This window comes from Tursiops truncatus, unplaced genomic scaffold (genome assembly GCF_011762595.2).
Source record: "Tursiops truncatus isolate mTurTru1 unplaced genomic scaffold, mTurTru1.mat.Y mat_scaffold_47_arrow_ctg1, whole genome shotgun sequence".
NCBI lineage: Eukaryota > Metazoa > Chordata > Mammalia > Artiodactyla > Delphinidae > Tursiops > Tursiops truncatus.
Window position 1 is genome coordinate 112,129 of NW_022983322.1, and position 144,179 is coordinate 256,307.

Here is a 144,179-nt window from a genome sequence, read left to right on the forward strand (position 1 = left end):
AATTAACTCAGTTTTTTCAGTTTGTACAGGAACAATGTCCTTGGTTTCCAGAAGAGGGAACAGTTAATATAGAAACCTGGCAAAAGGTGGGGCAAACTTTGCAAGTATATTACAGTCATTTTGGACCTGAGAAGGTTCCAGTAGATACTTTTACTTTATGGAACCTTATTAGGGAAAGTATTGCTCCCTTGCCTGAAGGTCAAAAGAACCCATATAAATATCCTACAGAAGTAATAGATGAATGTACTCCGTTACTCTCCCCAAAAACACCAAAAGATACTAAGGTTTTGGCTGCAGCTTTAAAAAACTGTGACCTTGATGATAAGGACTCAGAGGAAGAAAATGAGTCACCCACTGATACTAAGTTTAATTTGTTAAAAAACCCTCCTTTTGATGATGAATTGTCTCCTGCAGATCAGGATGATTTAGATGCTGCTGCATATGATTATGAAAGAGGGAAGTATGAACCTCATGGTGCTTTTTCAATACAAGAAACTAAAAAAATTAGGCCTAATTTACAGGATATGCGCCCTGTGGGTCGTTTACCGACCGCCCCACCAGCACCTTTAAGTTCTTCACTTCCCCCTTTTAAAAAGTCAAGACATTCAATTTTACATGATAGGGGCCTACCACCTCCACCGCCTTTTAATAAAGCTCAAGGCGAATATAAAAGACATAGGAGAATAAAAGGTGAAGATGATGATTGTGCTTTTGCTGCCTGCTTTCCAGTCATTTTTGAAGATGGTTTTGATGATGATGATGTATATTGGGATCCCTTGCCTCTAAAACTTTTAAAAGAACTTAAAAAGGCCTGTGTAGATTACGGACCGTTGGCGCCTTATACTATGACTCTTTTAGATGCTTTGGCTAATAGATGGATGATTCCATATGACTGGATTCAGGTTGCAAAGGCCTGTTTATCGGGAGGACAATATTTACTTTGGAGGGCAGAATATGAGGAATTGGTGGCTAAGCAACATGCTTTAAATAAGAAATGGGATAAATTTAATATTACTAAAGATATGTTATTAGGTCAAGGAGAATATGATTCAGCCCAACAGCAAATGCATATGGGAAAAGAGGCTTTATGGCAGGCAACTACGTGTGCAGTGAATGCCTGGAAGTCTTTGCCTTTGACTCCAGGAAAGGCCTCCACTTTAACAGATTTAAGACAAAAGCCTGAAGAGCCATATGAGGATTTTGTTTCTCGCTTGCTAACGGAGATAAAACGGCTAATAACTGATGAGGATGCAGCTAATATGTTAGCTAAACAATTAGCATTCGAAAATGCCAATCCTGTTTGTCAGAACTTGATTCGACCAATTAGAAAAACTGGCAATATTTCAGATTTTATTAAACAATGTTCTGACGTGGGTCCCTCTTATATGCAAGGGATTGCTTTGGCAGCCGCTTTAAAGGGAGAAACATTTCCTCAATGTATGATGAATATGGTTCAAAAGACACAAAATCCTAAGGGACCAAAAAGAAATAATTGTTTTGCTTGTGGAGGCGCAGGTCATTTTAGTAGGGAATGTCCCAATAAAAATATATCTCCAGCAGACCCTGTTAGAATGATATCTCCTGGTAATGTTGGGGTCCCAAAGACTCCTTGCCAAAGATGTGGGAAAGGAAATCATTGGACTAAATTGTGTCGGAGTAAATATCACAAAGACGGACACATTCTTCCCCCTAATGGGGTTTCTGCAGTGCCTCAGGCTGGAGCTCAGATGCCAATATTTCCTACACCTGTTTTTCCAGATACACCTGCCGGAACTAATTCGGGAAACTTACTTCGGGCCCAACCCCGGGCCCAACAAACAATAGGGGCAATTCACCAGACGCTCAATCCCTTTCTTCCCTCAGGGGAATCGATGAATTGTTTAGGGCCACCCCAGGCAGCGCAGGATTGGACCTCTGTGCCACCTCCGCAACAATATTAACTCCTGACTCTCCAGTTATAAAAATACCAACTGGGATTAAAGGTCCATTGCCCCCAGGAGTAATGGGTTTAATTATTGGTAGGAGTTCAACTTCCTTATCTGGCTTAACAGTTTTGCCTGGAGTAATTGACTCTGATTATACAGGAGAAATTCAAATAATGGTGGCTCCCTCTAATAAGACGCAGCAAATTTATGTGGGACAAAGAATAGCACAATTGTTATTGCTACCATATTATAAGACAGGAAAGAATGTAATTCAAGAAACTAGGAATGAGAAAGGATTTGGCTCCAGTGATATGGCATTTTGGATTCAAGAGATTACCAGAAATAGACCTTTGAAAACTTTAAAAATTAATGGAAAAAATATTCAAGGTTTATTAGACACAGGTGCAGATGCTTCCTGCATAGCAGGAAAAGATTGGCCTAGCAGCTGGCCCACCAAACATGCTGACAATATGTTAGCAGGTCTGGGAACTGCTCCAGCAGTAGCTAAGAGTGCCCAGATTTTAACTTGGGAGAATACTGCTCATAAACAAGCAGGCTCCTTTTGTCCTTATGTAATACCTGGCCTGCCAATTTCCATTTGGGGAAGAGACATACTTATGCAGATGGGGAATGCTCTTGTATAGTCCAGATGATTGTGTCTCCTCACAGATGTTAAAATATGGGATATGACCCAGATAAAGGTTTAGGAAAAAATCAGGAGGGAAGATTATATCCTGTGGTTGCTGAGCCCAAAAATGATAAACATGGAGTGGGCTATCCAAATTTATAAAGGGGGCCATTGTTCTAAAAGCAGCTGACCCTATAGTGTGGCTGTCAGAGGAACCTATATGGGTAGAACAATGGCCCCTAACTTCTGAGAAATTAGCAGCTGCAGAAGAATTAGTGGAAGCAGCAATTATTGGCAGGACATATTGAACCCTCTAATAGTCCTTGGAATACTCCTATATTTGTTATAAAGAAAAAATCAGGAAAATGGAGACTATTACAAGATCTTAGAGCAATAAATAAAACAATGGAAACAATGGGGGCTTTACAGCCTGGACTTCCCTCTCCAGTAGCCATCCCTAAAGATTATGCTATTATAGTCATAGACCTGCAAGATTGCTTTTTCACGATCCCCTTACATAAGGAGGATAGAAAGAGGTTTGCGTTTAGTGTGCCCTCTCCTAATTTTATCAGACCATATCAGCGGTATCAATGGAAAGTTTTACCGCAGGGCATGAAAAATAGCCCTACCTTATGTCAGAAATATGTAGACCAAGCCATATGTAATATAAGACAGAAATATAAGGAAATATATTTAATACATTATATGGATGATATATTATTGGCCCATAAAGATAAGGCCTATTTACATCAGGCATTGCAGGATATGATGGAAGCTTTACAGGACTATGGATTAAAAGTTGCTCCAGAGAAAATTCAAACTGAGCCTCCTTATAATTATTTGGGCAGATTAATACAGGAATTTTCCATTCAGCATATACCTTTTCAGCTAAGAATTGATCATTTGGTTACATTAAATGATTTTCAAAAGTTTTTAGGAGATATAAATTGGATAAGGCCTTTATTAAAAATTACTACTGTGGAATTGAAACCTTTGTTTTTGATATTGACAAGGAGATTCTAACCCCTTATCCCCTAGAGAGTTAACTGCAGAAGGAAAACAAGCCATAGAAAAGATAGAAAAAGCTTTAAAAAATGTTTTTATTAAAAGACTAGATTATACCAAACCTTGGGATTTAATTATTTTAAGGACTCCAGTTATTACCTACAGGATTATTATGGCAAGATGGACCATTAGAATGGATACATTTGGCTGCTAGTCCAAAAAAGATTGTTGCCTCATACCCTTTTATGGTTAGTTTGTTAATTATTAAAGGTAGAAAGAGAAGTAGAGAGTTATTTGGAAAAGATATGGATAACATAATTATACCTTATAATAAAGATCAATTAGAGGCCTTGCTGTTATTAGAAGATTCATTAGGAATAGCCCTGACCTCATTTGGAGGTCAGATTTTATTTCATCTGCCTAAAAGTGTATTGCTACAGTTTTTTAAGGAACATATGGTAGTTTTTCCTACATATTATAAGATGAAACCTTTGGAAGAGGCCATATTAGTATTTACTGATGGATCCTCCTCAGGGAGGGCAGCTTATATTATTAATAATGAAAAGAAAGTATTAAATACAGAAAATTGCTCAGCACAGCAATCAGAAATTATGGCAGTTATAGAAGTGATAAAATTAACCAGGGATAAAAAGATTAATTTATATACTGATTCCTTATATATAGTTAAATTATTTCCAGCAATAGAAACAGCAGCCTTTCCTGAGAATAAGAGTACAATAATTAAGTTGCTTAAGAGACTACAAAAGAGTATATGGAAAAGAACACAACCTTATTATATAGGCCACATTAGAGCTCACTCTGGATTGCCAGGGCCTTTAGCAGAAGGCAATGCCTCTGCTGATGCCCTGACTAAAATTTTTATAGTAGATGAGGATAAAGTACAAGAAGCAATAGAATCTCATCAGCTGCATCATCAAAATGCTAATGCCTTAAGATATCAGTTTAGCCTAACTAGAGAAGCAGCAAGGGAAATAGTAAAAAATTGCTCTGTGTGTCCTACTCAAATTAATGTACCTCAACAAGGAGTAAATCCCCGAGGTTTGCGAGCTAATGATTTGTGGCAAATGGATGTGACTCATGTACCCAGTTTCGGAAAGCTGTCATATGTACATGTTTGTGTGGATACCTTTTCACATGTAATTGTAGCCTCAGCTAGGACCGGAGAGGCCTTTAAGGATGTGTGCCAGCACTTGATGTTTTGCTTTAGTTATTTGGGAATTCCCCGAAAGTTAAAAACTGATAATGGCCCTGCTTATGTTTCTAAGTCTTTTCAGCAATTATGCCAACAGTTTGGCATAGCCCATAGTACAGGAATTCCTTATAACCCGCAAGGACAAGCTATAATTGAAAGAACCAATCAGATATTAAAAAATATGATTTATAAATTGCAAAATGGAGATTTAAAATATTTTTCTCCTCATCATTTACTTAACCATTCTATGTTTGTATTAAATTATTTAAATATGAATGATAAAGAGAAAACTCCTATGATGAGACATTGGGAGATAAATGAAGAAAATGTAAAACCAAAGGTATTATGGAAGGATGTTTTGACAGGAAAATGGAATGGGCCAGATACATTATTAACTAGTGGTAGAGGATATGCTTGTATTTTTCCCCAGAATTTTGATTCACCAATTTGGATTCCTGATCGATTAATTAGACACCCTGAGGTGGGGAACTTATTGAAGCGTCTTTCAGAAAAGAAATTTCACTGCCGAGATGGCGGAACCGCAGTCACAGAAAGTGAAACCAGACAGTCTTGTGGCTGCGACGTCAGGTCCTCCGATGACACAGCTGTCGCTTGAATCATCTTGTGATAAGGAAGTACAAACTTCTCCAAAAATTTTGGAGAAGAAGCCTTTATTGCCTTCTCGTTTACGAAAGAGAAGGTACGCTGCATCTACCGTTGAAGCGGCTCCAATAACATGGGGAGCAATTAAAAAGCTTTGCCTGAGTGCTGAGAATGCTGTGATTGCTCAAGAATTGCCTTTGACGACTCCTAATTTTTTTGTGGCTATGCTTAGCTTGCTTTCCGTTCAGGTAAGTGCCAACGGTACGTATTGGGCTTACTTTCCAGATCCTCCTATTTTACATACATGTACTTGGACAGATTCCATTATTCCAGTAACTTCTTCATTCCCTGAATTGACCGATGGCATTCGAGGAGTACAGGGCTATAAACAATTTGTAATTAATTTTAACTATTCATTTACAGGTCAGACTGACTTTCCTCCAATATGCTTTTTTCTTGGCTCAGGGTCAATAGAAAATAGTCAAACAAAAAATGGGTGTTTGTCAGTAGTTGATGCAGGATTTTTGACAGATTCCCCTAAAAGGCCCCCTAAAGAGCCAGCAGGAAGAGATAAAACCACAAGATATTTATGGTCATTGTTAGGGAAAGTTGTAGGACAAAATCAAGTTTATGTTAATAAATATTCAGCTAAAGTTGTTCATCCTTCCAGATATGACGATTGTGATGAGGCTGCAGGAGAAGCTACAAATGAATGGATTTGGATAAATATTAAAACTGGATATCCTTTATGGATATATTGTATGTATAATAAAGAGAATAAAATATCCATTCCTGGAACTAAATATTATATTTCAGATTGGAGTATTAATTTTCCTGAGGGAGATTATAGAACATATTTAAAGTCCGGCTTGCTATACCCATGGAATGATTCCTATATTCCCCGTCCACTGAAGGTAAATAGATGGAATAGTCATGGATGGGTGGCTCCTATTTATACTTTTGTTTATGAAAATAAAACCTATTATCAACCTCAGTTATGGAGATTACCCTTAACCACTCGTAAAATAACGTTAATTAGAGCTACTACCCATGTGGAAGAATATAATGTTCAAACCTGTGTGTCATCTCCGTATTCCTTATTGCTTTCTAATGATAGTGAAAAGTTGCAGATTATGCAGTATGATATGAGGTTTTATATTACCTGTCAACAATGCATACTGACCACTTGTATTGTTCCTGAAATGAATGTGTCAATCATAATGGTGTTAAAACGACCAGCTTATATTATGCTGCCAGTAGCGCTTAATGAATCTTGGTATACAGATATAGGGGCGGAAATTGTAAGACAGGTTGGAGAACTCATAAGGCCGAAAAGATTTGTGGCTACTTTGATTTTGGGAATTTCCGCCTTGATAGGAATACTGAGTTCTTTTACTGTTGCAACATATACTTTAGTAAAAGAAGTGCAGACAGCACAATATGCTAATGATTTATCAAAAAATATATCCTTGGCTTTAGCGACTCAGGAAGTAATAGATAGAAAGTTAGAAGCTAAAGTTGATGCCCTTGAAGAAGCAGTTTTACATATTGGTCAAGAACTTACTGCTTTAAAAATTCGCCTATCTTTAACATGCCATAAAAAATATTCTTGGATATGTGTTACTCCCTTAGAAGTAAATTATTCTGAATACACCTGGGAAAAAATTCAAATGCATATTTTAAATATATGGAATTCTAGTGATGTAGGAATTGATTTGGAACATTTACATAAACAAATTCATGATATTGCAGCCTCTCAATATGATATGAATCCCTCAAAAGCTGCTACAGAATTTTTACAAAATTTACAAAGTTATTTTAAGGGTAATTCCTTTATGCATATTTTAATAAATTATGGGGCTGCCGGAGTGGTTATAATTTTGCTCCTTATTTCTTTTCCAGTTATTATCCGATTAATTCAAGTTGCCCTTCAGAGTGTATATAAAACCAAAGTGGAATTGCATACTGCCTTTTTAAAAAATAAAAAAGGGGGAGATGCCGGGAGCCACATAGGAAGTGCCTTTGAGTCTCAGCACGGACGAGACCCTTAGTGTCAGCAAAGCTGGTGCTGTCAGGTGTAAATATGGAAAAGCAAAGTTCTCGTTTGCAAAGCTTCCTGCCTCCTGGTGGCTGGTGCCGTGCAATTGGCCTCTCTTGCCCAGTGCTGTAAGCTGGGCCCTCTCTGGAGGAAAAACCTGGGTTCCCGAAGACATGTGATCAGAGCCGGGGCCCCGCCAGTTGGCGAGGGAATCCCAGGGCAGGTGCTGGGCGTGGAGGCCACGGGGGCATAGGCTACCAAGGTGACAGAGAACTGACCTTCTCTGGGGGCGCTGCACCTCGCTCACTCGCACACCTCACATCTCCCTGCTTGGCCCCGGAGGATGGCTGGTTAGCCAGAGACGGGTAAGATTCCTCAGGGAAGGAACAACCTAAGACAGGCACAGTCGCAGAGGGGCCATCAGGAGAGAACTTGGGGGCCAACAGAGGTGGGGCATAGACCCTCACCCCCCCAACTTTACAGGAGCCTGAACCCTCACCCCTTTTGAGAGAGGTCTCTTGTCCCCATGGCTGCTTCGCTTCCCACGCCCAGCTCAGATGGGAACCCAGGTAGCAGACCAGAGACCTGGCCAATGGCAACTGCTCTTCCACCGCAGCAGGGCTTTGTTTCCCATTTCCTCCGTGAACCACAGCTTTTCTCTGTGTGGAAGCAAAGCTTTCCTCTGTGTGGCTCCCCTTGTCTTCCCCTGCCTTTGCCTAAGGTGATTTTTATAGGATTGCTATTGGTGATGGGAAAAATGTATAGTTTTAATGCAGGGGTTTAAGAAAAACCCCAAGTTAGGGTAAAAATCAAGAGGAGAATTGTAATTACTTCGGCTCCTTTAATGATTATATTTGTTGGGGAAATATAATGGTGGGAATATTTCTGCAGTAGCTTTTTGACTTTAAAAGAAAAGTTGTAAGAGTTATGGCCTCCCAGTGAAGTTATAAACATGTTGAAAAATACCTGGATATGGTGGCGAGTTTTTATGCAACAGTGAGTTTAATCAATGAGTTTATGGTACAATGCCCGCTCCCATAGTTTTTTAGAAGCATAAAAAATAATGTGTATTGTTTTGATCATAAAGGTAGAAGAAAATAGTCTGTAAATATTTATAATTGTTAAAAGAATAATGTGCTTGAGTTTGTGCTTTGAATAGTTGGCTGATTGAACAAGAACATACAGGTACAAGAACATCTAATTTTCTAAGGAAGACGATGAAACCGCAAACAGAGTTCCTGACGTAGATGTGACCAACATGTGACTAACCACGGGAGAAGAAAGAGACTCTGGACGATGGGAAAATTACCTAACCTGTTTTAATCAATCTGCTGATGTAAATTACCTTTGTTTTGTGGCCTATATGGGGGAGTTTTTGGCGTGGGAATGAGGATGTTGAATTTGAAAATAAGATCACTTTATAGTATAAAAGCTTCTGGAATCTTAAAAATAAATTTGTCAGATCCTTGCATCCTCTGAGGTGTCTTGAGTTCTGTCCACGCCGACTCCGTCTTCCCCTTTGGGTGAATCCTGTTCAGCTGGGGTTGGTCCCCGGCAGGGTACGAGGACCTCGAAGTATTCAAAGCACACTGTTTTCTCATGGCAGCTCACACAAGGGCCATGACACAGTCGGACTCACCAGAAATGTTGTCCTGAGGCTGTTCGAGGACTCTGGAAATGTAGCTCTCCTCAAGGAACGTACAGTGTGCTGCCCATCCCTCGGCAGGCACAGAGGGTCTCGGCGGGATCAAGCAATGGGTCTCGAAGTGGCTCAGCCGGCCCACGGGGGTCTGGAGGTACTCAGTGAACTTGGAGGGAAAGTAATGCATACCCGAGAGGCCTACGAGTCCTCAAAAGTGTACTTCCTTTCACATAAAGCATATAAGCGACTAAGAACTCATGGAAACAGCTGCCCGCTTCCCTTTCTGCACGGCTACTAGGGGCCTAATCTGGAGGCAAGGTTTCACGTTGAGATTCCGTATAGCGCTAGAGCTTGTCAGGCGGACCATAACCGCGGCCACGGAAGCACCTGATTCAGACAGAACAGACTCATACTTTTCCGCGAAGCATTCTTACAGGGTTGACAGGCCTGTCAAGAGCAGGGAATGTCAGGTAGCTTCAAGGCAGCATGAATGCAGCCTTCAAAATGGGACAGCAAGGCTAGTTCCACCAGGCCCCCGTTTCCATGGGCACACGCAGCATACACCCCTGTGGTTTCTAACAAGTCTAAAGACACACGGGGTACCCTGTGTTTCCTCCCCTGAATCAACTTCTCCAAGTAGGGTGTTCTGCATCAAGCGAACTGCCTCAACCAAGGAACGCCGCAGCTGCTCCTCTGGGCCTGTGGCTACCCAAAATCCTGCAGTGTCACAGGCAGAGCAGGACTGTCTTAAATGGCAGTAAGAACACACGCCCACTATCTCTGGGAGGCACGGTGACTTCAGGAAGGAGCTCCTGGGTGGAATGCGAAGCCGAGGGTTACTCTGAGTTCAGCTCAGACTCGGGCAATGCGTCAGACTTCGACGCCATGAGGGACGTGCCACAACGGTGTTCGTGAACGTGTGCGAGTGCTGAGGAAATTAAGCTGCTCCCAAAGAGAGTGCAGTGCGTTTCCCTACGCCCGGCATACACAGAGGGGCTCTAAAGGACTACGGGTCTGGATGTTGCTTAGCAGACCCAGGTGGGCCTGGGGGTACTCAGGGTTCCTGCCGGGAGCCGGGTGCCCACGCTAGCCTCCTAGGTGTCCAGAAAACTGTGCTGCCGTGGAAGTTACCCAGAGCAGAGGCCACCGCCTCTTGGAAACTGCTGCACGCCTCCGCTTCTGCACGGCATGTCAGGGCCTTACTTCCAGGCATCTGTTCACGCTGGGTGTGCCGTTAGCGACACCGCATGGTGAGATGCTGACTTTCTCCTCAGGCAGAGTGACTTCGGGTGCGAGGTCCTCGAAGTATTCAAAGCACACTCTTTTATCACGGAAGCTCACACAAGGGCCATGACAAAGTCGGACTCACCAGAAATGTTGTCCTGAGGCTGTTCGAGGACTCTGGAAATGTAGCTCTCCTCAAGGAACGTACAGGGTGTTGCCCATCACTCGGCATGCACAGAGGGCCTCCGAGGGATCAAGCAACGGGTCTCGAAGTGGCTCAGCCGGCCCACGGGGGTATGGAGGTACTCAGTGAACTTGGAGGGAAAGTGATGCATACCCGAGAGGCCAGGAGTCCTCCAAAGTGTACTTGCTTTCACATAAAGCATATAAGCGACTAAGAACTCATGGAAACAGCTGCCCGCTTCCCTTTCTGCACGGCTACTAGGGCCTAACCTGCAGGCAAGTTTTCACGTTGAGATTCCCTATAGCGCTAGAGCTTGTCAGGCGGACCACAACCGCGGCCACGGAAGCACCTGGTTCAGACAGAACAGACTCATACTTTTCCACGAAGCATTCTTACAGGGTTGACAGGCCTGTCAAGAGCAGGGAATGTCAGGTAGCTTCAAGGCAGCATGAATGCAGCCTTCAAAATGGGAAAGCAAGGCTAGTTCCAGCAGGCCCCCGTTTCCATCGGCACACTCAGCATACACCCCTGTGGTTTCTACCAAGTCTAAAGAGACACAGGTTACCCTGTGTTTCCTCCCCTGAATCAACTTCTCGAAGTAGGGTGTTCTGCATCAAGCGAACTGCCTCAACCAAGGAACGCCGCAGCTGCTCCTCTGGGCCTGTGGCTATTCCAAAGCCTGCAGTGTCACAGGAAGAGCAGGACTTACTTAAATGGCAGTAAGAACGCACGCCGACTATCTCTGGGAGGCACGGTGACTTCAGGCAGGAGCTCCTAGATGGAATGCGAAGCCGAGGGTTACTCGGAGTTCAGCTCAGACTCGGGCAATGCGTAAGACTTCGACGCCATGAGGGACGTGCCACAACGGTGTTCGTGAACGTGTGCGAGTGCTGAGGAAATTAAGCTGCTCCCAAAGAGAGTGCAGTGCGTTACCCTACGCTCGGCATACACAGAGGGGCTCTAAAGGGCTACGGGCCCGGATGTTGCTTAGCAGACCCAGGTGGGCCTGGGGGTACTCAGGGTTCCTGCCGGGAGCAGGGTGCCCACGCTAGCCTCCTAGGTGTCCAGAAAACTGTGCTGCCGTGGAAGTTACCCAGAGCAGAGGCCACCGCCTCATGGAAACTGCTGCACGCCTCCGCTTCTGCACGGCAGGTCAGGGCCTTACTTCCAGGCATCTGTTCATGCTGGGTGTGCCGTTAGCGACACCGCTCAGTAAGATGCTGACTTTGTCTTCGAGCAGAGGGACTTCGGGTACGAGGTCCTCGAAGTATTCAAAGCACACTGTTTTCTCATGGCAGCTCACACAAGGGTGATGACAAAGTCGGACTCAGCGGAAATGTTGTCCTGAGGCTGTTCGAGGACTCTGGAAATGTAGCTCTCCTCAAGGAACGTACAGTGGGCTGCCCATCACTCGGCACGCACAGAGGGCCTCCGAGGGATCAAGCAACGGGTCTCGAAGTGGCTCAGCCGGCCCACGGGGGTCTGGAGGTACTCAGTGAACTTGGAGGGTAAGTGATGCATACCCGAGAGGCATAGGAGTCCTCCAAAGTATACTTGCTTTCACATCAAACATATAAGCGACTAAGAACTCATGGAAACAGCTGCCCTCTTCCCTTTCTGCACGGCTACTAGGGGCCTAACCTGGAGGCAAGTTTTCACGTTGAGATTCCCTATAGCGCTAGAGCTTGTCAGGCGGACCACAACCGCGGCCGCAGAAGCACCTGGTTTAGACAGAACAGACTTCTAATTTTCCGCGAAGCATTCTTACAGGGTTGACAGGCCTGTCAAGAGCAGGGAATGTCAGGTAGCTTCAAGGCAGCATGAATGCAGCCTTCAAAATGGGAAAGCAAGGCTAGTTCCAGCAGGCCCCCGTTTCCATCGGCACACTCAGCATACACCCCTGTGGTTTCTACCAAGTCTAAAGAGACACAGGTTACCCTGTGTTTCCTCCCCTGAATCAACTTCTCCAAGTAGGGTGTTCTGCATCAAGCAAACTGCCTCAACCAAGGAATGCCGCAGCTGCTCCTCTGGGCCTGTGGCTATTCCAAAGCCTGCAGTGTCACAGGAAGAGCAGGACTTACTTAAATGGCAGTAAGAACGCACGCCGACTATCTCTGGGAGGCACGGTGACTTCAGGCAGGAGCTCCTAGATGGAATGCGAAGCCGAGGGTTACTCGGAGTTCAGCTCAGACTCGGGCAATGCGTAAGACTTCGACGCCATGAGGGACGTGCCACAACGGTGTTCGTGAACGTGTGCGAGTGCTGAGGAAATTAAGCTGCTCCCAAAGAGAGTGCAGTGCGTTACCCTACGCTCGGCATACACAGAGGGGCTCTAAAGGGCTACGGGCCCGGATGTTGCTTAGCAGACCCAGGTGGGCCTGGGGGTACTCAGGGTTCCTGCCGGGAGCAGGGTGCCCACGGTAGCCTCCTACGTGTCCAGAAAACTGTGCTGCCGTGGAAGTTACCCAGAGCAGAGGCCACCGCCTCATGGAAACTGCTGCACGCCTCCGCTTCTGCACGGCAGGTCAGGGCCTTACTTCCAGGCATCTGTTCATGCTGGGTGTGCCGTTAGCGACACCGCACGGTAAGATGCTGACTTTCTCCTCGAGCAGAGGGACTTCGGGTACGAGGTCCTCGAAGTATTCAAAGCACACTGTTTTCTCATGGCAGCTCACACAAGGACGATGACAAAGTCGGACTCACCGGAAATGTTGCCCTGAGGCTGTTCGAGGACTCTGGAAATGTAGCTCTCCTCAAGGAACGTACAGCGTGCTGCCCATCACTCGGCACGCACAGAGGGCCTCCGAGGGATCAAGCAACGGGTCTCGAAGTGGCTCAGCCGGCCCACGGGGGTCTGGAGGTACTCAGTGAACGTGGAGGGAAAGTGATGCATACCCGAGAGGCCTAGGAGTCCTCCAAAATGTACTTGCTTTCACATAAAGCATATAAGCGACTAAGAACTCATGGAAACAGCTGCCCGCTTCCCTTTCTGCACGGCTACTAAGGGCCTAACCTGGAGGCAAGTTTTCACGTTGAGATTCCCTATAGCGCTAGAGCTTGTCAGGCGGACCACAACCGCGGCCGCAGAAGCACCTGGTTTAGATAGAACAGACTTCTAATTTTCCGCGAAGCATTCTTACAGGGTTGACAGGCCTGTCAAGAGCAGGGAATGTCAGGTAGCTTCAAGGCAGCATGAATGCAGCCTGCAAAATGGGAAAGCAAGGCTAGTTCCAGCAGGCCCCCGTTTCCATGGGCACACTCAGCATACACCCCTGTGGTTTCTACCAAGTCTAAAGAGACACAGGTTACCCTGTGTTTCCTCCCCTGAATCAACTTCTCCAAGTAGGGTGTTCTGCATCAAGCGAACTGCCTCAACCAAGGAACGCCGCAGCTGCTCCTCTGGGCCTGTGGCTATTCCAAAGCCTGCAGTGTCACAGGAAGAGCAGGACTTACTTAAATGGCAGTAAGAACGCACGCCGACTATCTCTGGGAGGCACGGTGACTTCAGGCAGGAGCTCCTAGATGGAATGCGAAGCCGAGGGTTACTCGGAGTTCCGCTCAGACTCGGGCAATGCGTAGACTTCGACGCCATGAGGGAGGTGCCACAATGGTGTCCGTGAACGTGTGCGAGTGCTGAGGAAATTAAGCTGCTCCCAAAGAGAGTGCAGTGCGTTTCCCTACGCTCGGCACACACGGGGCCTCTAAAGGGCTACGGGCCCGGATGTTGCTTAGCAGACCCAGGTGGGCCTGGGGGTACTCAGGGTTCCTGCCGGGAGCACGGTGCCCACGCTAGCCTCCTAGGTGTCCAGAAAACTGTGCTGCCGTGGAAGTTACCCAGAGCAGAGGCCACCGCCTCATGGAAACTGCTGCACGCCTCCGCTTCTGCACGGCAGGTCAGGGCCTTACTTCCAGGCATCTGTTCATGCTGGGTGTGCCGTTAGCGACACCGCACGGTAAGGTGCTGACTTTCTCCTCGAGCAGAGTGACTTCGGGTACGAGGTCCTCGAAGTATTCAAAGCACACTGTTTTCTCATGGCAGCTCACACAAGGGCGATGACAAAGTCGGACTCACCGGAAATGTTGTCCTGAGGCTGTTCCAGGACTCTGGACATGTAGCTCTCCTCAAGAAATGTACCGTGTGTTGCCCATCACTCGGCGGGCACAGAGGGCCTCCGAGGGATCAAGCAACCCGTCTCGAAGTGGCTCAGCCGGCCCACGGGGTTCTGGAGGTACTCAGTGAACTTGGAGGGAAAGTGATGCATACCCGAGAGGCCTACGAGTCCTCCAAAGTGTACTTCCTTTCAAATCAAGCATATAAGCGACTAAGAACTCATGGAAACAGCTGCCCTCTTCCCTTTCTGCACGGCTACTAGGGGCCTAACCTGGAGGCAAGTTTTCACGTTGAGATTCCCTTTAGCTCTAGAGCTTGTCAGGCAGACCACAACCGCGGCCACGGAAGCACCTGGTAAGAAAAAGAATTTCATTCTTTTACATGTACCTGTCCAGTTTTCTCAGCAGCACATATTGAAGAGGCTGTCTTATCTCCTTGTATATTCTCACCTCCTTTAACAAAAATAAGTTGACCATATGTATGTGCGTTTATCTCTGGGCTTTCTATGCTGTTCCATTGATCTATATTTCTGTTTTTGTGCCAATACCACACTGTCTTGATTATGGTAGCTTTGTAGTATGATCTGAAGTCCAGGAGCCTGATTCCTCCATCTTCTTTTTTCTTTATCAAGATTGCTTTGGCTATTCTGTATCTTTTGTGTTTCTGTACATATTGTGAATTTTTTTGTTCTAGTTCAGTGAAAAATGCCATTTACAGTTTCATAGGGATTGCATTGAATCTGTATATTGCTTTGGGCAGTATCGTCATTTTCACAATGTTCATTCTTCCACTCCAAGAACGTGGTATATCTCTCCATCACTCAGCTTTAATTTCTTTCACCAGTGTCTTATAGTTTTCTGCATACAGGTCTTTTGTCTCCTTAGGTAGGTTTATTCCTAGGTATTTTATTCTTTTTGTTGCAATGGTAAATGGGAGTGTTTCCTTAATTTCTCTTTCAGATTTTTCATCATTAGAGGCTAGGAATGCAAGAGATTTCTGTGCATTAAGTTTGTAACCTGCTAATTTACCAAATTCATTGATTAGCTCTAGTAGTTTTCTGGTAGCATCTTTAGGATTCTCTATGTATAATATCATGTCATCTGCAAACAGTGCAAGCTTTACTTCTTCTTTTCCTATTTGGATTCCTTTCATTTATTTTTCCTCTCTGATTGCTGTGGCTAAAACTTCCAAAAGTATGTTGAATAATAGTGGTAATAGTGGACAATCTTGTCTTGTGTCTGATCTTAGTGGAAATGGTTTCACTTTTTCACCATTGAGAATGATGTTGGCTGTGGGTTTGTCATATATGGCCTTTATTATGTTCAGGTAAGGTCCCTCTATGCCTACTTTCTGGAGGGTTTTTATCATAAATAGGTTTTGAATTTTTTCAAAAGTTTTTTTTGCATCTATTAAGATGATCATATGGCTTTTCTCCTTCAATTTGTTAACGTGGTTTATCACTGATTGATTTGTATATATTGAAGAATCCTTGCATCCTGGGATAAACCCTACTTGATCATAGTGTATGATCCTTTTGATGGGCTGTTGGATTCTGTTTGCTAATATTTTGTTATGTTTTTTGCATCTATGTTCATCAGTGATATTGGCCTTTAGTTTTCTTTGTGACATCTTTATCTGGTTTTCATATCAGTGTGATGGTGACATTCTAGAATGAGTTTGGGAGTGTTCCTTCCTCTGCTATATTTTGGAAGAGTTTGAGAAGGATAGGTGTTAGCTCTTCTCTAAATGTTTGATAGTATTTGCCTAGGAAGCCATCTGGCCCTGGGCTTTTGTTTGTTGGAAGATTTTTAATCACAGTCTCCAATTCAGTGCTTGTGATTGGTCTGTTTATATTTCCTATTTCTTTGTGGTTCAGTCTCGGAAGGTGGTGCTTTTCCAAGAATTTCGAAGTCCATTTCTTCCAGGTTGTCTAATTTATTGTCATATAGTTGCTTGTAGCAATCTCTCATGATCCTTTGTATTTCTGCAGTGTCAGTTGTTACTTCTTCATTTTCATTTCTAATTCTATTGATTTGAGTCTTCTTTTTTTTCTTGTTGAGTCTGGCTAATGGTTTATCAATTTTGTTTATCTTCTCAAAGAAGCAGCTTTTAGTTTTATTGATCTTTGCTACTGTTTCCTTCATTTCTTTAACATTTATTTCTGATCCGATCTTTATGATTTCTTTCTTCCTGCTAACTTTGGGACTTTTTTGTTCCTCTTTCTCTAATTGCTTTAAGTGTAAGGTTAGGTTGTTTATTTGAGATGTTTCTTGTTCCTTGAGATAGCACTGTATTGCTATAAACTTCCCTCTTAAAACTGCTCTTGCAGCATCCCATAGGTTTTGGGTCTTCATGTTTTCATTGTCATTTGTTTCTAGGTATTTTTTTATTTCCTGTTTGGTTTCTTCAGTGATCCCTTGGTTATTAAGTAGTGTATTGTTTAGCCTCCATGTTTTTGCATTTTTTACAAATTTTTTCCTGAAATTGATATCTAGTCTCATAGTGTTGTGGTCGGAAAAGATACTTGATACGATTTCAATTTTCTTAAATTTATCAAGGCTTGATTTGTGACCCAAGATATGATCTGTCCTGGAGAATGTTCCATGAGGCTTGAGAAAAATATGTATTCTGTTGTTTTTGGATGGAATGTCCTATAAATATCAATTAAGTCCATCTTGTTTAATGTATCATTTAAAGCTTGTGTTTCCTTACTTATTTTCATTTTGGAATATCTGTCCATTGGTGAAAGTGGGGTGTTAAATTCCCCTACTCTGATTGTGTTACTGTTGATTTCCCCTTTTATGACTGTTAGTGTTTGCCTTATGTATTGAGGTGCTCCTATGTTGGGTGCAAAAATATTTACAGTTGTTATATTTTCTTTTTGGATTGATCCCTTGATCATTATGTAATGTTCTTCTTTATCTCTTGTAATTGTCTTTATTTTAAAGTCTATTTTGTCTGATACAAGAATTGCTACTCCTGCTTTCTTTTGATTTCCATTTGCATGGAATATCTTTTTCCATGCCCTCACTTTCAGTCTTTATGTGTCCCTAGGCCTGAAGTAGGTCTCTTGTAGACAGCATATATATGGGTCTTGTTTTTGTATCCATTCAGCCAGTCCATGTCTTTTGGTTGGAGCATTTAATCTATTTACATTTAAGGTAATTATAGATATGTATATTCGTATTCCCATTTTCTAAATTGTTTTGGGTTTGTCATTGTAGGTCTTTCCTTCTCTTGTGTTTCCTACATAGAGAAGTTCCTTTAGCATTCATTGTAAAGCTGGTTTTGTGATGCTGTGTTCTCTTAGCTTTTACTTGTCTGTAAAGATTTTAGTTTCTCCATTGAATCTGAATGAGATCCGTGCTGGGTAGACTAAACTTGGTTGTAGTTTCTTCCATTTCATTTCATCACTTTAAGTATGTCCTGCCACTCCATTCTGGCTTGTAGAGTTTCTGCTGAAAGATCAGCTGTTAACCTTATGGGGATTCCCTTGTATGTTATTTGTTGTTTTTCCCTTGATGCTTTTTTTTTTTTAACATCTTTATTGGGGTATAATTGCTTTACAATGGTGTGTTACTTTCTGCTTTATAAAAAAGTGAATCAGTTATACATATACATATGTTCCCATATCTCTTCCCTCTTGCATCTCCCTCCCTCCCACCCTCCCTATCACACCCCTCCAGGCAGTCACAAAGCACCGAGCCGATATCCCTGTGCCATGCGGCTGCTTCCCACTAGCTATCTACCTTACGTTTGTTAGTGTGTATATGTCCATGACTCTCTTTCGCCCTGTCACAGCTCACCCTTCCCCTCCCCATATCCTCAAGTTCGTTCTCCAGTAGGTCTGTGTCTTTATTCCTGTCTTACCCCTGGGTTCTTCATGACATTTTTTTTTCTTCTTAAATTCCATATATATATGTGTTAGCATACAGTATTTGTCTTTCTCTTTCTGACTTACTTCACTCTGTATGACAGATTCTAGGTCTATCCACCTCATTACAAATAGCTCAATTTCGTTTCTTTTTATGGCTGAGTAATATTCCATTGTATATATGTGCCACATCTTCTTTATCCATTCATCCGATGATGGGCACTTAGGTTGTTTCCATCTCTGGGCTATTGTAAATAGAGCTGCAATGAACATTTTGGTACATGACTCTTTTTGAATTTTGGTTTTCTCAGGGTATATGCCCAGTAGTGGGATTGCTGGGTCATATGGTAGTTCTATTTGTAGTTTTTTAAGGAACCTCCATACTGTTCTCCATAGTGGCTGAACCAATTCACATTCCCACCAGCAATGCAAGAGTGTTCCCTTTTCTCCACACCCTCTCCAGCATTTATTGTTTCTAGATTTTTTGATGATGGCCATTCTGACTGGTGTGAGATGATATCTCATTGCAGTTTTGATTTGCATTTCTCTAATGATTAATGATGTTGAGCATTCTTTCATGTGTTTATTGGCAGTTTTCCCTTGATGCTTTTAATATTTTCTCTTTGCATTTAATTTTTGATAGTTTGAATCATATGTATCTTGTATTTCTCCTTGGATTTATCTTGTATGGGACTCTCTGCGCTTCCTGGACTTGATTAACTATTTCCTTTCCCATATTAGGGAAATTTTCAGCTATAATCTCTTCAAATATTTTCTCAGTCCCTTTCTTTTTCTCTACTTCTTCTGGAACCCCTATAATTCGAAAGTTGGTGCCTTTAATGTTGTCCCAGAGGTCTCTGAGACTGTCCTCAGTTCTTTTCATTCTTTTTTCTTTATTCTTCTCTGCGGTTGTTATTTCCACTATTTTATCTCCCAGGTCACTTATCCATTCTTCTGCCTCATTTATTTCACTATTGATTCCTTCTAGAGCATTTTTAATTTCATTTATTGTGTTGTTCATCATTGTTTATTCTTCTTTAGTTCTTCTAGGTCCTTGTTGAACATTTTTTGAATTTTCTCCATTGTATTTCCAAGATTTTGGATCATCTTTACTATCATTACTCTGAATTCTTTTTCAGGTAGACTGCCTATTTCCTCTTCATTTGTTTGGTCTGATGGGTTTTTACCTTGCTCCTTCATCTGCTGTGTGTTTCTCTGTCTTCTCAGTTTGCTTAACTTATTGTGTTCGGGGTCTCCTTTTTGCAGGCTGCAGGTTCGGATTTCCCATGGGTTTTGGTGTCTGCCCCCAGTGACCAAGGTTGGTTTAGTGAGTTTTGTAGGCTTCCTGGTGGAGGGGACTGGTGCCTGTGTTCTGTTGGATGAGGCTGGATCTTGTCTTTCTGGTGGGTAGGTCTGTGCCTGGTGGTGTGTTTTGGGGTGTCTGTAACATTATTATAATTTTAGGTTGCCTTTCTCTAATGGGTGGGGTTGTGTTCCTTATTGCTAGTTGTTTGCATAGGGTGTCCAACACTGTAGCTTGCTGGTCGTTGAGTGGAGCTGGGTCATAGCATTGAGATGGAGATCTCTGGGAAAGCTTTCGCCATTTGTTATTATGTGGAGCTGGGAGGTCTCTGGTGGCCCAATGTCCTGAACTTGGCTCCCCTACCTCAGAGGCACAGGCCTGACACCCTGCCAGAGCATGATGACCCTGTCAGCCACACAGCTCAGAAGGGAGAAAAAAGGAAGAAGGAAAGAAAGAAAGAAAAATAGAAAAAAAAGAAAGAAAGAGAGAAAGATAAAATAAAAAATAAAATAAAATAATTAAAAAGTAATAAGAAAAAGAATGAAAGAAGAGAGCAACCAAACCAGCAATGATAACAAGTGCTAAAAATTAAATTAAAAGAAAAAAAACAAGAAATGGTCAGACAGAACCCTAGGACAAATCATAAAAGCAAAGCTATACAGACAAAATCACAGAAAGAAGCATACACATACAAACTCACAGACAAAACACACAAAGCAGCATACACATATACACTCAGAAAAACAGATACAGAAATACACACACACACACATACAGACACACACACACACACACACACACACACACACACATATATATATAATAAAGGCAGAGAGCAGCCTAATCAATAATCAAATCTACATACTATAATAAATTTTAAATACTAAACTAAGATGAACATAATACCAGAAACAAATTAGATGCAGAAAACAAACCCCAATTCTACAGTGGCTCTCAAAGTCCACCTCCTCAATTTGGAATTGTTTGTTTATTCATGTATTCCACAGATGCAGGGTACATCAAGTTGATTGTGGAGATTTAATCCACTGCTCCTGAGGCTGCTGGGAGAGATTTCCCTTTCTCTTCTTTGTTCACACAGCTCCTTGTGTTCAGCTTTGGATTTGGCCCCGCCTCTGTGTGTAGGTCGCCTGAGGGCGTCTTTCGGGAAGTCTGAGGTCTTATGCCAGCATTCAGTAGGTGTTCTGTAGGAGCTGTTCCACATGTAGATGTATTTCTGATGTATTTGTAGGGAGGAAGGTGATCTCCACGTCTTACTCCTCCACCATCTTGGAAGTCCTCTTCTATCTTATTTTTTTGTCTAGTTGAATGGTTGCAAGTAAAAAAAGTATTAATTTCTGACAAAAGGGTTATTTATATAAATCTGTCTTTTTTTCTAATTGACTCTTTATGTAAAACATGGAGTCATTACTATTATGCATTTATTAGTACCTACAACTTTTTATTATGAAGTTATTCACTTAATTTTATCTAATAAATTGTGCTTTGTATTTTTACATTTTAGACAACACTTTTGTCACTCATTCCTAATTTTGTAGTTGTTCCTTTTATCTTTCTCAAGAAAAATTCCTGAATTTCTCTCAAACAAAAGATGTATACTAGTCAGTGTTCTCCAGAGAAACAGGACCAATATATGTCACTTCTCTCTATATTAATCTAAAGGTGGAAGACGGAAAAAAACCTTTACAGACACACCCATAAATAGTATTTAATTAGCTATGTGTGCATCCCTTGGCCCAGACAAGTTGACACAAAATTAACCATCATAGACATACTGTGAGCATATATGTGCATTGAAATCCAAAATGGAAATCCTTTACAGCAGAGGTTCACAGGGGTTTTCTGTAAAACTACAAAAAAAAAAAAAAAACCCAAAACAAACCACTTTTTTTTCTGTTCAGTATTTAAGGTTTTGCAGAAAGAATTCAAAATTGAAGATGATATTTATGTATTTATATAAGAGAGAAAATAAATTTCCTCAAAATTTAATAAAAGTTGAATAAAATTTTGTAATACAAGTTTACTAATGAGAAGAGTTCTTTTCTGAGGGGATAGCATTCCTTGAATTTGGACTCAGAGTTAACGATCCCTATCATCAAAATCATTTGCAAACTGCAAAATTTAATGATGATCTTTTATAAGATTTTACGCCTTTCATCTTCGAATATATGTGTCCTGTCACACATCATACCTAAAAACACTGAGTTTTAACTGCATCTCATCAATTTGCAGTGCACCAAGCATCAGTGCAAAGCGATGCAATCAACACACACACACAAACACACACAAAGTCTCTGAGGCAAATATTCAACCAATGTAGCACAGAAACAACCATAGACAATCCATAAACAAATGGGTATGGCTATGTTCTAATAACTTCATTTATGGACACTGAAATTGGAATTTTATATATTTTAATTCATGACTAAATATTATTATTTTGATTTTTAAATTATTAAAACTGCAAAAAAATTACTTATTTGTGAGTAGTACAAAAAAAGGGGGATGGCTGTATGTGGCCAGTGGGCTGTAGGTTACTGACCCCTGCTTTAGAAATAGAGGAATTTCTAATGAATGCCTAATTTTTAAAATCTCTTGTGGGTCATTTGCTATTTTTCTCATATCTCTGCTTCTCTCTGATTTTCATTTCCTGATTCTGTCTACTTATCCAACTCCTCATCCCCTCCTCAAAATATCTTTTCCCTTTCCCTCCACTTCCTTCTTAATTTCCTGATTTCCTGTCCTTCATGTTACCTATGCAGTGTACGTTTCATTATGACCTTGCCCCTACTCTTCTTCATAGAACCTTTTTAGCTTTATTGCCCCATTAACTCATTTTTTTCTAGGTCAATATACCAAGAGAGAGAATTTGATTGATCTCATTCATGATTTCATCATACCCATGTCATTCATAAGCCACACATTTGCCTGAGAACTGATTGCCCTTGGATCTAGAATACATCCTCAATTCAACCAGACATGCGGAAATGGTGATGGGGGTCCTGCACCCCTAAATATGTCCATTTCTTGAACATGGACATGTGCTGGACATGTCTGCTTAGAAGGAACCTCATAGTGAGACACACATTTTGAAGCTTGATTCGTCCTAAGAGCCTTTTTGTTTCTTTATACTTGCATGTTAAATCTGAGTATGTACTTTCATTTTAAATGATCTACATCACTTTGATTTTAAGTGGGATTTTTCAAATATTTGATGGCTTAATTCAATCTTAGTATCTTTGTCTTTTAATGGATTTTCTGACTTGAGTCTTAGGTCTATTATTTACTCTTGCAGACGAATTTTATAATCATCTTGTTAACTCTCATGAAATTTCATACTGTGATTTTAATTGTAATTGTTTTTAATGTTTTTAGAGTAATTTAGAGAGAAGTGAAATTTCTTACGAAATTTTATCTTCTCATCCGGAAACATAATAGAACTTTTTATTAAAGGCTTTTAAAATACATTTCACCAAAACTTTGTATTTTTTTATATTGGGTACGATTCTGTGGTTTATTTTGATTGTTATTTCTATTTTAAACATGAGGTTTTAACTATAATTTTCAAAATTATTTACAAATTATATATATGAATTGCCATATACATATATGTATGGATTTATATTTTTTCTAGTCATAATAGTCTAAGACCTCCAGAGTAACATGTAATAATAGTAGTGTAACATGCCTCTTATATTTTTTTCACTTTAATAGGAATGCTTTTTATGTTCATTCATTTTTTTATTATTATTCAACAAAAATTTTTGATGTTTGATATATACTAGAAAATGTCCAAGATTCTTGGGATATATCAGTGAACAATACAGACAAACAGCTTTGAGCTTTTTTTTTTTTTTTTTTTTTTTGCTGTACGCGGGCCTCTCACTGTTGTGGCCTCTCCCGTTGCAGAGCACAGGCTCTGGACGTGCAGGCTCAGCGGCCATGGCTCACGGTCCCAGCCGCTCCATGGCACGTGGGATCCTCTCGGACCGGGGCACGAACCCACGTCTCCCGCATCAGCAGGTGGACTCTCAACCACTGTGCCACCAGGGAAGCCCTAGCTTTGAGCTTTTGATACTACACTCTAGTGAGGGAGACAGTCAACAACAAGCATAATAAATAGGTAAGCAGTATAGTATCTTAGACATTGATAAATACTGCTGAAGAGAATTAAAAGTAGGGCAAGGTCTAGGGGTTTGAGAAAGAAGAAATGAGTAGAGGGGCTACAGTTTTAAATAGTGGTCACAGTAGATCTGGTGGAGAAGGAGAGATTTTAGTAGAGGCATAAAGTACAATTTCTAACATATTTTCTATAGTCATTGGTCTATTCTGGTTTCTCAATTTGACCTAATTTGATTTCAGCATTTATGTGTGTCTGAAAGATAATAATATTATCTTTCAAATTTATTCACAGCAGATTATAATTAGTAGCCGCATGGTTTCTCAGTCTCTTTCAAATCGCAAAACTAATAGCCTTTATAAAAACCTGGTTTACATAGAATGTATCTTTGGTCCCTTTAAAGCACTGGATTTAGTTTTCTTATATTGTTTCTTATATATATAATTCTCAATTATAAATATTTTATATTTGGTTAATTGTTATCTTTATTATTAATTACTTTAAACACTTTTCATGTCTGTCATTTTTTTCCAGCTACTTGAATGGTTTACATAGTTTATTTTTTCTAAAATATTTATTTAAATATAGAGTAGAAGCTCTTAATAATCAATATGAGAACAAAACTAATATGATAGCATTGGATTTTACCCTTTAGAATAAAATATATATCCATGAGTCCATACTGATATAAATTATCAAATAAGAAATTCACACATATTTTCCAAGAAGTATCATTTGGCCACATCTCTCAGGTTTACATATAAAAATATCTCTTATTGTTCTTTAGTTTTGTTTTTCTTTTTTTTGAAACTGAAACTCTGAAGATATTGCTAGATTTATTTGGCTAAAATGTTTTTCTGTAGCTATTTTCATTTTAGTTTAACTGAAAGTTTGTCTTCTTAGAGTTCTCTTCCCTTATAACCAGGCTTTATTTTCAGGCTCTATAAGTCTTTGGGAAAAGTCCAGATCTTTTCTGACCACTTTATGCAAGGCATATTACCGAATTCATAATCATTTTTTTACGGTCCCAATCCCCTGCTGCAACCAGTGACATAAGTTTAAACTGATATTTCTCTCACATCACTGAAGAACAGAATTGGCTCTAAATGCTGACATATCCTGTATAAGAAAAAAAGAAGTAAGCAAGTAGAATCCCAGAAGGAAGAAATAATTAAAACCCATAGACCTACATAGTAAGTTACTTCAGTCACAACAACAATTTACTGTGTTTCTTTCCGTTTTTTTGTTCACATGTTCACGTGTGAACAGAGTAAAAGGCCACCCATTTCTGCTGCACCACATTTACTCACAGCTTAACTGAAGACAAGATTAATTCTGTAGCAAGGTGGTGATATCACCATTAACAGAAGGTACACAAATTCTTTAAGCACTATAACAAAAATATCAATAAATACTAGTGTCTGAGGCATGTAGGACTGAACAGATTTGTCAAAAAAACAGAAAAAAATGATAAATAATTTTTCTCAATTTTTACAGACTATTTTCATCAACAACTATGAGGCCAAAGTGGCCAGAAAATTCACTAAAATAAACTGAAAATCAACTGGGAATCAAATGTGTTGTTAGAATACGTGTAAACAATAGAAAGATTAGTTAAATAACTCTGTGAGACATTTTGTAAACGTGTGAGACAGTTTGTAAATTTAGTCTTAATATTCACAGGGGTCTTCAATAAACATTTTTTGTTGTTATTAAATTAGGGCAAATAACCAAGTCATCAAGAAAGTAGAGAAGGCATTATACTAAGTGAAATAAATCAGAGAAAGACAAACAGTGTATGGCCTCAATTAAATGGAATCTGAAAAGAAAAAACTCATAAAAAGGCATCAAATCAGTGGTTGCCACATGTGGGAGCTGGGGTGTAGGGGAAATAGTTGAAGGTGGTCAAAGGGCACAAACTTTTAATTATAAAATAAAAAGTCTTAGGGATGTAATGCACAGCATAATGATTAAAGTTAACAATACTGTTTTGTATATTTGAAAATTGCTAAGAGAGTAAATCTTAAAAGTTCTCTTCACAAAAAAAATGTTGCAACTATGTGAGGTGACAGATGTTAACTAATTTTATTGTGGTAATCATTTCACATTATATGCATGTATCAAATCATTATGTTGTACTCTTTAAACTTATACAATGTTATAGTCAACCACAACTCAGTAAAATTGGGGAGGGAGGGAGTAGAGAAAATACAGAAGCTATCACACTATACCCCCCCAAGAATCAGTGATACAATTAAAAAAGGATTGAGACATTCATTCCCTCTATTCTCTTTTTGGGTGGCTTTTTTTTCCTTTAAATTATATGCAGGAAATGTAAGAAAACATAAGATATCCACTTAACAGAGTTGTATATGAAACAGAAAAAAGATGATCCTTCTCCCATGAATGCATGTTAAATGTGCTTGAGACAAATGCAGATTTTTAGGTCCAAAAATTATCTTATGATCAATTTTCCTTAAGAAATAGTGATATCTAATTTGTCAGAGTTTTACGTTGTTAGGGATAGTAATGATTCTGCATTTGTACAAGCTGGGGGTTAATCCATGCATTTTAATTGTTAGGACAAATAAAAACTTGTATTTATTACACTCATTTCAGAAAACAAATTAACAGTTGAAACAAAATGAAATATTTTAAGCAAAGGATTTACTTACATCAACTAGAGAAACGCAATTATATTTAAACAATAATAGAATTAATGTGAAAATAGTGCTAAAGAAGTATCTTTGCAACTAATCTAGGTAGGTTTGAGTACTGTAATCACTGCAACTGTGTGTCCTTGTGTCTTTGGAGCCCTTCTAGAATGTAGACTTCCACCAGTGCGGGCTTGGCTTCATTCTGACTGGCCCACACGCTTGAGATCTTTCTGTATACACAGGATAGATTCAAAAGAAGTTGTACCAAGAGGAAAACACACTGTGGAAAACCTCTACTTGCAATTGTTAATGTACTAAAGTGACAGAAGTACAAAGGAGAAACAGTTCATAGATTGACACGTAATTCAGTAGGAATGGAGAACATGATGTGAAAAGAAGTAAGCATCTAATATATGCAAATGGAGCCCTTGAAATGTTTCAAGGAGAATGTAGAATACAATGGCACATTTTGAGATGAAAAACAATCTCCGCGTATACCTCCCTCTTTTCAACCCCACTTCTTTGCTCTCTGCTTCATGATCCTCTGTCGGATGCCTTCTCTGCACCATCAGGTCTCTTTCAGGGGTTCATCCGCATTCCTATGATTCTCCCAGGAGCACCCTGAGAGCCCAGAGCTGGCAGGTGGCAGGGGACTGAAGCCAGAACTGTTCCACATGCAGCTAGCTGGAAAAGGGGGTAGCATTCATTTCCTGTGTTAAGGGAAACAGAAGGCCAACAGCTAAATACGGTCTGGGTTTGCCTAAGCCTGTGATCACTTGTGGCAAGGAAACAGTCTGAAAAAGCAAAAAACAGTGAGGTTCATCACTACTTGGCCTAACAATGTACATATTCATAATAAAATCAATTTAAAATTCAATGCTCCTTGATAAAGTTTCACGCATACTAAAATTTAACCAGTGCTGGATAGCACTTTACAGTTTTACAAACACATTCACTTATTTTATGGGTCATCATTATTAACCTACTTAAAGATGTAAGTGAAGTTCAGCCCCAGGCAGTAAACCACAATGTACTTGAGAAGCAGTCATTCAGCTTCCTTGTCACCTCACTTCTCATGTGATTTGTTACCTGCTTACCATGTGATGGTCCTCTGTCACATGCAAGGAATTCAGGGACAGATAAAACACAGCCCTTTTTCCTTGAAGAGTTTACAGTGCCCCAGGGAAAAGAAGAGACGTTGACAGTACTTTAGAATACTGTGTAATATGAAGCTGGCCCAGACAGAGGGGAAGGAAGCTCAGGCACTATCAGAGGACAGATGTTACTCATAGCAGAATGCATGTGTCTCCAGGGGCAAGGCTTCAATGAAGAAGTGTTACTTGACCTGAATCTTAAAAGGCGATTAAAAATTAATAGGTGTGGGCTTCCCTGGTGGTGCAGTGTTTGAGAGTCCGCCTGCCGATGCAGGGGACACGGGTTCGTGCGCCGGTTTGGGAAGATCCCACATGCCACGGAGTGGCTAGGCCTGTGATCCATGGCCGCTGAGCCTGTGCGTCCGGAGCCTGTGCTCTGCAACGGGAGAGACCACAACAGTGAGAGGCCCACGCACCGCAAAAAAAAAAAAAAAAGAATTAATAGGTGAATGAGAAGGATTGACAGGACAGGGAGATGATGAACCTATAAACATATGCACTGGTGTGTGCTGTAAGACACCCAATTCCTGGCCACAAGAGCACAATAGCAATTGTAGGTTTGGGATGAAGTTGGAAGGAAGGAACAGGTAAGATCAAAGAGGGTCCTATCGCAGCTAGCAAGGATTTCAGGTTCGAATCAATATGAACAGACTACTTCTCATTTTAGAAAGACACCTTATATTTTATTTATTTATTTTTTTAGTACTCAGTACTTAATTTTTTTATTTTTCAAAATTTTTATTGAAGCTGATTTGCCATGTTGTGTTAGTTCCAGATATACCGTAAAGTGATTCAGTGATAAATATTTATACATATATTCTTTTCCATTATAGGTTATTACAAGATATTGAGGATGGTTCCCTGTGCTATACAGTAGGTCCTTGTTGTTTATCTATTTTATATACAGTAATGTGTATCTGTTAATCCCAAACTCCTAATTTATTCCAACTCTCTCATTTTCCTTTGGTAACCATAAATTGGTTTTATGTCTGTGAGTCTATTTCTGTTTTGTAAATGAGTTCATTTGTAGCATTTTTTTAGATTCCACATATAAGCTATATCATATAATATTTCTCTTTGTCTGACTTGCTTCATTTAGTATGATAATAACTAGGTCCATCTGTGTTGCTGCAAATGACATTATTTCACTCTGTTTTTATGGCTGAGTAATATTCCACTGTATATAGGTACCACATCTCCTTATAATTTAAAAGAAGGATGGCTTTTAGTGAGATAAGACTCCTCATAGTCTTACAATGAAAGTTAGCATTAAAAGGACTACAGGGGTTAAAAGAAGACATATCCTTTGGTCCCAAGCAATTTACATTTGATTTAAAAAGCAATTTATGTATTTGTACATGCAAGCACACAATCTAGAACAAGAGCAAAAGTAGTATTAAGTCTATTAAGTGCTATTAAACTTGTCTGAAATCATTAAAGAAAGCTTCAGAGAGGAGTTCAGCTATAAATATTGCTAGGATTGTCACTGAAGAGACGAGAGAAAGAATATTTCAGAGGGCAGTATAGACTATAAAAAGCATAGAGTGGAAAATAGAAATTAGATACTTGTAACAAAAGCCCAGGACCAGATGGCTTCACAGGAGAATTCTATCAAACATTTAGAGAAGAGCTAACACCTATCCTTCTCAAACTCTTCCAAAATAGAGCAGAGGGCGGACTATTCCCAAACTCATTCTATGAGTCCACCATCACCCTGATACCAAAATCAGACAAAGATATCACAAAAAAAGAAAACTACAGGCCAATATCACTGATGAATATAGGTGCAAAACTCATCAACAAAATACTAGCAATCAGAGTCCAACAGCACATTAAAAGGATCATACAACATGATCAAGTAGGGTTTATCCCAGGAATGCAAGGATTCTTCAATATATGCAAATCAATCAATGTGATAAACCATATTAACAAATTGAAGGAGAAAAACCATATGTTCATCTGGATAGATGCAGAAAAAGCTTTTGACAAAATTCAACACCGATTTATGATAAAAACCCTCCAGGAATCCAAATCAGAAAAGAAGAAGTAAAGCTGTCACTGTTTGCAGAGGACATGATACTATACATAGAGAATTCTAAAGATGCTACCAGAAAACTACTAGAGCTAATCAATGAATTTGGTAAAGCAGCAGGATAAAAAATTAATGCACAGAAATCTCTGGCATTCCTATACACTAATGATGAAACATCTGAAAGTGAAATCAAGAAAACACTCCCATTTACCATTGCAACAAAAAGAATAAAATATCTAGGAATAATCCTACCTAAGGAGACAAAAGACCTGTATGCAGAAAATTATAAGACACTGATGAAAGAAATTAAAGACGATACAAATAGATGGAGAGAAATACCATGTTCTTGGATTGGAAGAATCAACATTGTGAAAATGACTCTACTATCTAAAGCAATCTACAGATTCAATGCAATCCCTATCAAACTACCACTGGCATTTTTCACAGAACTAGAACTAAAAATTTCACAATTTGTATGGAAACACAAAAGACCCCGAATACCCAAAGCAATCTTGAGAACGAAAAACGGAGCTGGAGGAATCAGGCTCCCTGACTTCAGACTATACTACAAAGCTACAGTAATCAAGACAGTATGGTACTGGCACAAAAACAGAAAGATAGATCAATGGAACAGGATAGAAAACCCAGAAACAAACCCATTTCCATAGGGTCACCTTATCTTTGATAAAGGAGGCAGGAATGTACAGTGGAGAAAGGACAGCCTCTTCAATAAGTTGTGCCGGGAAAACTGGACAGGTACATGTCAAAGTATGAGACTAGATCACTCCCTAACACCATGCACAAAAATAAGCTCAAAATGGATTAAAGACCTAAATGTAAGGTCAGAAACTATCAAACTCTTGAGGAAAACATAGGAAGAACACTCTATGACATAAATCACAGCAAGATCCTTTTTGACCTACCTCCTAGAGAAATGGAAATAAAAACAAAAATAAACAAATGGGACCTAATGAAACTTCAAAGCTTTTGCACAGCAAAGGAAACCATAAACAAGACCAAAAGACAACCCTCAGAATGGGAGAAAATATTTGCAAATGAAGCAACTGACAAAGAATTAACCTCCAAAATTTACAAGCAGCTCATGCAGCTCAATAACAAAAAAACAAAACAACCCAATCCAAAAATGGTCAGAAGACCTAAATAGACATTTCTCCAAAGAAGATATACAGAGTGCCAACAAAAACATGAAAGAATGCTCAACATCATTAATCATTAGAGAAATGCAAATCAAAACTACAATGAGATATCATCTCACACCAGTCAGAATGGCCATCATCAAAAAATCTAGAAACAATAAATGCTGGAGAGGGTGTGGAGAAAAGAGAACACTCTTGCACTGCTGTTGGGAATGTGAATTGGTACAGCGACTATGGAGAACAGTATGGAGGTTCCTTAAAAAACTACAAATAGAACTACCATATGACCCAGCAATCCCACTACTGGGCATATACCCTGAGAAAACCATAATTCAGAAAGAGTCATGTACCAAAATGTTCATTGCAGCTCTATTTACAGTAGCCAGGAGATGGAAAAAACCTAAGTGTCCATCATAGGATGAATGGATAAAGAAGATGTGGCACATATATACAATGGAATATTAGCCATAAAAAGAAATGAAATTGAGTTATTTGTAGTGAGGTGGATGGACCTAGAGTCTGTCATGGAGAGTGTCATAGAGAGAGTGAAGTCAGAAAGACAAAGACAAATACCGTATACTAACACATATATATGGAATCTAAGAAAAAAAAATGTCATGAAGAACCTAAGGGTAAGACGGGAATAAAGTCACAGACCTACTAGAGAATGGACTTGAGGATATGGGGAGGGGGAAGGGTAAGCTGTGACAAAGTGAGAGAGTGGCATGGATATATATACACTACCAAATGTAAAATAGATAGCTAGTGGGAAGCAGCCGCATAGCACATGTAGATCAGCTTGGTGCTTTGGGAGCACCTGGATGGGTGGGATAGGGAGGGTGGGAGGGAGGGAAATGCAAGAGGGAGGAGATATGGGCACATATGTATATGTATAACTGATTCACTTTGTCATAAAGCAGAAACTAACACACCATTGTAAAGCAATTATACTCCAATAAAGATGTAAAAAATAAAAAACAAAAACACCCTCCAGGAAGTAGGCATAGAGGGAAATTACCTCAACATAATAAAGACCATGTATGACAAACCCATATGCAACATCGTTCTCAACGGTGAAAAATTGAAACCATTTCCATTAAGATCAGACACAAGACAAAATTGCCCACTCTCACCACTATTATTCAACGTAGTTTTGGAATTTTAGCCACAGCAATCAGAGAAGAAAAAGAAATAAAAGGAAACCAAATCAGAAAAGAAGAAGTAAAACTGTCACTGTTTGCAGATGACATGATACTATACAAAGAGATTCCTAAGGATGCTACCAAAAAACTACTAGAGCTAATCAATGAATTTGGTAAATTAGCAGGATACAAAATTAACACACAGAAATCTCTTGCCTTCCTATACCCTAATGATGAAAAATCTGAAAGAGAAATTAAGGAAACACTCCCATTTGCCATTGCAACAAAAAGAGTAAAATACCTAGGAATAAACCTACCTAGGGATACAAAAGACCTGTATGCAGAAAACTAGAAGACACTGCTGAAAGAAATTAAAGATGATACATGCAGATGGAGAGATATACTATGTTCTTGGATTGGAAGAATCAACATTGTGAAAATGACTCTACTACCTCAAGCAATCTACAGATTCAATGAAATCCCCATCAAACTACCAATGGCATTTTTCACAGAATTAGAACAAAAAAATTCACAATTTGTATAGAAACACAAAAGACCCCGAATAGTCAAAGCAATTTTTCAGAAAGGAAAACAAAGCTGGAGGAATCAGGCTGGCTGACTTCAGACTATGCTACAAAGCTAGAGTAATCAAGACAGTATGGTACTGGCACAAAAACGGAAATATAGATCAATGGAACAGCATAGAAAGCTCAGACATAAACCCACGTACATATGGTCACCTTATCTTTGATAAAGGAGGTGAGAATATACAATGGAGAAGAGATAGCCTCTTCAATAAGTGGTGCTGGGAAAACTGGACAGCTACATGTAAAAGAATGAAATTAGAACAATACCTAATGCCATACAACATAATAAACTCAAAATGGATTAAAGACTTAAATGTAAGGCCAGATACTATACAACTCTTATAGGAAAACATAGGCAGAACACTCTATGACATAAATCACAGCAAGATCCTTTTTGACCCACCTCCTAGAGAAATGGAAATAAAAACAAAAATAAATGGGACCTAATGAAACTTTAAAGCTTAGGCACAGCAAAGGAAACCATAAACAAGATGAAAAGCCAATGCTCAGGATGGGAGAAAATATTTGAAAACGAAGCAACCGACAAAGGATTAATCTCCAAAATTTACAAGCAGCTCATGCAGCTCAGTATCAAAAAAACAAACAACCCAATCAAAAAATGGGCAGAAGACCTAAAGAGACATTTATCCAAAGAAGATATACAGATTGCCAACAAATAAATGAAAGGATACTCAACATCACTAATCATTAGAGAAATGCAAATCAAAACTACAATGAGGTATCATCTCACACCAGTCAGAATGGCCATCATGAAAAAATCTAGAAACAATAAATGCTGGAGAGGGTGTGGAGAAAAGGAAACCCTCTTGCACTGCTGGTGGGAGTGTAAATTGATACAGCCACTATGGAGAACAGTATGGAGGGTCCTTCAAAAAACTAAAAATAGTACTACCATATGACCCAGCAATCCCACTACTGGGCATATACCCTGAGAAAACCATAATTCAAAAAGAGTCATGTACCACAATGTTCATTGCAGCTCTATTTACAGTAGCCAGGACATGGAAGCAAACTAAGTGTCCATTGACAGATGAATGGATAAAGAAGATGTGGCACATGTATACAATGGAATATTACTGGGCCATAAAGAGAAATGAAATTGAGTTATTTGTAGTGAGGTAGATGGACCTAGAGTCTGTCATACAGAGTGAAGCAAGTCAGAAGGAGAATAACAAATAGCGTATGCTAACACATATATATGGAATCTAAAAAAAAAAATGGTTTTGACGAACTTAGGGGGAGGACAGGAATAAAGTCGCAGATGTAGAGAATGGACTTGAGGACACGGGGAGGGGGAAGAGTAAGCTGGGATGAAGTGAGAGAGTGGCATGGACATATATACACTACCAAATGTAAAATAGATAACTAGTGGGAAACAGCCACATAGCACAGGGAGATAGTTCAGTTCGGTGCTTTTTGTCTACCTACAGGGTGGGATAGGGAGTGTGGGAGGGAGATGCAAGAGGGAGGAGATATGCGGATATATGTATATGTATAGCTGCTTCACTTTGTTATAAAGCAGAAATTAACACACCATTGTAAAGCAATTGTACTCCAATAAAGATGTTTAAAAAAATACATTGTTGTGCTTGCAACCATGAGAAAATCATTGCAGCTGGAAAGATAAGCGACAGATAGGTGCAAACCCTGCTTGGTTGTCATAATAGGACCCCAAATTTCTCACCAACAGGAACTGCAATGTTAGCCTGTCTGTGAGAAAGACATGTATTTCTTCAATATTTCATGAAAATATTATCGATATTTTTAGGCATGATCATTACAGTCAAAATTAAATTCAAAAAAAAGAGAGAAAGATAAGGATAAAGATTAAAAAAATTACGAACGCTTTTTATTTTAGAGTGGACGTGACGTACAAAGCAGGTACTATAGCAGTTAACTGATACTTATAACTCTAAGACCATTCAGGATATATGAGGAATGATGGGAAATAGGCATAGGCAAATGTTTGGCAAAGATGTTTCTTCAAATTCTCTGCCTCCAAACTGATGATTCCTCCCCTGTGAAGACATTGTTTACATGCAAACCCAGAGGTCGTAACAAAGGTCAACCGTGTGCCGTGCAGTTATTCAGATTTTATATTCTTTCTCGCTCAGTAGCAATACCACTGGCTGGATATAGGGATAGAAATGTGCCTGAGGTTTTGATTGACAGGTTTGGAGCTTGGTTTCCCTTGAGGAATTCTCTTCCTATAAGTCTTTGTTTTCCTGGCATTTTACACATTATACCATAATGCTCATCAGAAAATTCATATCAGATCTAACTACTGGCACTTGACTGTAAAGTTTTATATTTAAAAGATGCTGTTTGGCTGTTTACAATATGCAAATGCCAGTTTATTTCTCTGGGAAGGGTCACAGAGAAAAAAACAGTAATTTTCTTTCACTGACATCAGGGGAAACTGCTTCCTGCTAGATCAATGCATAAAAATTCAGTTTTAATGACTTTGTAGTACCTTAGCCTTGACATCTGTATATTTAGAAATGAGTGTGCAAAACCTTCAGCATTTTATAAATGAAAAGAAAAAAGTGATTTAATTATGAGTAGTGTATACAATATTATGATTATTATTGCTAGAGATAATAACACCAAGAGATGGTCCAAAGACAAATGAATACATATTTTTCCAATTTTTATGTTAATAAGGAAATTTAAGTAAATTCAAACCTGGTATTCTCTGCAGAGCAGTACATTATTCTCTATACACACAAATAATTATGAAAGGATTAGTCAGTTGTAGGAATTTATTACGTGTAGTATTCTGCCTTGATTTATCATTCAATGAAGTATTAAAAGGCAGCTTATGGAGAAAGGAATATTTCAAATTATGGACTTATAAATACTCTGCAAACCATTGCTTTTGATGAACTGATTTCCTGATCAGAGCAATCTTGTATAAATTTTGATCATTTTATATTTTTTCCATCTGTATTTCTTTCAAGTTCAAGTCTGGATAGCTTGAGTTTGTTGCTTGTCCCCCATTAAATTGCCTGAACTCTATCTCAAAGCCCGAACCATGCTTATGTTACATAACACCCAAGGGGAAATGTGTTTCCTGTGGGGACTCAGTTAAAAAGATGCCTTTTCCACATAAAGATCTTTAATATTTCTGAAATCACATTTTCCCTGAATGTTAAAATCTGCTTTCCATTACACTCTAATGGTAAAAGTTTTTGCATGGGCATCTGTGGTCCAAAGGTTGCCTCAGCAGGGTCGCATACAGTCTCTCAAAGTAAATCTGAGGAGCCGCTCACGAGGCCGGCCCACCAAGCCACCCTCCGCAGAGGCAGTAGCAAGCTGGGCTGATCAACCACCGGCACAGATCAAACCACCAGCATAGGAGTTCTCACTGCGCTGCAGCACTTCTTAGCAAATGGTTTGTAAGTAAGTCCACATTCCCAAAGACAACACATTGAAAAATGTATATGTTTAGGAGTGAAAGGTGAAGAAAAGAAAGCCAGTACATGAGGTACCTAGCGCTGTCAAATGCATAGAGCAGAAGGAAGGAGAGTGGTTTGCAGAGGTTGGAATCAGGAGGGAAGAAGGGAGAAATATTGTTGACCGGGTACAAGACGGGACGCTGAAAAGAAATCTGGAGATGGATAGTGGTGACTTGCACAACCATGTGCAAACTTTATGTTATATACATCTCGCCACAATTTTTTTTAAAGACTTGTTAAAAACAACAAAAAAGAAGAAAGCAAATAAGAGATAGTCATAATGATTGCACTCGATCAACTGCTTAATTTGTATCTTACCCAAATCTAAAATGTTATTCTTTTGTTTTTCATAATTGTCCAAGTTGGTTCCCCTTCTGAGGTGAGAAAAATAGTGAATTTGCTAATGATTTCTCTCATAGGCATCTATATCTTCTGCATTTTTGAGAACCTTTTACAAGTCCCTAAGTTGCTCGCACAACCCTCAGACACTGTGATGCTTCAGGCCCTAGAGAAGGATGCTAAGTGTCTACCATGTTTGCGGTCTCAAGGTACCATTCCTTATAAAAGCTCAGGAAATAGCTAGGTGGCTTGCAGAACTAACCACCATGACGGTTCTCTCTGGTTGAGGGGTTGGCACTTTAATTTCCTATGGTGACAGTTTCCTTTGCTGAGAGCTGCAAGGTGTCAGGACCTATGGTTTCTAAAACCTGGAGGACTGGGCTATGGCATATGCAGTGGAAATGCTGCTCCACAATCCAGATAAGTAGACCCACTTCTTCCTGAGTGACGTTAGCTGTCTACACCACAAATGGAGCCATTGAAAAAGTTAGATATTATCTGAACTCATTAATATTCTGCTATGAAGTTTGTTACTAGGCAATTATGATTAAAACAGACAAATCTTCAGTCTCTTGAAAACTATGCTTAATGACACTTGCAAGTAGAAATTTGTTTCTTCTATTTATGGACAAATATTAAAACCAGACCTTCTGATTTTCAAAGAAAATCAGCCATAATGCAATCACACATATGTAAATATTAAACATATACATAAACCAGAAAGACAATTCATGTTTGATTGTGGCAGGAATGGATTATGATTCTTTTGTAATCTTTCCTTGGAAAAAATGATTATCCAAAGAATAAATTCACAAGTTCTAATTTTAGTTCCTCTTCATCATCAAGAGAAAAGGTGATTAACTATTTAGCATTCAGAGCTCCCTATGGCGTAGTTATCATGCCCATTACTAAATGAGGAAAAATCACTCAGAAGGATTAAATAAAATTGCCTAAGCACAGCTACACAGGAGCACAAACAGGATTCACGCTTGTGTCCGACTTAAAACATATTCTCTTTTACTTCCTTATGTTTCCTCTCAATCAATAATTATTAAGATTGTATTATATGAAGGATACTGTAAAGGGCCTTCATAGGCTAGAAACAAACATAAGCTCCTGTCTTTCTGTGGATTAACTGATAGAGCAAATGTACTGATATAGTGATGCAGTCTTTATATATGTAGAAGAGGCCTGATCATTAAGACTAGAATGTTCCAGGGAAGTCTTCAAGTGAAACTAGGAAAGGAGCAGGTGAATAACTCCTGACTGGAGAGAGCATGTTCATAGCTGAGCAGGTCAGAGAGCTGCTGCCTTGCAACCTTCAGAATCATCACAGACATAAGAAACACAATCTTACATGGAGCGGATAATAAGTAGATAGTTATTGAATTAATGGACAAGAGGACTAATTAATAAAGTCATTTGGCTGGAGTAAAAGCTTTATGTAGAAAAATAAAAGCAAAGATAAAATTAGGAGGATAAAGAAAGGGAGCATGTAGAATGGTTTCACGGCAAGAATATGGGCTTTGAACTCTATCCTCTAGAAAATGGGAGAGGTCACATAAATGGGATGATAAAAGACAGAGTGGATATGTTGTCTAGGAAGAATTGGAAGGGGAGAGATTGGTGAGAAATAGACAATAGCCCAGGTGTGAGATAATGAGAACCTGGGCTGGGGGGATGGGCAGTGGGGAATGGACAGGATTATCTTTACTTGTGAATAATGGAAACCTATTTCAAGAATAAGTATGGCAAATATATTCCAACAAAATGGATAAATCACTGTTAACAAATTTCTCTTACAATTGAAGATAAAAAAAAAATACTGGTGTGAATAAATTTATTTAAATTTTAAGATGTATATTTTAAAGCAGTTTCATTATTTGACTGATATTTACCATTCAAATAATTAGTTGTCCATATCATTTTGCATATACAATAACTCATACCCAATCTGCTGACAAAACCTTATGGAGTCTACACTGAAAAACTGCATCAGCCTTTTCAATTAATTTAATAAGGCACTTGCTCTTCACATTTTAAAGAAAAAAATATAACAAAACCCTAGCCCAAGAAAATAATCTTTTGCTTGGGCATTTGTAAAATGAAAATTAAAAAAAATAATGAACATCTTTTGGCTTTCTCTAACTCTTTTTTACTTTGAAAGAGAACAATAAGAAAGGTCCAGAATTGTAAGTTCATCCATTATTTGGACTGAATATAATTTCATCCTTAAGTGAGTATTGTTATTATTCCTGGCCTCCTACTATAATCAAAATAAAGCATATTGGTTACCTGCTAGGAGTCAAGTCTGACGCCACAGTACAAGTGCACTGGATTGTTCTTTGGGCACCCAGGGTAAACTAACACCCAAAAGTCATCCCAAGTTGCCCTTCAAAATCACTTGCAGCTATTCGTTATTTAATCCCCACAGCAATGCTTTTGTGACAAAGGTCAGGATCTCTTTGTAGGCAACCAGGTGGCTGAGGCAAGTGACACAAATGTCAGAGTTTTAGGGCTTCATCCAGCAGCTCAATTTTCATCTCTCTGTTTATTAGACCAAAGTAATAAGGCTTAACCCAACTATGTATTCAAAATGCATCATCTTAAAAGATAGATGTCTTGACTGCAATAAATTTTTTTAAAACCAAAAAATAAATAAAGTGATGTTTCATACAGCTGGGGAGTTTGAGTTTATAGAAAAGTATTTGTTAACACAATAGCGATCTTAGCATTAAGAGCTTATATTTCTTAAAAGCTCTTCAGAGCTTAGAATACTCACCAATAAACTGAGACGGATCGCGTATAAACGAGCCTACTTCCTACTTTGTTCATCTTTTGTTTTAAATGTTAATCCACAAAAGAAGCAGAGTGAAGTGTTTTCTATGAGAAAAGTATAAAAGCTGAGTTTATGAATATAAAAAATAAAGACTAGTATAACAACCAGCCCTGAAATAATGGGAAATGGACTGCTGTCAAAAGAACAAGAAAAAAATTAGGAGAAAAGACTGGATTTTTCTACTTTTGATGTGAAAAGGAAAGGGCTGCTTATTTTCATCTGTTTACCCCTGGACTCACCTCTCCCCAGATACGTCGATTCTGAGTTTGAATATTAAATGTCTATCAATGTAGTAGAAATAATGAGATCTATTTGTCTATCTATTTATCTGTCTGTACATATACATTTATATTCAAAACATACTATCATTTGATACAATCATTTTTTGAAATGTCAGTGTTTCATTTTATATAAAAAGAGATACAAAAAATTAAGTGAGTAAATTAAAGAAGGGTCAGAAATAATGTGACACAATAATAGTGACACAAAGGACCCCTGGGAGCCATAAAGAACCTTTATCTGTTTCTAAGAAGCCTGCGGCTTGGTTATTTAAGATAAATACTTGTCTCTGCTCTCTTGATCTGCACATTCACAAAGCAATAGACTGGGAAGCAACACGCCAACTATCAAGTTCTTTCTTTGCTGCTTAGTAACAGTATACCTTTTGCACAGCCATTGAAATTTTCTGTACCTCAGTTTAGTCATAGGGAAAATCATGCTATAAACTTTCATTTGTCTTCTATCTTTAAGAGTAAGGGAGAATAAACTAAAATTAAAGAGATTTTTCTTTTCTTAAGTTGAATTCAGGAATTTTTCTCATAGCTAATAAATATATTTTCAAGCACAAAGGCCAAACTCCAATGGCAAACACATTATCTAACCTTGTATGCATTGTCAGATATTTCCAAGGAGAAGTGCAAGCATGTGTGTCTACTGTGTGTGTGTGTGAGCGTGCATCTGTGGTATTTGTCCACACCGACATATACCTGTGAATACAAACTAATATTACAGCATATTGAATACTATAGGAGTAAAAAATCTATACCTCTCATATAAATATTAAGTGTCTTAATTCTATGGGATATTCTATTGGGCTTATAAAATGTATAAGATGTAAATCACAGAATTTCTCGAAATGCAATAGTTCTAATTTGAAAGTGGTTAAAGTCAAAACTTTACAAATGGGCCTGGTCTTACTCTACAACAAATGGATTACGCAAAGACATTTAAGCTCATAGCCTAAGGGTATAATCATCCTATTGAGAATAATATCTTTTTAAAGTTGACTGTCCATGACTTGATCTATTTAGCATTGGGAGGAGAGATAAATTAGGAGTTTGGGATTAATATATACACACTACTATATGTAAAATAGATTACCAAAAAGGATCTACTGTATAACACAGGAAACTCTACTCAATATTTTGTAATAACCTATAAGGGAAAAGAATCTAAAATATATATATATAGATATAGATATAGATATAGATATAGATATAGATATATGTATAACTGAATCACTTTGCTGTACACCTGAAACTAACACAACATTGTAAATCAAATGTACTTCAATAAGAAAAAAAGATATAGAGGTGTCTGTCCCATCACATATTGTGAGTTTTACAGCGTTACAGAATCCTGGGTGGTGCCAGGGCCTAGCGGGCAGAGTCACAATAATTTCCGAATTACTTAGATTTGAAATTCCAGAAATTCTATTAAGTCAGAAGTGAGAAATGTGTGAGTCCTCTTGACCACAAAAGTATTCAATGAAATATATCACAGTATTTAAGAGAGAAGGTCCTAAGCCTGCTTGCCTTAGTTTCAACGCCAACTCTGACACTTTCTGACCAAGTGCCTTGGACAGGTTATTTAATATTTCTGTACCTTGGAAGTCCTTGGTCACTATTGAAAAGGAGATGACGGTAGTCTTTACCTCATAAAGTTTGAATCTTCTATGTGTCCAGGAAAAAAAATTACTAGCACAGAGGAAGCGTGTGAAGAATGTCTGATGCCTGTTTTTCCACTGAGTGTCCTTCAACAGCCTCTGGACAGTCCTGAGAACAAATAGCTAAAGCTCTTCTCTTTGATGCTGTGTTGTATGGACACTACTTTCTACCTCTTTAGTCTGTAGTTTTCTGTGACAAGCTGAGACTTGATAAGATTTCCAGGGCTTTATTTTTCTCCACTTGTGATGAGGGAATTAACTCATTTGATAAAAGTTTACTGAATAAATACTATGTGCCTGAAACTATGGTAGGTACTGTGGATGTATGAATGCTGTATCAGGTGAAGTTACATGCTACAAAGAAAAACTGCAAAAGTTAGGGAGTGTCAGTTTTCCAATGAGTTAACATTTGAGAAGAGACCTACAGGAAGAGAGCGAATAATCCATGGGCGTATTTGAGCCCTGAGTGTTTGAAGGAAAAATAACAGTAAGTGCAAATACCCTGTAGCATAGTCATGCTTGGTGTGTAGGGCATTGCAGAAGCCAGTATGTCTAGAGCAAAATGAGGAAAGAAGAATGATTGTGAAGCTCCAAGACATGGGATCATGCAGGCTTTTGTAAGAAATGTGGCTTTTACTCTCAGCGCATTGAGAGCATTGAAGAACTGGAGTAGAGGAATATCATCAAACATGGTTTACAAAAAGTGTCTTTGATGTGTTGCAAATAGACTGAAAGAGGGCAAGAGCCAATGCAATTAGAAGGCTGTTGCAATAATCCAGGCAAGAAATGATAATATCTTGGATGAGGATAGCAATGATTAAGATGGTAAAAGAATTTGTATTCTGAGTATACAGTCCTTAGGGACAGAAACAAGGGTGTTTGTTCATAGACTGGATATGGGTTTGAGAGAAACAAGGAGGTTATGGACAACTGCAGTGTTTTTGGTATGAGTATAAGGGAGGATGGAGTTGACTTTAATGAGCTGGCAAAATTGTGGGATGGGTGGGGTTTGGGGAATCAGAGAGAATCAGAAATCTCACTGTGAATTTGTTTAAATGTGAGATGACTATTAGATACTTAGTGGGAGTATCAAGGAAGCAGTGAGGTACACTGTCAAGATTTGGTTACTCTGGGAATAAGATCCAAGGGGTAGACTCATCATTGTCATGATGTTTTGGATGTGCCCATGACTTTCATACATTGACAACATACTGCTGGTCATTTGTCTCGTACAAGTTAGCATGATGATAAATAACAGAAATACCTTTATGTCCACCCCATCCAACAAGGCATCAATAGAGTTATAAGAGATCATCTCTGAAAGTATGATGGGCAGCTGCATGGTGTGAAGCAAAGGGACAGCCTTACCAATTCTTGGTACCACTTTCCACCACCTCTCCACATTTAGACATTGTTTGCCTTACATTGTATCTCTGAATCCACAGCTCATTGAATTTCAATCTCAAACACAATAAGATGTATGGAGTGATTACTGACTCCAAGCAGAAGGAAAAAAATGACAAGTTTTGACTATTCAGTTTAGTTAGAATAGTAAGTGAAGTATGAATGAAGTATTTTAAACTACATACTACAAGATGAAGTATTTTAAACTACATACATTTTGTCCATCTAAATGTGTTTCTTCCATTACCAGTTCTTACTTTTTTCCTCTGACCTACCTTTGCTTTTAATGTTTTTCTAGTATGTTTTAAGTACATTTAACTATATGGGAATGGAACTGTGTTTCCTCCTGAGAATTCTGATGCCTCATTAGCTGGGTTGATTTCATACACTGCATTAATGTGATTGTTATTACAAACTATAAGATAAAAGCATGTTTTCGTTTTTATTTAAAAGTTCTTTCTAAATATATACACACATTCATATGCAGCACCTGCAAGCATTAGAATTGCTACACTTCGTATTTCATACATTTTCCTTTTTTCTGGTGTACCTGTTCTTTGTCTCATTTCATTCTATACCATTTATTTTTAATTAAGGATTCCTCTTTCTACTCTAGATGGCTGACTCTAAATTCTTCAACTTTTCAAAACCCACTGAACATTTACTAGTACACTGGGATCCATTCTTTGGAATGTTTCTAAAACAAGGCATGTTCTATGCACCAAATCAAAATACGCATGCCACTGTCCCTGTACCTCCAAACCTGTTTCTGATTACTGATCAAAATTCCCCTGTTCTTCATTAAAGGCTGAGATTCTTTTTAAATGCTTATTTATGGCTGCCTGGTCCACAGGGGCAGACTATGGATTTAATTGCCTACAGCACCAAATCTCTTTTAACATTTGGCCAACTGAGCATTAGGTACCTTGTTGGCTGGGGGGCAACACGTTCCTACTTAGTGTTTGGAGAAGGTAGCCTCAATCCAATATTCTTCATTTATTTCCAAGAACTATCAACGCTAATGAGCATTGCATCCACACATCAAGAAAAGATACAAAATAGAGTCACTGCTTCTCAGACTTCATTAAGCTCGGTATTGCTTTATTCAAGGGGCAGGTGTCTAATTTTACAATGTTCCGTAAAGACAGATGAAAACAAATACACTGTAATTAATAAAAAGTATTGCTTACCTCTTTAGTTGGTAGCCCCTATTCAGATACAGCTGTGAGTTTGAAAAGATACTTCTTGGGGTTACAGGAAGAGATAATTAAGTGTGCTACAACAGAAAGCAATTCATTAAATGACAATGAATTTTATTTTCTCCTGATACAAGTAAAACAAGCAGGTGTCCACATTAATTTTGTATCTTCTTTTGTGACTGCAACATACCACAAAAGGTTTTCACTTAAATTTAACTTTTGTTACATGATTCATATTATATTGCTTGCTGTATGTGTTTAAATGCTTTAAGCTCTGCATCTACAATATAAAACTTAAAAAAAGCTTTTCCTCTTGGAAATGTCAGAGTTTTTTTTCCCCCCTAAATCCAGAGTGTGTTTTCAAGGTCTCTTCTAAAATGATAACCTTCATATGAGTCACAGGAAGCTAAGAACATCTCTGGATTAGTCTGGCTTCAGTGAGGTTAAACGCAGCAACAGTATGCCTACAAAGAGATACGATAAGCAGTTATAATGGGTATCACTGAATACAGCACCAAATATAAATCAAAACTAACAAATGCCCTCCCCCACAAACGCTCTCAAGTTCAGTTCCTTGAATTTAATTATTATAGCAAATGGTAATATAACAAGAGTGTCTACTGTCAGGAAAAAAAAATGTTTAAAACAGATGTGAACCATACAAAGCACATGTAAAACACATGTGATCCACAGCGAGGTCACAGGACCCACTGACAGAACACATGTGGAGTACCTGAACCACATATGGACACATGTTGCAAAATCACGTTTCTGTTCAATGCCGAGACTCATATCGTATTCTAAAGAAATCAGGGGCTCTTAAATAAACTTTGTACTTCTTAAGGTAAATGGATACATTTTTGTTTAAAATCCCTTAGTGTAGGCAGACAAGGGTCCTCAAATCTAATACTGGGCTTGAAAGTACTCAAATCCTTGTTTCACTCCTGTTTTCCTATCCCAGGGTGATTCAGTTGATTATTCTCAGGGAATGAAGATTTCTTCCTTGCGCACAGCTAATTCTTTGAGGATGCCATAGCTTATAATGAAACCTAAGCAAACAGAGCCTAAGTGTGTGAACTAGGAGCAACTGTGGTTTGAATGGGCTTTTTCTTTCCTAAAACACTCAAACTAGCAAGGCATTGCTGCCTTATCTTATGTATCTGGAATAGAATTAAAATCTTCTATACTTACAAAAAATCATCAGCATAAAAATTCCAGAATAACATTTATTTTATATTATAATTTGGGGGAATAAAATATTAACCATATAATTTAAAGTGAATATGAAAAGTCTCATATATACATGGAAATAAGCACAAGTATATCATTTTCTAGTGTGAAAACAGTAACAGTGCCTTATGCATAGGCATTAATTTAATTAAACTCAATATATTATTTCATTTGGTCCTCCTCACAGCCCTGAAGAAATGTAGTGCAACTAGAATTCAGTAAGGCAACTACATGGTATTTAAAAAGAACCTAAGAGAGTGGCATGAACATATATACACCACCAAATGTAAAATAGATAGCTAGTGGGAAGCAGCCGCATAGCACAGGAAGATCAGCTCGGTGCTTTGTGACCACCTAGAGGGTGGGATAGGGAGGGTGGGAGGGAGAGGCAAGATCCCCCATATATGGGGATATATGTATATGTATGGCTGATCCACTTTGTTATACAGCAGAAACTAACACACCATTGAAAGCAATTATACTCCAATAAAGATGTTAAAAAAAAAAGAACCTAAGATACAAGAACAAATGAGAGAAGTAAAAATTCTTCTCCCTGAGCTGTTAAACTGTGGCTTCCAACAAGTGATACACTTTTTTTGAGGTTCAGTTTTTAATACAGAAACATGGGGATTATACAATTGCTAACTTAATATGCTTGTTGTAAATTACCCAACTATTATATGCAAAATCATATTGTAAATGCAAAGATATTACATGTATAGGTGTTAGCTATTTCCGCTGACAATTTACATATGAGAAACACTGAGATTCAGAAAGGTAAGTTGATTGTCACATGACTAGTAATTAGTAGGCCTAAGATAAGAAAATAGATAGTTTTGCTTAAGAGTCCCCCATTCTCTTCCAAAAGGCAAAGCTAAGCAGAATATATTTCTCATTAACAGGACATTCATTCTACTTCTACCTCAATAGACAAGCATTGATATCACAGATAATCATTATTATAATAATGCCACATTCACATTTATAGCATTTTACATTTTCAATGTAAAGCATGATCCAGTGAGCATTTGTCTCTTCCATTTCAGGGAAATTACCTCCTTTCTAAAGATTACTAAATTAAGGTTCTAAGAACACAGTAAATAGGTTGCTTGAATTTGTATGCTTGTTAAGAAACAACATTACGAATCTAATTCAAGAGATGAAATTCGAAGTCCAGTAATTATTTTCCATTAAACTAAAATTTTAAATATATAATTGGCAGGCTCTCAATATTGTGTTTTTGTATAATTATATCCAAAACAGTGTTTCTATTGATGCTGCTATTAAAAATGAGTGTATGATGGAAGAAAATCATGGCATTAAGGAGGAGAAATTTTACCACTGAATGAAATGAAAGATTTTACTTTCTTATTGATTTTGGCAAAATGCAGTAGACTATCCAGCATGGCCTGAAAAGACAGAGCTCCAAGCTGCTTACTGATTTCAGATGTATCCGTTACCTACTGTTTATCATTGTTTTTGAAAGTGTCATTCTATTATACCTTAAGATTTTAAAAATATGTTTCTTAGTTACATTTTTTAGCTGTAATTTCTTTGTTAGCATGACTTTCCCCTTTAAACCTGGCTCACTGCCATCCACACTTCAAGACAGAATTCTGATATCACTTCTGTGAACCCTTCCTGGAGGATCCTAGACAGAATTGTTTCCATCTTTCCATTGCTGCATTGTGTTACAGTCGATTGTTTGCATGTCTATGTTTTATCTCTGCTAGTCTGAAAATTCCTCAAGAGTGGAGTCATTATTCTTATTAACTTTGTATCCACAGTGCTTTGTAAAGCTATTTAAAATGGCAATTCTGAGGAAGTAGAAAATAAGTGAATGAATGAATGAATGATATATTGCTGCTTTTCCTTTTTGGAATTAGTTGACTTAGAGGCTTACACACTCAGTTCAGGTGCAATGTCTTGGCCAGCCACATACCGTACTAAACTATTTCCACCCTAAAAGAAAATATTATAATTCAAATAGCCACTGGAGTTTTGTTCATTCCTATTAAATTGTCTATTTATGAAACATCCCTTCAAATAATCAGCGAAGTAGTGTGCCTCTTCTTTTAGATGATTCTATATTACACGTATTATAATTTTTCATGAGACACTCCCCCTGACACTAGAAAGAATCTTTATGTCAGACTAACATAGAGAATTGTAGACAATATCACTAAACTGGCTCTGGAATTATTTTTCTGGATTTTGACACTAGATTATACACACACTTTTATCATACGCTGCATCTCCATTGGAAATACAAAAAAAAGGGGTAATCTTTTGTCATTCCAATTTGCCACCAGCCATTGACATTTCTCTATTAGAGATGTGGAACTGAAAATGTGAGTCTCACCCCTTTTTGTCTTATCTTAATGAACCACAAGGAATGAGAATCACTCAATATTTTGGCTGTACACTCTCTACCATGTGCAAGGCAGACACAGTGTCAGCCAGCCCTCCAAAGGGTATGCAGATCTCGCATGCTTTCACATTTGATCAATACAAATCTGACAGTCTGCTACTTAGTTTCTTTCAAGGCTGAGTCTCACACATGAAAACAGGAGTAAGGTTCTCAACTCAATCAAAACTGATTGTTCTATTCCTCTCTTCCCATCTAATCCTCTACCCATCTACGCACATCCATGAGACACAAATATGACAAATATGTTTTAAAACCCTTTCTTGTATGTAAGGTGAGGTCCAAACTACTTTTGTACACAGACATGGTTTGTTCAATCTAGACTCTTACCTATCTCATCATGGTTACCTTTAACCACTTTTTTTCTGCCCCTTGTTATTCACCTTTATTCTCCAGCCACATGAAGTTCTTACAGCTTTTGAAACGTGATATCTACGTGATTTGCCTGACTTGTCCTATCTCTACCTCTGCTTGTAAAAATTCTTACTGATCCTTCAAAAATCAACTGAAATATCATAGAATATCTTCCTTTTCATGCTTTCAGAGGACCTTTTACTACTACTCTGGAAGAAATTGTCACTTTGTAATAAAATTATTTGCTTATGCACCCTATTTTGCACAAGATTGGTGAATTTATGAAGGTAATATCATATGCATATTTCCTATACCTCTACATTCACCCACTGGTTAAAATAGTATATGGTAAGAGCTTGAAAGATTAAAAGAAGCAATGGAGGGGAGGGAGTAGATGATCTTATTTCAAAAGGAGCCATTAATGCACACATCTCAAAACAGGCTTCGAAATCAAATATAGAATTTGTCCTTCTTAATCTTTAGGGATTCTTTTTTAGATAAGGATGCACCTGAAGACAAGGAATATACTGTGGATTCTGAATGTCTGTTTCCGTCTTATAGAGCAGTTGCTTATAGAGCATCTTATAGAGCAGTTTCCCCTTATAGAGGGGTTTTAGGTACCCTGGTTACTGCAACAGTTAATGATTCTTAACTTCTATTTTTATTATGACATGATCAGCTCCCAATATTAGACCAACTACTAAAGCCAATAATACTTGTATTTATCATTTTTCTTTGTGTTCTTTATTATCAAAGCTGATTTATCACTGAATTTTGGTTTCCTTATGCAATCAGGAGGGTGGACCCAAGAACACATCTTGGGATGATATCAGCCAAATGTAGCATAACATGCAGTCACATCACGTATCTAATAAAAAAAGAAAAATCAGGGGCTTCCCTGGTGGCGCAGTGGTTGAGAGTCTGCCTGTCTATGCAGGGGACACGGGTTTGTGCCCCGGTCCGTGAAGACCCCACATGCCGCGGAGCGGCTGGGCCCGTGAGCCATGGCCGCTGAGCCTGCGCGTCCAGAGCCTGTGCTCCGCAACGGGAGACGCCACAACAGTGAGAGGCCCGTGTACCACAAAAAAAAAAAGAAAGAAAAATCAATACTGAGCACGTGAAATATACAAGTTGCCCTGGAAAAGAGTAACTGTCGGAACAACTGTGAGATCTTAATTAGTATAAGGAAATCTTGAAGAACACTTACGAATAAAGATTTATTTGTGTTATGGTTTTCTAATGATGTGGATGCAAAATATAGTGTGAATGTGAAACAGTTTTGATCTCTGAGGACCTCGCAAAGATAGGACTATCCTCCTAAAGAGACAGAATAGTGTGTAGTCTCCATACTGCGTGTTACATCTCAAGAGAACTTTCCAATGTGCCCAAAATAACACATGCATACATACATACACACACACACACACACACACACACATATACACACTCACTTGGACACTCCCTTTATTTCTGAAAGTCACTTTGAGGTTTTAGTTTAAGCCAAATAGGCTAAGTGCATTTCTTAAAATCTCAAAAGCCCAGAGGAGAAGTGACCTTTAGTCCCTGGAAGGATGAATGAATTTATGTTTCAGAGACAATTCTGCTTAGGGAGCAGGGCTGAGAAAGGGCATAACAGGGATGGAGGAAGAACAGGTGAGTGGCAACTCCGTGTACCTCTCTCTATGTAGACCAGGTGGCACGTCACCTTTGTCACAGTTTTGTCGTTGGTAGAAGGAGCACTCTCCTCTATTTAGAATTATCAACCCTGAGAATAACAGGAGAATAGAAAATATCACAGTCAAAAAGTCTTTTCTCCAAATCTTCCCAGCAAGAAGTTGGGGGATAATGATTTTCATACAAGTCCTATAGGTGTTACAGAATTAAATCTTCTTTCAATGTGTCATTCTTTCTCTTATGGTGACTAACTGCCCTCTTTCTTGACTGAAAACAAATATTTATGGCCCTTCCATTACTAACAGAAATATTTTTAAATTACAAATACAGCTCTACTAATGGTCTGTTGAAGGCCATACCACATGCCAGTATAATAAAATTTCCATTTTAAGTCAAATAAGACTTGTTAGAATGTAAGAAAGTTGTATTTCTCATGATGGCATACAAAACAATTTATTATTAATCATCAGATGCTACAGAACGAAGATCACAGAAGAAAATGATTTATTATAGGGGTAATATATTTGGTTTTATTTTTTTCTTCTTGTTAGTTTTTCTGATGGCGCCCCTTACCAAGGGGCATCTAAAAATGTCTTTTCACTACTGAGAGTGGTACTATTCTTATTTACTTATTAACAATTTTACAAAGTTAAGTGAACATGGGAAAGTATTGTTTTAAAGCAATTTGTGACAGAAACTTTTGTCCTTACACTATTCAATGAGCTTAATCCATTTGGTTTATCTCTCTCAAAAGAAAATGCATGTCTTTGGGTATTTGGAAACTGTGTCTAGAAATTGCCTTGTGTTTAATTTTTTTTATTTTCTTTTAAAACTATCTATAAAACTTATCATGTGATTTAATTTCACTGGAATTTATTTGTGAAGAAATACCAGACTTCTTAAAACAAACCTGAACTCCCTTTTCTCCAACACACACACACACATTTGATAATATAAACTTTTTGATTTTGAAATCTACTCTGTTATAAATCAAAGTACACTGAATAGTGCACAGAGTGAAGTAGGTCAGAAAGAGAAAAACAAATACCGTATGCTAACATATATATGGAATCTAAAAAAAAAAAAAAGGTTCTGAAAAACCTAGGGGCAGGACAGGAAGAAGACACAGACGTAGAGAATGGACTTGAGGACGCGGGGAGGGGGAAAGGTAAGCTGGGATGAAGTGAGAGAGTGGCATTTACATACATGCACTACCAAATGTAAAATAGATAGCTAGTGGGAAGCAGCCGCATAGCACAGGGAGATCAGCTAGGCGCTTTGTGACCACCTAGAGGGGTGGGATAGGGAGTGTGGGAGGGAGAAGCAAGAAGGAGGGGATATGGGGATATAAATATACACATAGCTGATCCACTTTGTTATGCAGCAGAAACTAATACCACAATGTAAAGCAATTATACTCCAATAAAGATGTTAAAAAAAAAACTACATGTGCATTTAATTGTGCCTCAAATGTGAGACTTGTCCCCCCCACACACACCTAAGTCTGCTGCCCTATATTGTGAAATACATAAACAAAAGATTTAAATCACTTAGACTATATCTGGCCTTGTATCTACATTGTTGCACAACACATTCCTAAAACCAGGAAACACTAGTTTGTGAAAACACCGCTTGTTGTAGTATTGTTGCCTTTTAATACCTCGGCAGTCTTCAAAGGATGTTCATTGGGTCTAAAATTAAAATTGATTCACTTGGCTAAAGTCTGTTCTCTTGGAACACACTGGAGTGTTCCTGATGCCTGTGTGTATATCTAAACCTATTTATAATGTAAGAGGATGAGCACGTAGCAACAGAAGTTTTATCTTGATATCATTTGATGCTACCATGGTTTGTTCAAAAGTATTCTCATAAAAGAAGTTGCAAGAATTATTTTCAGGACCGTGCATGGAAATGAGGCACATAATTCTGACTACAGTAGTGGGAGTGGTGTGTTTAATTCCACCCACACACCCTTATTAACTGAAAGCATTATTTCCAAGCTGCAAGACTTCAAAATCCTGGTTCCAGCAGCTATGCTGTCTGCCAGTATCCCAAAAAACTTTATTTCCCTAAGGTTTCCACAGTATGACATATTTGGATCATGTTCAGTTCTTACCTTCCCCTGTGTACATTTGTTTCGTGTATTTTTATTGTTCTCTTATCTGCACATAGATATTAATTCCAGAATGTACAAATAGGCACCATTGTGATTTCCCCACCACACTTTATATGATAACATCACTTATGAATGCTATTTACAAGTTTCCAGGCAGACGTGGGGTTGATCTAAACTTGTGGGACAACAGCATGCAGATATCTGCTTTCAGTTTGTGTGCATGTTTCCCCCTGTTATTTTCCCTTTTTTATGACTGTATTAATTGTTAGCAGAAGTCTCTATGCAATGACTGAGCAATCCAGCAATGGAATGTAGCAGGTGAGAAATTATTGTTTTGCTTCATCTGAGAAACGTGTCGATACAGCCTAATTCTTATGTCTTGGGACATTTGTGTAGTGATTCGCCACTTAATTCTCAGCATGTAGGCACTAGCTGACCACCGGGACATGAACTGTCCTAACATTGATGTTTTATCGACCCATTTGACACGATACTTGCAGAAATGATGAATCAAAAACTAACCCATCACTAAGGGAAACGGGACATGTGGGAATTGGTATGTTGCACCTCACTGAGTCTTAAGGCATTAAGGCTAAGGATTAATCCAAAGAGGCCGTGAAGGGCATCAAAGCCATACCCTAGCCTCATGCCTCAGTGAGTTAGCAGCAGAATGGAGAGCAAAGGGCCCTGCGGTCTAATCCAGAGCATTGACTTACTATTTGGTCAGGTTTATTTCCATAAATTTCTTTTGACACACAATGCGATACTTCTTTCATTGAAAAAGAGAACTTTAAAAAAGTATAAATAAAATTACTAACCACTTAAGAATATGGTTTCAAAGGATATGAATAAAAGCCATAATTTTTAAAGCCTGTAACCATGAGTAATCTAGGCTGAAAGACCCTGACAGAGTTACAGTGAGACCAACACTGAGGCTTTGAATGTAGTCAATTAAAGGAGATGGCATGGGTCTTTAGACTGAGATAAAGTGTAACGTGAACTAGTCGATGAAGAAATAACATGACAAGGAAATGCCTCTGAACCCTTCCTAGTGCAACATAATTGCTACTGTCACCTCTGCAAACAGTTCAGGTGAATATACAACTTTCCACTGATCTAGAAAATGGATGGAATATTCAGTTTCTCTCTCTCTCTCTCTTTCTCCCTCTCTCCCTCTCTCTCTCTCTCTCTTTTACATGTTACCAATTGTTTTAACCCTAATTGCATTTTAGAAACATCCAAGAAAGTTTTAAAAATACTAATGCCTAGACTCATCCAGAGAAATTGAGGCAGAATCTCTAGAGGTGTGGTTGAGGCATGGGTATTTTTAAAACTCCCCATGTGACACCAATGAGTATCCAAACCTGAGAGAATTTTGGAGGTTCTAATCAATAGCTTACTCAGTGTAAACAGCAGCGTGAGATACATGAGTATGTTATGTATCTATGAACAAATTCCCAGAGTAGATTACAAGCTCCCCCCAAATAATTTGTTCCGTAGTAATATTAAACAGTCACTGCAAACTGCTTAGTAACTGTTTGGGGTTTTTATTTTGCCTTCTTTCGTTTTCCTTTTCTTCTCAACCAAATCAGAGGGAAAATCCCTTATGCTTTCTAAAAACAAGAAAAAACCAGATTGATTGACAATACTACACTTATGTGTACATTTATTTATAGGGAAATGTTTCTGCATTATGCTACTAAGTGACAAATGATTGTCCACACGGGTCAATCTTCTTTCCTTTATAGAATACAACTCTCAGCATCCATCTATAGAGTCAACTGCTATCTTCACTCACTGTTAAAATAAAGAGTCCTTCTTTTTCTTGCCTCTGTCCATACAGGCTGGCTACATTTACTTAGTACAAAGGATGAAAATATAGTAATGTAGCAAGAGCAATAAATGATGGCTGCTAATCTTTGGCCTCATGCACACTCCCACAAATGTTCACTCAGAAAGTGTTTAAGAAATGTTTCCTGAGTGCCATCAGGTGCATAAGAGAAGACCATGTTGGATTCCCTGGAGCTGCTCCATAAATTTATACTCTGAGTAACTTTGCATTTGTGGAAAGCAGATGGTAAGAAGGGATCAGACTTGCAAGAGATCTGTTAACGCCTAGGAGCTTGAGAAAGAAAGGAGAACCTTCAAAACATGATGTAGATCTGATATCCATGGAAGGACAGAGGAAAGGAAGGTAGAATGAATAAGAAGAGTCTCAGACTACATTGCAGTTCCAAGAAAGGTTTGGCAAAGCCAATGGGGCACCCTAGAGCCAAACTCACCTGTTGGGGCAGTCTTGTATTCACAGGAATGGCCCGCTTTCTTGGCCATACCAGGCTCTGTCCTGTGCTGGTAACAGTAACTGGAGCCATCAGTCAATCATGATCCCTGTAATAGGAGATCTGAGTGTCATGTTTCTAAGGTTACCCCAGTCCATCCCTGTGCTACATATATCCATTTCTCCATGATGCTTGGTGGCTCAGCTCCACCATGGTTCCTATGGGCTTATCTTCCCAAAGAGAACCTTAAAAGTGGAAGGTTAGTGAGATGAATAACAGTCCCTCTCTTTGCAAGTGGTCTCAGGGCTACAACTGGTACTCATCCTTGCCCTTTCTCCAGTACCAGTTCTAAATACAACTGACCTGATAAAATGGACCAGAGATCATCTGAATGTGCAGAAGTTGCACTACAGGAAAGGAACTTTGAAAGGATGAGACTTGGAGCTTATGTAGGGTGGCTGGCACTTCTGATGTTCCTCCTCTCTGAGAGGTGGAGTAACTGAGAGAGAGAGAGAAAGAGATGAGAGACTTGGACTGTACAGCATAAACAAGTCCCCTTTATGCTGCTTCTAACTGTAATCAAATGGCTCTGCTCTGGGGGAGATAAAAAAGTGGAGTCCAGATTTATTACATTAGAATGCAAGCAAATGGCACTTGAGCAATGCATAATCTGTAATTCCCAAAGCCTGTTTACCATCCAATTATCCTTCCAGTGGTCCCCAACCTTTTTGGCACTAGGGACCGGTTTCGTGGAGGACCATTTTTCCACGGATGGGGGGGGGGGGTCAGGCAGTAATGCGAGCAATGGGGAGATGGGGAGATGGGGAGAGCAGATGAAGCTTCGCTCCTGCTGTGAGGCCTGGTTCCTAACAGCTGCGGACCAATACCAGTCCATGGCCCGGGGGTTGGAGACCCCTGCTTTACACAGATTTCTAGTAATCTTTGCTTGGAAAGCTGTGACACTGCAGAAAAATGGAACTATTCACAAAGCCTTGTTTCGCACCATCACTTCATCTTGACAAGGTGACTCAAACTTTCATTTCTGAGGTTCTGAGCTCTTGTCAATTAGACACCTCTTAGGCCAAGTCTTCAGAGTATGTTTGGACACTATTACCATGGGTCCAGGGAGTATCAAGGGGTGTTCAAGTATGTCACCTGTGTTCCATATGGTTTCCTCCTTGACTGCATATTGTAAAAACAGCCCTAATCCCTCTTACTGATCAAGATTGATTACTCCTACCATTATGGTGACTTTTCTGTACACCTACTCATCGTCCCAATTTTCCTGGAACTACTGGGGACATGGTGCCGTATAAAGCATGTGCTCTGATTTAGTGCAAACACTACATCTGGAAGGACAGCATTCTGTCCATTCAGAGTTTGCCTCCAAGGTGGTGATTTATCCATGTCTTTAGAAAGCCATTCTAAAGCCAGAAATTGTGTTTCCAAGTCAATGGGTCATGACTTAGCCAGTCTTAAACTCCAGACCCCTTGATCAACACCATTAAAATCCAATTCCAGGGTTGCTTCCTTGACTCCTTCTTGTACTCACTAGCTATTTTTGCAATTTCTCCAATATGTAATCTCTTTTCTCTTTTATCAGACCTTGTACATCCTTAGCCAAGTTATGCTGAGATTTAAACTAGTCCTCAGCTTGTGGGCCAGCAAAAGTGGTATTGGAAGCTACTGAAAGGTCACAAGTCCCTTATGGTAGACAAGCTTTTGCAACGTCTTCCAAAAGGAGAAGTGCTAGCTTTGGATGAAAAAATGTGGGACATCTCTTTAAACTCATAGTGTTCAGGAGTCTGCAGAGTCATATTCTCAGACATTCCTCCAGAAGTTCCATCCCTACTTTCAGGTTCAAAGGTGTTAAGATCTGCCTTGTCAGGGTATTCAAATATCTCTTGATCTCCACTCTGACAGATCTTTGGTATACTGCTCAGCCTTTACTGTTGGAGGTAAGGGCTGTTTTGTAAGTTACTAAAGAGGTCTCTAACTGCTTGCTAATTGCCCTTTGTTTCTCATTATCCCTCCACAAAGAGTCAATACAGATTAGCAGTAACAAACAACTCTGCTCTATTTATAGTCATAGTTCCCACCATATCTTACAAACACCAGAATCACTTACAACTTCAAGGATATTTCCCTCCACAAGTTTATTTCCCTGCATCTTAAACAGGGAAATATTTAGTTAGTGGGTAATCGTCTTGTGTTTGGAACTGTCTATGCCCCAAAACTAGTCAGAATGATGTACTTTTCACCAGCACAGTAGATAGTGAATCAATCTCAAATCCTCATTTTACCACCAGTTTTCTTGAACTATTCTATTTTCCATTTACATTAGTGTGGGTTCTCCAAGATGCTGAAGTCAATATGGGATTAGAGATGAAAGTGGGATGGAGGGGCAGCAGAAGAAAGGGGAAAGAATCGTCAGCTTATGATATAAATATCAATCTCGTGTAAGAAAATGGTGATTGGAATGAAGGTTATTGTAGGACATGTCGCAGATTACAGTACAATTTGAAGAATGCTGGGGTTGGGTAGCTGAGTGCTCTCAAGACAAAGTTGTGCCTTGGAAGAGCCCTGCTTTTCACTGAAATGGGTCCACCTTAGGACTTCCTCTGTGCTCGGTCATTGGCTAGGAACAGGACATAGAATATATGGTCTCAGTGTTAGTGCAGTGGTGAATCCACAGGGGCAGCAACTAGTATCATTGGACAGTTATGTTCCTCAGAGCATGAGATCTGACTGGTCTATTTTCATAAACACCTCTACATGTAAGTCTAAGTAAATTGTATTCAGGTAGGTTCCTGTTACCAAAACCAAAGAAGGAAATTCAAAAGGTGCCAAGTAGACCCTAATATTGATTTATACAGGAGAACTCCATGGGAAATCAACTTACCTCTTGCACTGAGAAGAATCAACACCATCTCTTGGTGAGACTTTTGGGATCACACTTAAAAAAGAGAGAGAAAGAGAAGAATTTCACTTGACACATATTGGGTTCAAGGTACTGGTGGGAATCTGAAAAATATTGAAAATGTCCAAAAGAGTTGGGGAAGTAGAATGCAAGCTGGATAGACAATTTAGGAAAAGTAATTCCAATTTTTATCCTCTAGGTGCTTTAGTGGAATGCATAGTAGATATAAAGACACAGAAGAATGATGTAAATATAGTGTGTGTGTGTGTGTGTGTGTGTGTGTGTGTGTGTGTTTAAGGCATGATTTAGCATCACTAATTTAATCTCATGAATGCCAATAAATTAAAAGTTGAGATGCAGAAAGTGGCTTGAGAATACAAAAATAACACTATAGTTTATTTTTTAGTTCCATGAATTGCTTATATGTGGAATCCTAAAATAAACTGTGTTTTCAAGATGCCCTCAGGCTACATCCCTCAATGAACATATTTTCAAAGAGAACAGATACAGAAGTATCACTTTTAAATTCTGATCTTGACAAAACATTGTGAGTAAACATAGGTAAAACATACCCAGTATTTCTGTTTTAAGACAGCAAATTCTCTTTATAAGACATGGACACACATATATGCAGATATAGATTTATCTAGATCTCTCTCTATATATATAAGAAATTATTAAATAAAATTATACATTGGAAATAAGAGCATTAATTCATGAAAATCATGCCAAATACATGAATACAAAGCTTTTCAAAACTTTTTCAGTCTTAGAGCAAATGTAAACTTCAAAAGTTTCAGGTATATAAATGAAAACAGCCAAGCTAAAAGGAAAAAAAAAGAAGCCGGTTAAAAGTATCTTCTCAAACATTCTAGGGTGCCCCAGGATGAACCATTTAGAAAGCCAAGATCAGAGCAGATCTCTGAATGTAGATCAAGTTTTATCAAAGCCAACTACTTGGTCTGCAAGTGGAACAAAAGACATAGTTTAACAAATGCAGAAATAATGAGGGTTTCAGATTTCTAACCGAGGCTCCAAAAGATATACTCCAGTCTAAAATATCAAAGCATGGGAGTTCACAACTGAAACTACTATTGCCACATAGAATTTCTGCATACCATAGGCAGAATTTATAAAAGCAAAAATTTCAGTCACTTCCTCTTTGTATTTCTCGAATGAGAAGAAAATATATGCTAGATCTAGCCTACAAGAAATTTGCAAATTTCAGTATTTATGTTGGTTGACCAAAGAAATCTGTTGATTCTATGGAAAATTAAAGTCATTACTCTCCCACAGATTCTCAAGATGCTAAATTTCAAAATACTGGCACCAGTCAACAAAAGACCATATTTCAAGGTTGCAAATTTGAAGTTGTGTCTTGGGTGATGGTAATACATTACAATGAAATATAAAAATGCATATAAGTAATAAGGATAACTTAATTAATTATGCAAAACTATTTTTTGAGATCTCAAAATAACTTCAATCACTTTCTTGTCCATCTGGTTCCAAGCATATGAAATAGAATCAGATCTACATCATCATGAATTCATGTGCTTGATCTTCTATTTGTTATCTAGGTGAGTTAATCCATATAAATCTCAATTTCCACCTATTAACATTGAGAATACTATTATTACTCACCTTGTAGTTAAGATGCAATAATAAAACTAAGCCACAGTGGCTTATTGGATGCCTTAAAAATGTAGTCAGTACTATATTGTTATTAATACCTTCACATTAAGTATGTAACAATTTGAATGTTCAAATAATTATATAATTACTTCTTTATTAAATAAATATGCATTTTCAATGTATTTCCATTATGTTGTCTTTTGATTGCTGAATTTTTTTTTTTTAACAATTAAAGCAATAGTTGCCCAGATTGGTTCCAGATGGTGGAGTAGAAGGACATGCACTCACTCCCTCTTGCAAGAGCACCAAAATCACAACTAAATGCTGAACAGTCATCAACAGGAAGACACTGGAACTCACCAAAAAAGACACCCCACATCCAAAGACAAAGGAGAAGCTGCAGTGAGACGGTAGGATGGGCACAATGACAATAAAATCAAATCCCATAACTGCTGGGTGAGTGACTCACAAACTGGAGAACAATTATACCACAGAAGTCAACCCACTGGAATGAGGGTTCTGAGCCCCATGTGAGGCTTCCCAAACTGGGGGTCTGGCAATGGGAGGAGGAGTTCCCAAAATATCAGACTTTGAAGTCTAGAGGGATTTGATTGCAGACTTCAACAGGACTGAGAGAAACAGTGGCTCCACTCTTGGAGGGCACACACAAAGTAGTGTGTGCATCAGGACCCAGGGGGAAGGAGTAGTGACCCTATAGGAGACAGAACCAGACCTACTTGCTAGTGTTGGAGGGTTTCCTGCAGAGGCAGGGGTGGCTGTGGCTCACCACGGGGACAAGGACACTGGCAGCAGAAGTTCTGGGAAGTACTCCTTGGCATGAGCCCTCCCGGAGTCCACCATTAGCCCAACCAAAGAGCGTGTAGCCTCCAGCACTAGGTCACCTGAAGCCAGAAACCCAACAGGGAGGGAACTCAGCCCGATCCAACAGCAGACAAGCAGATTAAAGTTTTACTGAGCCCTGCCCATCAGAGGAACAACCAGCTATACCCACCACCAGTCTCTCACAACAGGAAGCTTCCACAAGCCTCTTAGATAGCCTTATCCACCAGAGGGCAGACACCAGAAGCAAGAAGAACTACAATCTTTCAGCCTGTGGAACGAAAACCACACTCACAGAAAGACAGACAAAATGAAAAGGCAGAGAACTAAGTACCAGATGAAGGAACAAAATGAAACCGGAGAAAAACAACTAAATGAAGTGGAGCTAGGCAACTTCCAGAAAAAGATTTCAGAATAACGATAGTGAAGATGATCCAGGACCTCAAAAAGAATGGAGGCAAAGATCAAGAAGATGCAAGAATTGTTGAAAAAAGACCTAGAAGAATTAAAGTACAAACACCTAGAATAATTAAAGAACAAAAAAACAGATGGACAATACAATAACTGAAATAAAAAATACACTGGAAGGAATCAATAGCAGAATAACTGAGTCAGAGGCATGGATAAGTGACCTGGAACACAGAATGGTGGAATTCACAGCAATGGAACAGAATAAAGAAAAAACAATGAAAAGAAATTAAGACAGCCTAAGAGACCACTGGGACAACATTAAACGTACCAACATAATTGATATTTATAGGACATTCCATCCCAAAACAGCAGATTAAATTCTTCTCAAGTGTACATGGAACATTCTCTGGGATAGATTACATCTTGGGTCACAAATCAAGCCTCAGTAAATTTAAGAAAATTGCAATCATATCAAGCATCTTTTCTGATCAAAACACTATGAGATTAGAAATAAATAACAGGGGAAAAAAGTAAAAAAACACAAACACTTGGAGGCTAAACAATATGTTACTAAATAACCAAGAAATAACTGAAAAATCAAAGAGGAAATCAAAAAATACCTAGAGACAAATCACAACAAAAACATGATGATCTAAAACCTAGAGGATGCAGCAAAAACAGTTCTAAGAGGGAAGTTTGTAGCAATACAATCCTACCTCAAGGAACAAGAAAAATCTCAAATAAAAAACCTAAACTTACATCAAAAGGAACTGAAGAAATAAATGCAATAGAAACAGAGAAAACAATAGCAAAGATAATAAAACAAAAAGCTGGTTCTTTGAGAGGAAAAACAAAATTGATAAACCTTTAGCCAGATGCATCAAGAAAAAGAGGGAGAGGACCCAAATCAATGAAATTAGAAATGAAAAAGGAAAAGTTACAATGGACACTGCAGAAATACAAAACATCATAAGAGACTACTACAAGCAATTTTATGCCAAGGACAACCTGGAAGAAATAGACAAATTCTTAGAAAGGTATAACCTTCCAAGACTGAACCAGGAAGAAATAGAAAATATGAACAGACCAAACACAAGTGCTGAAATTGAAAATGTGACTAAAAATCTTCCAACAAACCAAAGTCCACGACCAGATGGCTTCACAGGTGAATTCTACCCAACATTTAGAGAAGAGCTAACACCTATATTTCTCAAACTCTTCCAAAAAATTGCAGAGGAAGAAGCACTCCCAAACTCATTCTACGAGGCCACCATCAACCTGATACCAAAACCAGACAAACATACTACAGAAAAAGAAAATTACAGACCAATATCACTGATGAACATAGATGCAAAAATCCTCAACAATATACTAGCAAACAGAATCAAACAACACATTAAAAGGATCATACACCATGATCAAGTGGGAGTGGGATTTATCCAAGGGATACAAGAATTATTCAAAATATGCAAATCAACCAATGTGATATACCATGTTAACAAGTTGAAGAATAAAAACCATATGATCATCTCAATAGATGCAGAAAAAGCTTTTGACAAAATTCAACACCAATTTATGATGAAAAACTCTCTGGAAAGTGGGCATAGAGGGAACCTACCTCAACATAATAAAGGCCATATATAACAAACCCACAGCAAACATCATTCTCAACGGTGAAAAACTGAAAACATTTCCTCTAAGATCAGGAACAAGACAAGGATGACCACTCTTGCCACTATTATTCAACATAGTTTTGGAGGTCCTAGCCAGAGCCATCAGAGAAGAAAAACAAATAAAAGAAATACAAATTTGGCAAGAAGTAAAAGTGTCACTGTTTGCAGGTGACATGATACTATACATAGATAATCCTAAAGATGCCACCAGAAAACTAATAGAGCTAATCAATGAATTTGGTAAAGTAGCAGGATACAAAATTAATGCACAGAAATCTCTTGTATTCCTGCACACTAACAATGAAAGAACAAAAAGAGAAATTAAGGAGCAATTCCATTCACTATTGCAACAAAAAGAATAAAATACCTAGGAATAAACCTACCTAAGAAGGTAAAAGACCTGTGCTCAGAAAACTATAAGACACTGATGAAAGAAATCAACGATGACACAAACAGATGGAGAGATATACCATGTTCTCGGATTGGAAGAATCAATATTGTGAAAATGACTATACTACCCAAAGCAATCTACAGATTCAGTGCAATCCCTATCAAATTACCAACGGCAGTTTTCAAAGAACTAGAACAATAAATCTTAAAATTTGTATGGAGACACAAAAGACCCCGAATAGCCAAAGCAATCTTGAGGGAAAAAACGGAGCTGGAGGAATCAGGCTGGCTGACTTCAGACTATACTACAAAGCTAGAGTAATCAAGACAGTATGGTACTGGCACAAAAACATAAATATAGATCAGTGGAACAGGATAGAAAGCCAAGAGATAAACCCACGCACGTGTGGTCAACTAATCTATGACAAAGGAGGCAAGGATATACAATGGAGAAAAGACAGTCTCTTCGATAAGTGGTGCTGGGATAACTGAACAGCAGCTACATGTAAAAGGATGAAATTAGAACACTCCCTAACACCGTACACAAAAATAAACTGAAAATGGTTAAAAGACCTAAATGTAAGACTGGATACTATAAAACTCTTAGAAGAAAACATAGGCAGAGCACTCTTTGACATAAATCACAGCAAGATCTTTTTTGTCCTACCTCGTAGAGTAATGGAAATTAAAACAAAAAATAAACAAATGGGACCTAATGAAACTTAAAAGCTTTTGCACAGTAAAGGAAACTGTAAAGAAGACAAAAAGACAACCCACAGAATGGGAGAAATATCTGCAAATGAATCAATGGACAAAGGATTATTCTCCAAAATATATAAACAACTCATGCAGCTCAATATTAAAAAAAAGAAACAACCCAATCCCAAAATGGGCAGAAGACCTAAATAGACATTTCTGCAAAGAAGACATACTGATGGCCAAGAGGCACATGAAAAGCTGCTCAACATCACTAATTATTAGAGAAATGCAGATCAAGACTACAATGAGCAATCACCGCACACCAGTCAGAATGGCCATCATAAAAAAATCTACAAACAATAAATGCTGGAGAGCGTGTGGAGAAAAGGGAACCCTTGTACACTGTTAATGGGAATGTAAGTTGATACAGCCACTATGGAAAACAGTATGGAGGTTCCTTAAAAAACTAAAAATAGAGCTATCATATGACCCAGCAACCCCACTACTGGGTGTTTACCTAGAGAAAACTATAATTCAAAAAGACACATGCACCCCAATGTTCCTGGCAGCACGGTTTACAATAGCCAGGTCATGGAAGCAATGTAAATGCCCATCAACAGATGAATGGATAAAGAAGATGTGGTACAATGGAATATTACTAGTCATAAAAAGCAATGAAATTGGGTCATTTGTAGGGATGTGGATGGACCTAGAGACTGTCAGACAGGGTGAAGTAAGCCAGAAAGAGAAAAACAAATATTGAATATTAACACATATATGTGGAATCTAGAAAATAGTACAGATGAACCAGTTTGCAAGGCAGAAATAGAGCCATATATGTAGAGAATAAATGTAAGGACACCAAGGAGGGTGGGTGGGATGAACTGGGAGACTGGGATTGACATATATACACTAATATGTATAAAATAGATAAATAATTAAAACCTGCTGTATAAAAAAATAAAATTAAAAAATTCAAATTAAAAAACGATGAAGAAATCCTTTAAAATAAATAAATAAAGCAATAGTTGCCCAATATTAATGTGAGTAAGAGCTTGTAAAAACATGGATTTTGCATCTGTGAACCTGCATTTTAATGAAGCACCACAGATAATTTTATATAGGTTCATTTTGGACAATACTGACATAATGATTTCTAGGAATAATTTACATGTAGTGCTATAAGTGGTGTTCAATTTCAAATGAAAAGCTTTTTGGATTTTGCAATAAAATAAATCTGTTAAGGAAAGAATGTTTGTATCCCCCCCGAATTCATATGTTGAAGCACTAACCTCCAACACGATGGTATTAAATGGTAGGGTCTTTGGAAGGTAATTAGCTCTATATGAAGTCATAAGGATGGAGCCCCCATGATAGGATTAATGCTCTTCTAGAAATTGGACAGGCACAGAGCTTCCACAGTGTGAGGACACACTGTGAGAATTTGGTTATCTGTAAGCCAGGAAGATGGTCATCACCAGAACCCAACCATACTGGCACCATGATCTCAGACTTTCAGCCTCAAGAAGTGTGAGAAATTAAATTCATGTTTTTTAAGTCTCCTAGGATGTAGTATTTTGTTATGACAACAAACTGAATAATACAAACCCAAATCATCCCAAGCATTTATTTGACTTAAAACATGCCCTCACAATGAGATATTACTTCACACTTGTCCCAACAGCTAATCATCAAAAAGTCTACAAACAACAAATGTTGGTGAGGATGTGGAGAAAAGGGAACCCTCTTACACTGTTGGTGGGAATGTAAACTGGTGCAGCCACTATGGAAAACAGTATGGAGGTCCACAAAAAACTAAAAATGGAAGTACCATATGATCCAGCAATTCAACTGCTGGATATATATCTGAAGAAAAAAAAATACTAATTCAAAAAGATACATGCATCCCAAAGTTCATGACAGCATTATTTACAATAGTTAAGATATGAAAGCAAAATAAGTGTCCATCAACTGATGAGTGGATAAAGAAGATGTGGTGTATGTATAAAATGGAATACTACTCAGTCATGAAAACAGAATGTAATTCTGCCATTTGCAACAATGTTAATGGACCTAGAGGCTATTATGCTTAGTAAAATAAATCAGACAGAGAGAGACAAATACTGTATGTTGACACTTATATGTGGACTCTAAAAAAATAAAACAAATGAATATGTATAAAAGAAAATAGAAACGTATTCACAGATATAGATAAACTAGTAGATACCAGTGGGGAGAAGGAAGGAGGGAGGGGAAAGATAAAGGTATGGATTTAAGAGCTACAAACTACTACATATAAAGTAAATGTGCATCAAGGATATATTGTACAGCACAGGAAAATATAGCTATTATTTTGTAATAACTTTAAATGGAGTATAATCTATAAAATATTGAATCTCTATGTTGTACACCTGAAATTAATGTAATCATCTATACTTAAATAAAAAATAATAAAAAAGGATGTGACAATATATAAAACATGAAATACTTATGACAGAATAATATAAAATGTATACTCATTTCTGACATATTAATTTGGTTTATCTGTCTCCATATCTTTACTGCATGGTTTTTTTTCATTTTTTTTTTTGCGGTACGCGGGCCTCTCACTTCTGTGGTCTCTCCCATTGCGGAGCACAGGCTCTGGACGCACAGGCCCAGCGGCCATGGCTCACGGGCCTAGCCGCTGCACGGCATGTGGGATCTTCCTGGACCGTGGCAGTAACCCATGTCCCCTGCATCGGCAGGCAGACTCTCAACCACTGCGCCACCAGGGAAGCCCTACCCTAAGATTTTATCACAAATTGCTAATGAAAATAAAGCTGTTAGTGGAGTTTCAACATGCATAGGTAAATGAGAACACAGAACTCCCCTTTCGCATGCCCCATTCTCCTCCTTCTAACTCCCTATGTGAACTCACTTTGTGCCAAGACCAAGAAGCTGTGCCCCAATAAGAACCAAGCTGATTTCCTCACACTGACTGGGGCTATTGCTCACTTAGAAGACTTGATGCTTAATTTTGATAAGCAACTAGAAGACCATGGAGACAACGTATAAAAATGATTTGTCTTGGGAGAAAATACTAAAGAGGGTTAATGTGCTGTTTCACATGTCTAACCTCCTGGGATTAAACCACAGACACCAAGATCACCAAGTGTACTTGGCAACAATGCGCTAAAAATGAAAAAAAAGAAGCATCATACTGTTATTGTATTCATTTTCCCCCAAGGCACTCTCTGAGAAACACCACACCCTCTAAGGGAATTGAGAACAGCTTCCTTGTGGGGTAGGTTATATAATATATATGCATCTTTTCCCAAGCAGTTAAATCATATCCAGCTATCAGCACATCTTACTTAAGATGATTGTAATGTATGAGATTAAATGTTCCTACCTGATTGGAAACCTTCTTGTCCTCAATTCATTGGCTATACTGGAGTTTTTTTCTTGGGTCAGACCTTCCGACTTCTACCAGAAATCATTCCTTTGGGGAAACCAGGCCTTCCCAGAAACTCAGGAAACTGAAATGGTGACAAGCAAGAGAGAAGGAAATTATTTGGACACATAGACCTCAATTGTTTGGTTTTAAGTAAATGTCCAAGCAAACATCTTCTAAATGGTATAATAACTTTAGGGAAATTCACAGTTTATAAGTTTGTGTGCTCATAAACTGAACATATTATGATAAGAGTACAGGTTGCATTTTGTGTCTTCAACTCAAGCAAAGACTTCAAAAAAGGCCCAGTTATCCTTTGTTCATTAAGACACAAAGAGAGGGCAAAAAGGGCAAGTTTCTAAGTCTTTTTCTTTACAATTTACTTCCTTTCTTCAGTCTTCATCAAGATCTTCAGGAAATTAACTTTACTAAAGTTAATTATTCATAAAATAAACATAGGAACCTGCAGAAGACTATTTCACAGAGACTTGTAATGTACAATATCCATTGCATACATGCACCATGAGCTTGTCTTTTCTAGCACTGGCATACACAAAACTCTGTGTGTGTGTGTGTGTGTGTGTGTGTGTGTGTGTGCGTGCGTGCACATGTGTGTCTTTTTTTGTGATGGAGCCATAGGGAGAAAATAAATCTATTGGCTGCAATTCAGTGATGTAGAAAGATTTAAGGGTAAAGGAAAAGGCTACATCAAGTGAAACAATAAAGTCATGAGGTTGTGGTTCCATAATAATAACAATAGCAGTCTTCTGTAACCAAGGGAGCAGGCTCCTCAAATAATAGTCACACCTGTTAGACCATCTGCCCATAAATTACACACTATCATTAATGGAAAGCAAATGGCACTGTCTCTCCTTCCCTTTATCCATTGGCCATCCTCATATAAACTCTTTTTCTCTTCAAGGTCATGCTCTTTCCTATCTGTTTAAAAATATTAGGATTTAGGAGGAGTGATACGTAATGTGCCATGCCTTGGTACTTGTACCAGTGATGGCTCTGTAAGGAGCACTGGGTCGTTAGGAGGCTATCAATTGAATTCCCCTAGAAGCAGAACCTGAGGAAATAATTTGAATGCAAACTGTTCATCTGGGAGGTGCTTCCAGAAAACTCAGAAGTGGAGTGGGAACTGAATATGGAGGCATGGAAGGAAGCCAACAGAGGTGCATTACTGAATAAATTACTCCTGCAGGGAACTGCTGCCAGTACTTCAGGGGAGTTCTGTGAAACTCTACAGAACATGTCTCAGTTATCCCAAGAATCGGTGAGAAACTTGAAGTACTTATCTTCCAGTCCCCTCTGTCCTTGGTTGAAGGCTACACCCAGATACATTAACTCCTGCACACTTCTGGCCTGCCCTAAGGTGGATAATTGCAGGTGGCAGCATGATCCTATCAGCATATACTGGAATGATGAGTGCTGGGGAGATATGAGTGGAGCATTGAAACCATCTAATACAGTCGGGGCAGGAGAAATTAATTATTGGCTTGAAAGTCCAAATGGATAACCTTAAATTCCTGGGTTTATGGTTTTACTTTGAGGTATTTAAGCATAATGTATGAGTAAAAATTTCCTCTATTAAATCAAGTTTAAGATCCTAAGTCCCTAATCTTCTGGAAAACTGTGGGTATCTTGTAACGGATTTTTGAAAAGTAACATGATTAAGAGTTCAAATTGACCATTCATTCATTCAAACATTCATTCATTCAACAAACATTTATTGAACACCTGAAGTATGTTATGGGTTAAACTAGGCACCAGTGTTACTGTTACTAAAATCATTATCGTGCCACCTAGAATTCAATGTATTGTGACACTCAAATAAGAAAACCCATAGTTACTGTAAAAATTATTACAGAGTGCTATAGGAAGACACGGTAAGACCTTAATTCATGCTGTGGACAGTAGTATATGGGCGATATCAGTAGGGCTTCCTGTAGAAGGCAATTGAAATGGATATGTAATATGAATGAAGGGTGAATTTTTGAGGAAAAGAGAAGATAAATTCATGGTTGCCAGAAAATGAATGGTTAAGGATCAGTGCAGAAAGGAGTTCCATTCATAATCAGTATAAGAAATGCTCACTGGGGCTTACCTGGTGGCCCAGTGGTTGAGAGTAAACCTGCCGATGCAGGGGACACGGGTTCGTGCCCTGGTCCGGGAAGATCCCACATGCCGCGGAGCAGCTAGGCCCCGTGAGCCATGGCTGCTGAGCCTGCGCGTCCGGAGCCTGTGCTCCGCAACGGGAGAGGCCACAACAGTGAGAGGCCCGCGTACCGCAAAAAAAAAAAAAAGAAGAAAAAAAAGGAAATGCTCACTGGATTGTAAGAAAAGAAGACAATGGAGAGGGTGGTAGAAGCCAGATCATGCATGGTCCATGTATGTATAGTGAGTGCTATGGTCTAGTCTTTGTGTTCCCCTCCAAATTCATACGTTGAAATCTTAATTTTCGTAGCTGATAGTATTAGTAGGTGGGGCCTTTTGGAAATGATTTTGGTATTAGTGCTCTTATTAAAGAGACCCCACAGAGCTCCCTAAGCTCTTCTGCCATGTGAGGATACAATGAGAAGTCTGTGATTCAGAAGAGGGCCCTCATCTGACCATACTGGCACCCTATTCTTGAACTTGCAGCCTCCGGAACCGTGAGAAAAAAAATTCCTGTTGTTTATGAGCCACCCAACCTGCAGGATAATCTTACAGCAGCCCAAAAGGACAAAGAGAGTTTGGATGTGAGATTTTACTCCAAGAAAGATGGGAATCCATTGAAGGATTTTACCTGGTAACTTAGAAGAGAGAAAAGTTTCATAACACAATCAGGTATTTTTATAAGAAAAATTTGTTTCTTTTTCAGAAAGATCACTCTGGAAATACAGTGACTAGATTTTTGGAGAAGTGTGATGGCAGGCCCGGATATAGAAAGATGAGTTAGTAGTCCATTAATATAAGTCAAACAAGAAAGTGGATATAAAAAGTGTGAATTTGTGGCTGAGAGTTCTTTTCTTTCAGTACTTGAAAAATGTTATGTCAATGCTTCTGACTCCATAGTTTTAGACAAGAAATATGCTGTCATTGGAATTGGTTTCTCAATAAGTGATGCATTGTTTCTGCCTGTGCACTTTCGAGATTTTTTTTGTCTCTACTTTTCAGAAGTTTAATTATGACGCGTCTTGACAAGGATAACTTTGTGTTATTCCTCTTTGGGTTTGCTCAGATTCTTGAATTTGTGCTTATGTCTTCTAAAATATTGGGAACTTTTTAGTCATTATTTCTTTGAATACTTTGTCAGTCCTACTTGCTCTCTTCTTTCATTCTGGAACTTTGATGATATGAATGTTAGTGCTTTTGTTACTGTTTACAGGTTCTTGAGATCCTGTTTTTTCTCCCATCTCTACCTCTCAGTCTATTTTTCTGTGTACATTTGGGACATTTTATTGATCTCTTCTAAGTTCATGATTCTATGCTTTGTAATCTCCACTCTACTCTTGAGCAAAGTTTTTTGATTGTTGTATTTTTCAGTTCTACTGTTCTCATTTGTTTTTATTCTTATAACTTCTAGTTCTTTGTTTACATTTTCTATTTTTCCCATTTCTGTCAAGGAACACATAATTGCTAATTGAAGCATTTATGTGACAGCTTATTTAAAATCCTTGTCTGATAATTTCAATAGATGTTTTATCTCAGTGCTGGTGTAGGTTTATTGTCTTTTCTCATTTATTCTGTGACTTTCTGGTTCTTGGTGCCATGAGTATTTTTCAATTGTATTCTAAACATTGTGAGTTATTATATGACTCTGTATCCCATTTAATTTATTATTACTTTTTAGAAGGAAGTCATCCTACTGGAGGTGTAGTATGAGGACTGAGGGGTTACATACAGATTTCCATTGGGCCCTACTGTCAATACCCCAGCAAAAGTGGGCACTTACATTGTCTCACTGAAGACAGATCAAGTAGAAGTTCAGCTATCCTATTGGCCCTTCTGACACCTTCCCCCCAAAAGTGGGAACATTAATATCATTGTGTTGCCTTTTAGTAGGAGTGGAAGTTCATCTCCCCAGTACATTTCTTGACACCAGGGGAGGGGAGAAGTGAAGTGTTTGCTGTCCTTCCTCCCACTTCATTCCTTCTTGTTGATGCCGGATGTGGGTAGAGGGTCAGCTACCTGCTGGCCCCACTGACACCAGGGTAAGAGGAAGAGAACTGCCAACTAGCCCTGCTTGTGCCATCTCATTCTGTCTTACTGCCTCAGGACGGTTATGGGGATTCAGCACCCCATTGGGTCTCACTGACACCATGTGTTGGGGGTTAGTGGGGTGCCTACTCCCTCCAACCTGTAACATCCTATTCTTATTGATGTCGGGGAGAGACAGAGGCTAAGTCCCACCATTGGACCCCACGACTGTGTGAGGGCAGCCCAGTGTTAACTAGCCTGTCAGGCACCACCTTTGAAAGTCTCTTTGCTAATGCAAAGGGGTGGAGGCTCAGCTCACCATTGCACCACACTGAAACAGCCCTGGTGGCCAATCAGAGCGCTGCCTCTTCTGGAGGGCAGGAGTGGGGTAGTGTGGAAGATCAAATCCTAGCTTGGCCCAACTGAAACCACAGGACATAGGGGACGGGTGCAATATTCCACTGGCACTTGGCTCGAGTAGTGTGTATATTATTGCCCAAATGGTTTTCTGTCTTTGGCAACCCCTTTCCTCATACCTTGGCTAGGGGGAACGGGGGTTTTGTGTTTTCTTTTTTGAAGCTTTCTTGTCTGTTGTTCTGTTGGTGGTTATTGATTGGGGGTTCCTGTAATACCCTCTCCAGGATGTATGGGAAGCAACAGGAAACACAGGGGACTCATCACCATGTTATTCCTCAAGTCCCAAAGTCCCTAGTTAAGTCTGCCTTCTCATTTCCACCTTTCAGTGTCTTCCTATGTTTGTTTGTTGTTATGTTCAGGGTTTTAGTTTTAAGTGGAAGAACCTGGGAGAAATGGGCTACTTCATCTTCTTGGAAGCAGAGGTCTGGAGGCCTACTGATGTTACAAAGCACTGCTGACTGTAAATTAAAATTTGATGATATACACCTTGCCCTTTAAGAATTATTCTGCTAGATGATGTGGCTTCCCAAAGTAGCTACAATTTGATTTTCATACTTCTAAAAGTCAAGTGTTTTGCTGGAGTTGAAAGTTAAAGATAAGCAAGAGATGAGGCTAAGATGATCTATGTGGTAACAGATTAAAGTTGGAAACATCAATATACATTCATGTTTAGCTTAATATTGCTTCATATTACCTTAATACACATGGTTATGTAGAGAGATACTTATAGATATGTGCATATACATGGGTAATGTACACACATACTATCTCTTTGCTCTGTCAGCTGAGAAGACCTAGAAGCAATGACATCCGGGCAGCAATTAGCACACCCCACACCCAGATCCTGCTGTCTAATACTGTTCTCCACTGAAAAGACCTAGTTATCCTTGAAGAAATAGCTGATTCTAGGACTGGGGCAGTAAATATACAAGATTTATATACAAGACCATCTTATAGTGGCAGAAAGTTAGGAAGTTCCAAAAAAATATATAGGATGGGGATACCTCAGAGTGGCACACGAGCCACTGAACTGAAAAGAGTTCACAAGGGTCAGGACTAGAGCAATTTGAGGAACAAAGTAACTAATGTAGAATTAGATTATAATCCAAAGTATGAAATAAAAATCCATGAGTTCTTCTGATATAAATAAATAATTGGATACATAAATAAATGCGGGAGAATAGATAAATCTCCAGTGCAAAAGAATTCCAAATAGTTTATGTAGTACTCCATCTTAAGCATAACTCTCTATTCCTTAGTTGTGGGCTGAGCATATTGACTTCCTTCCAAAAAGTACAATATGGAGAAGGGAAAACAGTCATTTTACAATGGAGAAACCTGAAAAACACTACCTCAGCCTGGTGATCAAGGTCGACCTCAGCATTCATAATGGATGTGATCTGACAAAATAACCCTTCTACTCTTGTGGTCTTCCTCCCCAAAACACATAATCCCAATATTATCATGAAAAAGGCATCAAACAAATTCTAGTAGTGGGCATCCTACACAAACCTAACTATTCAAAATTGCCAAGGTCATGCAAGGAAAATCTGAGAAGCTATCAAACCCAAGAGGAGCCTAAGAAAACATGGTAACTAAATGCAATATGATGTTTTGGATGAAATCCTGGAATAGAAAAAGGACATTAGGTGAAAACTAAGGAACTGGACTAATGTATGGACTATAGTAAACAATAATGTATCAATATTTGTTCATTGATTGTAACAATGTAACATACTAATATAAGTTGATCATCATAGAGGGAAATGGGTATAGTGTATATAGAAACACTTTATACTATCTTCTCAATTTTTCTGTAAAATTAAAACACTTCTAAAAAATAAAGTCTACAAAAATGTTGTGTTTTCTTGTTTTATGATTATGTGCCTGTATTTCCTAATAAATATGTAAATTTGCTTTGCCTTCCTTGATACTGATATTAAAGAAAATACTAAGTAACTCTGAAAGAATTTGTAACTCCAATTTAACAAGCAATAATTCTTGGTATTAACTTTTTAGGAGAACCCACTGAATAAATCAAAGCAAATTGTCTTTAAAGGCTGAATTTCTTTTTAGTGTTTAATCTTTTATATGATTAATGCATACCACAAGCATGGTTCTGTTTCAAAGGGCAGAAAACATTGATTGTAGACAATGTCTAAAATACAGTGAAATATTAATGTATGATGCTATAACAACTTTAATGTATTTTATGTTTTCAAAATGATGAATTGTTATTTCAGTCAATAAAGTATTCACTTTTATACATTTCCTACCCACCTTTTCCCAGAACACCCACAAGGAAATGATACTATCATCTGATATTAGGTTCATCAATTTAAATTGGAGCTTTTGGTAGCTGTGGTTGCCAATGGTACTGGAACGTGTGATATTTTTACAAATCCTCTCCATGGCAAAATCTGATCTTCACAAGGTAAATCACAGTAGATGCCTAAAGCCAAATGACATATAGCTTTGTAGCTAGATTACCATGCACTTTACTTAGACGCACAAGAGAATGTAGAAAAGGCCATTTCTCCTTCTGTCTTTTTCTGCTCAAAGGTCACTCACCATCTTACTTTTTTTCAGCCATCTCAGAAGTTTTCCATAAATTTAGACTATATAATGTCACTTAATGTGAATGTAGCTCAACATTCTGTTTTAGTACAGCTAATCTCACATTATTTTATTGGTCCTAAATATGTAAATCATCAGCAAATTTTTGTAGTTAACTTTTTTTTTTTGATGTGGACCACTTTTTAAAGTCTTTATTGAATTTGTTACAATACTGCTTCTGTTTTATGTTTTGGTTTTTTTGGCTGTGAGGCATGTGGGACCATAGCTCCCCGACTGGGGATTGAACCCACACCTCCTGCATTGGAAGGCGAAGTCTTAACCACTGGACCGCCAGGGAAGTCCCTGTACTTAACTTTTAAAAATAATTAAAATAAGCTATTCAACACATTTTTCCTTAAAAAAAAAAAAAACAAACAATTCTTCTTAGGCTGGCCCTGGGCACATACATGACTTTGACATTTTTTCCATGGACTATTTTCTTATCTGTTCTACCGTGTCACATTTGTTCTACCTTCTCAAAAAGAAGCATTTAAAAATTCATCTACGTGTTCATGCATCGATACATTTATTAAATAAATCTATTGAACACCTACATATGGCACAGAAGAAAAGGCAGAAAACTAATCTGGGTTGCACAGAAAGTAATGAACTCAGTTAAACTTTTTTGTGAAAACAGGTGTTACTCAATCTACTGGAAATTACATTTCATTATGGGGACTCACAGACTCAAGGAAAACCAAGACCTAAATAATAATAAAGTAATAAAAGCACTAGCCATTTACTTAGTGCCTGCTTGTACCTGACTCTGAAACTCTAAAATCATTACGGATGTTTTGAGGATTGTCTGATATAATTGTAATCTCTATTTTACAGATGAAAATAACAAGGTTCAGAGACATTAGGTTACTTGCCTAAAGTGAGGTGGCCCAGACACTACAGAATTGGAAATTGAACCTTAGACTTCATGATGCCAAAGTCTGTGCTTTTAATCACAATGTGTGTGTGTGTGTGTGTGAGAGAGAGAGAGAGAGAGAGAGAGAGAGAGAGAGAGAAAGAGACAGAATGTGTTTAATAGAGAACTTCTGAGAAATGGCAAGAAAACTGCCAGGTATCCATAAAACAATAATTCAGGAGCTTCTTACTATACAAATAATTGTTAATCATATGGCTGAACTAAGGATCTCTCTCATTTTTGAACTAAGAAATCAAAAGCTTCCAGAAGTTGAGTCTAAATTTTACACTTACATAAGATACTTCATACAGAATGCTAAAGTATAATAACAAAAGAGCTCTGGAAGCTGGAAGCATTCATATTAGTATGATTTCATAATGTGGATAATAGAGGATTTAAGAAATTGGCAGATACAACTGCAGACTCATTTGTTATCATTCCTGTGAAGGGCAAGATAAATGAATAAAATGAGAAAAATGAAAAAAGAATGGCTAGCAATTTTAGGTAGTTTGCTTAATCTCCATACTAGGAAAGACTAAGCAAAAAAAAAAAAAAATCTCGAAATTTTATTTTGAAAGGACCTACAAGTGTATATGGTCTTTTTATACCAAATAACTTGGAATTATGAACTGTCAAATAAGTCTAATCTTCTCTGATGATAAAATTGCTGAGTTTATTTGAAACTATAAAATGAAAAATGAGGTAATAATCAGAAATTCTTAAGAAAAGGAGTAGACAAAACAAAATTATAAGAGTTATGTTAAAAAATATTTTGAAACAAATATTACATCCCCATTACTGGTACAGAGCTTTTAAAACCTTATTTTGGTTTTAAGTTTTAATAAATATTGATATGTTTACATAATTACTGTCATAAGGAAGACACAATTTTAGGTCAGCTTTCTTCATCCTTTCTTTATTAAGCATTATTCTATTTTGCTCCATCATCTTGTAATTATAATATAGTAACTGTGTAATTTTCTACTAAGTGGATATAATTTCCTAAACTGTTTTCCTACTGTTAACAATTAAAGGTGTTTCCAATTTTTTGTTATTACAAATGACATGACAATGAGCATTTTTATATAATAATTTTCTGGATTATAAATTATTTATCGGCATAAGCTTCCAGAATTAGAATTAATGTGTAAAAAGCTATTAACATTTTTATCTTGCTAGACATTGCCAAATTACTTGTCAAAAGATGGAACCAAATTATATTGCAAAAATCTTTGCCAACAGAAGACATTATATATATAATTTTTGATTTTGCTAAATTAATAAGTTGGAAACCTATGTTCCATTTCTTTGAGTTCTTTGATAACAGAGTGCTGCTGGAGGCTGGGAGGGCAGCCATGTCCATGAAGGCTCCCCAGAGTTGGAGCAGGGAAGTGGAAAAAGGTAAAAAAAATACTAACTGTATTTCCTCGATTGTTATCTCTCACTCTTTCCTGCCTCTGTGTAACTTATATCCAGGTAGCTGGAGAAAAATCATGTGGCAGGGCAAATTGGTATTCCAATAAATTAATAATCACCAACTTCAAATGGATTTTCAAGACTGGAAATATTGCTCTGACTTACAGTAAGTTCTTTCTAATTCTCCTTAAGGACTATTTTCTTAAAAGCTTTACCTACCCTCCTCAAATTTTCCTCCATCCTCTCTACTTCCTTCACTCTGAGCTGGTGAGGTGCTTCATAACTCATTAAGAACACAGAAGTCAGTAAATAGTCCACTGCCAAATCCGTTAATTCATTAGCATTTGCATTGATCTTTGTATTCCCTTTCACTACAGGAGTTAAAGTTAAAAGGCCACGTGCACTACAGATAGCATTTCATTTTCTCTCATCTTCTCAAGTACTTCACAGCACTGCATTTTCTACAACCCATCTACTCCTTATGAATGATTCTTGCCAAAATTCAACCTCATTCTAGACTAGTAACTCCAACTTAAAATGTTAAAAACTATACGTGTAACATGAAAGCCTCCCTCCTCCCCTAATCCCTGCATATCTTCTTTAGCCAATTCATGTCTGAACTTTTCAAAATTGTTATCTTCATATATTGTTTCCATTTCCTCACGTCCCATTTACTCTCTAATTTACCTCCACCTGACTTCTCTCACCATAATCTCTCTGCCCACTGTCCTGAAATTTTACTTATGAAGGTCACCAGCGATCTCCATGTCAGCATAGCCAATGAATAGTTTTTGTCCTATTTCTAGGCTCTTTCCTTCTTTAAAAAAGAAAAAGAAAAACAAAAACCCTTTTTTTTCTTCTATGCTTTTACACTCGCATCAACTTCTGTCCTGGTATATTTTACTGGCTTTCTGTGTTTAATCTGATTTCTAACATTCTATGAGTTTCCTTTATCTTCAGTGGAATAAACCACTATATGAAGGATTATTCTCAACAGTTAGTTCTCATAATAACAGTACTAGTAGCAGCAGTCAATACTTCTGTAATGCTTATCATGTGCCAGACACTATTCTAAGACACTGTTTAAATACATATATATAGACACACACACACACACACACACACACACACACACACACACACACACATATATAGTTTTCCTCCTCATAGGTGTATGAAATAAGCCTATTATTATACCATGTTACAAATGAGAAAACTGAGGCAATGAGAGGCCAAGGTCACATGATCAGTACTTGGTGAAGCCCCGCCTGAGTTAATGCTGGAACTTTAGAGTAGACAAGTTAAATAATGTCTCACAGATTGGCCTTAAAACTGAGCAACATTTAGTTAATGACTTGTGAAGTATCAGAAAAAAAATGGAACATTTTAAATTGAATGGGAACTACTAAGTTATATATCAGTAACTAAGAATGACTCTTATTAAATGAAATTATTTTTCATTATTCTTTTGAAAGAAGAATATTCTTGTGTTAGTGTTTTACAGTTTTTTTCATTCACATATTTATTCATTTATTAGATACAGACTTCCTACACACCTTCTATGTGCCAGTGTCTGCTGCAAGCCTTGGAAGTTTCAGTGGTGAGCAAAAAATTACAAAGTCCTTGCTCTTAAGCAAATGTCCACTGGTGGAGGAAAACAGAGTAAACATGTACATAAATTTTGTACAGCGACAGAAATACGACTGGACAATGGGATGGAGAGGCACTGAGGAGGCAGGTCTCTTTGGTCAAGATACTAGTGGTGGCGTTTGAACCGAGACCTTAATGAACAGAGGGAAATTGGTCTGGGTAGAAGGATTAGCCAATCTAAAGCTGGGAGAGCAAGAAATAGAGATTGTTGCATCTGAGGGACTGAAAAAGACAACTGTGCCTCGAACCCCATGAAGGTCAGGGAAAGATGTAGCAAGTGACCAGAGCACATGGCCCCTGTGAGCCTGGCTAAGTAGTTGAAAACTTAATCTCTTTACAATAGATAGCCTTTAGAGGTTAGAAGCAGTGCAATAATAGCATCGGATTTGTGCTTTTTAAAAGACTACTTTGACTGTTGAGTGTCCTACAAAAGCAAAATACTTGTGTCTCTGTGAAGTGCAGATAGTAAATTTTCAAAAGCCCAATGAGCTCATAAGCAGTTGGTTTACTAACTGTAGTCATTTATCTTAACTAGACTTCATTAATATAAGCTTGGTGACCTTGAGGTACTGGGACATATTAGATTAGGGCAACCCAACTATTTTCAAATAGTGTGATTTGAAAAATTCTTGAAATTGTTGGGGTTCAGGAAGATTATTTTATTGCTGGGGCTGGATGGGAACTTTAGAATAAGAAAAGAAAGTATGATGGCTGGCTTCCATCTATTCTCCCTTTCTGTGGGAGAAATGATGGTGGGGTGACTACTTTGCTGTTGACCCAATGCTTAAATTTCAGAGCTAGTTCAATCCAGTAAATATTTGCTGAACAACTATTATATGTTAGGCACCTAGCTGGAACTGGGAATATAAAGAGAATAATTAATAATAAAAGCAGGTATTACTAACAAGACACAGGCACTGTGCTAATGCTTAACATGCACCATCTCAAGTTACATTAAGTTACACACTAACCATATGGGGTAGGTGCATTTATTATACCATTTTCTGGGTAAGAAATCTAATCCCTTTAAGGGGCTTAAGTTATTCTCCAAGGTGACACAGCTAGTTAGGGGCATAGGCAGTACTTGGACTCAGGTCTGGTATCAGCACCAATTCTCTTAGCCATTATGCTCTCTAAGGACCTTACTTGAGAAGTTCAGGATTATACATATATGGGTACAACCAACCCTAAGACCATCTGGCAAAACTGGCTGCTTGAGAGGTCCTGGATTTATGTAAGATGCTCTTGGAATGGAGAAGATCGTGAAGGAGGGTCCCCAAAACACACTCTCTATACTAAGGGGCAACAGAAGAGAGAAAGAATTAGCCTACAGCAGTATGATATTGAGGACCAAGAAACAGTGTTTCTCTCTTTTGTGAATAGTTATTAAATTATTTCTACTTCAAAATATCAGAAAGAAATCACAGGACTATGGACAGTTTGCGGAGCCACCCCTATCTTAGAGTGAATCCTGGCAGGTGTAGAGCTCGTAGTATGACCCTGGCACCTAAGTGTAGTTAAGTAAGCTTTTCATTTTTCTTCAACCTTAAAGCAAAGTAGCTTTCTGATAGGGTATAATTTAGGAAAGTCTTCAAAGAAATATTAAAGTCCACTATCTCAGAGAAAAGCAATTTTGCAAAAGCTCTATCAGCAAAAGCAAGGCCAAACACAGCAATTATTTAGTGAGACTTGTATTGTTATGTCATTGCTCATGTTGTTTCTTTATGCATTTACCTGGAAGAAGGCTTTTAATGTTCAACAATTGTCAAAGAGATAAAGACCCACACTGATGTGTCAGAAAGAGCTTTGCCCTGGAATTAGATCAGTTTAGGTTTGGCTACTTACTAGAATTAGGTAACGTTCTTAATCTTTCTGAGCCTGTTTCCTATCTGCAAATAGGGATAATACTATCTATTACAGAGGGATGTGGTTAAATTAAATGACACATGTAAGTGAAATATATCCTTCCAGACTGAGAACATACCTAGTAAATGTTAAGTGATCTGCAAATATTCTGCTTTCTTGAAATGGATGAAACCTGTTATCATGATTTTAACCAATGGTCTAAATATCAACACAATATTTAGTTAAAAGTTATATTTGTTCTTTCACTGTCCATCTGCATTTTAACATATTCTAACATATTCTCTTTGATAAATTGTGTCAATATTAGTAACATTTGTCATTTAAGCTATTACTGTTCATATGTTTAAAATATTTCAATGTGATATAAGTCATTACTCAAAGGGATGCCTAGCTGGCTTTGCCAAAGATTTATTTTAAGTAAAAAGAAAAGACACATTTTTCATTTTCACCAAGTTTTATTGAACAGTGTATTCATTAGCTGTATGAACTTTCTGGCCAACCCAATACAGTAGCCAAGACATGGAAACAACCTCAGTGTTTTTTTGTGGATGAATGGATGAAGAAAATGGGGTGCATACAACCTACTATTACTCAGCCATGATAAAGAAGGAAATCTAGCTATTTGTGACGACATGGGTGGATCTGGGGGGCATTATGCTAAATGAAATGTCAGACAGAGAAAGATAAATACTTTATGATCTCATATGTGAAATCTAAAATACTGAACTCATGATAGAAAGAATGGAATGATGGTTGCCAGAGGTGGGCGTTGGAGGTGAGGAAAATGAGGGAAGACTGATCAAAAGGATAAGAACTTCTAGTTGTAAGACTAAGTGAGTAATGGTGATGTAATGTACAGCTTGGTCACTACAGTTAACAATACCTGTATTTTATGTTCGAAAGTTGCTAAGAGAGTAGATCTTCAAAGTTCTCATCACAAAGATAACATTTGTAATTATGTGAATTAAGGTTAACTAAACTTATTGTGGTAATCATTTCACACACTATATATATAACAATCATCACATTGTACACCTTGGACAGATACAATATTATATATCAATTAAATCTCAATAAAACTGGAAAAATTTCATTTATATTTTAGCATAAATATATCAAATTGGGTTTCTTGACAAGATGAGTAATAACTATAGATAAAAGGAAATAAGATATTGTTGTTGCTGTTGTTTGCTTTTCCAGAGTGCAAAACACTAAAAACGGGGGAGGTGAGTATGGGCTTGCAAATGCTGCTCCATGGGCCCTAATGCTGTGATACAGACATTTAGTCCAGATCTGAAAGAGAACTTGAGTCATTTCAAAAAATCTGCAGAACAGTCATGTTCAAACATGAAGAGATGAATAGATATCAGTAAATTCTTTTCCACACTGCAAGCAATCTGCCTTCAGCTTTCAGCAAAACCTCAGTTTTCGGGTTATGAGGGTAACAGTTCTGAAGCAACCAGTATGATGCTTAAACACCAGTGTTTTCTCCCCACGATGAATAAGTTTTCAGTCTCCCCACCAGTGCCCATCCCTTCTCCCCTTAATGTCTTGGCCAACATTCAACCATCAGCCCAGAAAACCCTTTCCCAGTTTCATTGCCTGTACATGACCACGTTATTTCAATCACCTTGGCACATTTATACTCCCTACTTCCTAAGGTAGGTATTATATATATGAGATTTTAAATAAAAGAATGCCTGTAAAGTACTTAATGCTCAACTCCTAGCACAATATGAATATTCCGTAACTGCTGACTAGCATTATTATTATATAATTTACATTAAAACTAATCTGTACTTTCTTTCACACACCCATGTTCTTTGTCTCCAACTGGGGTAAAGGAAATAAATGAACACTTATTATCTACAGTGAGAGCATAGAATGCAGTGTAGGCTATAGAATTAGTGGTGTTCAAGCCTGAAACTGACCTGGATTTGAATTCCGGACCTCTCACTTACTTAGACTTTACTACGCCTCAGTTCCCTTACTGATAATTAGCGATAATAGACATTTCAGGGACCACGGTAAGGATTGAAAATATTATAATGTTTGGATCCAGAAAGGTCATTCATTACCTCATTTAATGGAAACTGTTAGATAATCTGATTGAGTTTTGAGAATCTGATAACGGCTCTGCATCCTTTTGCTAAAAATAGATAGGTAGATAACTATTCATAGCATTTTGCATATAATTCCAGGGCTTTGCTAATATGAAAATCAAAGGCTTTAGTTGGCACAAAGAACTCAGAGAAATTGTTATGGGGCAAGAATTATAATTCTTCTTGAAATATAGACTATCATCCTGGAGAAGAAAGAACAACATTTTAATGTGGTCAAATTTGGGTCAAAACTATGCACTTCCATAATGGTGTTTCTACCAGGTCTTGATTTGACTGGGATTGAAATTTCTGACATTACTGTCCCCATCACAGACTTGAAGACCTGGCAGACAATCAAGTGCAACCTATAGTTAAAGGTCGCTCATCTAAAAAAATGGGTATGTTACTACCATTCTGACAAAAGCATTATGAAGATTAAGAAAAATCACAAATAAACTCTCCTAACACTTGACAGCCAAGTAATACATCTTTCAGCTCTTTCAATTCTTTTTCCTTCTTACCTTATCTCCTTCCCTGCTCTGAGTTCTCACTGTGTTTCATGTCCCACAATGCTGAAGTCATTGTAATGCTTTTACTCAGAAATCTCATTTAACATTTAGCATAGTAAATAAGAAAGCCTAAGAAGTGATTCAGGTAAACTGCCATTATTACATCATTCTGGTAACCTGATTTGTCCAGAAATGTAACTATGTGATTCTCCTTTACTTCTAGTTGCTCACCATTCATGGGCACAAATTGAGTGTATATCAGATATATTAAATTCCTGGAAAATTATCTGTGGTGTGATTTGGGGTTCTATTTGTGTACTATAGCTTTCCTAAAACTAAACTATTATCATTTCTACCCCTCTTCTGTCTGAAAATCCTCAAAACGTAATTTCTAATTAATAGCTATACTAATTGGCATTATAGCCATTCTTTTCTGCTTTTTCTCTGATTATAAGTATCTTCTGACTCTTAAGTCAATCAAATGGGTTCTCTACATATGAGGAAGTTCAAAGAGGAAAATAGGAGGAGTAGGGTAAGAAGACATTCACACATAGAATCAGTGGAAGCCTTAGCAGTAACAGAACTAGTGAACTTAGAACTAATTAATTAGCAGTCAGGAAAATTTTGTCATGTGTTGTCATTAATTGGTCAACTAGGGTAATTAGGCTTACAAACAATAGAAAGCAGAGTGGAAAATCTATTGGTTCTGCCAGCTTCTCCTGCTTGTTATCAGCGCAATTTTCTCCTAGTTTATGAAACGATAACAGTTCGCTATTAGAATTTAAATGCCATCAATATAAGATATGGAGATATGTGAAGCCTACTACACTTTCTTCGTAAACTAGTACTATAACATCATAAATTCCACAGTACAATGATTTAGTTGAAAGATAAAATTCATGCAGAGTACACTATTTGTTTAAACTTCAAAAAAATCAAAAAGGATTGCTATATCTTGGCGCACTCTTCTTTGTAGAATACGTTAGAGCCGGCCTTTTTTGATTAAGAGCTACTGTTCTGTAGAGAACACTTTTTTCATATTCATAATCATCAGGCAAATCAAGGATCTGACTTCCTTAGAATCAGTGTTTTTTTCCTCACTTCTTAACAAAGAACAGAACAGCTGATAAGAAAACTAAAATCTCTTTTTTATTGATGTATAGATGATTTACGATATTATATTAGTTTCAGGTGTACAACATAGTGATTCAATATTTTTATAGATTATACTACATTTAAGTATCATAAAATGATGGCTATATTTCCCTGTGCTGAACAATAAAATCCATCTTTTGTTAAAAAAATAGCAAATGATGGAATGTTAGAAAATTAATTTATTTCCCATGAATAATGATCAATAACTATGGGACACTGGCCCATGGAAGTTAAGAGGCTTCTTTTTCCATGTGATTCTGAATACAAAATGTATCCATATTCAGGAATCATTTTCAAAGTGAATTTTTTTGGTACCTTAATAATCATAATGGGTAGTAAGAGCAATTTGTTTTAACACTTATGTAGATAAGTGTTAAATATAAAATGATAAAACATAGGGTCTTTTCATTTTTTAATTTTAACTCTGTATATGAGACAAAGAAAACTAACTGCTTTCTATCATACTGTAGTTTTTGCTCAACTACTACTACCAAAATTCTTGAAAGATAGTATTACCTGTTTGTGTCCTTTCAGAACAACCCCCTTGCATACCAGTGCCATAAAAAAATCAATAGCCTTGAGAGACCTTTCAAGGAAATCATTGTTATTGATTCATCCCTCAAATATGACCTAATTTAGCAACAAAAGTATGCTGAAGTTTATCGTTTCTTCTCAGTGAATTAATAACTCTGGAAGATTTAAATGTCTTTTCCTAGATGACAGAGGTGGCTTCTATACACATACACAATGGACACATACACACAAATAACATCCTGATATCCATTTTACATCTGTAATTCCACTCTGAATTCTCCCTGCCATTAACCAACTCAAATGCCACATTACTCAACTCCTTTCCCTTGCTGGATGGATTGGGTTCAGGAAACAGGAAGCAATTTTAATGTCCTCTTTAGTAAACCTACACCCTATTTATGAACTAAGAAGAAATAGCTTTGGTTTCTATTTTCTGGTATCTTGAGCCTTTCATATGATTGCATGTCTCCAACTATATAGCTTGCAGAATTAGTATTATGATTAGAGATGCAGAAAAGTTTTGATGCCTAAAAATGTCTTCTCATCTACTAACTCATGGTTGGCACTCAACTCTCATCCCTTTATCTCTGAATCTCATCCCTTTACCTTAGATCTTTTTTTCCCATTAAAATTCAAATACTGGTTGTGCTTTAAGATCATAGTCATTTTTACCTCAGCCTGAATGATCCAAAAGCAAGTTTTGATGATGTGTAAGAGGGAAGAGAACTTGAGGGCATAAGTGTTGTGCAGAGGGTATTAGGGAATAGAGAAGACAGAGCAATAAACAGACTCACAGGGGAAACTCAGAAAGTGGAGCTTGATGAAACAAGCAAACATCACGGCTTTGCTAAGGTCTATTCTAATTAGTTATTATTCGTGTGTAAAAGTCTGCCTAAAAAGCATAACCTATGAGTGATCTGTGCCCCTGCATATTACGGATGTATAATATAATTCAAACAGTGCAAGGAACACACTGATTACCACATGGCCTCAGCCATGCTCCATTTTGTAGTCTGCCCACTTTGAGCATCAGAAAATGGATTGTAGAAATCTGGTTCATCTTATTTTAAACTTCTCATTCCCCAAATTTGAAATAGTATTTATTTAAAAACTAGGCTCTTTAAAAAGATCGCAAAAACACTATAAAGTACTCATTGAAAAGAACCTAACATTTACAACTGTAGTACATTATGTACAATTTATTGACTATTTCTCCTGAATACACATTTATGTATTTCATAATCTAACATTTATATTAAGTATAACTATAATATGATTCTGGTGTCAACCTTGACAAAGCTGGTGAAATCCTTTGCTACAAAAATATGTCTCTGCCTTATATTTTTGTTTCAGTATTAGTTTCCACATTTGCCAGCAAGATAGTTTTCATCCTACTAAACTAATAGGCCACTTACTTGAATACTGGATAAAATACTAATTGCAGAGAATTCTCCATTTCTGTCTATAATTTAAAAAAACTTCAACTAAAAGTGCAAAGATTTTATCAATTTCTGTAACTTGCTCTCTTCCTAAACCTACTTGCTTCTTACATCAATATTTCAGTTTCTGGTTTTAAATAACTGTGACTCTCCTTCAATGTGTTCTCTGTTAAAGGCTTTCTCTCCCTTTAGAATTGTTAGTAGGAGAAGTGGTTGTTTTTTTGTTTTGTTTTGTTTTTTGCGGTACACGGGCCTCTCACTGTTGTGGCCTCTCCCGTTGCAGGGCACAGGGTCCAGACGCGCAGGCTCAGCGACCGTGGCTCACGGGCCTAGCCGCTCCGCGGCATGTGGAATCTTCCCGGACCGGGGCACGAACCCGTGTCCCCTGCATTGGCAGGCGGACTCTCGACCACTGCGCCACCAGGGAAGCCCAGAAGTGGTATTTCTGTGGGAAGAAAACAGCATCTTCTCTACTACTCAGCTGTCAGGACTACAGAGCTACATCCTCAGTTGTATAATCAAAAACCTGGCCTGGCATCAACCAGTGGGATTGAAAACCACTTTTTCAATTCCTTGCAATTAAAATATTTACATCAACTTCTCTTTGTTTTAACAATAGCATATAGAACCCAGTGTGTGTGTGGCTCATGATTCTGCTTCTCTCACTCACGATCTTAGACTTCTTGCTTCCAACTTCTTCATGAATGTGCCTTTAGCAATTGCTGTGGGCCAGGTTTGTTTACTGCTACTGGTTTCCAACAGTTCAATGCCCTGAGGCATCTCTTGAAAGTATTTCTTTGCTACAAAGTATTTCTCTCCCCTGCCCTCACCCCACTCTCAGATTCTGTTGCTTATTTAAGGTTTGTATCTGTAAATAGTCCTTTGGGTTTGTTTCCTTGGTGGGCTGGCTGTCTTCCAAGATTTTGTTGTTAATCTTGTCTGACATTTTAAAGATGACCTTTTGGTGTTGTTATAAAACTTCTCAAGAAAAGGAAAACAGAAGCGCTCATCTAACCCTCTTCTAAAGACTATGCAAAAAAGCCAGTTGTTTTAAAACATTATGCCTGGTGATATAAATGGCTGCAGCATATTATATCTGCACCTGCATGTTTTTAACTTCCAGAAACTAAAAATCAGCTCTGCAACATGGAATCAGACATGAAGAAAAAGCAAAGAAAAAGCCAGTATTGAAAATTTGCTGCCTGATACGTGAATGTATTGGCGAACAAGCCTGCTACTTCTCATATTTACATAAAGACAGTAGTCAAATGCCCAATGCAGTAAAAGAAACAATTCTTCTATGAGAAAAAAGAGTGATGCTACTTAGAGTTGATGAACATGAACTTTAGGAAGTTTAGAGCTGAAAATAATCTTGGAGGCCTCCTTTTATAGATGAGGAATATGAGGTCTATGGTGGTTAAGTGAATTGTCCAAGCCAGAGATGGGACTAGGGTCAAAGTTGAGGTCTTCTGCCAGGGTGTTCAGCTTACTCTTTGAACTTGCTGGGTGTTTACATATTGCATCAAGAGAGCCCATACGTACTGGATTTTCTTCCATTTACTAATAGAAGCAAGTTAGTGCCTTTACAGGTATTGTAGTATCAAATCAGCCCATTCAGTCAAACTAGTAAAAATTACTCAATCTAGGAGTCCCAAAGCGACAATGCTTTGTAGGCTTTTTCTTTTCTTTTTTTTCCACTGGAAATGGGAATTAGATAGATAATGCATGTTTGTGTGTATGTATGTATACATATTATATACTTATATCTTGTTCAAATTTAAAAGAATACAATTTTTTATAGTCTATGTATGACATAAAAATAGAACATGTCGTTAATCAAATATATTTGTAGTATTTATTTTTGTAAGTAACTTCCTTTATATATCTATACAGTTTTAAAGATAATGGGACGACACAGAAATATTATTCATTTTCAAGCTAACACTGATAATGTTTTGTAAGTGCCCTAAATTATGTAAAGACTAAAAGTTCCATTGTTCTATCTATTCTATGGAAAGTGGTTGATGTTTAGCTATGATGTTTAGCTATGAAACAATTCTTAGGTTAAAAAACTCATTTTCCCCATGATGTCTTTTCACAAAGATTTAATTCAAAGAATTTGCCTTTGTAAGATCTCAATCACTTTTCACCATTGTTCCCATGCATGTTCCTGTTAAGGGTGCCTGATTCTGCTGCGAAGCAACCTTGCAGTCTGGTTGGGGCATGATGATGAACTAATAATTATTTTCAATATGTCTGTTTGGATAGGGTCTTTGTAAGAATATCGTGATACTTTTGTCTAAGAGGCTGTGTAAGAGGGTTCTTCATTTCAGCTTACAGTTCTACAGGAATATAAGTGATAGAATGATGTTTTCCAGAAGAGTTGGAAGAATGTCAGGAGTACACTAGAAAAGCACTAGGTCTTACTTCCTCCCGGTATGTTTTTCTAGAAAAGGGTAAAAATCAGTCAGATGACAAGTCAAGAAATTTACCAAAGGATTTCAAAGAAATATGAGGAACATCAGTATTCCTTTTATTGACTAGATTAAATTACTGATTTTTCCTTCTCATCCCAAATTCTTAAGAAAAATCGTCAAGCCATATTATGTTGAAAAATAAGTCCCATGTAAGCGAGACACGGGTATTTGAATTTTATCAGGCTTCCAGATAAAACTAAATTGTTGATTAAATCCTCTCCATCCTGCTTGCTCTTGTCCCAGACATCCCTCTCCAGTTCAGGAATATCCTCCTTTAAATAGTTTATTTAACCATATGGGGCTGATGCCAGAAGCCTTAATATTTTCTGTACGGTATACTGGGATATATAAGGGGACTACCATCATATCTCTAGCATGTAGTGAGAGTTAGTAAATAGCATTCCCAGTGTGTATCTGGAAAAACAGAAAGGTTGTTCCTTTAAACAATCTTTTTTGGTGATAAAGCAAAGAATCAAAGGTATTTCATTACTAAAGAATCAGAGAATGTCTTAACTCTAAGAGAAGAGCACTTCTAATGTCATCTCAATATCCATCCAATCCAGAAGCAGAGCTGATGGTGCTACCAAGAGACAGTCTCCTTGTGGTGACACCACCTTCAAAAGTTTTGGAAGTTACCCCCAAACATCACCAGTTTTCTTTACAACCTTGCTTGTCTCTAGTATTTAAAGATACATCTGATACTTATTGATTCTATTTATATTTTGAGGGTGATCCCTTCTTAGGGATATCATCTCATATGCAAAGTTAAAAGTATTGATCATTGTTCTCTCCTAAACTTAAACTATTATAATTTATGTTCAAGGCAGCCAAGTTTAATAGCTTTATGACTTGGGGCCATAAAGGTGAGTGTTTAAATCTTGGTTCACTGTTTGGTAGGTGGTATATGGCCACTCCAGGTATGTTTTCTTACTTATAAAATAGGGTTTGCAGTGCTTTCTTCACAGATAAAGGATTAAATTTGATATGCTAACATAGTGTCTACCATATGGTGTACATTAAATGTGAGCCCTCTTTCCTTTCTCCACTGGGTGTGGCCAACTTCTAGTTTTCTAGGATTTACTAGAAAATTTCATACCTTCTAGGAATATATGGCTTCTGATCATATTCCCTTACCATCTTCATTTTACTAAACTAAAGACTCTTCATTTTTTTGTAATTCCCACATTCTTATTTCCTATCTCAGCTACTTTTCTGTTAATTTTTTAGAATTCAGTTTATTTTAGCAGGCATTAATTGAAGTAAGGGGAATTACAGTAGGTCCTGTGGTTACAAATGTAAACAGGACCCCTGTTCTCAGGTACCTTATAGTCTAGTGTCAAGAGTAGTAAACAGACAAAAAATTGCAATTTGACCTGATAAATTCTGTGATATTGGTAAGCCTGTGACAACACAAGTGAAATATCTAAATCAGATTAGGGAGGATGGGAGATTAAAGGTAAAGGAGCTTGCCGTACTTGTAGGCTTTTCTGTAGAGTTGGCAAACATCTGTAGCTGTGTTCAAGGTTTAGATTGACCAAGACAGCCTTAACATTCCTTTCAGCTTAATAAAACTTTAGACAGGTTTCTTCCTGACTTATAGGCCCTTGACCTCCCCTTATTTAGAACATTTAGTCTAAAAAACATACAAATTCTTTTTTCACCCCTTTGACACATAAATCTTCTTCTAGTAATCTTGCCAGATTTACAACCCAGGAATGTCTTTCTCAAGTACATGGGAGCCATTTTTCAAAACGTAATCATCAAGAAAGATAGCACCGCATCCTCTGTGGGAGGGCAAGAGTCTAACTTCAATAAGTGCTGATTAGCAAACACAGATGGCCTAATCACATTAACCAGTCTCCTCCTAATGTCCTCCAGTACCAGTCCACTAGCTCACTCCAGAACTGATAAACTCTCCCACCTTTTGTTTCAGCAGAGTTTAGTCTAATCTCTCTCTCCAATTGCAATAGTTTTGAATAAACTTTCCCTTGCCTGTTTAAGTCTGTCCTTGGACAGGATGCATCCAGGTTTTGTACAAGGGGAAAAAACTGATTTTTGCCCAATAATCTACTCACTGATGCCTGGCACTTGGTCAACTTTTGTAATTGCTGATTAAAATAAGTCCATCATGTCAAGGTCTAGGGGGAAATGTTTTCAATGGCTCTAAACACTTTGAGCAGTGATAAATGAAATCTCTGAGTTCACCATCTTCTAACTGGAACTAGAATTATTTTTCCAAAAATATATTTCTTTACACTTATGCACAAAATGAGCCTCTGCCTCAAAGAGACTGTGAGTAGGCTCAAGTATCCATTCGTCCTAAAAGCTTTATACTCATTCTTTTGGTATTTCAATTATCTCAAGTGTTCAGAATCATGAATAAAGTTGGGAGCAATTCATGAGGATGTTAATCAACTATAAATTACTCAACAAGGGCTCCCCTTATTATACTCTCCATGAAGCTCTCTAGAGGATCAGCTCAGGTACTGGCCTCATGCGCAGTCTAGATTGAGAGAGGATTTCAAATAATTGATGGTTTTAGCCAAAATTTTGAATTCTAAAAATGGATGGAAATTTGGAAATTCTAAATCAATCATAACAAATTACAAATTATCATCAAGAAAGACTGCATAATAAAAATTTCTAAAGGTTACTGTAGAAATGAAGCTTAAATTCAAATTTAATTCTAAGGTAAATAAAAATATGTATTCCATTTTCATTTTTTTCATTATAAAATGTATAAAACCAGAATTTTCCTTCTAATGTGCACATTTGGTGTACTTGCTTTTTCTTTCCAAAAAAGGTCTCACTAACTTAAGGTCATATACAACATATGGCACCTTAGAATTAAGGAAATATGGGAGAATGATTTTGATTACCTCCTCATGCTACATGAAAATTCATTACTTCAAACTTTCTTGGACAGTTTTTAAAAAGATGCCAGTTATCTAACTCATACAAACACCCATATACATATGTACATCTTTCTTGTTGGGGAACAGACTTATATTAGTGTAAATAAGTGGTAATTAAAGTTAATGTGTTCATTTCATATACTTATAATTTAAGATATAGTAGAAATTGGTTTGAACATGATATATACCTTTTTAAAATATATTGGAGACTTATATAACCACCTCACAGTGCCTATATTTGTCCATTATGAGGTTTAGAATATACTTTACTACTTAAATGAGTTGAGTATGATATTTTGTAATTATACCTTTGCTTTTATCATATATTGTGGATGTAGAGTCTTTGGTCAGAAACATACCGTCTATATTATAAAAAAAATTTCTATAGTTTCATTATAGAAAAATGCAGTATTCTTTTAATATATAATTTAACATGAAACTAGGACAGATTTTCAGCAAAAGAAGGGAGCTGCATATATTTGGCTTTTACTGGCAGGCCTGTTTCTGCCCAGTAATTACCCAGTCTTTACATACATGTTACAGTTCAGGGCTTTTAAGGAAATCCAGCTTTCTTTGCTCTCTGATCTTTTCTTCTCACAAAATACTTAGCAAACACATAGCTATTAGCTCCATATGAAGTGGTTGTATACATCAGGTATTTTTCACAAGCCCACTTAACCAAGGTGCCAAGTAATTTGACTAGAATCCAAACCAAATCAGTTGAAGAGCTAAGTGTGCAAAAATTCCTGTAACACACTAGATTCCAATGAGCCAGTTTTATTAACACTGCATCACTTAGCAAACTCAGATGGGGTCTTTGGGTCTTTATGTTGAGTTTCTTTAATTGGCAAATGCTTAAGAGCACACTTTATTTATTTATTTATTTATTTATTTATTAAAGAATCATCTTTTTTTTAAATTTATTTATTTTTGGCTGCGTTGGGTCTTCATTGCTGCAAGCAGACTTTCTCTAGTTGCGGGGAGCGGGGGCTACTCTTCGTTGCGGTGTGCGGGCTTCTCATTGTGGTGCCTTCTCTTGTTGCAGAGCACCGGTTCTAGGTGCGTGGGATTCAGTAGTTGTGGCACACGGGCTCAGTAGTTGTGGCTCGTGGGCTCTAGAGAGCGCAGGCTCAATAATTGTGGCGCACGGGCTTAGCTACTCCGCGGCATGTGGGATCCTCCCAGACCAGGGCTCGAGCCCGTGTCCCCTGCATTGGCAGGTGGATTCTTAACCACTCGCCACCAGGGAAGTCCCTAAGAGCACACTTTAAATGCAGTTACACAATGAGATCATGATAAGAAATGCTATAAGAATATAGGCATAGAAAAAAAAAAAAATCATCACTCACATATGCCCTGAGCATTTTCTGCTGAAGAGAGAATCTGAACTCCATAATGAGGGTACTAATATATTACATGCTTCTGATAGTAAGTTCTTATCACTTGAGAAATATCATTAAACATTATATCTGTGCAGCTTAATCCTTCTTAACTTGAAATACCTTTAGAAATAATACTTTAACAGTTTGAGAAAATTCAGCTATTACATAGCTATTTATCTAAATATTTATGTGAGATAATTATGAAAGCATTCTATTAATAAGTTTATGAAGACATTGTAATAACAATTTAGTCTTAGAATTTTAGGGAAAAAAAAGACGAATAATGGTACTTCTAGTTCAAATTGTACAAATGAAAATTCTGAAGCTAAGTAAATTGGGCAAAGTATGTTGCTGTTTCATAAGTTAATTAAAGTAAATTTATTAAATTTTTAGTTTTTTATATTTTCATGGGTTTATAACACATAAGTTTCATGTGTATAATATTATATTTTGACATTTATGTACACTATGGTGTGCTCACCACCAAAAGGTTAGTTGTCATCTGTCACCATATTGTTGACCCCTTTACTCATCTTGCCCTCCCTCCACCCCCTTCTCCTCTGGTAACCACTACTCTGTTCTCTGTATCTATTTGTTTCAGTTTGGTTTGTTCATTCATTTTGTTTTGCTTGTTTTTATATGCCACATATGAGTTAAATCATATGGTATTGGTCTTTCTCTATCTGATTTATTTCACTTAACATAATACCCACAAGGTCCATCCATGTTGTCCCAAATGCCAAGATTTCATCTTTTTATGGCTATTATTCCATTGTAAGTGTGTGTGTATCTTCTTTATCCATTCATCCATTAGTGGACACTTAGGCTGTCTCCATATCTTGTCTATTCTAAATAATGCTGTGATGAACACAGGGGTGCATATATCTTTTCAGATTAGTGTTTTTGTATTCCTTGGATAAATACCCACAAGGGGAATAGCTAGATCATATGATGGTTCTATTCTTAATTTTTTGAGGTATCTCCATCTCATTTACCATAGTGGCTGCACTAATTTACATTCCCACCAAAAGTGCACAAGGGTTCCACTTTTTTCACTTCCTCTCCAACACTTGTTATTTCTTGCCTTTTTGATAATAGCTATTCTAATGGGTGTGAAGTGATATCACCCTGTGTTTTTAATTTACATTTCCCTGATAATTAGTGATGTTGAACATTTTTCACGTGCTTGTTGGACATCTATATACCTTCTTTGGAAAAATATCTATTCAGTTTCTCTGCTCATTTTTTTATTGGATTGTTAGCTTTTCTGTTGTTGAGTTGCATGAATTCTTTATATATTTTGGATATTAAATACATGATTTGCAAATATCTTCTCCCATTTGGTAGGTTTTCATTTTGTTGATGTTTCCTTTGTTGTACAGAAGTTTTTTAGCTTGATAATAGTCCCATTTGTTTAGCTATGCTTTTGTCTCCTTGCCTGAGGAGACATATGCAGAAAGATATTGCTAAAACCAAAGTCAAAGCAAATACTGCCTATGTTTTCTTCTAGGATTTTTATTGTTTCAGGTCTTACATTGGAGTCTCTAATCCATTTTGAGTTGATATCTATGTATGGTATAAGATAGTGGTCTAGTCTCATTCTTTTGCATGTGGCTATCCACAGAAACTAAATTTAGATGCTCTCCATCCTCTCATCACATTTTAAACTCATTCAGATTAATCTGCAAAACTTCATCAAGAGGTTTGAAGGTAGACAACTTTTTACTGTCTAGCTGATTTTTAAGAGTGATTAGGGCAGAGTTATAAATCAAATTACTGCAAAAAACATCCTGGCTAGTCCATGTCAGTCACTTTCCTAAATTTCAAGGTTATTGACTGATCAACTTATCTTATGACTTTAAATTTGAAAGCCTCAAATTAGCAACAAGTTTTCATATGATTCAAAGCAGTAGGGGTTTTACAGAATGATTCTGTTAAATTAACATTTTCCTCATTTGAAACACAGATGATTAAGATACATATTGATTTATTCAGAAAAGTCATACATTTTTTCAATGGAAAAAGTCTTCCCTTTTGTGCTCCCTAGGGCTATTTGTGTGCAAAATTTAACAAATATTGGTTCAAATCTTTTTTTTTTTCTGATTCAAAACTTCAGCATGAATGATGATTAGTTGGATGGCTACCCAGACAGTAATCTCCTCAAACATTTTTTAACCCACTTGTACGTTCTACATGAAGCAGCAGCTCAGTAAATGTTGAATGAACGAGTGGACAGATTCCACTTACACAGAAGACTGAATTCCTCTTTTAAGAATCTGAGGTTTAATTTTGTGGTCAAATGTTCAAAAATGTAAATAGAACTCAAAGTTCCATTTGACTTATAACATGACTTCTGTCCTCAGCAGATGGTTAAAAAGGTTAGTTCTACCAGTGGCTTCAAAAAACATCAAAAGGTGTTAGCAGAAACATGATATTTATGGTATATATTTGATTGTTTCAAGAACTGAGTGAACAGGTATTACTTGTAAGGGCAATGAGGTGCCAGTTTCAATGATAAGGCCTGAACTGCAGGGGTTTCACACTCAGCCCTGCTACTTGTTAATTCTGGCTTAACTCATTATGCTTCCTGATGCTGCCACACAGCTCCTTATTTTGAGGTAACAGGTGATTTGACTACGCTTTTTTGTTTGTTTGTTTTTCTAATGTTACACAGAAACTTAGAGTCAAAAATTTGTGTGTAGTCTGAGAATGATACTTTGGATATATTGCTATTTTTGATAAGCCCAGATTTACATGTTTACCTCGAACTGGAAAAAAATTGCTAACTAGAATTTCCCCCATAAAAGTAATTACTGACAATGTCTTCCTCCTTAACCACATGGACCTATATCAAGGCTGCTTATTTGTGCAAGATACCAAAGTTGTTACCACAGGACTATGCTATCAGAAGTAGATTTTCTGCCAGTGGGCTGGGCCAGCTTTTGCAAACTACAGGAAACCTGGGTTCATAAAATAACCTAAGGGACACTCCTGATCTAAACTCAAACAGAATGGGGTTAATACATAAATCCTTGCAGGAAGTTTGGACACTGAAAAGATCTGTCACTTAGGATGGTGATTCAGCTTAACAAATGAGGCAATGAGACTGATGGAATACGCCCTTTCCAAGGAAAGAGTTACAATGATTTCTATTGATACTATCAGTATTTCCACAGTCCTCTGTTTCCAGGAGGTTATATATAGTATCACAGAAGAACCCTGAGAACAGATAATCAAGCCTTTATAAAGAATCAGAGAAATATATTAAATGTCTCTTAACAAGGAGAATTGAACTTTTTTACTTATAATAACCATTATTATCATTATAGAATATTATATTGTTCTTAATATTTTATTATTAAATAAATAATTATTATCTGCAGGGAAGGCAGATTGGCATCACATAAGTGTTACGTCACTGAAAACTAATCAATACACACACACAAAAAAATGTGTTAAGGCTACACTAGGGAGTCTCACTTCTGATCTCAAGGTTATGCCAGTTTATCCCAATTTCTCAACAAAACTCTTTATCAAACTTATTGTACCTTATCCCTCACTGTATCAGAACTGTTTCAAAAGGGATCTTGTTAGTCATTTTCCTTAAAAAAAAAAACAACAGAGAAATCCAAGTCATGCCTTTTCTATGAAATCTTTGGAGGTTGCTATGACAAGGTTATTTGTAGCTCAGCCCACAATTCATATTCTTCAGCTTTTACCCAAAGTAACCTTGTTCTGCTTGCTAGGTATCATCTTCTAAGACTCCAAGAGATATTGCCAAAGTTTTCTCCAGAGACTGGGATTGGAAAAATGATGGCATTAGTAAATGCTGAACTTTAAAAAAATCATTTCTATTCTGAGCACCCTAACATAGTTATCTTCATTTTGCATAATACTTTTTTTTAAACAAGGATGTACATTTTTACATGGTTGCAATTATAGGAAACACAGGGTTTTGTGTTATTCCTTCACTATTTCCAATAACGAAAGCATTATTCATGTATTACGATTGGGGGATTATTTTCATGTTAAAGAATACATGATACTTAATGGATACAATCTACATTTAATTTAGTCAGATCCCTATTACTAGCTATTTGTCTTCATTTTTTTCCTTATTACAGACAGATTCACAAAAAACATTATTACGAATATTTTTTTTCCTCTACAGAATTGTTCCTTTAGAATGAGACAGGGGTTATGGTTTGTTTGGCTTGTGTCGACAGTATTTATAAAAGTGTAAATCTGAATGTGTTTAGGTGAGGCAAGTACAGTAACCTGTATTCCCCATTGCCTTCCCCCAGGCCAACATTGCACGTTTAGATTACTTGCTTGACCCTCAAAGCATTTGAATTTTTGACTCCTGGATTACTGGGTCAAAGGTGTAAGTATCTTTATGACTTTCAATAACAATTATCATTTAACTCTTCTAAACCAGTTATACATGTATTTCAATGTCACCAACTTTCATTTATTGGAGTACTTTCCAAACGTTAGGTGCTGTATAGGCATTGGGGACACAATGATGAAGTAAGACAATGCACAGGGAGTTACAATGCAGTGTGAATTAATAGAGCTTAGAATAGGGTACTAAGGGAACCCATAAGAGGGGCAGAAACAAGTCTTCTCCAAATCGGGTCATTACATGGGGAAGTGGTGGCAAGTAGAAGAACGGAGGAAGGAGAGAACTCCAGGCAAAGAGAGTACCACATGCAATGGCCTGGAAAACATAATGCAAGCATATTTTAAGTATTATGAGGATGTAGAGGGTGAGGTTAGTGTTGAAAGACATAAATATATATGAAAAAGCATATATATATGTGATTTTATGACATAGTCATCATTAGGTATCATTTAATAATTTTTTGTCAAATTTATTAACTATATAAGCATGTTATACATGTAAAGTAGATTTAATATGCATCGCATCTAAAAAAATCCAATTCCTGACGTAATCAGCAGAATGAAAAGTGACACAGAGATTAGAAAACTCCCCAGCACTTGAGAGAAGAGAGGTTTGTGCAGTTTGATGGCAGCACAGGCCCAAGCGTAGGATAAGGGGAGGTGATGGAGCCGCAGTGATAGGTTAGAACAGTTAAAGTGCCTGGAGAGCCAGGCCAAGGAGTTCACTTTGTATTAATTCAATGGTCAATGAAATTACATAGCAATTTTAGAGGAAACAAAATTATAATTAAAACTGTAGAGGAAACACTAATTCCTTTCACTAAAGCAAAATTCAGAACATCCTGGTGTCAGCACTGGAAAACAATCTCCAGGTAATTGAAGCAGGAAAACCACATCCATTTAGGGGTTCTCTCATTTTCATTATGACTGCTACCACCATAACAGCCTCTAGGCTTCCATTCTAACACTTTTGTCCAGGTATGGAGCAATCAGAAACATCTTGCTTTGTTTCGCTTTAGTACAAATGATATAGAAAAGACATCAAAAGAATTTATTAAGTGATAAGAGAGAATAACTGGGAAACAGAGTGTGTATGAAATATATAAACAGTCTAGTTTACAAAGAACTACTTTATTCTTTATAGAACATTATTAGCCCATAGTCCATGTTATTCTACATTGGACACCAAGTATCTGTTAACCCTGTGAAATAATATGTAAGACATTATGTGCATTTATATAGTCTTTGTATAAAGGATGTGATGGAAGAGGACCTCTACGAATAGATAGAAAAGAAATTCTTGTAATTGTCTCTTATGCAAGCCAAAAGCGGATGGGGTAATTTGCCAGAAATAATACTATAAGGAATACAAGTAATTTGGTCCAAGTACACAGCTCTCTGGGTTGCAATATTCAAGAGTAAATTTTAGAACGTCTGGAAGCAGAGGTCTTACCCAGTGTTCAAGACATATGAGGTGTCTGAGAATTTCTCTGAAATCACACTGCACATCTTGTGTACATGCATGTGTGTGTGTATATTTCCTGGGGAGTCTTTAAAAGGCTCATAAGCTCTTTTATGGCACTTCTTCATTTCACTTCTGTGCTGGGCCTCCCCATTTATGAAAGCAGAAGTTTCAGCCTCTGAGACTTTGGGCACAAGTCAGCAGGTGGTGACAGTTTTCTCTTCCAACACTGCATCTTTTAAGCATTCTTAAGAAAGCAAGCAGCCATCAGTAATGAACATCATTCAGGTGACGTTCCGTATGTATGAACTGTATTTGAGACTAAAAATGGGGAAGAGATGGGAAGTGAGTAGACATGAGACTGTTATAGGGCTGAGGAGAAAAGTGGCAGAATCTAATTATGATGGGATGAGTGGGAATACACAAATGAGGATGGGCAGAGGATGCATATCTTGGTATTTGGTATATACCACAGGGTTTTTTTCACCAAGTTGTCATTCTGTGTTTGGAAAACAAAATGGGGGGAAAAATGAAATCAAAGAGTAAGTCAGTGCTTGGCATATAATAGGAATGTAATAAATTTTGGAAAGACTCACACTACCATGGTGAAACTTTTCGTATTAAACATATATTTAGTATTAAACATATATTCATTTGCAGAACAGACAATAGTTGGACTTTTATATTACTAATGCTTACAATATTTCAACTTCTGGTCATCTTATACAAGTTCATTAGACCACTGATCGTTGTTGCAATAGAGTTCTGAAAGTTTAATTTTGAGATGTGAATGAGAAATGAGGTCATGGCACAGATGAAGACAGGCAATGAAACTATAAAATTGGTAAGCTTGGTCTATGAGAACCTATATGAGCAAAGAATCTGAAAAAGAATAGATATATGTATATGTATAACTGAATCACTCTGCTGTACACGTAAAACTAACACACTGTAAATCAACTATACTTCAATAAAATTAATTATTTTAAAATTAATTAATTAAAATTAAAAAATGGTAAGCTTGGTGAACTGTAGTTGACCTCGTTCAGCAAAGTATAAGTGGGCACTGGTTCTGGAGGATACAGGAGTGGTTTGAATAGAGAGAGGGCCAACTTTACTTCCTAACAGTAAGTTAAAATTAGGGGAATACAGAGATTATAGAATAATAATCAGAAAGTGGCATAAATGTAAGAAGCAGGCTGGCTCTTCTTACACTAGAGAAAGAGAAAGCTAAATTTGTGGTGGAGATGGTAAGGGAATCATTTGAAACAATCGAGATTTCAGTTGAAGTGAAGAGGTCAGAAAATATTAAGGATAAATAAAGCTTAGTTTATTCATTAGGAACATGGAAGTTAGAGTTAGTAAAAACCAGTCTCAAAATGGTAATTCTCTAATTTGATAATTCTGAACTAATCAGAAAAAAATATGAACTATAGTGCACATTAAGTCAATGTTGAGGAATAATGATGTATTTATTTGAGTACAATTCAGTTGTTATTTTACAATGCTTTAACAAAAGTACACATTAAATACATAGAATTTTATATGTACTATACTATATCTATAAGTATACTTTTTAGCATAGAATATTACAAAATTATCTAATCACTTAAAAGAAAATAGTATTTTCCTTCTCACAAAGTTCTGAAATTAAAGAAAAATATTATGAAGATATAAACTATGCACTGAAGTTTCTGAAATAATCAGAAAGCTTGAATCAAAGAGAGATTACATTTAAGAAGGATGTGTTATTGTTTAATTCAATGGTTAAAGAAATAGAAAAATTAAATGGGAACACTTTTCTGTTAAACTTTCCCCTCTGGCGGCTGGTATAAATAAGGGAGCTGGTATCGGACCCTCCATTTCCCTTGAACAGGTGTTAACTTCTTCCCAGAGTTTAACTTCACGGTTAAGAGCATGGCCTCTGGGCTCAAATCTTTTGTGCCTGAATCCTAGACATGTCACTTGTTAAGTGTGCAACTTTTGGCAAGTTTCTTACTTTCTCTAAGTCTCAATATTTACCTGTGTAATGTGGATAATATGTGTGAGGGTTAAATGCCACTGACAAACGGTAATTGGTGTACATTTAAGCGCTCAATAAATTTGGCTATCAGGAGGAGTTTGGACATAGAGGGAGATGGTAGATAGATTAGGAAGGGAAATGTGAGAATTCGTTTAGAATGAACAGTTTCGAGGAAGATAACAACTGAAGGGGGGGGGGTCTTCCTTCCCATTCAGCTGCTAGAAAAAGAGGTGTGTTTAACAGGACAGAGAAAACAGGTTGAAAACTGGTGGCCCTGTGGCCATTGGAGTAGGGGAAGCATGTTAGAAATGTTTCACTCACAGACCGAAGAAGCTAAATACTACACATCCAACAGAGCTGTGGATATCTATTTAAGTACGTCTGTGGGTCTATCTGTACAAAGTTTCTCTTGAAAAGTCAGCAAGCGCTGTGAAGCTAGAGCTCCAATCCTCTCTGACAGTTGTTTAGGGGAGGGGCAGCAGCAGAGAAATCTCAGAGTGTAAGACAATCTACAAATACCTGCAGGGACATACATTACTACTTTCCACTTTCCTCCTGGTATCAGAGCTCTCAAAGTAGTTTATACCCTTTCATTGCCTTATTCATTCCCTTCATGCATCTTCCACAATCAGGCTTCTGTTTCACATTTTTTACTTCATTTTCCTCTGTAATGTTGTAATTGCAAAAATGAAGTGAACTTGCCTCAATCCTCTTCCTTCTTGTCCTCAATGAACTATAAACTGGTAAATATATATCTTTCTCTTATCTAGAAATCCACCCTTTAGGGTGTGAAATCCTACAATGTGTAAGACAAAATTGTTCTCTTATAATTAACTGTGTATATATAAACCTTCGCATTCAGTATAAACATTTATTATATTCAGTTGCTATTCATAATATATTTATTCATATATATAATATATATTATATATATTCATATAATATATTCATAATATATTTATTCATATATATATAATGAATGTGAATATCAACTTTGTCCCCTTAAATTTAAGCCCTCCAGGTAATAAATATTTTTGTCTTTATGACCTACATAGGTCTCGAACACATATTCTTCCTTTTTTTCTTTTTCTTTTCTTACAACCTTTTCAAAATGCAGTAACCATTCTTAGCCCAAGAATAGATTTGACCTGTAGGCCATAGTTTGCTTACTGATGCTTTAAAATAAATAACTCTGAATTTGAGAAAAATACAACAAAACTCAATATTATCAGTTATTGATGTTGGATATGGTACACTCTAATGCAAGTGAGCGACAACAAGTACTATGGTGAGAATATGCTTATCAGTTCCCAACAAATCTGAGGAGTGAAGGTAAGTTGTGTGAAAGGAAAACAGAAATGGAGTCATTATTGGTAGGGAGCGCTCTCTCAAATGGAGCCTCTGAGGAAGCCACTGCGGAAGTGACTTAGGCACATCTCAGCCGAGATGGAATCTGAACTTTGACTACCTATTGCTTTGACACAGGCATCCAGAGCATCTGCCCACGTTCCAGAAACTCAAGATACTTATCGGACCCTTACCCTAAAATAACTTGTGACAGAGAATCCCTTAAGGACAAATATTTCCTTTCCTGCATCAGAGTCAATCATAATGCCTGCCAGACAGCTTTAACAACCTTGTACCTTTCATCTTTATAAGTCCCTGACTCTTTCTCTTCCACAAAACATCTTTGGGTTTTACCTGAATCTGTGTGTCCAGGATTGCAATTATTAAGACCCCAAATACAACTTTGTTCTCTGCAGCCTCGATACTGATTATTGTTCGACAGTTGGGCCCCATAGTTTACGAATAAGGGAGACAAGTTCTTATCTCTTGGTTCATGCCTCTGATCTCCTCTTTTTTGTTCAAATTAAATGTTATTTCCTAAGAATGACTGCCTCCTTATATGGAGATAAAGTTCTAATTTTCACCTTAGATCTAGTCATGTGACCAAGGAATTACTTTATTCCTTGGTCACATGACAAAGGAATGAGAAAATATACTCATTTTCTCAATCTCTTATGGACTGCTTTCACTTTGATCTGGCAAAAATGTTACTGTTGAGAAAATTGTTTCTTTTGCCTGTTAATTTGATCCCCTCAACCTTTTCTTGTACATTTTCTATGCTACATTTAATCAATTTAAATTACTCACAGTTGATTTCCAGGCCTACCAATATACACTTCTGCCTTTCAATACTCACTCACCTTGTTTCTTTGCATTTCTCTTTTCTGTCATTTTTGCTCCAAATTGCTCATATTTAAAAAGTCCTCTTGCAATATCATGCATAATTCACATATGTGAGGAGGAACAGCTGTAAAATCTTTCTGCCAAGGCATACACTCATTCACAATGCCCAGTGGTTTCTCAGTTGTGTGTAGGATTTTTCTGCTGGGATGGGTCTTTTGTCATCTTCAAACATTCATGACTCAGCCACACATACTAGCTTCACAGAGTCTTCCCAGCTATAAAGTTTAGAACAAGCTTCGAGTCCCAAGTATCTGCTATGGTCTGAATGTTTTATACATTGAATTCCTATGTTGAAATTCCTATGTTGAAACCCTAATGCCCAATGTGATAGTATTAGTAGGTGGACCTTTGGGAAGTGCTTGAGTCGTAACAGTGGAACCATCATGAATGAAATTAATGCCTTATAAAAGAGGCTCCAGAGAGATCCCCTGCCCTTTCTACCATGTGAGGACACAGGGAGTTGGTGTCAGCTTATGAACCAGGAAGAAGGTCCTCACCAGAAGGCAAACATGCTAGCACCTCAGTCTTGGACTTCCCAGCCTCCAGAACTGTGAGCAATAATTGCTGTTCTTATAATCTACCCAGTTGGTGGTATTTTGTTATAGCAACACGATTGGAGTAACATAGCATCTTTCTACCCTAGAGGAATAATTCCTAGACTAATTACCTAGTAAAATTTCTGCATTACCTCAACATACACCAAGTGATGCTGGATGAGGTGAAATCCAGAAACAAGGTTGCTGAAGAGTTTTGTCATGATCTACTATCACATACTATCACATGCCTCAGAGATACTACATATTTACTCGTGTTAGGAGCTTCACATGGCAGTGGTTTTCTTCATGGCAGTGTGAACACCAGCATCACTGCTACTTGCTACTCCTAAAGAAGCTTGAATGCCTCACTCCTCTTCCTTGTTTGAGAGCTATTCCAGTTTTCACTTGGCTGATCTTCAAGCTACGTATCATAAGTGCCCATTCTCTTGATTTTCAGGAACACTCATTACTATTATATCCCTCAGGGCAATTTTAGAAGTTTAAAGCAATGAAGGGTAGCTTCTTATGATAAGAAAAAAGAATAAGGTGGATTGTTGTTCATTTATTGATCATTTATGAGTAGCTGTCATATGCCAGGCATTGGGGCATTGTGCTTTTGATGTCAGAAGCAGTCCCTGCTTTCAAGTGGTCTCTGGTAAAGCTGGGAGGGGTTTCAACTGGACAGAATAGTATAACATAATGAGTAGATATGTGCCAGGATAGGGTGCCAGGGTGGGAAGGAGGACACAGAGAAAGAACTTGTTTATCATGAAATATTTTTGAAGAACAGGACACCTGATTTGTGTTTTAGAGGAAATGTAGAAGTGTGAAAGACAACAAAAAGGTTTCAGAAATGAACATTCTAGGCAGAGGCTACAGCAAGATTTAAAAAGTAAGAGGGCACAAACCACAGAGCTGATCTCCCTGTGCTATGTGGCTGCTTCCCACTAGCTATCTATTTCACATTTGGTAGTGAGTGTATATATGTCCTGTGACCACCTAGAGGGGTGGGATAGGGAGGGTGGGAGGGAGACGCAAGAGGGAAGAGATATGGGGATATATGCATATGTATAGCTGATTCACTTTGTTATAAAGCAGAAACTAACACACCATTGTAAACCAATTATACTCCAATAAAGATGTTAAAAAAATAAAATTAAATTTTAAAAAAGACAAGAGGGCATAAAGAGCAATGGTGGTTCTAAAGAACTGCCAATAGGTAAGTATGACTGGAGTATAAGATCATTTGAGCAAGTAATGCAAAAGATACCAAAATTTGCACTGGATAATCTAACGTAAGGATATATCACCTTTCTCTTTTTCACTCTAGAAATATTTACTGAGCGACTCTTATGTGTCAATGATGGTTGTAGGTTCTGCAGGGAAAAAACCATGACTCTACCTGCACGGAATTTGCATTCTACCTAGGGAAGAGACAGAAAATAAACCACTACCAAAATACTGATGTATTGTTTGGCAGATGGGAACAAACATATGGAGAAAAATGTATCAGAGATGGAATAGAGCATGTGTAGGTTAATGTGTGCACCTGCATGGGGATGCACAACAGTTGTTTTTTATAGGATGATCAAGGTCTCACTGATGTGGTGACATTTGACCAGAAACTGGAAGGTAGTCATATCCTATCTATTCTCATAACCTCTAGTATCATATTCTATTTATATGTGTATGGACTACTTTTCTAGAACATTTCCAGAAGATGAAATCGTAAATGCAAGGGCCTTTGGATGGGAGAACATTGAGTGTTGAAAGTACAAGGTAAGAGGCTGGTGTTGCTGGTGTGGAAAGAGTGAGAAGAGCAGTGGATAAACTGGAGAGCTGGTGGTGGTGAAGGGGGTGCAGAATAGATAGGGCTTTTTAGAGTCTCTTTAAGTACTTGTTCCCTTGTGGCTCCCCACCTCTTAGACAGAATCAAGGAAATGTCTAGCCCCAGGCAGTGGAGAATAGGCATTTGGGAGTTTTCACTAAAGAGTTAAGCTTAAAAGCCTAAAATCTTTATGGACAGAGAGAAATTTTGCTAAATTTCTTCTTTACTACATCAGAGAAATAGATGGATAAATCCAAAGAATTTTCCACAAAGGGAAATCACCATCAGGATTTGCATTTTTGTTTTGTCTTGTTTTTTAACAAGAGGGAAGGGAAATTACTGTTACTATTTTGAATCTGAGAAAGACTGGGGTAAAGAGAGGTTAAATGGCTCATTCACTGCAAAGCTGGGCTTAAGAGTAGGACAGTCAAGAGTGTTCTACGTGATGCCCTCGGCCAATCACTTACTCAGAGGAGGGCCAATTACTTTTTTTCTTAATTAAATTAAATGAATTTATTTATTTATACAGCAAGTTCTTATTAGTTATCTATTTTATACATATTACTGTATACATGTCAATCCCAATCTCCCAATTCATCCCACCACCACCACCCTTGCCCTGCTTTCCCCCGGTGGTGTCCATACGTTTCTTCTCTACATCTATGTCTCTATTTCTGCCTTGAAAACCGGTTCATCTGTAACATTTTTCTAGATTCTACATATATGTGTTAATATATGATATTTGTTTTTCTCTTTCTGACTTACTTCACTCTGTATGACAGTCTCTAGGTCCATCCACGTCTCTACAAATGACCCAAGTTCATTCCATTTTATGTATGTACTAGGTCTTTTTTATCCATTCGTCTGTCAATGGGCATTTACGTTGCTTCCGTGACCTGGTTATTGTAAATAGTGCTGCAATGAACATTGGGGTGCATGTGTCTTTTTGAATTATGGTTTTCTCTGGGTATGTGCCAGTAGTAGGATTGCTGGGTCATATGTTAATTCTACTTTAGTTTTTTAAGGAACCTCCATACTGTTCTCCATAGTGGTTGTATCAATTTACATTCCCACCAACAGTGCAAGAGGGTTCCCTTTTCTCCACACCCTCTCCAACATTTGTTGCTTGTAGATTTTCTGATGATGCCCATTCTAATTGGTGTGACTTTCAATACGCTTCCCTGGGGCACTAGTGATGATCTTCCCAATAGCTTGGGCAGCTTGGTGAAGAAGATCAGAGGCTGACTTCATTCAGCTTTTCATAGCTCTCCATCTTTCTACTTCCTAAATTCCCATTCCTTTTACTTGAGCAGTGGTTCATCAAATAAGTAACAGCAGCAGAAGTTTCTCCTAGAAACTTGTTGGAAATGCAAATTCCCAGCTGAGGCTCCGGAAATCATTGTTTTGACAAGCCTTCTGATTCTCGCTAAAGCTTCAGACCCATTGCTCTCCTGATCTGAGACAGAGGGAGAGGGGGAAAGATAGAGAAAGCCCAGGAAAGAATGCTGGAAAGTAAATTCAGATAGCTTTTTACATGGGGTTTTTACTGTGGTAACTTACAAATGGTTGAAAAACGCCCACAAATTGAAACATGTAGCTACTTTAAGGACTCTAGCAGAAATCAATCTTATTCCCCATCTATTACTTAATAGGTCATTTCCTCATAGGGATGACTAACAACAATTCAACAGAAAATGCTTTTTATATTTAAATAACACTTTCTGTTCCAAGATGTCAAAATGTTTGACAAGTGGTCAAAATGCAGCGCATTAATATTCTCAACCCCATGGTAGTAAATAACCCACCTCTACCATCACTGCTGTTTACTGGTGATTTCTTGTCTGGGGAAGTTGAAGCGCCTTTGCTATCTCTGTAGAAAGTCAATGACTAAAGGAGGAAACGTCCTTCATCCTGGTTCCCATAGGAAACCAAATTGATAAATTACTCAGTGACTTCTATTATTGCATCTCAAGGATAGTTAACAATGCTCATCAAGGAAAAATCCCAAAGAACATTCTTGCCCTATCTCTGATTAAGCCTGATTTTGGAAAATCATCTGGCTCTATCTACATTTAATTACAATATGAATGCTACTTAATTCCCTGTTACTTCTGATTACACAGGATCAATGCCACTTGAAGAGTAAGAAGCAAAGATTCACTACATTGGGGTCTCCTTGACAGCCAAGCCTGTGTCTTAGTCATTTTGACTCCCTAGTGACCAGCCTGGTATCTGGAATAGTATATGCGATCAGTAATTATTTCTTGAATGTATGATGTATGAATGAGTCAAGATATTTTTAGAGTTGGAGTCATGGATCAAGAGGAGACAACGTGGTTTAAAAAAAAAACTACTACATTCTCAGAAGCCGGTGCTGCAATGAATGCTAATAACCACCTGACAATATCCTCTGTCATTGCAAATAATGTGATACCAACATCTACTAATCAATGAAAAAAAGACTTTCAGAATTCAAATTTGGATAGGATTTTGAGCTGGGGATTCCTCTCACCCACCTTTTCCTATGATAAAACTTGGAACTGTAGTGTCAACAGATAATATGCCAGTTTTTCATTTAAAATTGGAAAATATAATTTCGGAAGCATGAAATAAAACTGATGGGCAATTATCAGAATTTCCATCAATGTAAAAGCTTAATATCTAAAATGCTGAAGGTTAGTTTATCAAAATACTGAAATTGCCTCATATCATAAGTCAAAGCACCCTCTCTTTACTAAAATAAGGAGCTATAAAGTTGCACAATTACTGTCAATAATTTTTTTACTTGGTTTGAAAAAAGTTGCTTGTTTTAAATAAAACAAAGTTCAACTGAAGTGACTATATATCATCAGTCTTGTAAAACTCCTTGTGTTAGACTTCTTCTGTCCCCAAGATGCCAACCATGCATATTAAACTGACTCTTGTTTTTTGCGTATGATTTCTGTACATCTTTCCTCTTTGAATTTTAATGTTAAGTACCCTTTCTTAGAGTGTGGATTGTAACCACTCTGTGTAAAACTCTATCACCAGTACCTAGAACAGTGCCTGCCACATAAGAAACACTTAATAAAGTTTCTAAATTATCTTGATTAAAATCCGTACTCATCCTAGCTTTAAGCACATGAAGACAGAAATAGGTTCCAACTGCATAAGAACACGTGAATAATCGAGAGTAAATGTTAACTAAAAGTACAAATTATCTGTTGATTAAAATACAGAACATGTCTGAGATTTGGAATTACTTCCTAATAACCCTGAGTCAGAGCTGTGGTAAAGGCTTACTGGGGGCATGTTACCATTTTCTGAGTACATACTCAGAAAAGGAAGAAGTTGATGAGAGAGCATGCAAGATTTTCCAGGCTCAAAATGGAACTTGACTCATCTGCATGGAAACATCCAGCGAAACACAGAAGAGCTCACTCTTCTGCTGGATTAAGCTCACCCTGGTGAATGGAATGGAACAGAAACAAGAGACTGAGGTCTAGGTTTTGAGGATCTTCACTCCACTTACCTGCTTTCACAGAACCAGGTAACGGACAAGAAGAAATGTGGAACTGTTGCTGTGTACCTCTAAACAAATACAGTCACCCTATGTAATAGAATGTGTCATAAATCTGACCAATCAGAATAATTCCTCCTTTCTTGGTGGTGTAGCTCTAATAGAAATGGACAAGGCTGGGCTCTCAGGGTGGGAGGGGGGGGTTTCCTTCTGTTACAGGCTCTAAACTTTCTTCAATTTTCGTATGATTTAAGCCTAACTAAAATTTATGGACTTTTGAAAAAGAGTAGGTACTAAAATTAATTAAGCCGAGAGTGTTGAGGATGAAAAAAATGATAACAAATTTAAGAAAATGTAGAATTATTACTATGAGAATTACCAGAACTGTGTTTGTTCCAAATATGAGCCTGATATAGCATTTTAATTATGAATAGAATTAAACAGAAATTCACTTGCTGTCTCCATCTGATAATATTACCAGAGACTTCCCTTAAGGAAATTTAAAATTATTTATTCCAGGTAAATCTCTACAAGTCCTTAATTTCAACCTTATTATAAGAAATAACACACAGTATCAACAAACTGGCAGAATTTTGACAATTCTCCTGCCTCCCTCCATTCCACCTTCTTTTCCTCTTTCCCTCCCTCCCTTTCCCTCCTCTTCCCTCACTCCCTTTCTTTCCACAAAGCAAGTAAATGGGTATATAGCAAATAGTAGGGATCACACGCTTTCATTACAGGGGTTGGGAATGTGGACTCTCACAAAAACAGACTTGATTTTAAATATTGTATTTGTGCCTTACTAGCTGTGTGACCATGAATAATTTAATCATTCTGTGCCTCAGTTTGTCCGGCTGTAAAATAGGTGCAAAGAGTACCTACATCTTAGGATTGTTGTGAGGGGGGATTCCAATTGGTTTTAAAACAGTATTTAGCACAGAGGAAGCATAATAATTATTATTTTTCACTTCTCTGAATATATAAAACATTTAGTATTGGGATTCATAGTCTCAAAATCTAACACTCACTGATGTGAATATCTGATTAGCTAAATGAAGAAAAAATTGTTATAGTAATTATTTCTTTAGTTTCTCGTTTTGTTTTTTTAACTGAAAACCAGAATCACAATTTCTTGGTATTATCTGTTATCAATGAACAGTAATAAGACTATAATATTATTTTTGATAAGGCACTGAATATTTGAAATGAAGAAAACTAAGAAATAGTAGTAAATAAACCTTTTCTTTTACTACTCCCAAGTGAAAGATGAAATTAATGATGATATATATGTGAAAACTCTGGAGAAGTCATACAGAAAGAACCTCCACTACTTGAGACACACTTGAAATTCAAATGACACTAAATGACTAATTCGTAAATCAAGAACCCTTCACTAAAATTAAAAACACAAATGCTTTCTTTTTCTTGATTTCTTGTAGGAAGTGAAAGAGTACTCGGTAGGTGTCAGACTATTTTAAAAAGCAGGTTATAGAGATGATATTTCAGGAGTGTAAAAATACTAAGGCAGATCTCATAAATGATTGGTATATTATTTAATTCAGGTTAGCATCAGAATTGTCAATGTTTGTTTATTAAGCAATGCAACCCTTTAGGTAGGAAGCATCATTCTTTGGAGTAGTTGATAGACACAAAATACACAAACTGGAATATGGTGAAAAAACAGACAGTATAGATATTTTAAAATTAAACCTAGGAATTATTTAACATGGCCATTTCTTTGGGTTGAAGAAAGAAATTCATATAGATTTTCCTGGTTCAGGCTCCAGTGAGGACTATAGGCAAGTTTGTAACTAAAGCAAGATTCAGACCTATTTCCATTTTTGTGCTTACCTCTTAAATATGTCCAGTTCCTACAGCATAGAGGAAAGCACTAGATTGGCCATGGCATGAAACAGGTTAGAATTCTGGCCCTGCCACTTAATAACTGTGCACGGCTTAAATGGGCAATTTGCTAAACTTCATGAATTTCAATTCCCACCCTCAAACTCCCCACCCTGGGCAAAATGAGTATAATCCTTTTTCTACCAACTCTAGAGAGTTAGGATGGTCTGAGGAGAAAATGTATACAAAAATGCTTTGAAAATTATTTAATGCTTTAAAAATATTATTTATCATTATTATTTCAAGATGGGAAAACTCCCCCTCCTCTAATATATTCAGTTTTTTATGGCCAGCTAGATCTTCCAGAAAGCTACATAAAACCTGAACATTTTAACAACACTCGGCAATGTTTAGATGTTAAAAAAAAAATTATCCAAACTGGCACATTTCTTCTTAAACAGTTCTAAAAGTAGTACATACATATTGCAATGAATTTGGGAATACAGAATAAGAACAGGAGAAAGTAAAGGTCACCCTGATCTGACTCTTATTTCTTGAGTTAACCATTGATAAGTAATTTTTAAATTTTCTTTGGGTCTTTTTTCTCTATGTGTGTGATATTCAAAACCAAGTTGTGAATATGCTGTATTTATTATTTAACGTTCTTCTCTTCTCACTTGACATTTTACAAAAAACAATTTTAATTTGTTAGTTTCTGTATTGTTTCCGATTCTAAGCATCATAAAATACTTAATAGTGAAGGTTACCTATGAGCTATTATGTAAAAAGTAGTTCAGCATATATAACCTAAATAAATATATTAGAAATTCATATGCTTGAAAGCAGTGATCCCCAACAGTTCTGGAGCTAGGGGCCGGTTTCGTGGAAGACAATTTTTCCACCAACAGGGTGAGCGGGGGAGGATAGTTGGTTCAGGCTGTAATGCCAGCGATGGCGAACCTTGGGGAGCAGCAAATGAAACTTCGCTAGCTCGCCCGCTGCCCACCTCCTGCTGGTCGGCCGGGTTCCTAACACAGCCAGGGGGTTGTGGACCCCTGCTTTAAAGGATATCCCTATGTTTTTATGTGATTGACCATTTCAAAAGTTTCATAGACAAAAAAAAAAAAAAAGTTTCATAGACAATTCCAATATTTATATTTAATTAAAGACCATGAAACTTTTTTTAGTATTTTTAAATAAAAGATAGTTAAAGATTACTTCATTTAAAAGCTGATAACAAACCTCTAGAACACTTCCTTCTGCTTAAGTGAGGTGTTAGATAAAAAATGCACTATAGAAATATAGATTATACTTGAGTTTAAATAAAAATCTGAATAAATACTATAGAATTGTTATCTCCCCTTTATTCTGTTAATAATTGGTAATAGGAATATTATGGAGAATGATTGAAGCTTGATAGTCATATGTCAATTACCAAGATCACATTTGTGTGGTGCAATGAATTTGCAAAGGTAGACTATCAAATATATTTTATTGTCAAAGGTGGTCTGCCAACTGGCAAGTCATTTCATAAGTTATGCTCTAAAATATATCATTTACTGATACCCAAGAGACATCTCAGTATGTCATTAATAGTGCAGAAAGCCAGGGATATTTTTGTCTTTATAATTAATTTGAGACAGCAGCTAATAAAAACCAGAATAATAACACTAATAACCTTCAAATTCATTTTGACCCTAAGCTATAGCAATCTCAACAGAAGTTAGTATATTTACATACCAAATTAAAATTCCTAAACTAGTATTACAATTGATGCAGTGTTTTTTATGAAATACTACCTGTATAATATTTCATTAAAATAATAAACTGAGAACAATATAGAAATGTCATAAATATTTGTGTCCTACAAAGGATTTAGAGGGAATTTCTGGTAGTATAAATTAATACATGATTAATCATATTACTTTTATTTATATAGCATCCAAACATACACATCTGTAATCTTATATGCCTTTACCATCAAAAGAAATATATTCCAGAATTAATTTTAAAAACACTGCTTTTACTGTGCTTATGTTTTCTAGTTGAGAAGTCTGGACTTTAAGCATTTTTAAATTATAGAACTAATCAGAAAGCAGGAGGAAACCAACAATACAACTGATGGCATTTGTTAATATAAGCCTTTGTGTAAAATTGTTATGAAACTAAGAATGGAAAAAGAATAGAATTATTAATCAACAAATGGCTATTTTAAAAAATCTAGTTAATAGTATACTACCTGGGTTATTCTCTTACTTGAAAAAATTACAGTATATTAGGTTGTCCTCATTTGGAACTATGTAGCTGCCACACTCATGTTTCTAGTTTTACTAGAAGAGTGCATTTTTTTGGTATAAGCGTAAGAAAACAAAAAAAACTGGAAAGTTCCATAGGGCAGTTTCCTTCCTCCCTCTCTCCAACAGAAAAAATAAGAAATACTGTACCTAACCAACAGATCTGATGATTCCAAAAGGGAAAAGTCTCTATTCTGAGACACAATTCAAGTCAGAACATTCCAAATTAGGATTTTGTAAGACACTGGAAAATTATGGCATGAAAAATAGAAGACTATTTCTAATGCACTATAAAATGTATTCCTCAAAGCAAAAGAGCTAATGGAAGGCCAGAGCACTTAATGGATAAAATATAATCAAATGAAACAGAAGCATGTTCCAAGCTGAAAGGCAACAATATCACTATTCTCACATAATTGGATAGTAGTTATAACCCAGTAAGATCAGGTTTTAAAACATTTAAATATATATAAATACACATATGTATAAATCACATATATAGTGCCTGAAGTAAATACATATTCGTATTCATATATTAAAGAATCACTTTGAAATTTTAAAAATATTTTTTTAACTATTGAAAAATAAACACCTAGTGAAAAACTAAGTTTTCTTTGCAAAAGTTGATTCTGGAAACACAGATTCTTCAAATGCTTCTCCAAGAACTTGTCTGTTTATTTTAAATATAATCAAATAAAAATAAATAAATATAATCAAATATTTGAAATAGAAGGCAAATGTTCATGAAAACAGACATATATACATGCATATATATGCATATATATATTTACACACATAATTGGCTAAATATAATTAATACATATAATACACATAAAGTACAGATCTTCCTTAACTTACTCTGGCATTGCATCCTGATAAACCCAACATCAATTGAAAATATCATAAATTGTAAATGCTTATACTACACCCAATCTACCAACCGTCATAGTTTAGCCTAGTCTACCTTAAAGGTGCTCAGGACACTCACATTAGCCTAAAGTTGGGCAAAATCATCTAACATAAAGCCTATTTTATAATAATCTGTTGACTATCTCATTTGTTTTATTGAATACTGTACTGAAAGTGAAAACCAGAACGGCTGTTAAGTGTGTCAGTTGTGATCCAGTCGCTGAGTGGGAGGCGTGGCTTGCTGCTGCTGCCCAGCATCACAAGAGAGCATCATGCTGCTTATCAGTAGTCTGGGAAAAGTATAGTTTCTACTCTAAATTCGAAGTATACTTTGAAAAAATTCAAACTATACTTTCTACTAAACGAGTATCACTTTCGCACCATGGTAAAGATGAAAAATCGGTAAGTCGAACCGTTGTAATTCGGGGAATGTCTGTATATAAATTTTTGCATAATATACGTGTATGCACATGTATATTTAAAACAGGAATTTAGACTGTTTGCTACAACTCATCTTAGAAGCAGACTATGCCCAAAATCTATGCCTCAAGCCTTTGGTGAATAGCTAATGAATTCAGTATTCAAACAGGGATTAAAAATATTGATTTGGAAATTCAGGACAAACTTACTACTAAAAATGTTTTACACTTTTTACTTAAAAGAACATAGTTAGGTACACATGATTAGACTCTACCAACTGAAATAAATTATTGCCGATTTGGCTAGAGTTGTTGATTACCACAAAATTCTCTCTTGTGGACAACTATGGCTTACATATTAAATGGAAGGCTCTAGGCAGTTTTTGTACTTTTTTCCTTAGACCTAAATGGTCCACATAATGATAAAAAGTCAAATAAGAAAAAAATGTAAAATTATGTGCTTTTAAAGCCCAACAAAATGGTTATCATACTAAAGCTCGTCTGTATACTAACAGTGTAGTTTTTAGAGGCAGGTGTTTCTGGTACTAAAGTTTTCACGTTAATTGAGGCTCTATTTTTGCTTTCAGTTTAAAGGTGTTGCTAGTGATTGAATCTACTCAGTAGTGCACATTTATGAATAAGACTCTGAATATTAATATTCTTACATGTACTCTCTAAATTCATTGAGATTCAGTAAAATAGAAAGATATCATATACCAAGAAGATTCCTTTGTATATGGTGTACAATGGAGTAACAGATTAATTTTCCTTTTTGGACAACTTAATGATATTGATTAACATTAAAAAACTTCAACAGTTACACATGAAAAAAAAAGATTGGGGTACAAGGCAGATAATTAGTAGTATTACCTTTAAAGGCTTTTGTTAGAGGAAGTGAATGTTAACGACTCTTTATAAATTAAAGTTGCCCTCTCCCAGGAACTTCAACACTGTATCAGAAAAAAATAAAATAAAATTGTCAACTATTGCTTTTAAGAAAGGGAACAATTCCCATTTTCTATAACATTACTTCTGAAATCAACACCCTAATTCAACAACCTTCATATCATTTCTGATAATGAGTCAGTGAAAAGAGTGATTAGACAAATGGTACAATTCAGAAAGAAAATAAGACGCAGAAAGAAATTCAGAAAGAAAATAAGATGCCAACTGAGTTTTCCCAGGTCATCCAATCAACTCCTTGCAGAGTTAAAAATAGAAGCTAAGACTAATTCCCACAGCTACTGCCAGATCAGAGCCTGACAACTTTGCATTGTGGTAGCTTCAACCTCTCCTGCTACTGGGATTACCTGCATTGAGACATCTTCCTATGAGGTTCAGTCATTTCAAGGTTTGGTTTAAAATGGAGAGGGGTAGGAAAAGGTTCATAATTTTAGGGAAAATCTGTGGTAATGAGATCTCATTGTAAACTGCTCACGAGAATTAGAAAGATAAAAATTGGAAATATTTACTAACCCTTACTATGTCTCAAACACTGCAATAAGTTCCCTTTTATGTTATCTTCTTTCATCTTCGCAACAACCCTGTGATTTCCCTGTTTTAAATATCCAGAAACAATTCACAGTGGTTAAGTAACTTACCCTAAGTCATAGAGATAGAAAACAATAGAGGTAGGATTCAAACTAGGTGAGGTTCAAAGTTCAAATTCACTTCTTGAAAAACATGATTAGAACATAAATGGTAGCCAAAACTCCCCAAAATAAATTTAAAAATTAAAAGAGAGAAAGGAGGCGGGGAGGGCCTAGTGATCTGCATACCTTAAAAATAATGTTTAGAACTTTTTGATTGATCTTAAAAATGACCAAAAGCTAGCTGCCTTGGAGCTCTAAGAATAAAATTATTAACAAACTAAACAAAAAACATTGATTTTTATACTCACTCACTTTGAGATCAACCCAATTGCTTTCCTTTCATAACACTGTACTGCCATTTGATTTCATTTTCTAGTATATTTATTACGGGATAATTTAAAGACAAGTATTTTGCCTAACAGGTTAATGATTTTTTTTTCTTCTAAACGATGACCAAATGCCAATCCTCCTCCCCTTATTCAATGGACTAATTAGTGTCAGATCATTTTAGTGTCATATTTAATTTCTGTGGTGAAATAGTGATTTCACAAACCCTGTGAAGATGTTACACATCCACGCTAATATGCATGCAGGTGGAAAAAATTTTCAACTGATGTAGATTTTGCTTTCTCTATGATTGTATTCTTCACAATCAATGAGATAGAAAAAGACATAGAGATAAGAGAACTGTTGCCTAATATTTTCTTATTAAAATCTGTATCTTGGGCTTCACTGGTGGCGCAGTGGTTAAGAATCCGCCTGCCAATGCAGGAGACACGGGTTCGAACCCTGGTCTGGGAAGATCCCACATGCCACAAAGCAACTAAGCCCATGCGCCGCAACTACTGAGCCTACACTCTAGAGCCCGCGAGCCACAACTACTGAGCCCGTGCACCGAAACTACTGAAGCCAGCATGCCCTAGAGCCTGTGCTCTGCAACAAGAGAAGACACCGCAATGAGAAGCCTGCGCGCCACAACGAAGAGTAGCCCCCGCTCCCCACAACTAGACAAAGCCCATGCACAGCAACGAAGAAACAACGCCGCCAGAAATAAATAAATAAATAACTTAAAAAAAATAAAATCTGTATCTTGCATTTTCAATTTTCTAAAAGTTCAAATCCATTGTGGTTGAAAAAATAAGAGTAATATCATATGTTTTCTTGTCCTGGGTAAATGGACTGTGCTTGGTTGAGTGTCTTTTTTTTTTTTTTTTTTAGTGCCAAAATTTCTTTTTTATTATTTTTATATCTACTAGTACTTATTTGAATTCTACTCACTGTTGTTGTTGTTTTTCCATCTTTATTGGAATACAATTGCTTTACAATGGTGTGTTAGTTTCTGCTTTATAACAAAGTGGATCAGTTATACATATACATATGTTCCCATATCTCTTCCCTCGTGTCTCCCTCCCTCCCACCCTCCCTCATCCACCCCTCTAGGTGGTCACAAAGCACCGAGCTGATCTCCCAGTGCTATGCGGCTGCTTCCCACTAGCTATCTATTTTGCATTTGGTAGTGTATATATGTCCATGCCACTCTCTCACTTTGTCACAGCTTACCCTTCCCCCTCCCCATATCCTCAAGTCCATTCTCTAGTAGGTCTGTGTCTTTATTCCCGTCTTAACCCTAGGTTCTTCATGACATTTTCTTTTTTTCTTAGATTCCATGTATATGTGTTAGCATACGGTATTTGTCTTTCTCTTTCTGACTTACTGGTTGAGTGTCTTGAACTGCTCAAACTTTAAGGTCCATCACCTCTAATTTCCACCTTACCAAAACCTCAGACAAGAAACAGGAGAAAGGGTAGTGCCATCCATAATTCATTCCCACCACACCTACAAAAATAATCACAAGGAGCTTGTGTAGAATACCAATTCTTTTGTATTAGGAAGGCAGTTTTCAAAATTAAATGGTATTGGTTCATTTGGTTGTTTAATAAATATCTTGCAAATGCCTGTAATAAAGCCAAATACTAAACTGACCATTTAAGTTGCAGAGATTTTTACGTTCTTGATATTTTACTATTTTAAAGTAACAGTTTACATTTGAGTGCTTACCATAATATATGATACCAATAAGCTCCCTAGAAATCTAAACATTTATAAAATACACCAAATGCTACCGTTCCATGTCTTGCTTTGCAATCCTGGATTGCTTTCTAATATGGAGATGATGTAAGAAATATAATCTAGATATCTCTTCTACGGGATCACCAGCCATGTCTCAACTAACTTTTATCAGTGGAGACTCTCAGGACATACATATTTATTTATTATAAAACTCTTCGGTACTGATCATTAGGTAATTCTGGTAAATGTGGGCGCGTAATAATAGTTAAGAATGTCAGCTCCATTTCATTTCAGCTTGATCCACTGCAGGAAAGCACAAATTAGATGAAAGCAATTTCGCCAAGAACAACTCACTTCCTTGAGATGAGAGATAAACTTGGATGAACAATGATTTGTCACAATTTATTTTTGAGGGTAGTGGTTTAAAAAAAGTGCTAATGTAATCTTTTCAGAATGAATCCTTTTAAAAATGCATTAATTCTCCAGTGAATATAGCTTATAATTAAAAATCTATACATATAATTTTACTTTTCTAAATTTTTACATATGACCATATATAACAAATAATGAAATCTTAACATCTTCGTAATCTTTAAAATTTGACGTCTTTAAATCTGAATTTGGATTTGCTGAGTCTGATGGATTATTCTTAGTGACTCTATTGGGTACCACCAATTCAGATTCAACATTATTTCTGCAAGTCTCAGAAGCATTAAGTTTTGTGAATGGATAGAGGGTATTAGCATCCTGGTTGTTTTTCACTACATTGAGATTACCAGAGAACCTGAGTGTCAAAGATCATGGAGAGGAGTGTAAGAAATGGCACTAAAGGTATCACTGACTTCTCTCTATTTACTCAGATTCTGCAGTATACAACAGAAGGAACAAAACAGGTTGTGTTGCCGCTACTGTTGCAATAACCAAGGATCCTCAGTCTCATAGCCATTGCAGTCTATTGTTTAAGATGTGAGCTTGTTGTTGCTTATTCAGGCAGAAGTCAGAATGCTTATTTGTTTTATGTCTGCTTTTTAATGAGGGTTTGATTAGACAGCAATAAAGACAAAAGAAAATAGGAGAAATGTTTATTAATAGGTCCCTCCATCCCTATCAACCAAAGAAAAGGCATACCTTAAAATATTGTTGTGAAATGTCTAGGGTGTGTCTGTCTGTGTTCTTGCAACCCTTCACCTTTAAGTAGCTTTTCAAAAATATGTTATAAACATGTTGCTTCACCCTTGCCCTTTTAGCCTGTTAATGTCTAATTTAAGTAAAGCAGGATGCAATCCCCAGCAAGTTATCTCTTTCTGCTTTTTGGGACCATGCAAATCAAAACAGTCTTCTTCTAAGGAGGGTAGTGAAAAGTTTTGCCAATTGTGTTCATACTTCAGCTATTCCAACATTCTTTAGTTTAGCTGAAATGAGACATTCTCATCTTTGGGATCAAATTATTCTGTTTCAAAATAAATTTTAAAAGATACTCTAAAGAGAAACTAAGAAATAAAATAAAATAAAATATTTACCATAATGCAGGTACATAAATATTAACTAAAAATAGTTTTAGATTAAAAATTAATCTTTTTTATTTTAAAAATTAATCGAATTAAAATTTCAGATTAGGCTGGACGGAAATGATCCATTGCTGAAGCTTAAAAAAAAAACTAGCTATAAATGTTACTAGTTTTCTACAGTGTTGTTACAAGACTTGACTGACATCCGTGATGTACTCTAACATTTTTGAAATGATGAAATGTGTGATCCAGAGACTTGAAATATTTCAATACTTGTGTATAGGAATTTTCTTCCATGAACTAGAAATGAAAAAAGTGAGAATGTTTCCTTGCTCAAATCACATTAAATGGATTCCCTTATATTACTTGCATTCATTTTTAAGATAGTCATAAATGGTTACATAAAATACAGGAATACTATCTGTTGAAGAAGTTTATGGTTTTTATAGTCAATGTATGTATTCCAATTATAAATGTTTCTGCATAATCTCTGACCCAACAATACCATTCCACGCCACTCCAAGAATTCTTCCATCAAAAGTAAAAGCTCCAGCACATAAAGACATGAACCTCTATGTCCATTACCACATTTCTTGAAATCATAAAACTGTTTGGAATTTAATAAATGTTTATCAATGGGTTTTGACTGAATGAAATTATGGCTCACTCATAGTACACATAACTGAGCATCTACTAAAGGTAATATGGTAGTGATATATGCTAGATATCATTAATATAATAGAAACACAATGTACTAAAAGTGTTTTGCAACTAAAAACCACTATACATTGTGTGGTTTTACAAAGCAATGAAATGCTGATACATGCTATAACATGGATGGACTTTGAAAACATTATGTTAAGTGAAAGAAGCCAGACACAAAAGGACAAATATTGTATGATTCCACTTATATGAGGTAGTCAGAATAGGCAAATTATAAACCCAGAAAATAGAATAGAGTTAACCAGAGGCTAAGGGGAGGGGAGAAATAAGGGGTTATTGTTTAGTGAGTACAGTTTCTGCTTGGGATAATAAGAAAGGTCTTAAAATGGATAATGGTAATGGTTGCTCAACATTGTGAATGTACTTAATACCAATAAATGATACACTTAAAATGGATAAAATGGTAAATTTTATGTTATGGGACATTTTACCAAAATAAAAATATACTATAAAATAAAGTAAAAATTTACCTCTTACTAGGCGTATTATGAAGTTTGCATAAAATTGCACTTATTTTAGGAGCTTATATGGTTATTACCATATTTGGGGACATGTAAAGAAATCAACAGCTTAAGTAGTCCTCTTGAGTTCTTTCTCTCCATCTTTCCAACCCGGTTTTTTCTAGATTAATGGTTTTGTCACGCCTCTCTTTGAATACTAGCATCAGTAGGAATGCTAGCTAGTGCTGGTTTCCTTAAGTATCAGCTAAAAATTTTAATGTATTTTTATGCTGGTAATTGTTTTAGAACCTGGGAGGGATGTCATTGTTTTCTTAACTTGGCAAAAACAAATATATTACTGTAGACAGCATTACTAGAAAGAAATAGTAACTTTGAAGTAGACATATGTCCATCCTAAGAAAACTGAATATATTTCACAATAGACCACACCACTCAACTGCTGGCAATGTTCTTCTACATACTTGGCAGTATAGTACTCTAAGTCTGAGAACTGTTTCTTTTTTGTAAAAATGGTTTTGATTGGAAAACCCTGAATAAATCATTTGGCATGTGTAACGTTTAGAGCTCCTTCTGGGATTCCTTTTCCATGAATCAACGTTCTTTGATTCACTCTTCTCCTTGGCACTTGCTTCCTAGTCATCTCAGCAGCCTTTGTGCCAGTGCTAATGAAGACCTCCCATTTTAGGTCCAAAAGCAGGGAGAACAATAAAAGGAGAACCTCATTTCAAGTACCAGAAATGTCTGGGCTATAAAGGACACACATATTGTCAAAGTAAGCCCTGAGTGGGGTGACATCACCAAGGTCATTCCTGGCTCCGCACCCCCCCCCCAAGGAGGAACAACTAACAATTATTTGGAAACAGGACACTATTTGAGAGGATCCTAGAACATGGAGGTGAGGCTGAAGCACCCCCGTGCACTACAGAGACCAAGACAGACTGCATTAGAAGGGTGAGAGAAGGAGCTACACGTTGACCACATTGCCCCTCCCCCAGGCCAGTGGAGCACCATGGGTGAGGTCTCCCCTGAACCTCTGGTTCCTCCAGTAGGAGAAGAGAACTGGGGGACAGCAAGCACTACCACTAGCATTGGGGTTGCTTTGTGGGAGCCACTGCTCTAATCTGCTCCACTGGGATTGCAGGGAAACCTGCAGGGTTTGACCACTAAAAGTTGGACTGTGATGAAGGGGGAAGGGGCATGCAACAGCCAGCACATGGATTGTGACAGATGGAATTCATACCTGCAGTGCCCAAGTAGTGATCACAGCTGGCATCTTTGCTTATCTACAGAGCCAGGTTGGCAGGGCACTACAACCAGGGAACTCAGCAGGGTACAGATCCACCTGATATGCATCTGGCCCTTGAGCCTGGTTTGCCCATACCCAGGGAAAGAGCAGAGTCACAGCCCACCCACTGTGGAGAGTGTCTTCTGGCCATCTGACCGAAAGGACTGGCAATAAATCCTGGAAGCTATTTGGCCCGGTCGTGGTCCAGCCGCTCCAGCCAAGTGGCAGGCAGCCAGAGCTCATCACTGGCTCTGGTACAAAGCAGAGCCAGTACCAGGTGTGGAGGGATCCTGTATCATGCACAGGCAGGGAGATTAATTCATATCCAAGGCTGAGAGTAGCTCCCAGCTCCTCCCAACTGGGGAGCCTGTTTGAGAAATTAAGAGTAGCCTGCAGTGGCCCCTCCTCATCCCACCCAGGCAAAGGAACTGGGACTAGCCCCATCCCATCTGCTGTGGATGTGCTGCGGCCCATCTGACTAGAAGGATTGGTGACAACTCCTAGAAACTGTGCGGCCCAGCAGTGCTCAAGCCTAGAGAAGGGTAGGCAGAGCTGATAGTCTGCAAAGCAAAGCCAGTGGCCTTGTTCAGCCACAGAACGTGGGGTGTGGATCAGCTTGAGTTAAGACAACAAAGAGCTTTACTGGCTTTAGAGCTGCTTCTCCTGCTGCACCCAGGCAGGAAATCTAATTCATAGCCCTACTCATCACTGAATACAGCCTTCAGCATGTCCAACTGGGGAACCTAACCAGAGAGCATGGGAAGCTGTACAGCCCATTAAACAGCCCTAGATACAGTGGCACTTGAACAGACAGCACAGCCTGTGGCCTCCCCCATCTGCAGGGCAAAACCAGTGTCCTCACCTGACCAGGGAATTAAGTGCACACTCTGGCCTGATATGGGTTCCCAAACAATGAACTATACAGGCTCTGGGTCCTGGCCAGAGCCAGGTCCTATACAGGCTCTGATTCTCTGCCACGAAACTAATTCGTAGCCCCATCTACTACTACTACTGAATATAATACCCAGTAAAGTCTGGAGGAAGAGCCCAATTACTCAAATATGCAGATACCAATGTAGAATCAAGGATCACAAAAATTAGGCAAATATGACACCACCAAAGGAAAGTCATAAAACTCCAATATCTGACCTTAAAAAAATGAAGATCTATGAACTATCAAAGAATTCAGAATAATCCTCCTAAGGAAGGTTAGTGAACTACAAGAAAGTGCAGACAACTAAGTGAAATTAGGAAAACAATGCATGAACAAGACAAGAAGTTTGACAAGGAAATAGCAACATCAAAAAAACAGGAACACTAGATTTTAAAAATACAATAACTGAACTGAAGAATTCAATAGAAAGTTTCAAAGGTGGATTCGACCATGCAGAAGAAAGAATCAGCAAACTGGAGGATAGGACATTAGAAACTACCCAGTGAAAGGAACAAAAAGGAAAAGAATAAAAAGAGTGAAGAACGCCTATGGAAATTATGGCACACAATAAACTAAACAATGTTCATGTTATGGGAATTCCAGAAGAAGAAAAGAGAGAGAGAAAGGGAAAAAAAGTATATTTAAAGCAATAATGGATGAAACCTTCCCAAACCTAGGATGAGAAATGGACATCCAGATCCATGAAGCCCAATCAAGCCCAAATAGGTTGAACTCAAATAGGGCTGCACTGAGACACATTGCAATTAAATCATCAAAAGTCAAAAACAAAGAAAGAATTTTAAGATCAGCAAGAGAAAAGAGAGAAGTTACATACAAGGGAACCCTGGGATGCTTGGATACTCACATGTAAAAGAATGACATTGGACCAATATCTTATACCACTCACAAAACTAACTTGAATTGGATTAAAGACTCAAATGTAAGACCTGAAACTATGCAACTGCCAGAAGAAAACATAGGAATAAAGCTCGTTACATGGCTTTGGTAATGACTTTTTGGATATGACACTGAAAACACAAACGACAAAATAAAAAATAAACAAATGGAACTACATCAAACTAAAAAGCTTCTGCACAGCAAAGAAAAACAAAAACAAAATCAACAAAGTGATTGAAAAGACAACCTATAGAATGGGAAAAAAATATTTGTAAACCATATATCTGATAAGGGTTAATATCCACAATAAATTAAATATTCAAACAAATCAACAGCAAAAAAAAAAATACCCAATTAAAAAATTAGCAAAGGACCTGAATAGACATTTCTCCAAAGAAGACACACAAAAAGCCAACAGGTAAATGAAAAGATGCTCATTACCACTAGTCATTAGGGAAATGCACATTGAAACCACACTGAGATATTACCTCACACTTGTTAGAACAGTCATCCTCAAAAAGTCAATAGATAACAAATGCTCGTGAGGATGTGGAGAAAAGGGAACGCTTGTGCTGTTGGTGGGATTGTAAACTGGTAAAGCCAATATGGAAATCAGTATGGAGGATCCTCAAAAATTAATACTAGAACTACATATATCTAGCAACTCCACTTCTGGGAATATATCCAAAGAAAATGAAAACACTAACTCAAAAAATATCTGCACCCCCGTGTTCATAGCAGCATTATTTATAATAGCTAAGACATGGAAACAACCTAAGTGCCCATTGATGGACAAATGGGTAAAGAGGTTGTTTTATATATTTATAGATATATACATATCATATGTACATACACACACACACACTGAAATATTATTCATCTATAAGAAAACAAAGAAATGCTACCATTTGAGACAACAGAAATGGACCTTGAAGGCTTTATGCTAAGTTAAATAAGTCAGAGAAAGAAAGACAAACACTATATGATCTCACTTATATGTGGAACCTAAAAAAAAAAAGAAAACAATCGTAGAAAAAGAGATCAGACCTGTGGTTACAGGAGACAGAGGGTCAGGGGAGGGGAAATTGTAGGAAGATGGTCAAAGGTACAAGCTTCCAATTGTAAGATAAATACATACTATGGACATAATGTACAATACGATGACTATAGCTAACACTGACGTGTGATATATATAGAAAAATCGTTAAGAATAAATTCTAAGCATTCTCTTCACAAAAAAGTATTATTTGATCTCATTTATATAAATTTTTATATTTGTGTGAGACAGAAGAACAGAATACAAAAATGCAAAAAGAAAAGTTGTAAAGTACGAAGCTGCTTAGGTTTATATCTCTATAACAGATAACAATTTGTTTAATTTTAATAGGTACAAAAATAAATATTAAGCATAGAACAAGCAAAAAGAAAAACTGAGCCCAGCGTAGATGTCCTTAAAGCATTTGCAAAGGAGGGCTTTATTAGGTCTGTAAACACCTGCACTTACAGGCAAAATTCTATGTGTGTGTGTTTTGTATGTACTAGGGGAGTGGATGCATAGCCTTTATTGAATTATTCAAGGGGCTGTTAAGACCCAAAAGTTTAAAAAGTGCTGGAAAGCCTGATCACAAAACAATTTTAAACTACTCTGATTATGTTTTTATAGTTTTCCTTCACTCGTTAACACTTCAAAGAACAGCATGTTAATGTGGAAAGAATCTCTGCCATTTAGGTAAGATCTCTGAGTCTCAGTGTAAAATTAGCATATAGTAGAAGGATGAAATTATATACCATAGATGAAAGTACCTAGCAGAGTGCTTTAAAACTAGTACTTATTTATGCAAGACATCTTCCCCTGCTTACTTGTTTTCAGTAGAATGAAAGCATACTGAAAGCTGGTACAATGTCTTCTTTAATGTTTTGTTTTGTAATGCTTACTATGCTGTTTGATGCGGATGAGCCAATATCCACTTAAGGGCATGTAAGCTCACAATAACTTTTGTTGAACATAACTGTTTGAATGTACTTTCACTATATTATTATATAGGGATTTAAAACTAAAATGTACTTGCACACATTATTTAGAGCCTAACTTGGATATTAGAGTAGGTGGATATACACCCCCGGAAAATAATAGCTAATTTCTTCACTAAAATCAAATTGCTGAACAACTACTTGGAACATACAGAGCTAGGCACTGTATTATGAGTTGCAGGTAATAAAAAGTTGTTAGTCAAAGACTCTGCTCTCTAGGGTTATTTTAGAACAGCAAATCATGTTCAAACTAAAGGACAGACCAAAATAGAAAGTGCCATAGGAATTTAGACAAGGGAGAAACACATCTGAAATGAGAAAGAAGGTGGGTATGGGGAAGGGTTCATGGAAGAGGCAGTGTATGATGTGAGCAAGGTTTCAACGTGCAGCAGGGTGAGTGAAAGGAACAAATGAAGACATATAGTCGTGATATCATGAGGCACAAACTACAAATAAATATCACTTGTTCTAGGCTGGTCATGAGGTAATTTAAGGGGATTAGTGAGAAACTAGATAAAGAGATATCTCTTTATATATTACTTATTATAATACTTTTGAACACAAGTATTTAATTAAAAAAAAAGAACAGTATAGGGATAGGAGATTAGGAGGTACAAACTATTATTATAAAATGAGCTATAAGGATATATTGCATAGCACAGAAAATATAGCCAATATTTTATAATAACTATAAATGGAGTATAACCTTTAAAAATTGAGTCACTATATTTTACACCTGTAACTTATATAATATTACACATCAACTATACTTCAATTAAAAATGCTATTTTAGTGAATAAAACACTAAGCAGTAAAATTTTTAAAACAGAACTTAGAAGAGAACTTAAAAATAAAGACATAAAAAACAGGTTGAGGGCTTCCCTGGTGGCGCAGTGGTTGGGGGTCCGCCTGCCGAGGCAGGGGGCGCGGGTTCGTGCCCCGGTCGGGGGGGATCCCACGTGCCGTGGAGCGGCTGGGCCCGTGAACCGTGGCCGGTGGGCCTGCGCGTCCGGGGCCTGTGCTCCGTGGCGGGAGGGGCCTCAGCAGTGAGAGGCCCACGTGCCGCAAAAAAAAACAAACAAACAATAAAAACAGTTTGAAACAGCGCAGAAATCTGGCAATTAAGAGGCCATTGATAACTTTCAAAATAGCACTTTTTCTACCCATTCTCAGTGGAGGCCAAGCCTTATTAATCCTACTATTTCTTTTTCTGTTTTTCAAAATCTCAGGATAAGTCTGTTTCAATTGTAGCTAATGGCAGTAATGCAGCACCAGAAAATGCCTTTTGTAAGGAGAGGGCAACTTTGAATCCTAAATCGGTACTCAAGTCTTAAATTACTGATAACACTGACCACCCACCAGACTAAATGTTGTTTTTTACCTGATTGGAAAGCAACAGATTGATTTCAATTCTGTCTTGTGAAATCGACAAAAAAGTTCCTACAGTTCATTTAGCATCTAATAGCGTACATCCTTCTATTTGGTATTACTCCTCCTTAACACGGGGCAATTAATTTTTCCTTTCTCTGGGAAATGTTTTTAAAAAAGGAAATAGAGTCATAAACCAGTTTCGGTTAGGAAATCAACTATTTCTACCTAGGGCTTTGAATTTAGAAACTTTCCTCAGAAATTGTTTAAATGTAAGGAAGTCCAAATTCAGAAATACCTTAAATTTAATTATCTTAGTTGCACTAAAATAACAAATTATATTTTCTATCTTGTTTTCTTTCTTTCCCAGAAGGTTTCTCCAACCCTAATCCATAACTTAATGCATCCATCTCACCTATAAAATCACTGGCAGGTATGATGCCAGCTTTGGCGGCTCCAGCCCCTTAATCCTGTCCCATTTCTTGCCAAAGAATTCAGTTTCTTCAGAAACCAACTAACAGACATTTCAATTTCTAACCATCATTAGTATATTTTCATGTACTAATACTCAACATAAAAACACCTTTTAAAATTACAGAAATTTTTACTGTACTTAAGATCAATTGCGCTAACCTGTATTTCATAAACCTTGGGCTACTTTCTTAAAAATGAATTATTTTAATATGTTTTTCACTTATTATTCAGAATAATTATTCATATAATTAAATATTTTACAATTAGGTAAGAAAGGTGGAAAATAGTCTTGCTATTCTTGTTCTTTGTTCTCTCTTCTAGTTGGTGTGCCTGAGTCAAAATTTTAGAATACTGAAAATTCAATATTTCAAACCCAAACCACATTTAAAGATAATAAAAACAACCAGCCAAAAAAATTTCGGTCCAGAGGTTTGCATGGTCCGGGGAACAGTTCTTTGAGTGGGCCATTTGGAGTGGGATTTGCCCACCCCCCTCCACTCCTTCTGCCTCATGTACTGAAGATAGAGACAAAGAAACCAACTCAAATCTTTCCAAAGTGTATTTATAAATATAGAATTTATAATCAGAAAAACAATAATGATATATAATAGAAGTAACATGATTTTTCAGAACCAGTATCTTGTCCTAAAAGCAATATTTAAAAAAGAAGGTAAGGGGCTTCCCTGGTGGCGCAGTGGTTGAGAATCTGCCTGCTAATGCAGGGGACACAGGTTCGAGTCCTGGTCTGGGAGGACCCCACATGCCGCGGAGCTACTAGGCCTGTGAGCCACAACTACTGAGTCTGCGCGTCTGGAGCCTGTGCTCCGCAACAAGAGAGGCCGCCAATAGTGAGAGGCCTGCGCACTGCGATGAAGAGTGGCCCCCACTTGCCACAACTAGAGAAAGCCCTTGCACAGAAATGAAGACCCAACACAGCCTAAAATAAATAAATAAAAAGAAGGTAAGAAGGTTAGCTATAAACCCTGGCACTCTTTTTCATTGATCTCCTATTTTAATTTGTTAAAATAAAATCCATGGCCTTTTGAGTCAAACTGTATCTTTAATTTCAGATTTAAAGATAACAAATCTCTTTTTAAATGGAATATTGGCACACAGACACCACGCAGTCTGGCTTACTGCAACTGTTCTCTGTTGGTGAAGTGGCACATTTGCTATCCCCACCATAGCAATCTTCACCATTACACAGAATATCATTCAATTGTACATCCCTAGGTGGGCAACAAGAATGGGCACTTGAGCTCAGCAGCAAGGTGTTTGTGGGGAAATCCTAGGTCAGAACCCCTAAAAGGGGAGACTAACATGAGGATGCCCAAATAACCTGAGGTTTACCTTGGCCACCTCCCCTGGCTTTCTGACTGTCTGTGGGAAAAGCCTCTCTGGAAACTCTTTTGAGGTTATTGGGGGAATCCTAGGACAAACACACTGCTTGCTTTTGCAGGAGGACTTGCCCCATACCCTACCCAGCTAGGTATCTCACAACCTAGCTGGACTAAAAAAGCTTCAAGAAAAACGGGATAGACTGACATTTGCATTTCTACTTCCACCTATTCTTATGCACGTGGAGCAAAATATGTAGGTATAGCCCTCTTTCTCACACCCCAACAGATTCTGCTGTCCTCCAAACCCATCTGGTAGCTGCAGTGACTACAATGAAGGGAGTTATCGGAAACAATGTTGGTACTGGGCTTAAAGGATTTTTCATGCCATGCATTTGGGGGAAGGACACAGATAATAGTCCAAACGTGGTATAAGGCAATGCCCTTTCTGGGTCCTTGAAAAATCAGTCACGGAACAGAGGTGGTGGACAGGAGCTGACAAGAGCTGGCTTGTTAATGGGCACAGCATCCCCGGAGCGGGGTGGGGGAGAAATCAATGAAATGATTGACAAGAGAAGATGGTAAATGAACGGAGAAGTGGGGACAAGTGCTGCTCAACCCAAGCTGAACTCCAGGAGGTAAGTTTCTCCTCTAATTTGAGATTCTTTCTAAAGGTTCAGTATTGAAGTGGGTGTTTGACGTTGAGATGTGCAGACCCATTCTGATAACTGGAAAGGGAGAAGACTGAGGAAGGCAAAAGGAGAGGGAAGATTTCCGATTACTTCTCCAGGCTGCTGACAAGAACCTGCTGCTCGCAAACCAGAAATTAACCAAGCGAAGGTTGAAGGTAGCAACGTAAAAGTGCAACTCAAATTATTTTACATTCTGAATCCTCTTCAATATCTAAGCGAGTGTGGCATAGCAATGGTTGATTATCTTAAGATTACAGAGGCTGACCGCCTGCTTTGTTTGCCCAGTAACACCGCTCCTCCAATAATCTCAAGCACTTGGCTGATTAACATTTCAATTTCAATTCCAGTTGTTGCTCCTTTTCCCATTGCAGAAGGCGGCAAGGATATTCCCCGTCTTCCCTCTGTATTGCAAACCCCATTACTCACCAAGCAGAAAGCACCGCGCAGTGTGGCCGACGCTAATAATAGCCGGGCTGCTTACCTTCTCCGGAGGGATCGAATCAGCGCATGTCCCCGGCGCCGGCTGCCCCGGGGCCGCAGTGCCGCCGCGCCGGGTCTGTGCGTGGTCAGCTCGGCCGGCCCCACCACACCTGCAAGCTGCAGCAGCTGCTTCCGCCGCCGAGCTCCGGCCGCAAGAAGTCATCCCCCGCGCCGGGCCGGATCGCCACATTCCGCGCCAGCCGCGGGGGGAGAGGGACCTCTACCGGCTTCGGGGACCGGCTCCTGGAAACTGCGCTCAACGATCGCTACCCTTCCCGGTTTTAGGGTTATTTTCTAGGAATGCTTTTATAGAAGAAGCGTCGCCGGCTGGTGGACCGAGAGAGAAGAGCCAGAGTGACTTTCTCTGCAGAGCTGCTTTCCTCTGAGCGCTCCCCTGTCACTCCCGCGGCATGGACAGCTCCATTCCGCTGTTTGGGTTTTCCACCCTCTTCGTCTTCCTTATCTGTGCTGTTCATTTCGCTGAATTTGAGAGTGGGATTAGCTTTTAAGATATCATTCAAACAGTCCGAAAATATTTTAAATTGGCGACTAGTTTTTCTAAGCCCCTTGTAGCAAGCTCCACTTTCCCCCAACACACATACACACACACACACGCACACGCACACGCACACACACACACATACACACACACACAGAGTTACTCGCACGTACACACCCAGCCAAACCACTCACAATGATGAAAGCTGGGACCTCTCGCCCTCTTGCCTATGTAATGGAAAAGGAAACTCCCAAAGGAGTGGGGAAGTAGGACCGGCTAGCGAAAGCACTCGAGGAAAGAGAGAGGGGTCGCCCCAAGATTTTGTTGCTGTTTAGTTGTGTCCTTAGTGGACAGATCTAACCCTAACCCAACTCTAACCTCTAACCTCCTGGCCCCGCCCCAGGTGGAATGGCTGGTCTGATGACAGCTGTAACATTTGGAAACCAAGAAGCTGAAGCCGCATTAACAGATGGCTGCATCTCTTTCTTTCCCGAAGGATTTATCAGAATTAGCTTTAAGAATAATATTAGTGTATACGTATATAATAAGCCCTTTCCTTCTCTCTTTAAATTGGCACCAGCTATTAACAGGTTTCTCTCTCTCTCTCTCATCTTCCTCCCTCCCTCCTTCCCTCCCTCCCTCTCCTAAGCTGACCAGATCATCAGTTTCCGGACTTAAGGGGGAAAAACGGCCAAGGATGTGCTCTCTTTACAGCTGAACCAGGGTTTATTTTCCCAGTGTTGAGCCATTCCCAAGTAGACAGACTCTTTAACACTAAGGTTCTCTGTGAGTGCACTTCACATTCAGCTTGCTTTTGGAATTGCCCATCACTAGGTCCAGGCCAGTTTTATCCTTGGATTTGTCCAGCAACCTAAACAGTATAATTGCACAAGGCCAAGGCAGTACTTTTAATCTAGGAAGAGTTCCCAACTCTGTGTTTAGCAGTTCCAAAATTAGGAGGTAGTGTAGCAAACAGTTTCAGTGTACTGAAAGTGAAAAGTAGAATGGTTGTATGGGTACAGAATATTTTTAAGTGTATTGGTTGTTTACCCTTGTGATCCTCTTGCTGACTGACAGCTGCGGTTCCCTGTGGCAGCCCAGCATTAGAAGAAGAATATCATATTGCATGATAGCTGAGAAAACATCAAAATTCGAATTAAAGTTTCTAATGAATGTGTATTGCTTTTGTACCATAGTAGTCAAAAAATTTTAAGTTGAATCATCGTTAAGTCTGGAGGTGTCTGTGTGTGTGTATGTGTGTATATATATATATATATATATATATATATATATATATTCAAAATTCTAAGAGTATAATATATAATGAAATATAATATATCCTACTATATATATTATGCTAAGAATATATATGTATGTGCATACATATGTATGTATTTATGTATGCATTATATATATATAATATATATATATATTCTTAGAGTGTTCATCTAGCTTAGACCCTCACTCTGGATTTTCTGTTTCGTTGGAAATAATCTATAGTTCCAGATGATTAGTTAATAACACAACACAGAACATTACTAATTTAAAAAATTAGTTCCTTTTTCAAAGTCACTGTTTTTTTAACAAAAAATGTAAAAAAGAAAAATGAGTTTGAAGACTTCTTTGCTGTGGGCTGACTTTTGATATAGGCATGGAGATATGTTCTTGCCATCTCTTTGTTTCATAACACGTTTTTAACAAATATCTTTCAAATTCAAAGCCACATAATCCAGAAGTATGGAATAATAGTGGTATAAGTATGATTGTATTTGACTGAACTGCACAGAAAGCAATACGTTCACTGTTGGATGTTGAAAAGGCACCTAAAAATGGTAGAGTATCCATTAGTCCAGAATAAATGTGGGATTTTTCCAAGGATATACCTAGCACAGAGGCAAGCACTTTAAAAGACATTTTCCTGCTTGTCTGCTCTAAATAATTTGCATTATCTTCAGCATGATGTCAATTCAGGAAATATTTACACCTACAAAAGGGTAATGTAGGTATAGATAGATTCCTATAATTTTATTTTAATCACTTCATCTTTATCAGCTTCTGGAAATGGAAATTTTTGCCTGGATTACATTAAGTTGTATAACTGTAGAAACTAATGATAGATATGGTTCAAAATCCTTTTGAATAGACTGTCTTCTATATGGACAAAATCATACATGGATTTTGAAATTTGAAATGGAGATAATACTGTTAATTGAACTGATGCCCCTCATCTCCAGATGAAGAAACCAAGGAACAGAAAGGTTAATACTTAGAGCTAGTTGACGGTGATGCTGGACTAGAATCTAGGAGGACTCTTAGGTAATTGTCAAGTAGTTTTTGTTTGTGTACACATTTTTTTCCTTCAGAGAAATAAAACCAACACGTTTTGTCTGCCGAATAAAAATAAGAGGATCCTAATTTCAGAAACAAAATCCAATTTTGTATTACTCTAAATATAATATATGGGGTTTTTCCCCTTCTAAAATTTTCATCAAAGATGGAAAATACTAAGATATACTGTGTTTCTTATTTATCAGTCTGTACCTTTATCTATTATAGAAGTGAGAAAAATAACATAAATTCAATAATAAATTTGTAATTATTAACAATTTATTGATGTCTTTTAGTAAACTCCTGAATAAATATTGTTTTATTTCAATTTTACAATATGATATTCATATGAGAAAAACAAGATTTAATACGTGTATGTATAAGTATAAACACATACATATATACATATATAATCACACACATATATATACATATATAGTATATGCATATATGCACATACATATATACATATACCTCACACATATACATATACATACATATATTTTACTTGGGTACACACAAAAATATATATACACACGTAAAATATCTATTATTAGCTACCTAATATTCGTAAAGTAGTTAGAGCTTTTAATATCTCTAAGGCTCTCAAAACAGTATCTGGCATACTGTAAGCATTACAGATGTGCTTCCTTTAAGTTATGTATGTAGTGTATACAAAAGGATAAAAAAAAGTCTCTACAATAGCTGCAGCAATTCAGAAAATATTACATCTGTACCAGTCAGTAAATAATAAGTAATGAATGAGTGGTATGGAAAATAAGTCTTGTGGAAGTTTAGAAGATGGAAAAATTGCTTCCAGATGAAATTGTCAGGGAATACTTTACAAGAGAAGCAGGATTTGAGCTGCACTTTGAAAAATGGGCAGGATTTGGATGAACAGAGCAAGAAGGGTTGGGTTGAGGAGTGTTGTAACAGAAGTAAAGTGTAAAGGCAGAGTTTAATTTTCATTCTTCTCTGCCTCAGGTTTGATGAGAGGAGATAAATATATTTAATCATGAAGCCAACCGGGAAGTCTCCTTTCTCTCTTTCCCTGACTTTTGAACTCTCTCCTAGTATCACTATATTTTTCAAAACAAAGATCCCTGGAAAATTCTCCTTTCTATTATACTCCCTGGGACAATGATATGTTCATACCTGTTGCTTTTAAAATAACATATTCCCATTGTTATGATACAATTTTATATTTACAATATTGAAATGAAAGCAAGTGTGTGTGTGTGTTCTTTATAACCTGGGTTTCTCTAGTGCATAAAGAAACAAGGAAGCTGTACTTCTTTTTTCTGTCAGAGTAGAGTGAAAGCTATCCTCCTTACTCAAGTAAAATAGCAAAGTATAGCTGGGCATCAGAAGCTGCAGAGCATACCGTGTTTCATAAACTTCACGTATGAGTAATATTCCGTTGTTTATATGTGTCACATCCTCTTTATCCATTCATCTGTCGATGGACACTTAGGTTGCTTCCATGTCCTGGCTATTGTAATTAGAGGGGTGGGAGGGAGAAGCAAGAGGGAGGAGATATGGGGATATATGTATATGTATAGCTGACTCACTTTGTTATAAAGTAGAAACTAACGCACCATTGTAAAGCAATTACACTCCCATAAAGGTGTTAAAAAATAAAATAAAATAAACTTCATGGAATTCGGGCCACAAGAGAGTGGCTATGGAGATATTTCTCTCCTCGGAAAACAATACTCTATTCTCCATCTTCAAACAGCTCTGTTACCTATATCATCTTCACTGGCAGGGGACACACTCTTGTATATATTGACTAATGAAAGGTATGTCAAGTAAGGACCCCCAAATATATACTCCTCCATAGAAGTAATGAGAACACTGGCAAAAACTGTCAAAATCAATATCTTCAGAACCCTGAAAATTAACCAATGATTTTCAACAATCCAGGGAATGATTATCCAAGAAAAATGGTTGAATCTTTAAATGAAGAACAAGCCTTGTAGGGCTTTAACCTGCTCTATCCCCCTGTCCTTAACTCTGTGGTAGTCCTGAAAATGGAACAGCCTTACAACTACTATAGCTGGAAAGCCACCAATCTAGCAGCAACTTTTGAGGGAGCAGAATCAATTTGAAGTATCCCAAAAGCCCCCCACACATAGAATTATTACTATTTGACTTACCTGGCAGGTCTATGAAAAGCTCTATTCTCATGTCTTGATATGATCTGACAGAGTCCTTACCTTGTATGAACAAGCCTATCTACAGGGAAAGTTTCAAGGAAAATTAATGACAATTGTTTAATGTCAATCTGTCTGAAGTAACATTGGGACTAATAAGAAGTTCACCAAACAACCTAAAAGGAAAAACTGGGGAATAAGATGTCAAAATGTTGCAGGAAGGGGAACCCCTTCCAGGGCCTGAGAGTGGGCTCTTGTCTAACACTCAGAAATTAATTGTCTGAGGAGACACACGTGCTGACAAAACAAGAGACTTTAGTATAGGAAAGGGGCACCGGGCAGAGAGCAGCAGGGTAGGGGAAACTAGGAGAACTGCTCTGCCATGTGGCTTGCAGTCTCAGGTTTTATGGTAGGAGGATTACTTTCTGGGTTGCCTCTGACCAATCATCTTGCTTAGCCCATAGTGTGACTCAGGGTCCTACCTGGTGGCACGTGCGTCTCTCAGCCAAGATGGATTCCAGCATGAAGTATTCTGGGAGGTTGGCTGTCTCCTCCCTCTTTTGAGCTCTCCCGAATTCTCCCGGTTAATTTTCAGCACCATGTTCCTTATCTGGACTTCCTGCTGTGACACAACTCAGGTAACTGGCCCTGGTCAAAGTGGGGGGGTTTCAGTCGGTGATCTCCTAACAACCAGAGGCTTTGAAAAACTTCAGCATATTTTGGGAAAATGAGAAGATCACTTTGTATGCATAGGCCTGTGCACACAAAGGCTGTGTACATTCCTGGGAAAGGCCCCAGAAGGCCCTAAGCTCTCCTTTCATCTGACCTGGTAATTCTGCAAAAGCAGAAGTGAAGTCTAAGGTGGAGTTAGAAAATGTCTGCCTAAGAGTTAAAGGTATGCCCCATACACATAGAGAGACCCTTGGCGAAAGTTGGGATATTTAAAGATATTTAAAGAAATCTGTTTAGTCATTAGCTGACCATCAAGCTAATTGAGTGGTAACTTCAGTGACCAAACAGGAAAGTAATATATACATTATAGAATTAGTACAAGAAAGTCACTAAAAAACAAACAGCTATAACAACAAACTTTGAGTGGGAGTTCTGATTTCCAAAACTGATACATTAAGGAAACTCTAAAGGTTTCAATACAAATTATGAGACATGTAAAATAATGAGAAAGTATGGTGCTCACACAGGAAAAAAGTAGTCAACAAGAAGCTATAATATATATGTTTAAAAAAAAGAACTAAAGGGAAAGCATATATAAAGAATTAAAGGAAAGAATGAGAACAACGTGTGACCAAATAGAGAACACCCACCTGCAGCCCTCTCTAGGCTTCCTGTTCGACCTAAGAGGAAGAAAATTGAGAAATACCACTGAAAGTCATAGGCAGGGATACAGACTCACCAAAAGACCAAGACCTTACCATACAGCCATAGAAAACTTCCTCTCCCACACACCTTACCACCACATCATTTAAACTCCTGTATAATAACAGGAAATACAAGTGAAAGAACTGCATGTCTCAGACCTCATTTAAGAAGTATCTAAGGAAACCTGAAGATTACAGGAGTGACAAAAACAAGGATATCAGAGGAAATTTTAACCTCTCACTCCTACAGCTAGAGCAAGCAGTAAGCACAACCTAAATCCCAGTCAGGTAAACTTAAATCCTCACACTAGAGGCCAATTTATCTCAGTTCCTTTTACCCAGTACATCATTTCCAGCCTTTAACAAAAATTACAAGAAGGACTACAAGACAAAAAACAAACAAACAACAACAACAAAAAACACAGCATGATAAGATGAGCAAATATCAGAACTGGACTCATATTTGGCAGAGATGTTGGTATTATCAGACAGGGAATTTAAAATAACTAATAAATACGGTAAGGGCTCTAATGGGAAAAGTGGACAACATGCAAAGATGGATGCATAATGTAAGCAGACAGAGGGAAACTCTAAGGAAGAATCAAAAGGAAATGCTAGAAGTCAAAAACACTAACAGAAATGAAGTGTGCCTTTGATAGACTCATCAATAGACTGGACACAGCTGAGGAAAGTATCAGCAAGTTTGAAGAAATGTCAATAGAAACTTTCAAAATTTAAATGCAAAGAGAAATAATAATGAAAAAGAACAGAATATGCAAAAGCTGAGGGACAATTACAAAAGGTGTAATGCATAATGCATAATGGGAATACCAGATGGCAGAGGAAGAAGGGAATGGAAGAAATGTTTGAAATAATAATGACTGAGAACTTCCTGACATTAATGACAGACACCACACCACAAATCCAGGAAACTCAGAACAGAGGGAAGAATAAATTAAAAAGAAAAAAAAAAAGCTAGGCATATCATATTCAAACTTCATAAAATTAAAGACAGAGCAAATCTTAAAAGAGAAAAACACCTTACCTATAGAAGGACAAGATAAGACTTATATAGAACTTTTATTCAGAAACCATGCAAGCAAGAAGAGACTGGAGTGAAATATTTAAACTTTGAGAGAAAGAACCCAAAGATCTAGAATTCTGTACCCAGAAAAATTATCCTACAAAAATGAAAGAGAATTAATTTTCACAGACAAACAAAAATTGGGGAAATTTGTAGCCAATAGACCTGCCTTGAAAGAAATGGTAAAAGAAGTTCTTCAGAAAGAAGGAAAATGATAAAGGTCTGAAACTTGTACCTACATAAAGAAAGAAAGAGCAGCGAAGAAATATGAGGTCATGTTGGTAATTTGAAATCAGCCACAATGGAAGTATGTACATTTGCATGTTACTAATCAGCCATACAGCTGCAATTAACATTCCCAAATAGTTTGTTAAACTTTTACCAACCCCCCATGTGATATCAGCCTTATTTCTTTTTTTTAAAAGGTGATCATCTTTCAGGACAAAACATGATGAGCTGATAATTTTACTTCAAAGTCTGATTTTATCAGTCCTGTTCCTGGGACTCCATCTCCAAATTATGGCAATAGGTAATGGGTTGCCATATTTATAATTCAGTAATTAGTTTCTGCTTTTTTCCTTAGTCTTAAGTTTTAATATGTTATTGTTTTTGTTATAATTATTGTAATTGCTTTTCTTATTTTCCTCCTCCTTCATCTCTTTCTTATTTTTGTCTTTCCCTTTTATTATTGTTTCTTCAAGAGACAGTGGTATATATGTGGAGATACTGTATCAGGGACTGTCAGCTATATACATTTTTCAAACAGAATTTCTCCCTATATCTTTTTAAGCATTTATTTTTATCTAAAAAATACATTCACATTGTACAAACATCAGAAACCATAAACTATAGTGAATATATTCCTCTTTTGCTCCCAATCTCTGCCCAATTAACTTCTATCCTCTCCTTCTAACAGGTAATTCTTATTATTACTTGTTTTTTGCTTCCTACACACTTCATATAAATTTTTAAAATGTGTGTCCTGGCAAGTTCAAATATCTATTTTTTTCTCTCCCTTTTAAAACATGAATCCTAAATGCTATATTGGATACCACGTACCTTGCTTTTTCACTTACTATATTTTGAGATATTTCCATATAAGTACATTAAAAGTTTATGTTTTGTACATCTACATAGTTTTTAATTGTGTGGATAAAGCGTGAACTACTACTCCTATAGTTTTCCTTCTCAGTAATCGACACTATCTTTTCATTTGCTAGAGTCAGACACTTTAGTGTCATATTTGACTCTTCTCTTTCAAATTCCACATCCAGTTCTTCCACAATTCTTGTTGGCTCTACCTTCAAAATATATTCTGCATCAATTGTTTTCTTACTAATTTCACCAATTCTACTTCTATCCCAAGCTATCACTGTATTCCTTGACATCTTTGAGTATCACAGAGCCCCAGAAGCTTATCTGTGAGTTCCTCTGCTTTTGCTAATATGCTCCATGCTCAGTGGGAAAGACTTCACACCCAGGTAGTTCCCCTGTTAACCAGACCAGCTGTACCCCATCTGGATCTGAACCTAATATATTTTACTCCTCTGTCAGTCTGCAAAATTATTCAGACAAACCAATCACATCCTCAAGATGTGAACTGGAATGGGGGTGGTCCACTTGTCTCTGGTTACTACAAAGTCTGCCTTCAACAGCCCCTGCTGATTCTTGTAACTCTTGTGTTGCCCTGCATAGTGTGTGGAGTCCTCCTCTCCCAGGTTATGAGTATGTTTGACTAATAAACTGCCGTCAATCTCATCTGTTCAAAGCTGAATGTCATATCTTCAGCCATTTTGTACTATTTAGGGTATGGGACTCATCCTTCACCGGTGGCGTGAATAGGATGTAGTGAGAACAATCACCATCTAGTTCAGTTTTCTCTTTCATAACTATCACATTCCCCTCCCGAAGTCTATTTTCAATACTGCAATCAGTGTGTTGAAAACATGAGTAATATGTATTTTTTTTTTTTTTTTTTTTTTTGCAGTACACGGGCCTCTCACTGTTGTGGCCTCTCCCATTGCGGAGCACAGGCTCCGGATGCGCAGGCTCAGCGGCCATGGCTCACGGGCCCAGCCGCTTCGCCGCATGTGGGATCTTCCCGGACCGGGGCACGAACCCGTGTCCCCTGCATCGTCAGGCGGACTCCCAGCCACTGCGCCACCAGGGAAGCCCGTATGAGTAATATCTTGAAAACCCTCTACTCTAACCCATCCAATGGCTTTCCCTCTTGTAGAGTAAAAGCTCAAGTCCAAACAGAGCTTACAAAGCCGTACATATTCTAAGCACGCTATTGATCATTGACCCACTCATCTACAGCTCCTGTTCCCATTCAATCTGATCCAGACACACTTGTCCTGTGCTGTTCCTTCTTGGTATGTTTCCAAAGATGGGCCAGTGGCAGCAGGCTATTGAGCTCGATAGAAACCACAGCAGTTGTTTAGATCTTAGATCAATAGACTATTTTTTTTTTTTTAGGGAGGAGTATTTTATCACTGATATTGTTTACACTTGTCAGTTCATGAAGATAATAAACATTTAATCAGTCTTATTATTGATTTAAGATGTTCTGTATACAATGCACAACTTATTGTCTACAACCATGGTGAACTACTTCCACTGACCACACCCTCCTTTGCATTTTAGGGTGTTTGCACTGGTATTCCCTTTACCTGAAATCTCTCCTCTGAGTTTCATATGGCTTATATATTCACTTTTATCAGGCCTTTACTCAGATGCCATTTTCTTATTAAGGCCTCTGTTACTACTGTGTTTAAAATGGAAATCTTATTCCCATTCTTTACGTGATTGACATGAAATAGGAAAGGTTTCAAATTCAGAATAAAATGTTTTGTAAATATTTATGTTTTCTCAAAATTCAGATTGGTTTTATTCTACAGCTCCAATTTTATACCCACTTCTAAGAAATCGTAAAAGACAAGCATTTTTATAAAACATTTGTGTTAAATCTAAATGGCTGTCAATTTACTTACATACCTCACTAGACACAAGTTAACCTTCAGACCTTTAACTTTAGAAATGAAGCTGAGATGAGACTATGTGAAGAATAAGGTATGTTTTGCCTCTCCTTCAAGAATTTTGATGCCACTTTCTATTATGGAAACTCCCAGAATGTATTGATACTGATAATTATGATGATAATAATTGAGTTAGTTACCATAGGCTAGATACATTTTTATATACTTTATTGAATTGTTGTAATAATACCATGAGACTGGTATTATTATGTCCCTATTACAGATGAGAAAAATGAGACCAGAGTTATCAAGTCATTGAACTAAGGTCACCCAGCTGGTAATTGGCTATTAGGGTTTTCACTTAGGTCTACTTCCATCAAAAGCCCTTGCTCTTAAATAGAGCACTATGCATCCCCTTCGTGGAAGCAAACATACCAGAAGACCGAAAGGTTTGTGTCAATAATATTAGAATATTAGGATGGAGTAAACGAGAACACATCTATATTCAGTTTAAGGTGGAAAAACAAAAAGTGAAATCTTTTGTTCATTGATTTGGGACTAGCAGTGCAGGGGTCTGTGAACTATAGTCTATTTATTGATGATAGGACCTACAAATGTTAGTCATTTGGCAGGTAGAAATACAGCTCCTGATCCAATGTTAATGTAATAAATTTAAATGCTACTAAACATTACTTTGGTAACTGCAAACCAAAGGTCTGCAGTCATTTGCATGTAATGTATAAATAAGCATTTTGACTTACATGTTGTCACAAGCATAAATTCAGTTTACTCTTTCTAAAAGCCAGAACTTGGCTATGAACATTAAAGATGACTTGTATGACCGTGTTAATCTTTCCACCTCATATTTCAATTTTTATGAGAACTTTATTACTAAATAATATATCTCCATGCTCTCCTTTTGTAGCACTACTGCCCATTACTTGCCTAAACTATACTCTGTCATTACTTTTAGCAGTTTTATGCCTCATATACTGTACAGCCTGTGATGATTGTCTTTCTAATAAATTCTTCATCACTTTCAATATAATCATCTGCATTGCAGCTTCATTAATCTCCTTTCATTCAAAGATCCAGGTAGGCAGCATCCCGCTGAGTAAAAGGTTTTAAAAAACCTAATTGGGCCACAGGAACCTGCTTCTGGGCTTTAGTCAGTGTCATGAAATATTGCAGCTACTAATATAATACTGGTGGCTTTTGAATAACAGATTAATTAGGAACATCCTTATGTAGAGAAATAAATGGAGTGTTCATGACATGATTTTCACTGCAACAATAAAATGCAAAAACTCAATACTCAACCAAGTTTAAACCTATCCTTGTTACCTTGATGTGTGCAGGTTTCGGAGACTCAGAAACACACTCCTGCCAGAACCTCTTCATTTAAAATTAACTCATATACCTGTGGCTCCATCTACCACAGTAATTGAAGGTAATGTACTCACAGGTTTTGCCTTCTATCTCAGCTACCCTAGTTAATTATGGTCATTGTTTGGGGCAGAATCCCTTATCATCTAAACTGTGTGTGAACTGACAACCAACACTCCTCTTTCTTTTCCTTCAGGGAGTATCTTGATGATGTTTGGGGAGAAGGCCAAGACTACCATAATCTAATAGACAAATATTCTGAAATTATTGACTGTCATAAATGGGAAGGGTGATAGTATCTCCAGCTCTAAATTAGAAAATCCATGAAGAAGAAAGAAATTCCATTGATGGGGGAAAATCTAGGAGTGGGTAGGTACTGGCAAATCAGATGTGATAATATTTGGGGGTAAACCCAAACTGACCAAATGATCAAGGGGATTTTTCATTAAAAAATCAATGCATGGTATGGATATATATACTGAGTTTTAATATCTGCTTAAGAGGTGACTTGGTAAGGAAAATCCCATTTAGATTTTGTAGAGCTTAACTAAGACTTAAATAAGAATTTAAAACTAAGAATTTTAAGAATCTAACTAAAAAAGAACTTTAGCCAATTAGGCTATTATGTTGTGATTTTAAAATGTGAGTGTGACACCAGCAGTCAATTTGATAAGTAAATCATGGCATAGTTATGCATAGAATACTATAAAAATGAGAATGAACAAATAATATCTCTGTACAAGAATATGGATGAAGATCACAAATGTACTGCTGACCAAAAGGAGCCAGACCTGAAAAAAGATATACTATATTATTCCATTCATATAAAGTTCAAAACCAGGCAACGCTGATTGACTCCTTCAGCCCCAGATCCTGGAAACCGCTTATCTGATTTCAACCCCTATACCGTAGTTTGCCTTCTATAAAATGTCATACAAATAGAATCACATAGTGCTTAGATTTTTGTATCTGGCTTCTCTCACCTACAATAGTGTTTTTGAGGTTGATCCATATTTTTGCATATATCAGTAGTTTGGTTCTATTTATTGCTCGTTTAACTCTGTCTCATTGCTGAGAATCTTATCGTATGGATGTGCCATGTGTTATTTATCTATATATTTACCTGTTGATGGATGTTTGGCTTCATTCTAGGTTTTGGCTACTATGAATAAATCTGCTCTAAACATTTGTGGGGACGTGTGTTTTCAGTTTTCTTTGCTAAATACCCAGGGCTTGGATTGCTGGATCATATGTTTAACTTTTATTTATTTATTATTTATTTATGGCCGCACTGCTTGGCTTGTGCGGTCTTAGTTCCCCGACCAGGGTTTGAACCCACGCCCTTTGCAGTGAAAGCGCAAAGTCCTAACCACTGGAACTCCCGGGAATTCCCTATGTCTCCCTTTAGAAGAAACAGCCAAACTCTTTCCCAAAGTGTTACATTTTGCATTTCCACCAGAAATGTATGTGTTCCAGTGGCACTTCACCTTGTAAACTCTTTGTATCACTTGTTTTTCCTTTGTGTGTTTGTTTTTTTAAGCTACTTTTTAAGCTGTGTAGTGGTATCTCATTGTGGTTTCAATGGAAATTTTCTTAATGAGTAAAATTATTTTAAGCATATTTTCAGGCAATTATCTGCCACTCACATTTCTTCTTTGGTGAAATATCTGTTGAAATATTTTACCCATTTAAAAAATTGTGTTGTTTGTTTATTATTGTGGGAAATGTTTATATACTTTAAATCAAAGTTATTTAATGGATAGATATATGTTTTGTAAATATTTTCTTTTTTCTCTCTTTGTTGTTTTATAAACTATGGCCTTTTTTCTAATTTTAGTATTAATAATTTTTTTTTTTTTTGCCGTACATGGGCCTCTCACTGTTGTGGCCTCTCCCATTGCGGAGCACAGGCTCCGGACGCGCAGGCTCAGCGGCCATGGCTCACGGGCCCAGCCGCTTCGCCGCATGTGGGATCTTCCCGGACCGGGGCACCAACCCGTGTCCCCTGCATCGGCAGGCGGACTCTCAACCACTGCGCCACCAGGGAAGCACCACAAATATTATTCTTGTTTTGATCCTCCCTCTCCTCTCACCACTTAAAAAGCCAAAAGCCATTCTTAATTTGCAAAACTAAGCTGCACAAAAACAGATGGTGGGCTGGATTTGTCTTGCAGGTCGTAGTTTGGATTCTGGAGTTTTATTCTGACATCTGCACTCTTACTCAAGTTGTTTCCACTGCATGTCTTGTCTTCCTGGCTTTCTTTCACTCTGACCCTCTTCAACAGCTCTTCTATTCTTATCCCTTCCATTGAGTTCTGCCCACACCTTTTGGTGGATCTCCTTCACATACTGACTTCTAGTGGCTCTGCTCTTTGTTAGATGGAGGACCTTGGGCAAATTATTTAATATCTCTTAGTCTTAGGTTTCTCACCTGTAAGATGGAGATAATACTAGTACCTACCTCAAGGTATTCTGTGTGTGTGTGCGTGCGTGTGTGCGCGCGTGCGCATGCACACACACACATTAAATGAGATAGTGCATATAAAGCACTCAGCACAGTGTCAGATATACTAAGTGCTCACTAGTGTTATTTAAGTTATTTAATGTTACTTAAGTTAAGCATTTATGTTGTTTAAGTGTTTTGTATGTAATAGTTTTGTTCCTTCATTTGAAGCTTCCCAGATGCTAATGTTTTTTGTGTTCTCACAACAATAGCCTAGGGCTCTATTTAAAGCAGGTGCTATAAATATTGAAAGTACAAAATGAGTTAAATTTAAGAAAGCTAAACATTTCCAGAAATAGTTATATGGAAGGTAGGAATCATAGCAGCAGCCCAGGCCACACCTACTGCTGGAAACTATAGGGCAGGCTTGTATGGCATTCTCAGGCTCTCAGTATGGTGCCTCTTCAAATTCCTGTTCAGCTGGGGAAAGGTTAAGCACTCCTCGTGGGAGAGGCAGACCCACCCCCCTCAGCTCTTAGCCCTTGACAAGAACACTTCCCGTCTAGCCCCAAGCTTGTTCACCTCCCCCAACAAGTCAAACTCAGAGGCTAACCAGACGCCCCACCACCACCACCCCTTCTTACCAGGCATTTAACTACCACCTTTACACACCCTTGTGGGATCTTACCATCTCCAAGTGACTTTTTAACCTATTCCTCTCAACCACATGTCACATTCTTCATGGAAGGAGTTTCGATGAATACAGCGTTTTCTGTCTGGATACATTTCCTATGATAACTCAGCGCTTGCCTGCCTCTTAACCCAGCTCAGTGTGCACTGATCAGGTTGCTATTGGGTTTTGGATAAAAACCTTTGCTCCTTGGGAAGGAGAATTGCAGTGTCTGTCTTAGATTTAGTCCTCTGGTCCGGCATACGGAGAGAGGGATCTGAGGCAGAGTTGAAAGTGTTTCAGAAGATGCTCTGAGAGATACTATGGTAAACTGCTGTTTGGATATAAAAGAGGGACACTGGATTGGGTGAGAGAGGCATCCTCTGCACTTCTGGATGGTTCTTCTGTGCCTGAGAGCTTGCAGGGTGGGTACAAATGTGCCACTCTGTCTGATGGGA